Below are 112,877 nucleotides of genomic sequence, written 5' to 3'. Positions count from 1 at the left end.
GTGGGTTGCCATTTCCTTCTCCAATGCATGAAAGTGAAAAGTGAAAGTGAAGTCGCTCAGTCATGTCCAACTCTTCGTGACCCCATGGACTGCAGCCTACCAGGCTCCTCCGTCCATTGCCATTGCCTTCTCCGATCTCTTCCTTGGGGCTTGGCCAAAAAACAAACTGAAGTGCACAGACTATCTAAGGGTGGGGAGACTCTTTCCAACTTGGAGAAAAAACACTGCTATTAACATGATAAGAGTAAATGCTGGGGGCATACTAGACATTCATGACCTCATGAGGTCACAAGATGTGCCTGGCCTTCCAAGCAACTTCATGAGATCTGCATGGCTCTCCTAGTTGAGGAGGAGGTTGCTAGAAGAAAAAGAGTTCAAATGGCAAGGTGAAGAATTTAGGGGCAGCCCAGTGACATATGAGAGACTTCAGGTATTGGGACAGATGGCATACATCAGGGACCTTTGATGCCAGTCTGTGTCAAAGGTCTAGACTAGAGCGGTATTACAGTTACAGAGTTTGAGTATTGGAAGAAATGTGATGTAGGCATCCACAAGATACTTTATATCAGCCAACAAATGTGAAAAGAGAACACTGTGTGCTGGAGTCTGGGTTCACTTCAGTTCAGTTCAGTTGCTCAGTTGTGTCCGACTCTTTGCGACCCCATGAACCACAGCATGCCAGGCCTCCCTGTCCATCACCAACTCCTGGAGTCCACCCAAACCCATGTCCATCAAGTCAATGATGCTATCCAACCATCTCATCCTCCGTCTTCCCCTTCTACTCCTGCCCTCAATCTTTCCCAGCATCAGGGTCTTTTCAAAAGAGTCAGCTCTTCACATCAGGTGGCCAAAGTCCTGGAGTTTCAGCTTCAGCATCAGTCCTTCCAATGAACACTCAGGATTGATCTCCTTCAGGATGGACTGGTTGGATTTCCTTGCCATCCAAGGGACTCTCAAGAGTCTTCTCCAATACCACAGTTCAAAAGCATCAATTCTTCAGTGCTCAGCTTTCTTTATAGTCCAACTCTCACATCCATACATGGCCACTGAAAAAACCATAGCCTTGACTAGATGGACTTTTGTTGGCAAAGTAATGTCTGCTTTTTAATATGCTCTCTAGGTTGGTCATAACTTTCATTCCAAGGAATAAGCGTCTTTTAATTTCATTGCTGAAATCACCATTGGCAATGATTTTAGAGCCCAGAAAAATAAAGTCAGCCACTGTTTCCACTGTTTCCCCATCTATTTGCATGAAGTGATGGGACTGGATGCCATGATCTTAGTTTTCTGAATGTTGAGCTTTAACCCAACTTTTTCACTCTCCTCTTTCACTTTCATCAAGAGGCTCTTTAGTTCTTCTTCACTTCCTGCATATCATCTGCATATGATGGGTGGTATCATCTGCATATCTGAGGCTATTGATATTTCTCCCGGCAATCTTGATTCCAGCTTGTGCTTCCCCCAGCCCAGCATTTCTCATGATGTACTCTGCATATAAGTTAAATAAGCAGGGTGACAATATACAGCCTTGACTTACTCCTTTTCCTATTTGGAACCAGTCTGTTGTTCCATGCCCAGTTCTAACTGTTGCTTCCTGACCTGCATACATGTTTCTCAAGAGGCAGGTCGAGTGGTCTGGTATGCCCATCTCTTTCAGAACTTCCCACAGTTTATTGTGATCCACACAGTCAAAGGCTTTGGCATAGTCAATAAAGCAGAAATAGATGTTTTTCTGGAACTCTCTTGTTTTTTTTGATGATCCAACAGATGTTGGCAATTTGATCCCTGGATCCTCTGCCTTTTCTAAAACCAGCTTGAACATCTTGAAGTTCACTGTTCACATATTGCTGAAGCCTGGCTTGGAGAATTTTAAGCATTACTTTACTAGTGTGTGAGATGAGTGCAATTGTGAGCATTCTTTGATATTGCCTTTCTTTGGGATTGGAATGAAAACTGACCTTTTCCAGCCCTGTGGCCACTGCTGAGTTTTCCAAATTTGCTGGCATATTGAGTGCAGCACTTTGACAGCATCATCTTTCAGGATTTGAAATAGCTCAACTGGAATTCCATTACATCCACTAGCTTTGTTCATAGTGATGCTTCCTAAGGCCCACTTGACTTCACACTCCAGGACGTCTGGCTCTAGGTGAATGATCACACCATCGTGATTATCTGGGTCGTGAAGATCTTTTTTGTACAGTTCTTCTGTATATTCTTGCCACTTCTTCCTAATATCTTCTGCTTCTGTTAGGTCCATACAATTTCTGTCCTTTATTGAGCCCATCTTTGCATGAAATGTTCCCTTGGTATCTCTAATTTTCTTGAAGAGATCTCTAGTCTTTCCCATTCTATTGTTTTCCTCTATTTCTTTGCATTGATCGCTGAGGAAGGCTCTATTATCTCTTCTTGCTATTCTTTGGAACTCTGCATTCAGTTGGGTATATCTTTCCTTTTCTCCTTTGCTTTTCACTTCCCTTCCTTTCACAGCTATTTGTAAGGCCTCCTCAGACAGCCATTTTGCTTTTTTGCATTTCTTTTTCTTGGGGATGATCTTGATTCCTGTCTCCTGTACAATGTCACAAACCTCCCTCCATAGCTCATCAGGCACTCTGTCTATCAGATCTAGTCCTTTAAATCTATTTCTCATTTCCACTATATAGTCAAAAGGGATTTGATTTAGGTCATACCTGAATGGTCTAGTGGTTTTCCCTATTATCTTCAATTTAAGTCTGAATTTTGCATAAGGAGTTCATGATCCGAACCACAGTCAGCTCCCGGTCTTGTTTTTGCTGACGGTATAGAGCTTCTCCATCTTTGGCTGCAAAGAATATAATCAATCTGATTTCAGTGTCGACCATCTGGTGATGTCCATATGTAGAGTCCTTTTTTGTGTTGTTGGAAGAGAATGTTTGCTATGACCAGTGCCTTCTCTTGGCAAAACTCTATTAGCCTTTGCCCTGCTTCATTCTGTACTCCGAGGCCAAATTTGCCTGTTACTCCAGGTGTTTCTTGACTTCCTACTTTTGCATTTGAGTCTCCTATAATGAAAAGGACATCTTTTTTGGGTGTTAGTTCTAGAAGGTCTTGTAGGTCTTCATAGAACTGTTCAACTTCAGCTTCTTCAGCATTACTGGTCGGGGCATAGACTTGGATTACCATGATATTAAATGGTTTGCCTTGGAAACGAACAGAGATCATTCTGTCATTTTTGAGATTGCATCCAAGTACTGCATTTTGGACTCTTTTGTTGACTATGATGGATACTCCGTTTCTTCTAAGGGATTCCTGCCTGCAGTAGTAGTAATGGTCATCTGAGTTAAATTCACTCATTCCAGTCCATCTTAGTTCACTGATTCCTAGAACGTCGATGTTCACTCTTGTCATCTCCTGTTTGACAATTTGCCGTGATTGATGGAACTAACATTCCAGGTTCCTATGCAATATTGCTTTTTACAGCATCAAACCTTGCTTCTATCACCAGTCCCATTCACAACTGGGTGTTGTTTTTGCTTTGGCTCCATCTCTTCATTCTTTCTGGAGTTATTTCTCCACTCATCTCCAGTAGCATATTGGGCACCTACTGACATGGGGAGTTCATCTTTCAGTGTCCTATTTTTTTGCCTTTTCGTACTGTTCATGGGGTTCTTAAGAACACTGAAGTGGTTTGCCATTCCCTTCTCCAGTGGACCACATTCTGTCAGACCTCTCCACCATGACCCGTCCATCTTGGGTGGGCCCACATGGCATGGCTTAGTTTCATTGAGTTAGACAAGGCTGTGGTCCATGTGATCAGATTGGTTAGTTGTCTGTGATTGTAGTTTCAGTCTGTCTGCCCTCTGATCCCCTCTCTCAGTGCCTACCATGTTACTTGGGTTTCACTTATCTTGGACATGGGAGCTCTCTTCACAACTGCTTCAGCAAAGTGCAGCCACCGCTCCTTACCTTGGACGTGGGGTAGCTTCTCTCGGCCACCGCCCCTGACCTCTAGTGAGGGGTAGCTCTTCTCGGCCGCCGCCCCTGAAGTCAAGTAACATACAGGTGGTCCTTATCTTCAGGGACTTAGCAGTGGAAGGCAGTTCTTACAAACTCCCGGCCCAGGAGGCAAGAGAAATGAAGGGCTGGGCAGACATCTTGGACACTGGGCAGCACATGCCTTACTACTGGGCATGGAGTAGTAAGTAGTTAGTTGCCTTACTCAACTCCAAGCAGAGGCTGCCTTGCTGGAAAGTGGGCTGATTGGCCCAGTTTTCAGTAGAAATCAGAATCTCAATATTTACAGAAAATCTCTGATTTTATATGTTAGCAACTAATTTTCTTTTTTCAAAAAACATAGTGAAATCTAAACCTCCAACAACTGTGTGCTTGATTCAGCCTGCAGAATGTGTGGGTTTTTATGTCTAGCCTAGAGTGGGAGTCATTTCCCTGGTGGTTCAGTGGTGAAGCATCCACCTGCCAATGCAGGAGACATGGATTCAATCCCTGGGTCAGGAAGATCCCGTGGAGGAAGAAACAGCAACCCACTCCAGTAATCTTGCCTGGGAATTCCCAAGGAGAGAGGAGCCTGGCAGCTACAGTCCATGGGGTCTCAAAGAGTCAGACATGACTTAGAACTAAACAGCAATAAGAACAAAGAGGTAGGTGTAGAGACGAGACAGAGAGGGGATTCAATTCATGTTGATCGATTGAATAAGAGGCTCAATGCGTATTAACCGTGTTAATTTTTCTTCTGTTTGTAACACACACAAAAAAATTTACAAGGGTCATATAAACCAACAAGTCTATTAATGTCCATTTGCTGAGCAGCTGATGTAATTCCCCAATAGTGGGGTCATGCCTTGAAACACTTTGTCTGCCAAGCCAAATATACAATGAACTAATTTTGAAGCTTTTTATCTATCAAAGAAGACAAAAAAGACCAATCAGAACTCCAGCTCAGCCTGAGATGAACAGGGCTACCTGTTAAGCTGTTATTCCAGCCAAAATAAAGTCCTGGAGTTGTATGGCTCCTTCCAGGACTCCCTGGTCCTGGGTGTTCCTGCCTGGTATCTATCCAGGCCTGACTCTTTCATAAAACAACAGGAGGGTGTTAGTCACCAGGTCAGTGATAGTTGGGGTGATTTGTCTTAACCCTCAGTTTTTACAAATTGTTAAATTTCAGTTTTTGTGACTCAATCACTACAGAAGGAATTTGACAGCACCTAGCAAATGACACACACAAATACCATTTACCTCAGCAATTCTGCTACTAGGAAATTATCCCAAGGATTCACTGGCAAGAATACAAAAAATCCAGATGCAGAAGCTACTCACTGCAACATTGTTTGTAAAAGCAGAAGATCAGAAACAGACCTGAAGTCACCATCCACCCGGGAGTGTGGATTAAGGCAGAAGGCATCCCAACACCTGGGTGTGATGTGGATGGAGGGAGGTGGGGAATGGGTGAGATCTTCAGGGTGCACTGTTTAGTTTTTAAAACAGAGGGACCGGAAAAGTACCTATAGTTTGTTGCTTTTACATACACATGCATGTCTATTTTCAATAAGAAAGAGTGGAAAACTAAACCAAAACCAATAAAAATCGTAATTTATGGATGAGGGGCAGAGACAGAAGTGAGTTTTTTTCTTGTTTTATAGTTTGTCTTTGCAAACATATAGTATCAAAAATAGGAAAATATATCTGTCAAAACTGAGAACAAACTAAGACAAATGAACCTAATTGTTTCAAGCTGGTGACACAGTTGCACAGAACAAAACATTATTTAAGAGGATTTTAAATGCAGGATTTTGACTCTGTTCAGAGAAAAGTACTTCTAAGGGCAAAGAGAAACAAAGAAAAGCACCCTCTCTCCAAAACAAATTCAAAAATCCAAAGAAATGTGAGACTGTATTCAATACCTTATGGCTGGTGATAGTTCTACTGTTATTTTGAAAGTATCATGTTTTACATTACAGGTTAAAGCAAATAAGTAATTAATCTTAATCTTGTTCTGAGGCAAGACTTTCAGTGGATAGAGAAAAGATGTTTAAGTATTAGACAAAAAAGTGTAAGTGGAAGCCTACAGTCTTTAAATTTGGAAAAATAAGTTTGTACCCATTAGTTCTTTTCTTTTTTTTTCTTTTTAGAATATCTGTACTTCTTCAGGCTGACCACTAAAAAGCCTCGAAGCAATGGCAATGTGCTAACTGTGACTGTCCTGAGGCATAGCTTGTGGCCTCTAATTACCATTTCTCACTAGAACATGCAGAAATTTTTGAAGAAATGGTTGACTTTGGGGCTGGACCAAGAAACGCAGAAGATAAGCCTGGGAATCTTGAAGGACCAGAAAGTTGAGGACCTTCAAAGACCATAAGAGGTCAGACAAAGTTTACAAATCCATATGAAAAGATCAAAGGTGGGACAATTTTAGCATCACAGCAAATATATAAAAATCCAGTAGTTCCAAATGGTAATAGACAACAATCTAATTTGTCACTGTGACAGATCACAGTGGTACCAACTCCTTATTTTGATCATTGAGACAGGGAAATAATCATCAATATTTATGCTATTTTTGTTGCTATGAAGCATATTTCATGTAACTACACATAGTTGAAGGAATACTCTTTTTAATTGAAGAATTCTAGGAATTAAATTCAGAAGGAGTGGTAGAAACAGCAAATCATTGTTTTGCCACATCCTCATGAAACAGTAGATCTAGGCAAAGGTCATCAATGGACACTAAAACCATAGGATGAAAACTCAAAGGGGAAGTTTATAAATGGGTGTAAGTGTTTGACATCAGGACCCACAGCATCTCAGCATCTATCAAAGTGGATCAACTAGAAATTATGAGCCTCTTGAAGTGGTGCCACAAGAAATATATGGAGCTCTGTATGAAATATTCCAATGAAAAATTTTCAACTCATGACTAAATCTAACTACCAGTTTGCGGGGAAATACACAGATAGAGGAACAGAGCGGCAACCCTCTAAACCAGCAGTCCCTAATCTTTTTGGCAACAGGGTCTGGTTTCCTGGAAGACAATTTTTCCAAGGACTGATTGGGGCCGGGGGGTGGGGGGGGGGCATGGGGTGGCAGCAGGAGGAGGAGGAGATGTGGGGATGGTTTGGGGATGATTCAAGGGCATTACATTTATTGTGCATTTTATTTCTATTATTATTACACTGTGATATATAATGAAATAATTATACAACTCACCATAATGCAATATCAGTGGGAGCCCTGAGCTTGTTTTCCTGGAACTAGACTGTTCCATCTGGGGGTGATGGGAGAGTGATAGGGAGAAGCTATAAATACAGATGAAGCCTCATTCACTGGCCTGCTGCTCACCTCCTGCTGTGCGGTCTGGTTTCTAGTAGACCAAGGACTGAAGGACCAGTACTGGTCTACAGCCAGGGGGTTGTGGGCCCCTGCTCTAAAGCCAGTACTTGGGACATTCTATAAGACAAACAGCCTCACCTCCTCAAATATTTTAAAGAAATAAATGACATAAAAGGAGGGGAGACTGTTACTTATTTAAAGTCTTTAAAGACAAAAACCAAATGCAGTTAAGTGTCCATTCTCTAGATTCTGATATGAATCAACAAACTGTGAAAAGTCATTTTTTTTTTTAGAGGATTGGACATGGATGGGATACTAGATTTTACTTTTGTTTGGAACAAAATAGCATTGTGGTTGTTTATACTTTGTGAAACAAAGATCCATCTAGTCAAGGCTATGGTTTTTCCAGTGGTCATATATGGATGTGAGAGTTGGACTGTGAAGAAAGCTGAGCACCGAAGAATTGATGCTTTTCAACTGTGGTGTTGGAGAAGACTCTTGCGAGTCCCTTGGACTGCAAGGAGATCCAACCAGTCCATCCTAAAGGAGATCAGTCCTGGGTGTTCATTGGAAGGACTGATGCTGAAGCTGAAACTCCAATACTTTGGCCACCTCATGCGAAGAGTGTACTCATTGGAAAAGACCCTGATGGTGGGAGAGGTTGGGGGCAGGAGGAGAAAGGGGCTACAGAGGATGAGATGGCTGGATGGCATCACCAACTCTATGGACATAAATTTGAGTAAACTCCAGGAGTTGGTGATGGACAGGGAGGCCTGGCGTGCTGCGATTCATGGGGTCGCAAAGAGTCGGACATGACTGAGTCACTGAACTGACCTGACTGATACTTTCTGAAATGGTAATCTCTTCCTCACAATACTTCAGCAAAAATGTGTGAATGTGTACTGAGTTGCTCAGGTATGTCTGACTCTGTAGCCTGCCAGGCTCCTTTGTCCATGGGATTTTTCAGGCAAGAATACAGAAGTGGGTTGACATTTTCTCCTCCCAGGGATCTTCCCACCCAGGGATGAAACGCACATCTCCTGTGTCTCCTGCATTGCGGGCAGATTCTTTATGCACCAAGCCATCAGGAAAAGTCGCTGTAGACCAAGGGAATTTAGTGACAATCTAAGGACTGGAACTCAGGCGGTTGGAGCCATGAGTCAGCCTCTGGAGAGCTGAGTGAGTGCTGGGCAGAGCTGTCCAGCTGTGGAATGAATGGGCTACACTGTGGGCCTCCAGGCCTGAGCAAGGCGAGCAGAGGCTGTCTGACCTCCAGCTGCTCTCGGGGCTGCCTTGGGACTGCTGCCTGGAAGAGAGCTGCTTTTTCCTTCTTACATCCATCTGGCCTGAGTGGCTGGGGAGTTTTCTTTGTCCTTCTGGAGCCTTATCACAGCCAATGCCAAGGTCAATGGGGATGGAAATATGCAGGGCTGCAGTGCAACACCAAAGGGTACCCAAACTAGACACCGAGCCTCGAATGTCTTGGCTGAGCATTTTATCAGTAATTACACCAGTTCATGCATCATGCTGTTAAAAAAGGTTTAAGTGAGTGTGTGTGTGTGTGTGTGTGTGTGTGCGAGCTTTATGGGGGACTTAAATCCTAGGGTGAAATGCTTTCCATTGGGGTGAAGTGCACCCTCACTCCAGCTGATGTTTCATCCTGGTTCATCAAGAATGATTTCTTCAAAACAGACATAGCCTTCAAAAACAAATTTATGGCAACCAAAGAGGAAAGGTGGAGGGAGTGAGGGATAAATTGAAAGTTTGGGGCTAATATATACAAAGTAATATATGTAATATTTCTATATTTATATATTTTAATGTTTATATATTATTATGTGCATTATATATAATATATATGTATAAAGTAATATATATATATAAAGCACTAATATATATAAAGTATGAAATCAAAAAGAGCTATTCTATAGCACAGGAAAGTCTAGTCTACTCAATATTCTATAGTAACTTATATGGGAAAAGAATCTTAAAAAGAATGAATATATATAAATAACCAAATTGCTTTGCTGCATAACTGAAACTAACATAAAATTGTAACTCATATATACCCCAATATAAAATGAAAGTTAAATTTTAAAAAGATAAGGTTTCTTCTAAGGACTACAACAGGCTCTCTTTCCTCATGGGATTCCTGATGTGACGCTGAAGCCGGCAGAGCAAATGCAGAACAATTCAACATTATCTGAAGTTGCCTTTTCCCTGGCTTTGGTGTTCTTTGGCTTCTAGTGGGCACCTTTGACTTTGGAGGATCTCATACAAGAGCCCATAGACAGTGGGTGGTCATTAGTTGAAGGCTGAGAGATAGGAGCCAGTGGGAGTACGAAAGCCCAGCTCCCGAGCATTGGATCGGGGCATGTTTGAGGCACAACTTATGTTTCAGAGCTGCCTGTGGGAGCAGGCTACAGTTCCCCTCTCCAAGACTTCCATGATATCACACAAAGCTCGGTTTCATCCATTTTCCTGTCCTGCTTCCCCTGTGCCCTCGCTGGTTCCTCGGGAAGAACTCTGAAATAAATCACTTGTACAGGAAACCTGGCATCATGGGCTACTCTGGGGCAAATGACCTAAGATGACCCCTTTCTTTAGGCAACCCCCTGGAAACCCCAAGTGATATAGGTTCCCCTTCCAAGTCTTCCTACAGCATCTTGAAGCTGTCTTGGCTATGTGGCTTTGTTCTTGCTTGAGTTTCTGAAGCCCATGCTAGACCACAGGTTCCAGAATGCAGGGATCTTACTTAACTCACTTGTAAGTCCATGTGAGATCTTGTCTGTATCCATCAGACTCTAATTGTCAAAGCAAAGTTAACACAGAGATTTGTTAATAGATTATGAGTGTTAGGTTACAGGCTCAACTGTTGTAATCAAAGCCTAAATAACATTGCCTTCAATAGAATACACTTCCATTTCTCTTTCATGCAGTAATAGTCCAGGTCACGCCACAGTGATAGGGACCCAGTTTTTTCTTGCTGCTTTGCCATCTTCCACATGTGATACTCACCTCTGGTCTAACATGGCTGCTCCAGCTCCTGTTATTACATCTGTATTCCAGCTAGGGGGACAGAAAGGGGATACGCCCCTTTCATTAAAGGCCACAACCAAAAGTTATAAACTCACTTCCACTCATTTTTCATTGGCTACAATGAAGTCATAGAGGCTAGGAAATGAATTTTTTAGCTGGGTGGCCCTAGTCTAGGGGTTTAGTTACCAAATGAAGAAAGAGACAATTAGGAGTGCCTGTTATACCCTCCTGTTTAAGTGGAGAGAAACTGAGTTACACTATGAAGACATAAAACCCCCAAACCTCAAAATCTTGACATAACTGAGGTTTATTTCTCACTCACATCTGACTTTGTGGACAGGGAGCCCTGCTCATCACACTCTCTCAGGGATGAAAGCGGGTGGAGGCTCCCTCTGGATGCAGGGGAAGGGAGTGTGTGGCAAATTGGGCTCTGCTTCTTAAAGGGTTCCACTTGGAAGTGACATATCACTTCTACTCAAACTCCACTGGCTGAAGTAACTTCCATGGTCATGGCAAACCTGGGGGTGGTGGGTACACAGAAGGGCAGGGGCATGTGATCCTACTGCAGAACATTCACGATGAGCAACAAGGGCCGCCACCCTTCATTCATGTCCCTGTGCTTTTTTTGTCTTTGGTTCTCCCCACCCTGATCTCAGCCTGTTTTGACCTGTAGATTCAGATTTAGATGAGAGGGATTTATATCGCAGGGCATATACAAGGCTGTTAATAAGTGGGGAAACCAAGCCAAAAAAAAGAAAGAAGTCCAAAATCTATTAGAAAACATCCTTGTAATTGCAACTCTGCATTTATATAGGATTAGGTATATATGCAGTTTATAAATATAGTTAACAAAAAACATAAAGGAAAGAAATTTAAATATAAATTTATTGACCAAATTAGGAAAGGAATACATCAAGGCTGTACATTGTCAACCTGCTTATTTAACTTACATGCAGAGTACATCATGAGAAATGCCAGACTGGATGAAGCACAAGCTGGAAGCAAGATTGTCGGGAGTAATATCAATAGCCTCATATATGCTAATGACACTACCCTTATGGCAGAAAGTGAAGAAGAACTAAAGAGCCTCTTAATGAAAGTGCAAGAATAAAATGAAAAAGTTGGCTTAAAACTCAACATTCAAAAAACCAAGATCATGGCATCCAGTCCCATCACTTCATGGCAAAAATGGGAAAACAATGGAAACAGTGAGAGACTTTATTTCTCTGGGCTCCAAAATAACCACAGATGGTGACTACAGCCATAAAATTTAAAGATGCTTGCTCCTTACAAGAAAAGTTATGACAAACCTACACAACATGTTAAAAAGCAGAGACATAACTTTGCCAACAAAGGTCTAGACAAAGCTATGGTTTTTCTCGTAGTTGTGTATGGATGTGAGAGTTGGACTATAAAGTAAGCACCAAAGAATTGATGCTTTTGAACTGTGGTGCTGGAGAAGACTCTTGAGAGTCCCTTGGATGGCAAGGAGGTCAAATCAGTCAATCCTAAAGGAAACCAGTCCTGAATATTCATTGGAAAGACTGATGCTGAACCTGAAGCTCCAATACGTTGGCCAAATGATGAGAAGAACTGATTCATTGGAAAAGCCCCTGATGTTGGGAAAGACTGAAGGCAGGAGGAGAAGGGGATAACAGAGAATGAGATAGTTGGATGGCATCACCAACTCAATGGACATGAGTTTGAGCAAGTTCCGGGAGTTGGTGATGGACAGGGAAGCCTGGTGTGCTGCAGTCCATGGGGTTGCAAAGAGTCGGACAAGACTGAGCAACTGAACTGAACTTATTAATCAAATCCAACTAATAAATAATAATAAAGCCTTACAATATTAAGCACATATAGTGTCAGGTTTAAGTTTGGATGCACATTGCAAAAAACCCAAAACATCAATATCTTTAAGAAGATAAAATTTGATTTTTTTTCTCCCACAAAAAGAAGTCTGGATGTGGGCCATCCAGAGCTTGCCTAGTTTCCATCTCTAAGGTCACATGATGGGCCAGTACAACTGCAGGAGTTCCAGCCATCATATCTGAAGTCCAGACAACAGTTAAGATGAAGGTGGGGAAGGAAAGAGACTCATCTCTCAACTGAATTAGCTCTTTGAAGGCAGTCTTCCAAGAAATCCTTCTTACAGGTCTGCTTATATCACAAAGTCACCAGTCATGACTAAGAGCAAAGGAGGGTGGGAAATGCAATCTTGTAGCTACTGGGCACATGGCTATATAACAGGAGGCATTCTGTTTTTAAAAATAACCTGAGAATGGCAATTTCATAAGTAGTACCACTCCCTGCCTCAAGAGACACAAAAGATCCATCCAAAAAGATGGATCAGGCCGAAATGCAAGGCATAGTGTGGGAGTCACTAGCGGGAAGCAAGAATGAGAAACAGCTACGTGGATCTGACCTGAGATCTCACGGGACAAACAGAAAAGACAAAGTCTTCACTGGAGATCTCCTGAGCACTGCATTGGGGATTAAATCTACCACACAGTCAAACTTCTTTTGGAAAACTGCTTTTCCAACTCAGGTTGCAAGTCTTTCTCAATATCTCAGCTTCTTAAGTATCTTGCCTTTGTTACCTCACATTCTGACCTGCCTGTCTCACCTTCCTTACTTGTGTTCACATCATATCTTCATCCAGTCCACCAGCATTTGTTGTTGTTCAGTCACTCAGTTATGCCCAACTCTTTGCAATCCCATGGACTGCAGCACGCCAGGCTTCCCTGTCCTTCACCATCTCCCGGAGCTTGCTCAAACTCATGTCCATTGAGATGCCATTCAACCGTCTTGTCCTCTATCATCCCCTTCTCCTCTTGCCTTCAGTCTTTCCCAGTATCAGGGTCCACAAGCATAACAAGATTCAGTATTGAGGAGATTCAGTATTGAGAAGCAGGTAGAAACAGAATGACTACTTTAATATGTATTCTGTTCCTGATCAAGGTCATCTGAAGGACTGAGATGGCTAGAATAGGGAGATATCTTGTTTCCTCTAAAGTTCCACCCAAGAAGGTGACTTCCTTGAACCTGGGGATGGTGTGTTCACTTTTGCATCCACAGGTCTAACAGCACAGGTATTCAGTGTATGTATGTGGAGTGAATGAACAAGAGAAGATAGTAAGGAGCTGTCTTCGCTTTCTCTTTCTCACTTTTTGCCTGTGTCAGGGTCAGTCTGAATAGGAAAATTAGAAATATTTGAGGACTGGTGTATGGGAACATGGGTGCAAGTGATAGGGGACCTGGGTCATAGAGGGTGGGGAGGCTGAAAAGAGCCAGAAGTGGAAAATAAGAAGAAACAAGCTAGGAAGAGCAGGCTTTTCTAATGCCATCTGCCTCAGATGACCTGAATTTTGTGCCAAGTTTGTCCCCTCCCTCCTTTGCCCTAATTCTCTATCTTTACTTATTCAGCAGGGCCAGCATTACTCTCCCCACCCCACCCTAAGATACTTGGCAGTGACCAAGTTGATTCAGAGAGCAGCCCTTGTCATTTCCTCTCAACACCCTCAGTGGGATCACTGTGTCTGTCACATTCACAGGATAGTGCTGTCAGTCTTTCAGGAGTTCTCGGATCTGTGTGAAAAGATGTACAGAATAGTGTCTTCCTACCATAGAGAAGTTTCCATCTAGAGAGAGTGAATGTTCAATTACCGAAAAATGTAGCAAATACTAAAAAGAAAAAAAGGGGGGGGGGGGAGTGTGAGGAAATTGAAGAACATAGAAGGTGGCACTTACCCAGTCTTGGGGGTACCAAAAGTGGAGTATATGAGTGACATTCTAAAGAATGTCAGTGATAGGAAAACCTAAAACAACAGTGGCTCACAAAGGTGGTTTACTTCCTTTCGTATAAAAATCCAGAGGTGGGCATCCAGCAGTGTCATGAGGCATGGAGCTCCATGGTGTCACGGCTCAGGCTCCCTCTTTTGTTGTGTGGTCAGGCATGGCCTCTAGTCTCACGGTTACCTCATGGTTCAAGATGACAACTCTAGCTCAGGCTACTGTGTCCATATTCATGTCCTACCATTGTACCAGTAAGTGAAAGGATTGCAGAATATAAACTCAAGCCATCAGTAGGACTTTCTAAAACAAATACCAAATGAAAAATTATACCGCAAAAAATGTTTATAACAAAAGGTTAAGATTCACTGTCTTGACTCTCCCCGCCCCCAGAAACAATTTCAACCCAGCCTTCTGGCATCTGCTGTCAATGGGAGCCAGGCTGACATTATGACCAAAGTGAAACGTTTTCAAAACCAGTCACAGCATCCCTCAAAAGTGCTACCTGTGTCCCAGAAGGGGCAGTAACTGAGATGCCTTCCTCACTGATCCCATCCCCGGCAGCCTACGAGGGACTCTTCATGAAAGTGAAAGTGTAGTCATTCAATTGTGTCCAGCTCTTTGTGATCCTATCGACTGTATGTAGCTGCCAGGCTCCTCTGTCCATGGGATTTCCCAGGCAAGAGTACTCGAGTGGGTTGCCATTTCCTTCTCCAGGGGATCTTCTGGACCCAGGGATGGAACTCACACCTCCCGCATTGTGGGCAGGCTCTTTACCATCTGAGCCATGAGAGAATCTATGAGGGACTCATCACAGAAAGAGTAAACTCAGCTCAATAGCCAACAGTGATTATCTTAGCCAATCAGATCCACTCTCTCAAGAATATGAAAAAGAAATTTGAGAGTATCCATTGAAAGGAAAGGTGTAACATGAAAAAAGAGTCAAATGAGGAGAATGAGGCCAAAAGTATTGCTGGTGACAGTGCCAGGTCTTAATTCAACATCAAATAAGATTTTCAATTTGGTCGGAAGATTTCCTTGGTCTAAGAAGCTCTCATCCTGGGGCCCCATTTTCACAAACCTGCAGTTTTAGATGCTGCTAAGAAGCAAACAGGGAACCGCTTCACCTCCAGGTCAGCTTGTTGAGTACAAGCTGCCTAGATAAGGTGGCACTAGCAGCAGGGCCTTGCTTCATGGGCACCAGCCTAGTGATTCTGGGCAAGTGAGGATTTATTGTCTAAGGTTGCCTGTTATTTTTTAAGCACTACCCACACAGAATGGACTAAATGTAATCTAGGACCTTGGCAGAGGAAACATATCAAATTGCCAACATCTGTCGGATCATCAAAAAAGCAAGAGAATTCCAGAAAAACAATGACTTCTGCTTCACTGACTACACAGAAGCCTTTGACAGTGTATATCACAACAAACTGTGGATAATTCTTAAAGAGAAGGGAAAACCAGACCACCTGATCTGCCTCCTGAGAAATAGGTATGCAGGTCAAGAAGCAACAGTTAGAACCGGACAAGGAACAATGGACAGTTTCCAAATTGAGAAAGAAGTACTTCAAGACTATATATTGTTACCCTGCTTATTCAACTTATATGCAGAGCACATCATGTGAAATGCTGGACTGGGTAAGGCACAAGCTAGAATCAAGATTGCCAGGAGAAACATCAATAACCTCAAATATACAGATGATGCCACCCTTATGGTAGAAAGCAAAGAAGAACTAAAGAGCCTCTTGATGAAAGCGAAAGAGGAGAGTTAAAAAGTTGGGATTAAAGCTCAACACTCAGAAAACTAAGATCATGGCATCTGATCCCATCACTTCATGGCAGATAAATGGGGAAAGAGTGGAAACAGTGACAGACTTTATTTGGGGGGGGGGGGGACTCCAAAATCACTGCAGATGGTGACTGCAGCCATGAAATTAAAAGACGCTTGTTCCTTGGAAGAAAAGTTATGACCAACCTAGAAAGCATATTAAAAAGCAGAGACATTACTTTACCAACAAAGGTCCCTCTAGTCAAAGTTATGGTTTTTCCAGTAGTCATATATGGATGTGAGAGTTGGACTACAAAGAAAGCTGAGTGCTGAAGAATTGATGCTTTTGGACTGTGGTGTTGGAGAAGACTCTTGAGGGTCCCCTGGACAACAAGTAGATCAAACCAGTAAATTATAAAGGAAATCAACTCTGAATGTTCATTGGAAGGACTGATGCCGAAGCTGAAGTTCCAATACTTTGGCCACCTGATGAGAACTGATTCATTGGAAAAGCCCCTGATGCTGGGAAAGGTTGAGGGCAGGAGGAGAAGGGTACGACAGAGGATGAGATGGTTGGATGGCATCACCAACTCAATGGACATGAGTTTGAGCAAGGTCCGGGATTTGGTGATGGACAGGGAAGCCTGTTGTGCTGCAGTCCACAGCGGTCGCAGAGTCGGACATGACTGATAGACTGAACTGAATGAATGAGGGCCTTGGGAAACAAGTTACTTTTCAGGAAGCTACTCAGTTGTTTTAGGGGCCCGCCAGTCAGTTCCAGTTTGACAGCCACTGCTGTTTGCTTGGGGATATTCAGGACACTGATGACTTCAGCCCTGGCGTGGGGGTTCCCAAGTCTGAGCTCAGACCGTCGAGGGAATCCCCTTGGTGCTGGAATCCCATTCGTTTCCTTTCGGGTCTCCTTTGGGCCACTTTGAGCCTCACCCTCAAGGTCAGGCACTGTTTGAAAAAGAAAAAAAAAAACACACCCACAAAAGGAGACCATCTCTCTCCCGTCACAGAAGCAGACGCCTTCGCAGGCGCACTGCCCAGGGCCTCCTGGGTTCCGCCCAATGGGCGGTGTCCCTTCTGGGGACGGGGCAATAGCCTGTGGGGGCGGGGCCAGGTTCCCCTCTCACGGGAGGGGTCTCGTGGGCCCTCCCGTGGGTGTGGTCCCCCCGGTGGCGGCGAGTGTTCCCCGGGGTGCTGGGGGCCGGAGGGTACGCTATCGTGGTGACTCAGAGGCCTGCGGCGCGCCCAACGTGCTGTGGGAAGAGTGACGTGGACTCGGCTCCCAGCTCCCGGACGTTGAAGGGGTCACTTCCGGCGGGAGGGGGCGGGCCTCGTCGATTCCGGAAATGTGGGTTTAGGCTGCGATTTAACCCCGCGACGACTGTGCGCCTGCGGAGGCAGCTTGGGGTACGTGAGTCGGACCTGGGGAGGGGCGAGGATGGGAATGGGGGCGGCGCTGGCCGTCGCTCCCGGCGCGTCCCCCGGCGTGCCCGCCTCACCTAACGGAAGCTGGTGATTGGGCGCGAGGGACTCGTGACTCCCGCCGGGACCGGCGCTCCTGCCCGGTGCCGTGGGACCGCGGGACGGAGGCAGAGCCCGAGCTCCCCGCGCAGGTCCGGTGTCCAGCCGGGCTTCACCCGTCACTGTCCCCTTTTCACCCTCCACCCATTACTTGAGCGTCTTGCCGGTCACACTAGAACCGGGTTGCCCATCGTCCAGGTGGGGAGAGAGGTTTGAGTGCGGTCTGACTTGCCAGCGGTTGTCTGGCTGCAGAGTGGGGTCTAAGTGACGCTCTGGTCTTGTAACCTTTTGGGTTGTGCCCTTTCTCCAGGGCAGTGAGGATGGCCCTTTGCAGCTTGGGTCTGTTCTTAGCCTGTTCTTGTCCCTGCATCGCTGACCAATCCCTAGCTCTGGGCCGGCTGGGTACAAAGGTCATTGGTGCTTGTGTTATCTCCAAGATGTGCCTGGTTCCTCCTGGGTTCCAAGAGGGTGGGTGAGAGTGTGTGTGTGTGTGTGTGTGTGTGTGTGTGTGAGTGTGTGTGTGTCTGTGTATGTTTGACTCTACCCCTCGGTTTCAGCAAGTCAGTGCTTTCTCAGCTGCCCAATATCTGGGTCACTCACCATGAGAATGTCCACCCTTAGCTCTGGAAACTTCACAGACTTAACAGACTTTGGCAGTGTCCTAGTAATACTGTTTGTTGGTGACTGAGGCCTTTCCCACCCTCTTCATTGGCTACCTGCCTCTTACCCAGGAGTCCCATCTCCTACTGGTGCTCCCAGGATGCTTCCACTTGACTGTCTGGTCTGTGACTGTTGGTCCTAGAGCTGGAGGTGGTGGTGACAGGGGACTTGGGAAGGAAAGACTTTTTATGGTTATTGTCCAAAGCTCTGACCTTGCACAGGCCTGAACTCTGGTTCTGGATGGGAGTGAGGACTTGCAGTGAAGTTCTGAACCCTGGAGTGAGAAAGTTAGCATTCTTGGCAGTCATAGTGCCTAGAAAAGCTTTTCCCTCTAGATCATGCCAGAAATCTGGCTTGATGCCTTTGTAGTTTCCATTAGATTGAAAATTTTCTTAGTAGATTTCACTTGGACGGCTTCTATGGCTTTTTTGTTTTATTTCAAGGTAGCAATAGCTCTGATTTCTTACCTTGCTGCCATGTGTGTGCTTTTGGCAGTGTTCTAGGGGCTTTGTGAACATATAAGGATTCTGGAAACAGTTCAAGGTAGGTGGTGAGCCCATTTTGCCAATGAAGTGAGAGAGACCTAGAGATGTTAGGTGGAGTGCTGCAGCCATTAAGTGGCCACATTGGGATTTTTAACCCGTGAGCCTTATTTCTGAGCTAATGTATTTGCTGGCTGTTAAGAAGCATCTGTAATGCACACCTCCAGATATTCTTGCTGGAGATATACAGCGCCACCTCCAGATATTCTTGCTTAGGTTCTCTAGGGCATGTGCCGTTCTATGTTTGGTCGCTCAGTCATGTCCAGCTTTTTGCAATCCCATGGACTGTAGCCCGCCAGGCTCCTCTGTCTGTGGGGATTCTCCAGGCAAGAAGAATGGAGTGGATTGCCATGCCCTCCTGGGGATCTTTCCAACCCAGGTATCAAACCCAGGTCTCCCATATTGCAGGCGGATTCTTTACCGACTGAGCCACCAGGGAAGCCCAGAAGGACATAGGAATTTGTATTTTTAACACTTGAACTCAGTGATTCTTACTGTAAGGCAAGTTTGGAAGCACTGCCTTACAAAAGAGGAGTTTGTAGATTAGTTGAACTTGGAAGTGAAATTTTTTCTAAGGGTTCTTATTGTCTTTTTGCTTATTGGTATGTAATCTGCTAATCTGCTGTGAAAAGGGCATCAGAGTAACCAGCTGTATGAATCATCTCTTGGACACTGTTGTCCAGTCCTGGTAGGGTTTTTCCAGACTGACCTAATCAGATCAGCAAAGACCTTATTTTAATCTGATTGGATCTTTGTCCGGAAATTGTTTAGTTTCTCCTTAGTGTTTGGAGTTTTCCGAAGGCTCCAGTTTATTTCTGAGTAATTGCCCCAGACAGAGAGATCTCTGTAAAGGCAACAGTGTCTCTGAGGTTTGGGGACTATAAAGGAGGTTTATTTATCAGGTGTTTGCTCCACTGCATTTCTTTTCCTTTTCACTGGTTTATGTGAAATACTTGAGCAAACACCAAACAGCTTTGATTGTTGTGATTTAGCAGTGGCTTACAAGTGCAGTCCTTAGAGTTTAGGGTGGGGAGAAGAGGGAAGACTGAACCAAGAAAATGAAACAAATGACCCAGGTCAGGTATGCCTAGCATTGAAGACATGTAAGTCTTGCTAATTTATCTGCTCCTTCCTGGGCGGAATTACAGGTAGTAAAAGAGGAAAATCAGCATGATGCTAATACTTTATTCTTCTTCCGTCCAGTGAACATTGATTTCTAAGTTAACTTTGTTGTAAACGGAGGATGTACTTTATATGATTTGAATTTTTATAATTCACTATTCCATATAAACATTTAAGAGTGTTAGGTTCTTTTGATGAATTGGCCTCCTTTATCATGAAATGACCCTTTTAATCCCTGATAATATTCTTTGTCCTGACATCTACTTTGTGTTGTATTAATATAGCCAATCCAACTTAAAAACAATTAGTGCTAATGGATTGATATCAGAATATTTGAAGAACTTCTACAACTCAACAATGAAAAAACAACCAGGTTAAATCTGACAAAGGTCTTGAATAGACATTTCTCCGAGGATGATATACCAATGGCCAATAAGCACATGAAGATACTCAGTATCACTAGTCATTAGGGAAATGTGAATCAAATGACAAGGAGATACCACTTCTCACTCATTAGAATAAAAATTGTTAAAGGAAAAAGAAAACCATCTGAAGGCTTGGCAAGTGTTAGTGGCTCAGTCGTGTCCGACTCTTTGCGACTCCATGGACTGTAGCATGCTAGACTCCTTCATCCATGAAATTTTCCAGGCAAGAATATTGGAGTGGGTTGCCATTTCCTTCTCCAGGGGATCTTCGTGACCCAGGCCTCCTGCATTGCAGGCAGACTCTTTACCATCTGAGGCACCAGGGAAGCCCAGTGGCTCAGACGGATCCCTTTCTTGTATTGCTGGTGGAAATGTGTAAAGTGTACAGCTGCTGTGGAAAGCAGTATGGCAGTTCCTCAAAAAATTAAAGATAGGATTACCATGTGATCTAGCGATTTCAATTCTGAATATATACCCTAAAGAAGTGTAAACAGACTCAGGTATTTGTTCACCAGTGTTTCTGACAGCATCGTTCACAATAACCAAAAGGTAGAAGCAACCCAAGTGTCCACTGACAGATGAATGGGTAAACTGAATGTGATACCTGCACACAACAGAACATCATTCAGCTTTAAGAATGAAGGAAAGTTTTGACAACTTGGATGAAAGTTGAAGCAATAATGCTAAGTGAAACAAGTCAGTCACTAAAGGATAAATGATCCTCCTAACAGTGCAGAAGATTCCGGTTCAACCCTGGGTCAGGAAGATCCCCTGGAAAAGGAAATGGCAACTCACTCCAGTATTGTTGCCTGGGAGATCCCATAGACAGAGGACGCTGGTGGTCTGCAGTCCATGGGGTTGCAAAGAGATGGTCATGACTTAGTGACTGAACAACAACCTCTTACATCAGGTGCCTGGAGTAGTAAATTCACAGAATCAGAAAGAAGAATGATGGCTGGCAAGGGCACAGGAAAGGGAGGAATAGGAGTTAATGTTTCAGAAGTACACGTTTCAGTCTGAGATAATGAAAAAGTCCTGGAGGTAGATGGTGGTGATGCCTACAACAGTGTGAATGTATTTAATGTTACAAAACTGTACACTTTAAATGTTTTAAATGGCAAATTTTGTGTATATTTTACCACAAATAAATGGATAGGTATTTTAAAATGTAGTGTTTGTGTGGTGTATCTCTTTACATCCTTTTGATTTTGAATTGTTTGTGTCTTTACGTTTCAAGTGAATTTCTTATAGGCAGCTTATAGATATGTTTTGCATTTTGTAAATTCAGCCTAACAATTTCTGCCTTTTAATTGGGATATTTAGGCCATTTACATTTAATGTGATTATTAGTGTAGTTAAGTTTAACTCTCAAAGTCTTTGTACTGCACCATCTTGCTTCAGATCGTGCACTTTAATTTAACCTGAGCATGTTGCCTGGAATGTTTTCATTACAGTTCCCTCTGACAGGTGTGCTCTGAGTCCTGGATGAAGTGTGAGTCTACCCATCTGGAAAACATCCTGTCAGAGTCTCCTCAGTGGGGTGCAGTCACCTGAGGGACAGGCCTTAAGTGTGTGGCACATGGGATGCTGGGTGCAGGGGCCTGGGGGGCGGTTTTCTTCACTGGGTAGTTCTGTGCATGCTGCTGGCATCTGGGGCCCAGACAACTCTGTGCCAGGCTTACCTCTGGTGGGTTAACTCTGGTTGGGTTTAACTCTATCATCTTGCTGTTTGATTTCAATCCGTCCTATGTTTTTTCTTCTTACACATCCCTTTTTTTTTCCCTGAGTTATTTGGGATTGATTAGTTTTTTTAATTCCACTTTATTTCCTTTGTCAGTTTATTAGGTTTGTTTTTTTTAAGTGGTTGCTTTAAGATTCATGATATGCATCATAACTTGTCATAGTCTATAAGCAAATGATCTTGTATTATTTTACGTGTAGTATAAAAACCTTACCATAGTATATTCTCATTTCCTCCCTCATGGCCTTTATACTCTTGTTGTCATACATGTCACTAAGTCAATTGTATTTTTCTCAGCATTTTAAGATGTCATTCTGATGTCTTTTTGTTTACATTGTTTCATGTGAGTAATCTGCTGTCATTTTTATTTTATGAAGTTCATCTGTTCATTTCTCTTTTTTTTTCCTTCTGGCCACTTTTATGACTAGTTTTAAACGATTGAGTTATTATGTACCTTGGGTAGTTTTGGTCTTCCCTTGTGGCTCAACTGGTAAAGAATCCACCTGCCATGTGGGACACCTGGGTTTGATCCCTGGATTGGGAAGATCCCTTGGAGAAGGGAAAGGCTACCCACTCCAGTATTCTGGCCTGGAGAATTCCATGGACTGTATAGTCCTATAGTCCATGAGGTCACAAAAGAGTCGGACACGACTGAGCGACTTTCACTTTCACTTTTGGGGTAGTTTTCATATTTCTTATGCTTGAGTTAATTGAGTTTTTGTATCTGTAATTTCAAAGCTTTGATCAAATTTGGAAAATTTTCAACTAGTCATTCTTTAGGGATTTTCTCTATTCTCTTTTCTCTCCCCATTTTGGAAAATGCAGTCACATGTATTTTAGTATTAAAGTTGTTCCACAGCTGTCTGATGCTCACTTTACTTTTCCCCCAGTGTGTGTGTGGGGGAGGGGGGGTTGTGGTTGTTTTTGCACAGTTTCTGTTTCTGTTTCTTCAAGTTCTTTGATCTTTTCTTCTGGAGTGCCTAATCTGCTGTTATTTCCATATGGTATGGTTGTTATATCAGACATTTGTAGTTTCCATTTCTAGAAGTTTGATTTGGGTCTTTTTTTTATATTTTCTTGTCACTGTTTAACATGCTTAATCTTCTTTTGCTTTTTGAGTATATGGAAGATGGTTATAGGAACCCTTTTAATGTCCTTGTGTACTAGTTATATTATCTATATTTTTTAATCTGTTTCTACTGATTGGTTTCCCCCTCATTATGGATTATATTTTCTTCTTGGTATGTTTGGAAATTTTTGTTTAGATGTTGAATGTTGGGAATTTTGCCCTGTTGGGTTCTGGTTATTTTTGTATTTTTATAGATAGTCTTGAAATTGTTTGAGGACACTGTTAACTTACTTGAAAATAGTGTGATCTTTTGAAAGTTCACTATTCAACAGTGATAGCTGAGACCAGCCTTTATACCAGCACTAATTTTCACATTACCAAGCAATACCATGTTCAGTGCCCTGCTGATGTTCTATGAGTTACGAGGTAATTCCACTCTGGTGGGTGGGGGCACAAATTAGTCTTGGTTCAATGTGAGGCTCAAGGATTGTTCCCTCTAATCCTCACCAGTACTATCAACACTCAGCAGAAATGTGGAGAGGGATGTCCTGCAGATTTCCAGAGATCTCTCTGTGTGTATCTCTCTCCTGTGAACTCTGCTTACCTAGAGAAGTTGTTTGAGGCAGGAGAGTAAGTCTGGTCCCTGCTCCTCTAAGTCTGCCAAAAAGAGAAGGTCCCCCTGCTGTCAGCACTCACTGAAGACCTAGTGCACGCCTAAGCCTTGACCTTGACCTTGGTGCAGGCAGGCAGATATGAATGAGACATATGCTGGGCCCTTGGTAATCTCCCAGTCTTGCTGGAGAATCATGCTGATTCCCACATAGTAATTGCTGCATGGTGTGTTGGTCTTTTCTGGTAGCTCAGACAGTAAAAAATCCACCTGCAGTGTGGGAGACCTGGATTCAATCCCTGGGTCAAGAAGATCCCCCGGCGAAGGGAATGGCTACCAACTCCAGTATTCTTGCCTGAAGAATTCCATAGATAGAGGAGCCTGGAAGGCTACAGTCCATGGGGTTGCAAAGAGTTTGGATACCTGAGTGCTAATACTTTCACTTCACTTCATATAAAGAGCACCATGGGAGGGCAGGATGATGTCTTTGGGAAAAGATCAAGGAATACTTCCGAGAGAGCTGACAATAAAGGATCACCAGGCATTTTCAAGCTGGAGAAGGTATAGGGAAGAAATTCCAGGCTAGACGGACAGAATAGTAAGAGCAAAGACAGAGCGGCAAACCTTGGGGTTCCCGGAGAACTGGGTCCCCATCCTATTGATCTTTTTAGATGCGGAGTATTTGTTCTGGGAATAGGTAGAACAAAGAATCAGGTGGAATCCACAGCTCATGGAGGGGTGGAGGGAGAACTAGCTCGAAGAGGAGGCTCAGGCTCTGCTGGTACAGGGCCTTGAATGCCAAGCTGACGAGTACGAAATTTTGAGCATGATACCAAACACTGGGTGTTTTAAAACCAGTTTTCAGCAGCCCTGATTGACAGTGTTCTGGATTTTCCTGGGGGATGTGGAAGAGTGCTAGAGAAGGCTGAGTCTGCTAAAACCAGGCGGGAAGCTGCCGGAGACCCTGGCTCCTGTGGACATTCTGCACTAGGAGGGAGAGGAGTCTCGAGCTCACTGTGGTGCTGATACAGCTCCGCCCCATCTCACCTGTGTGGTGATGGCCTCTGTAGATTGCTGCCTGAGTCTTGAGTAAAGTTGAGGAGGCTCAGGCCTGGGTTCTCTTTTTCCGTGGCTACACTGTCGCCCCCCAACACACCTCCCTGCCTCTGCTGGACCCAGAAATGTGTAGGGTCAGACATGGCTGGCAGAGGTAGGGTCTGGAGTTGCCTCACTCTATACCAGCCTAGGATGGCCCCAGGTCAGCCAGGAGAGCGAGGCTCCTCATCTTGGAGGTAAAACAGAGACACTAGCATGACCCTATACAGATTCCTATTATTTTCCCTGAGTGTGTCTTTGGCTTAGCCTTCATCTTGATCCTTAGGATGGTTGAACCTGTTTGCTCAGCCTCGTCTGCACATGAGAAAGTGTGGGGTGGGGTGGAGGACTGCCAGCCGCAGAGCGAGATCCTTTCTGAGTCATCTCAGCAGTTGGGATGGAATAAAAAGAAATGAAAGTTCAGTGTGAAGTAGCTTAGGATGTTTTTATTTTCACGTCAGAGCCACAGGGCAGACAAGCAGAAGGCTTCTCTTAAGTGGCTGGGCTGTGTTTTACTATCGGGAAGTTTCCAGAATGGACTACTTGTTAGATGACCTATTTTTTTTTTTGGCTATCGTATTGACTGAAGCTGAATGCTATTGATCTGAGTTCTGTCATTCTGTTGACTGATGTGGTCTCTGAAGGAATCTGAGGTTTTCTTTCCTTAGTGTCCATGTGAGAAGGGCTTGAGTTGCAAACATCAGAATGGACTGAATGTGGGAACTCAGCCATGGTAAGAATCATGACCCTTTATTGAACCCGGCCTGAGAACAGGGCATTAAGTTTTCCCCAGGACCAGCTCATTTGTCCTTGTAAAACTCCTGTGTTACAGATGAGACTGAGGTGTAGGGGGATGAAGTAAGCCTCCTCTGCCCCTCCTTACTCCTTCTCCCAAAGACCACGCCAGCCTTCCCATGTGCTCTGTGAGAACCATGTACCATTTACTCTGCAGAGCCCTCCCTCCTTCCCTCTGTGCCTTGCAGGTGAGGCATCCCAGCTGGAGGATGGGAGATAAGGCAGGTGGTGAGGGGATGGTGGGGATCAACAGGAGTGAGGGGTTAGGGGTATGCTTTTCCAACTGCCTTCCTGGAAGGTGCCTCGGGGACCCCCATGCTGTCAGTGAAAAGACCGAGCTGGGAGAGTGGGGCTCTTCCCCTTCCCCTTCACCCAGAGCGTGGCCTCTGTGATGTGTCCTGAGTGCTGGGGGGGTTGATAAAGTTTTGGAAAGCATCAGGAGTGGGCTCAGGAGGCACATGGGGAAAGAGGATGGAGGCGCAGGTCCTGAGAGCATGTCAGGCTGTGTTTAGACTCTTCCCAGCCAAGGTGTTGGGGAGATAAACACAAGAGGGAAGGAGAAACCAAATAGATGGTGAGCTTCAAGGAAGGTTGGATGGAGTTAGAAGCAGTGTTTAAAAAACATTAATCCTTAGGTGCCTGGCAATTTGGAGGTAGGAAGTCCCATTTTGGAGTTTGTGGAAGGGTCGCAATGGATGCATGTAAACATTTGAACAACAACTAGATCAAACCTGGTGGTGGACGTCAGAGATGAGGGAACTAGCCTGGAGGGGAGAAGTGAGGATGGAAGGCTGCTGGAAGTGGAGGTCGGGAGGGGAATCTAGTTTGGGAAGAAAAAAGGTGATAAGGGTGCCTTCCTGCACTTGGCATAATAAATGGCTCATCATCCCTGGGTCTTCTCACTTGGAACCTGTCTCTGGGGAAAGAGACATCAGATGGAGTTATTCAGGGACCTGAGGAGCATCTGGTCATGTAAATATTAATGTACTGATGATAATGTCCTCCACAAGCCTTGTCCTGAGAGACCATACATCCCCCATAGATGTATGGGCCCCCTTAACGTTTGTGGACCTTTGTTCAGATTGGTCTGGAGTCTGTTTCAGAAAGTCATCTGGAACCTGTTCTTTCAGAGTTCTCCCACATGGGCCTAGCTGGGAACCCGGCAGGGTTGTCAGATAGCACTTTACAACAATAAGTTTTGAAAAAGTGTGAAAGTGCATGAGTTAATGCTGCCTAGCGCTGGCTTGGTGGTTTTCCTAGCACCTCCAGATGTTTTCGTGTTTATTTCTTGCTAAACTCATAACACCTCGTGAAGTTGGTAGAGTTACTCCTGTGTTACCAGTAAGAAACAGAATTAGGAGGCTGAATAATTTGCCCAAGATCACATAACTAGTAAAAGGTCAAGTTGTTGTGTTAGTTGCCCAGTCATGTCTGAGTCTGCAAATCCCATGCACTATGTCCTGCCAGGCTCCTCTGCCAGTCCGTGGAATTCTCCAGACAAGAATACTGGAGTGGGGAGCCATTCCAGCCTTCTCCAGGGTATCTTCCCAACCCAGGGATCAAACCTGGGTCTCCTGCATTGCAGGCAGATTCTTTACTGTCTAAAGCACAGTAAAAGGTCAACCTGGGATTTAAACCCAGAATATTGGACTCTCAAGCCTTGAGCTCTTTCTACGGCCTTTCACACTGTTTTAACTATTTAGCACAGGGAAGTATGGAGGGATCTCCGACCCCAAGCCCAACTCCAGAAATTCCTTAGACTAAAGAAAGAAAACAAAAGAAGTCTCCCTTCTGGAAGACTTCTGGTACATACCACCTTTTCAGATTGTCAAGGCAGGTCAGTTCGACGATGTTTTGGGGCAAGTGAGAAGTGCATGATGCGTGGTTTGCTTTTGTCAAGTCCTGTGGGAAGTTAGGTGACTGAATGTCTGCTTACTTGATTTAACAGTTGAAATCGTCCTGGGAAAAGAAAACTTAATCAGGTTAGAACATATTTCCTCATTAAGCAGCAGGCTTAGAAAGGCTTCTAAGGCAGCCACAGGTGTTTTTGTCACAAGGGGAGAAATGGGGCCATTCCCAGACAACACGCGGAGATTGAACTATGCAGGTTGCCTTGGTAACAGCTTTTTCTGCTGCCCTAGGGAGATGTGAGAAAGTGACAAGAAAAGCCAAGGTTTTTACAAGTCTCCTTGCAGTGTGATTTCAGGCTTGAAGTAGTCGGCAAGGAAAGGTTGACTGGTAAGGGTGAGGAGGGGAGTAATCAGAGCCAGTGCTTTAGCTCCTGGTGGAGCCAGGAAAACAGAAGCACTGGATCAGTCAGAGTTATGGGTTATGGTTCAGAAATAGCAGTTATTTCCTTAACTCAGTATTGAGCCCTAGAGAGTCAGGAGTCACCTCGAATCATCGGATTGTGCCCCAGGAGGCAAAATAATTAATATTTATTCTGGACTCAGGAGATGACAAAGCACTCTCAGGGCTGCTTGCTCATGCCAGGGACACATGCAGCCCCCCAGGTGGGAATATCATCATGCTGCCCATTTTACAGATGAGGAAACTGAGGTTAAGGGACGTGTTGGAGGTCACACAGCTGAGGAGCCAAAGCGCAAACCTAGGACCTCAGTCCCCAGATTCTGTTTCTGTTCTGCACCCAGCAGGAAGAGACCCAGCTCTAATAGCTTATGCAGAAGCAAGGGGTGAGGGGCACCGCCCGCCATCTCTAGGGCTGCACACTGTACTGTGATCTGAACACCCTCCTGCTTAGAAAATGCTGAGTTTTGCTTTCGGTCTTTCCTTCCTGTCCCCCGCCCTCCCCTCCGCCCGGGGAGTTTATCCTTGCATAGGATCTAATATCAGTTGAAAGTATTTGTTGTTGAACTGAACAGTCCCAGGATAGGTCCTCATTGAGCGGGAGCCATCAATACCTTGCTGTTTTCCCGCTTGAGGTCAGATCTGGAGGGCTGCCCCAAGCTGAGGCCTGGCAGGCGTCCCACCAGGACATTCTGCAGCCGCTGTCTCAGGAAGTTGTGACCAAGGGCAGCGCTCTGGCCTCCATCCACTGGGAGTTGTGTAGTCACTTTGGGGCCTCATTATCTCCCACTCGATCGTGTTTCCCGTGTTCAAGGTACGTGAGCTCGATTTCATGAAGATAGAGAGTAGCGGAAAGAAGATGAGGGCAAGACTGCAAGCAGCAGAACCAGTGGCCAGAGAGTTCATGGCCCCTCCCCACGCTGTGAGGTTTAGCCAGGCCCAGGGCACACCTGGAAACTGCCTCCTTGTCTCTGGCTGGCGCTGCTCCGGCTCGGTCAGCCCCTACACCAGGGCAGAAGCTGGGCTCCAGGACACCTGAGAAATGTCTGTTTCCCCACCTGTCTCACACGCGCCTTCCTTCTTCTGTGGATCCTGTCCTCCTTGCATGTGTCTCTCTTGGAGGGTACGGTGTTGATGTCAGGTGACAAACCACAGCACACCCCATGGTTGTTTCAACTCTGAACTGGTTACTGAAATGTAAAAACGGGGAGATGTCACAGCGTTGTGGGTTTCTAGTCTCCCTTGGAGACCAGGCAGGTCTGCTCACGCTGGGCCCGCCCTCCTCAGGCGGTGCCTGAGCTGGGATGGAGCTTTCAGGGGAGACGGTCTCAGACACGCCTGCCTGGCTTGTGTAGGTATCTGGGTTTGTGAGCTATGTGGGGATGAAAGCTCAGAGGAGAAAATAGAAAGACAGGAAGGAAGGAAAGGAAAAGAAAAGAGAAAGTTTCTTTCTCAGGTAGTGAGCAGTCGGTGATGCATTGTCTCTTATCCGTGGAGGGAACACAGGTCAGCACCTATTCCTCTCCCGCCTCCGTCCCAGTCTGATCTCTGCCTCAGTCCCAATCTGATCTCCTTAGGGTGGGAGGTGGCACCCCCCCAAAGAACTGTCGTCTCCGTACCTGTGGATGCTGTCTGAGTGGCTCCCATGGCGGCCTTGCTGTTGCCTGCCCCGACCCTCTGAGTCCTGTTCCAGCACCAGCCTCCCCTACAGGGAGGCCTCCTGGGCTCCCAGCAGCCCCACCCCTCAGAGCTGACCCTCTACCAGCTCCTCCCTCCACTCTCACCTGTGTTCACTATGCTTCACGGTGAAGGGTTTCTTTTTAAAAAACCGAACCAAGTTCCTAGAGAGCATCAGTTTGAACATAAGTCTGTGTCTGGTACTAATCAGAGGTCAGTAAACATTTATTCCCCTCCCTTTGCTCCCACTTACCCTTCCTGCTTTCATCTGGAGCCCTGCTCTGTCCTTGCCTCGTAGTAGCTGTTCCTTAAACGTTCATTCAGTGAAGCAGGAATAAATGAATGAGGCTGAAAATAGAAGAAACCCCATCCTCATAGCCCCGTGTCCCGTGGGACTTGCCCGCCAGCCAACTCCCTGCCGCCGGCTGTTTTTCTTAGCATTCCCTGCACCGTGTGTCAGCCTCTGCCGGGCCCCAGGGATACAGCGGCTGACGAGAACTCTTCTTGCCATCAAGGGGCTTGCCTCTCCTCACCTCTCCTCTTCTCTCTCGGCCCCTCCCCTGGGCAGTCTGCAGGCACTGCCCGAGAAGTGCCCAGCCTCCTTCTGGGCACCATGGTAAGTGGGAGGGGGTCCAGTCCAGGGCCACAGTGCCAAGGGGTGAGATCACTGGAGTTGTGAGGCCTCCAGAGGCAAAAGCAGATGGCCTATTGTATCCCCAAAGAGCTTCTCCGTAACTCTTTCCCCCACCCCGTCCTCTACTTGATGGCTTCACTGGGGGTTGTGGCCACTTTGAGAAGCACTGGTCTGGATTCCTCTGCTACTTTGGATGATCCGGAGGCAGTACACTGACAGCAGCAGGTGGGTACCCCCAGACTTTGGGGGTACCTGCTTTGTGGGCCTGGGCAGAATACTGTCTGTTCTCCGCCCCCATCCCCAACCCCTTCTACAGATTATGAGAAATGCTTGTTGCTCTCAGCCTCCCTGGTGTCTTGGGATCAGGCAGTGTCTGTGGACTTCTGAAGCAAAGGCATCAGAAGTTAACTTGCAGGGGTGGGCGATGCCTCAGTAAATCTTGTAAGATGGAACTTGCCCACTCCTCAGGTCAGCAGGCATCTTTGTGAGTCACCTCTACCTGGGAGGCAGGGACCGGGGAGGGCCAAGGTGATCAGCTTGCCTGGGCTTGTAATCTCTGCAGCTTGGTAACGTTACAACTAAGTGCTACCCTCATCTCTCCCCTGTGTCGTTTGTGAAGTCAGAGTACCAGGATAGGACGGGCCTCTGGCCTGCGGTAACAGTTTGTAGGAACTTGGGCAATACGGGACCTTGCGCAGTACCCTGTTTGTCTCTGGCTTTCATCTCTGAAATAGGGGAATTATGCCCTGAGTTCACTTTACTTACTAGACAGTTTATATAAATTAATGGGAGAGTTTGCAAAGGGCTTTGATTTCAGAAGAAGGGCGCCATGGAACCATCAGGGTCCCTTTGACAAGGAAGGAAAACTGAGTGGGACATATCTGGTCGTGGGATCCTGAGCAGACCTCTTCCAGAGGACATGGGGATGTGTGGCTCTTACACCGGCCAGCGGTGCCTTGTGGGGCAGTGAGCAGAGGCGACTGGGAGGGCAGAGCCTGGTGCAAGGAGCAGCCAGCCAGGCCAGGGCTTCTAGGTCTGGCATCCCCTCTCTCATCTCCAAAGGGCTTCCCTGGTGGCTCAGGCTGTAAAGAATCCACCTGCAGTACAGGAGACCTGGGTTCAATCCCTGGATCGGGAAGATCCCATAGAGGAGAAAATGGCTACCCACTCCAGTATTCTTGCCTGGAGAATTCCATGGACAGAGGAGCCTGATGGGCTACAGTGCATCAGGTCGCAAAGTTACATGCCATTCTACCTCAGTTTCACCACCTGTGAAATGGGCATGATAGAATTGAGAGGGATGTTGAGTTAGAAACCAGAGAAGGGGGATTAGGAAGAAAAGCACTGTAGCCCACATCCCACTGTGGCCAAGTACATTTCACCGGAAAACTTGCTACATGAAAGAGATCTACTTCTGGTAGTATCGAGCACATCAGAATTGCAGGCTGACCTCGAGGGTTCATTCTCATGACCTGCATGAAATGGAGCTGTTTCATACCTGAAGTTCTTGAGGCATTTCAAACATGCATGCTTTGAAGTCTACAATGAAAGGGAATTGATACAAGAGAGGCTTTGTATGACCGTGAGACTGAGATGGTCTTTCTCCTGTCTTTGAGAGTAGCCATCTTTCCCTATCCTGAATATGGATAGGGAAGGACTGTTGCTGAAACTCCACCTGATGTGAAGAACTGACTCACCGGAAGAGACCCTGATATGCTGGGAAGGATTGAAGGCCAAAGGAGAAGGGGATGGCAGAGGCTGAGATGGTTAGATAGCATCACTGACTCAGTGGATTTGAACTAGAGCAAACTCCAGGAGGTAGTGGAAGACAGGAGCCTGGCATGCTGCAATCCATGGGGTCGAAAAGAGTCGGACGCGACTTAGCTACTGAACAATAGCAACAACAACAAATCCTTCCCAATCAGGGAATGGCAGAGAATCATCACGGGAGGGTGGATGAATGCCAGGTTGAGCACATACCAGCATGTTTCCCCACGCAGAATGGAATCCTTTTCCCCAGCCAGGGGGCCTGATCCAGGGAGAGACGGTTTAATTAGGAGAGCTGTATGTTTCATTCCTTGCCCACTTTGGGGTTGAGTTCTCACTGCCTAAAAGACATGTGATTGTTCGGGTCACCAGGTAGATAGATGTGTCAGGGGTTTTTGCCACAGGAGTTTAAAACCATCAAACAGAGCCAGGTGTGGGACTTCAGACGTCAGAGGAAGGTCCTCTTTTGGAGGGCGGTTGGAGGGGGAGATGACTCTGGGGAGGCCATGTGTAGTGGCAAAGGTGGATACACCCTGGAATCCCCTGGGGTGCTCACTTGTTTTTTTTCTAGATTGGCCACCATTCTTTTTTTTTTTTAATATGCTTTTATTTAAAAACAATTTTTTTAATTGGAGGATAATTGCTTTACAATATTGTATTAGTTTCTGCCATACATCAACATGAATTAGCCATAGATATTCATACATCAAGGTAAATAACCCCTACCTCTTGAACCTCCCTCCCATTTCCCACCTTACCCCATCCCATCCCTCTAGGTCATCACAGACCACCTGATTTGAGCTCCCTGCAGCATACAGCAAGTTTCCACTGGCTGTCTATTTTACATATGGTAATTTGTATGTTTTCATGCTACTCTCTGTGTTCATCCCACCCTCTCCTTCCCTCCACTGTATCCACAAGTCTGTTCTCTATGTCTGCATCTCCATTGCTACCCGGCTAGTAGGTTCCATCTTTCTAGATTCCATATATATGCATTAATATATGATACTGGTTTTTCTGACTTACTTCACTCTGTGTAACATGCTTTAGGTTCATCCACCTCATTAGGACTGACTCAAATGTGTTCTTTTGTATGACTGAGTAATATTCTATTATATATATGTACCATAATTTCTTTATACATCTATCTGTCAGTGGATATCTAAGTTGCTTGCATGTCCTAGCTATTGTAAATAGTGCTGCCACAAACACTGGGGTACATACATCTCTTTCAGTTATGGTTTTCTCAGGGTATATGCCCAGTAGTGGAATTGTTGGGTCATATGGGCTTCCAGGTGGTGCTAGTGGTAAAGAACCACCACCCCTAGGTTGGGAAGCTCCCCTGGAGGAGGAAATGGCAACCCACTCCAGTATTCTTGCCTAGAGAATCCCATGGACAGAGGAGCCTGGCAGACTACAGTCCATAGGGTCACAAAGAGTCCAATATCACTGAAGTGACGTAGCACAGCATAGCATGGTAATTCTATTCCTAAGATTTTTTATTTCTTTATTTAACACAGGAAAGTCTCCTTTCTTGCTCAATATCTGCAGTGACTTATTACCAAACTTACATCCTTGCTGCTGCCCCTCTTCCTAGTGGAAACAGCAGCCTCATACAGGTTTTAGCAACATCAGGCCCCCTTTGTGTGACCTCGGACTTTCAAGCCCAGGGGGAAGACTTGGCTGCTTTTCTGTCACAGACTCACCCATGAACACCCATATGCACTACAAATTCACAAAGGATGGATGTACACACCTGATGCACAGAGGCATCCGTACTACTCTTTGGGCAGCCCCAGTAGAAAAAGAGATGAGAATGTTGTAAAATAACTTGAAAGTTTTAGAAAGATTTTGTTTTAGTGACTTTCTTCTAATCAAAACATTTCCCTTTTGGGGAGGAGGGTGGCAGGGGGAAAGTGGCTGGTGAAGGCCAGCCCATCAGGGAAGCCAGCCCTCTCGGGGGGCTGCAGGGGTGTCCAGCGTCAGCGCCTCTTGCTCGTGATGAGCCCCCAGGACCCCCTTCCTGACATCCTGCCTGCATGCAGGGTGACTCTCCTGGCCTGCTCAAAGCCTGGCGGCATGGCAGGTGTGCCCGTCGTATGGATCTCCCTACGGCGGCCGCAGCACTGGGGCTGTCCTCTCCAGACCATACACCCACATTCTGCTGGTTGGTCTGGACACTGCAGTGGCCTCACTCAGTGATGCTTGATGTCACGGGGCTCACACCCAGAGTTAAATCCCGGAGGGAAAGACCCCTGTTCTCATGTGCCAGACCCCCTTCCATGCCTGCATGAGCCAGGCCGTCATCACCCGGAGGGCAGTGCATGTGGAGGCTTGATAGACACTCAGCAGAAACAGCACAGGGAGATTGAGCCCCCTGAAAACGTCATTAAAATTAAATTAGTCGTTTATGCTAAGTGAAGGAAGTCAAGACTGGAAAACCAAATGCTCTGTGATTTCACTTGTATGTAGAATCTAAAAAACAAATGAACAAGCATAGCATAACAGAAACAGAGTCATAGATATAGAGAACAGACAGAGGCAGGGGTGCAGTGGGGTGAGGGAGAACCAAGAGGTACAAACTTGCAGCTGCAAAATAAATGAGTCACACGTATCAGATGTACAGTGCAGGGAATACAGTCAATAACTAACATCTTTGTAGGGTGACTGAGCGTAACCAGATTTATCCTGGTGGTCATTTTGAAATGTATGGAAGCAAATAACTGTGTTGTATACTAGGAACTAACAAGGTTGTAGGTCAATCACACTTCAAAAAAACAAACAAATATATAAATAAATTCATAGTAAAAGAGGTCAGGTTCATGGTTACTAGAGACGGGGAGTAGGGAAGGGAGTTTGAGGAATACCATCAAAAGGTACAGACTTCCATTATAGGGTAGATAATTGATAGGGATGATAAAGATACCATAATAAACATAATTTATAACAGCTTATAAATTTTATTTAAAAAATGCAATTTATAGAGACAACGTAAGTGTAATTAATACCATATGTTATATTTGAAAGGTGTTAAGAAGGAAAATCCTGAGAGTTCTCATCACACACACAAAGGTTTTTTCCTGTTTCTTTAATTTTGTTACCTGTAGGAAATGATGGATGTTCCCTAAAATTATTGTCATCATTTCATGATGTGAGTCAAATTACTATATTCTACACCTTAAACTTACACAGTGCTATATGTCAGTTATATCTCAGTAAAACTGGAAAGAAGGGAAAGAAGGAAGAGAGAGAAAGGAAGGAAGGGAGGAAGAAAGAAACAAAGAATGAATGAATCGTGGAGATCCTGAAGTTCTGGGTCCGCGGAACTTGGGACTCTGGCTTTCAGCAGGGACCCCCGGTGATGCTGCTACAGATGGTGAGAAGAGTCCTGGACTGGTTCAGGCACTGCCCCTTCCGGGCCTGGTGACCCTGGACACCCCTCTGAGCCTCGTCTCTGAGGTTGGATAATAGCGAGACTCACTGTGTAATGAGGTTATGGGCGTCATGGTGACAACAAAGACTTATGTAGTGCTTATGGTGTGCCAGGCACTGCTGTTTTACAGCTGGAGAAACTGAGGCACAGCGAGATTAAATACCACACCTAGTAAGTGGCAGAAATGAGCTTCAAACCTAGGCAGTCTGGCTCCTGAGTCTATGCACCTAACATCTAAGGCCAGGGGTTCTCAAAGTGTGTTCAGGGGATCTCTGAGAACCCTGTCAGGCTGTCCATGAGGTCAGAGTGATTTTCGTAACCTAGGGCATTTTTTTCCTTTTTCCTTTTTTTCTCGAATGAGTACACAGGGAAGTTTTCAGAGGGTTCACGACACAACATCCTTCTGACGGTAAGTGTGTGTGTGCTTCCATGTTCTTGTGTTTTAAGAATCCCTCACTTTTAATTTTGATAATTATCAATAGCTAAGATCCACGTAAATGAGAACTCTTTGAGGTCTCCATAGTGTTAGGAGTGACAGGTGTCCTGAGACTGAAAAGTGTGCCATCGGCTCTTGAGGCTGTGCCGCCTTGAATGTGGTCTCACTGTGCGCGGCTGGGGCTGCCTCCCGTGGTATGTGGTCGGGGGAGAGTGGGGGCCCAACCCGGGGTGGGTGCGTGGTGAGTGTGTCTGGACCTGCTAGGGCCCTCTTAGGTGGCACTGCAGAAACTGCACTTTGTCTGCAGCCCGCCAGCTGCCCACACTGGAGTGTCCATCCTCAGTCTAGGGGTGTCTCTGTACCCAGCCCTAACTTTGAAAAGGAGCAGACACCCTTGTGTGGCAGGTCCTTTCCCTGGTGGGTGGATCCAGGCCAGCTGCCACTGAGGCCCAGCAAGTCTGGGCTGTGTTGGAGGCTTTAGTAACCAATAAGTAACTTCTGCAGCGTTGGAGCCTCCTGTCAGCATTTGTCTTAGGCCAGGCCTCACACTGAGCCAGCACTTTGCCTGTGTTGACCGTTGCACTGACGCATTTTACAGATGAAGACCCCGAGGCTCAGGGTGAGTTCACTGAGCCACTTCTAGCAGTGGTAAGTGGCAGGGCCTGGGACTCAGACGAGGTCAGTCTGACGGAGCCCAGGCCCCTGACATTCCAGGTCTTCAGAATGTTGCTCAGTTCCCCTTGCTTGTCTTGCTGATGGCAAGTGCCTGGGAAATCCCATGGACAGAAGAGCCTGGCAGACTGCAGTGCGTGGGGTCACGAAAAAATCGGACACGACTTAGTGACTAACCAACAACAAGGACGGGGGGCCTCCCCAGTTCTGCTCCTTCCCCAGACCCTCACCGTCAACCTTTAGACCAAGCTTGTCGGGAGTCTCAGAGGGAGGTGTAGACAGAGTGCAGAATTCTGACTCTGCACCTTGTAACCTTTCTAGTCCCCACCCACCAGTGGGACAATTGCCCCCACCTCGCAGGAGTAGGAGAGGCAGTGCGTTGTAAAACACACCACGGTGCTCAGTCCCTGGTGGCCTCCATTGCACACGACCAGCAGTGAGCTGTTGTCTTTCTCGGAATCCGGCCTCAGACAAGCTAAGTCCGCATCTCCCGTAGATGTCTGGGCCCCACCCTGGCCTACGATGCAGCGCCCTGAGGGTGCGGCTGTGGCTCCCGCATTCTCAGCAAGCGTCCCCCCAGGTTTCAGATGCTCAACAAAGCTTGGCATCCTTGTCGTGGAGGTTGGGGGTGACATTCAGCCCTCAGTAGGTAACAAAGTGGAGGTGGCCCTGTAGAGATCTATCAGTCAGGTGACCATAGAAATGGTTATCTAAACCAGGACACTTTGGAGCATGAAAAGGGGGGCACCTTAAATAAACACTGAAGCATGAAGGCTGAACCCAGGACTTCCTGGCAGAGGCATCATGTGGCCTCCGTTGATGGGTTTCTCCTTTGTCTTTCTTCTGCCCTGGAGATGCCTTCCCCTCCTGGTCCAGATGAGGGAGCAAGCCTGGAGGTCACCTCTGGCCACACAGCCGTAACCCTGGGCCTGGATTCCACGCGCCCCCTCAGCCCAGGCGTCATTCCCGCCGAGCCATGGCACAGAGGGGCTCTGGGGGACCCCGGGCTTCTGTAGCATCAGGATCCTTGGAAAACTCGCAGAGCCTTTGTAGTGAAAACTCCAGGCTCTAAAACCCATGTCTGGAGATGGTGAGAATTAATGAGAACTGAGGATGCTGTCAGCAGGAGGGAAGTGAGCCCTGAGAGTGTTAGTGCTTCCTCTTCTCCCTGGAGCCCCATCCTCCTGGGCCTGGCTGTGGCCTCGTGTCATGCAGCCATCGATCCATGTCCCCCTGGGCAGAGTGACGGGGAGAGGGCCGCCGAAACCAGCTCTTCCGTCGAAGCAGGCGTCCTGTTCAGGTCGGTCGATTTCCTTTCCTTCTGGTACTCACAGGGGCCAGTTTGGTGGCGATTTCCGGTTCTTTTCTGATGAGGACACACGTGACGGTTCATTTTTGTGCATGTGAGGGTTTTGTGGCACGTGGAGCTGCAGAGAATGCTTGTGGCAAACCCAAGGTGGTTGGTGTGCTAGACATGACAGGCAGGGAGGCACCCGAACCCGGCAAAGCCCCATGTGAAGAGTAGATGTATTTCAGGTTCAGACAGAAATAGACTCCTCCTAGGGTGTGTGCTGGCATCAGGGCTCACAGGCGGCCTTGGGCCAAGTTTAGTCTCCATCCCAGGCTGTCCGCCTCCCTCCTCCTGCCTTTTCTGTCTGCTTCTTGGGGAGCTTCATCTAGCACCTCCAGGAATCGTGGTTTTGCCTCTGGCTGCCTCATGGTTTGGGTAAAGAAGCATCTTCTTGGTCTCCCTGGGAACAGGGGATGGGCAGGGTGGCTGGACTGTTCCCTCCCTGGGCCTCCCTGTGGACTGGCAGCACCACTGGGAAACTCCAGTTGGTCTTTGACAGATTAATAATATGGACTCGGGGGTCCCTTCTACCTGAGCCGCCCCTCTCTCACTTCAGTGTCCTTCTGTGATCCCAGGAAAGATGGAAACGCTAAAAGACAAGACCCTGGAGGAGCTGGAGGAGATGCAGAACGACCCGGAGGCCATCGACCGACTGGCCCAGGACTCCCCGGAGGTAGGGGAGGCTGTCATGGGGCCAGAGATGGCAGATGGGACTGGGGCCCTCCTCAGGGATGTTGGCTTGTTGGGAGTTTGGGCCAGGTCTCTTTCCCTTTTCTGTGGCCTGCACCCTGGTTTGGACCCAGCCAGAGGAGCCCCTGGGGTCTCAGTCCAGTTCCTGGGCCCTCTGGGAGTTCTGGGGGGAGGAAGGACAGGGCCAGGGAGTCCAGGGCCCCCAGCCAACTCTGGCTCCTGGTGTCTTCAGGGACCTGCGTGCCCCCGGAGCCCCTACCCTGTTGCTCCAGCCTGGGTTTGGAGGTGTTTCTAAAAGCACTGGTTCCATCGTGTAACCGCCTTTCGCCAACAGCCCTGAATCTCTAGGAGAGATTCTGGGACTGGGATTAGGCTCATCTCCTGTTTAATCCCTTTCAATTATAACTGACACCTAATCACCTACAGCTCCTAGTCACCATCCTCACGGGAATAAGCCACCTTCTGAAAGTACAGAGCTTTGCATTTTATAAAGGGCGCTCCCTGCCCTTCCCATCACCTTGACCCTGTGACTACCCTGCAAGGTCAAAGAGGTCAGTTGACCAGGTGCGGCTGCAGAGCTGGCCACGCCCCCGGCCATGCCTCAAGTGGCCGCAGCCTGTCCTCAGCTCTGCACGCCACCACCTCCTGCCCCTGATGGTCGGGAGACGCGGACACAAATAATGGCGAGGTCATTGATCGGCCTTTGGCATGTGCGTCTGTCTTTGCTGATGAACAGTGCTGTTTGTCTCTTCTGTATATTCACAGTGTCTGACCCCAGAAAAGGGAAGCCTAGCCACCCAACTTCTACCTCTGCCTCTGCAGACCTCTTCCCTCTCCGTGAGGGGCTGTGCAGCCGGACCTAGTCCTGGCTCCTTCCTTGCCTGTGCTCCGGCTGCCCCCACCACCCCGCTCCCTGCAGGAGCAGCCTTCATCAGAGCTGGAGGGCACAGGGTGCAGGGCAGGGTGTAAGGGGAGGCTCAGGGCCCAGATGTGGTGCGTCCTGCCACCCAGAATGAGGTTGGTCTTGGTTAAACTCCAGGGCTGCCTCCTAGAGTGAGTGAGGCTCTGAGCTCAGCCAGGGCCCAGCTCCAAACTGACTCGATGCCAGCCTTCATCCCCTCGCCTTCACATGTTAAACACCCAAGTGCTCCTCCAGTCTGCCGCCAGCACAGTGTGATGGAAACACCAAGGCCTGTTCCCAAGGGCACAGAACTTTGTAGAAACACGACAAATTACATAATTAGAATTCATTGACCTCCAAGCTCGGCAGGCCCATGGGAGGTGTGGCGAAACACAGAATCATGGAAAATGTCAGCAGAAACAACCTCGTGGGCAAAAGGCAAGTTGAGTTTTGTGACATGCAGCTGTGCCCTGACTAATTGATTTGAATTCTCGGAAGGGAAGAACACTCACGGGATCGTGGGGAAGTGAAGAATGAGTTCTGTAGACTCATGAGACTTTATAGACAGGGTTCCTCCCATGGGCTATGAGACATGATCATCGCTATGGGATTCGAGGAGGGATGGAAGGTCACTGAGTTTGGGGTGTGGACACTGCTTGGAGCAAAGAGTAGGGGACCACTCTCCCTGTGGAACTGTGTGTGTTCTGGGCGCAGTGCTTGAACTGTCTTATTGACCTCTTATAATGGGGGTCAAGGGCTTCATTGTGAATTCCTGATGGAGAAAGATTTGGGGGAGGCTCTGGGGAGAGGGGGCAGAAACAGGTAGGACCAGGTTTAGGGGAAAGTGTCGGGCATAGATTTACTGGCTAAAACCCAGGGAAAAGGCAATGGAGATATAAAGAGGACACGTGCACCAGGGATCTGGGGCCCTTTAAGGGGCAGCTGAGCAGGGCACTTCAGGCGCCCCTCTGGGTCTGCCACATAAGAGAAGGAAAGCTTTCACGGCCGATGAAAATGAGATTGGGACCCCACAGTGCAGGCGTCCCTGAGTCAGAGCCCTTGCTGAGCGGCTCCAGAGGGTGTTTGTGACAGCCAGGTGTGGGGGCAGACCCGGGAGGCTGTGTGGCCAGGCCCCACAATTTCTGGTAACCATGGCAGTCCTCTTTCCAGTCTGGAGCCCGAAGGGCAGGCTCCAGCCCGCCCCAGAGCACAGGGCTCCAGGCCCCCCGAAACCCCCTCCTCTAGGACACCCACGGCTTCCTGCGTCTGCTCGGGGTCGAGCCGGCCCGGCGGGGCTCGCCATGTGCTCACCATGGTGAAGAAGCTGCTCGGTGGTTCCTGGAAGAAGCCGGTCTTGCAAAGCTGCACCCTGAGCCCAGCTGGGGGTGCTGGTGCCCCTGGTGACAACCTGGCGTGTAGTCCCCGCTCCCGCAGGGGTGTGGGTCTGTTTCTCTGCCCTCCTCTCCCTGATCACTGGACGGGGCTTCAGGTCAGAGCAGGTCTGGGAAGGTCTCAGAAGCTCTGAGGCTGCCACCTCACGGGCTGGCGCCCACGAAGGACCTCGCCGAGCGGAAGAGCACCGCTCAGCCTGGGGACATGGTCTCAGCCAGGCTCGTGCAGGGGCTCACCTGAGGACTCCCCTCCAGTTCTCCGGGGGCCCCCTGTTAGCTCATCTGCGTAGCTTCTCTGCAGGACACACACGTGGAGGAGGCAGGGCAGGTCCGTCTGGAATCTGTGTCTCAGGCTGGCCCTGGCTTTCGCACTCCTCAGACTGACTTTACTTGGGGGCCTCCTGGTGTGTCCAGCCTGTGTTCTGGCCTTACGTTAGTGCACCTTAGAGGAGGTCTCTTGCCTCTGAATTCTGGGGATGAGCGGTTGGTTCTTTTGGTCCCTTCCTTCCTAGGAAGCCTCTAACCCTCTCTGCTCCCTCCCTTGAGTTCCACACAGCCCACAGTGGGCTCTTCCCGCTCGTCACATGTCCCTTTAGTGCCAGCTCCCCACCTGCCTCCACCACAGAGGCTGTTGGGTTAAGGTTTTGTGAGGCATCTGGATCAGAGTGCTTTGCTCAGAGTTTGAACCTGGGTCCATCTGACTCTGGGCTTTCCAGGGGCATTAGTTAGTGGTAAAGAATCTGCCTGCCAATGCAGGAGACTTAAGAGACATGGGTTCAATCCCTGGGTTGAGAAGATCCCCTGGAGAAGGGCATGGCAACCCACTTCAGTATTCTGGCCTGGAGAATCCCATGAACAGAGGAGCCTGGCCAGCTACAGTCCATGGTGTCACACAGAGTGGGACATGACTGATTCGACTTAGCATGCACTTAACACGCCATCTGACTCTGATTGGGGGCTGAGTGTTGCCTGGCTTCCCCTCGGTAAGCAACAGGTTCCAGGAGCCCCTGGCCCAGCCCACTGGGAGCTGAGTGGCGGGTCTCATGGTCAGGTGTCTTGCCCTGTAGGTCCAGGATCTGCAGCTGGAGCGGGAGATGGCGCTGGCCACCAACCGGAGCCTGGCCGAGCGGAACCTGGAGTTCCAGGGTCCGCTGGAGATCAGCCGCTCAAACCTCTCGGACAAGTACCAGGAGCTCCGGAAGCTGGTGGAGCGGTGCCAGGAGCAGAAGGCGAAGCTGGGTAGGTGGCCAGCCTCGGGAATGTGCACGGGGGGTGCCTCTCTTCACTCAGGGTTCCCCATGGAGCTGGGGGAGTTGCTGGACTCTCCTGGAAGAACAGAGTCCCTCTCCCTCCCCAGGACAAGAAGGGGCCAACAGTTACTGCAGGTCACCATGTCCCCAGCCTGGCTAAGTGCTTTAGCAGCCATCTCAGTGTAGGTCCTGTCGTAGTTCTCATGTCATAGATGAGAGGAGTGAGGCTCAGAGAGACGCGGGAGCTTGGCCAGGGCTCCTTGGCTACATAGAGGCAGAGTTGGGATTTGCATCTGGAGAGCCTGGTCTGGGCTTTCTGTGTCCCAGCCTGCTGTCTGAGGAGGTAAGGGGCATCTGGTCCTCAAGGTGGAGAACTTGACACTCAGACAGAGGAAGTAACCCCATGGGCAGCAGAACCAGATTAGGGTGGGTGGGCGGAGCCTAAGGCCTCCTGCTTTCCCGGCCGGGATGGGGAGCTGGGGAGCCAGGGAGCCAGGGTCTGTTCACTGAGCTCCTGTCAGCTCAGGAAGCTGACCAGAGGGAACCGACCGAAGGGGGTTCTGCTGAGACCCCAGGGCGATGGCAGGGCCCCTAGCACATAGGACTCTCCAGGACCCTTGCAGAAACCTCAGCCTCTACCACAGCATCAAGAGGCACTTTTGAAATGTCAACCTTTCTACCCTCCCTTCCAGAGAAGTTCTCCTCAGCACTGCAGCTAGGGACCTTGTTGGACCTTCTGCAGATTGAAAGCATGAAGATTGAAGAAGAGTCCGAGGTGAGACAGCAGTTGACACCTGGTCTTCCTTGCAGAGTCAGCCCCTGGAGCAGATGAACACTGACCAGGTGAACACTGGCTCCACGGTCACTAGCACGGCCCAGCCCAGGGGCTGTGGGGCCTGGCAGCATCTTCCACCCAGAGCCGGTCTGCACAGAGAGCGAAGAGAGGCCAGAGGGCAGCAGAAGAGACCAGGCAGCCCCAGGAGAGGGGAGAAGCCGGGGGTCCGGCTCATCGGGAGCAGGAGCTCTTATCCTGAGTACCCACGTCTGCAGGGCGCAGGACCCAGGCTCTATTAGATGGCAGAGGTGAATGGTCCCTCCACCTGTAGTCCCCGTGGAGGCCCTTTGGGATGCAGGGAACGGAAACCCAGTCTAACTAGTTGAAGCGGAAATGAACGATGGATGGCACAGCTGTGGGGCAGCTGCAGGCCTTGGGGGGAAGGGCAGTGAGCAGGTACCTTCGAGGGCTGAAGCCAGGCTGCCAACCCCTCCCTCTCCTGGCAGCTCTCTCCTGCTTCCCTCTGGGCCCATCTTTACTCTCCGTGGGCAGACTGGCTCTCTCCACATCTCACTGCTCTCTGCCAGGCCCCTCAGCCCCTGGGCTGTGCTGTGCAAGTGACCAGGGAGCCAGTGTTCATCTCGTCAATCGACACCCAGTTCAACATCTGCCATGAGCCTGGCTTGATGCCAGGGTGGGGAACAGTGGTGGCCATGACAGGTGGTCCCCACCATCCAGAAGCTGACATCCTGGTGGGGGAGACAGGATAAGTTAAACACGTGCTTGTGTAATAATACATCACCAGTGAGAAGAGCCGTAGAGAGAAATTCCCAAAGCGAGGGACGAAGAACGCAGCTCCTGCAGCCTGGCTGGGGTGGGGGTGGGGGCTGCAGCTGACCTCTGACCTGGCGGTATTCAGGTGGCCTCAATCCCTGCAGACCCAATGCCACTGGAGCTTGTGTCTTCCAGGCCATGGCTGAGAAGTTCCTGGAGGGCGAGGTGCCCCTGGACACGTTCCTGGAGAATTTCTCCTCCATGAGAACACTGTCACATCTGCGCCGGGTTCGCGTGGAGAAGCTCCAGGATGTGATGAGAAAGCCCAGGGCCTCCCTGGAGCCAGCCGGGGACATCCCGCCTCCCCGCCCACCCCCGCCACTGCGCCCCGACCCCCAGGCGACGCCCCCGCCAGCCGAAGACGCTCAGCCACAGCCGCCGCAGCCTTCAGTGGTCCCTCCCTACCCTTTGCCCTACAGCCCCTCTCCAGGCATGCCCGTGGGCCCCACCGCCCAAGGAGCGCTCCAGCCGGCCCCCTTCCCCGTGGTGTCCCAGCCCTCGTTTTCCTACAGTGGGCCTCTGGGGCCCCCCTACCCCACAGCCCAGCCGGGAGCCAGGGCCCCTTCGGGCTACTCCTGGTCCCCACAGAGGAGCATGCCGCCCCGGCCGGGCTATCCCGTGGCCCCCACTGGTGCCTCTGGGCCTGGGTACCCCGTGATGGGGGGCCGGGCCCCCAGTCCTGGTTATCCGCAGCAGCCCCCCTACCTCTCCACAGGAGGAAAACCTCCGTACCCCACACAGCCCCAGCCCTCAGGCCCCCTCCAGCCCCCCTACCCCCCCGGGCCCGCTCCTCCCTATGGGTTCCCCCCTCCTCAGGGCCCCACCTGGCCTGGCTATTAGGCACAGTCCTGGCCCTCGGCCCTTGCCTGCTCCCACCTGTACCACAACCTTCAGCCCACCCCTTGCTGAGACTCGAGACTAATGGGAAGTGGAGTTGGCTGCCCACAGACTTGGGTCGTGCCCAGGAGCCTGAGGGGCCCAGCTGGGAGCGCACAGGCCTGGGAGGGCTGGCCGGCAGCGTGACTGGCTCGGCTGCACCGGTGGTCCCAGGGCCTGCGGGCCTCCCAGGGGAAGGAGCGCCTGGCTCCCGTGGCTGGCTCTCGCTTTCCTGGTGCACACCAAGCGGGGCGTTCAGTCCTCCCCGTGGGTGCCCGCACCTGTGGACGTCTCTTCGTGACTGCACTCACTCACAGACGCCCGAACCCAGTGAGGAGTTATCTCAGCGAAGGGCTGGCTGGCCCCTGCTCACCCCCTCCCTCTTTTCTGGGATTTAGCAAGTGCAACCATGGTGCCCACGCCAAGAGAGGCAGCTCTCTGTGTCTCTTGGTGCGTTCAAGGATGGCCCACCGCACGCTCCATGGCAGAGTTGGATCGGGGAGAGAACAGAGTTAGGCAAAACAAAGAGTGATTTTTACGTCACTCATAAAGCCATAACAGGACTCTGACAGACTGATGTCAGGTCAGCTTGTCCTGTGTGCTGCCGTTTGAACAACAGCAGCAGTGCCCGTGCAGGGAGCAAGCCAAGGATTGTGGAGGCGGATCCCAGACCTTGCTGGCCCTGGTTGGAGAATCCAGGAGCTGCCTTGGACCCTCTGGCTGGAGGAGCGGAGGCAGTTCTGGTCCAGAAGACTGTGGTCACATCAGGGGCTCATTTAGGAGCGGAAGGCCAGGTTGCCTCCCCGGCCACCTCTTGTCTGGGGTCTCCCTGCTTCTGGTTGACTTCTGTGGCTCACCCCCATCCCGTCCACTCCTTTAGTGCCTTGAATCTCATCCACGGCAGCCCCCTCCCTTCCTTTGACTCCCTCCTGTAACTCTTCACGAGCCTCTAAAACCCTCCTAGAGACATCAAAATATGCCCTAACAGTTACTTCCCCTGTGGTGCTTTGTAAAACACCATCACTATGTCGGAGTCATTTCTTTGCATCTCTCTTATCTTCAGAATGTAAAGGGCAGAGACTGTGACTCTGAGCCACACACAGCCCCCACCATGCTGGGGGCTTTCAGCACCCAGTTCAGTAATAAAAATGACAGTAGACCAAAGGGGGTTGTGATGAATGGAGCATTACCTTGGTTGTTACCAGATGTGAACCAGGTCTCAAGGGCAAACTCTGGAGCTGCTATCTGTTAGAAAGTCATATGTGCCTTGAATTGTCCATTACCCAAGTACCCAGCACCCGGTGGGCCTGGGGTGCTGAGGGCCAAAGAGGAAACTCGACCTTCTGGTGCCTGCCCCTCCCGCCCTGCCCCACCCCACCTGGCCTGCGTGCCATCAGTGGGTGTGTGCAATGAGATGCTCAGTCAGCCCTGTTGGTCTCTGACCAGTTGTGCTTGCTTCTCATAAGTTATTTATACAAAGAAATCACTAATGGACTCTACTGGTTTGAGCACTCCTGTACTGGATGAGCGATCGCTGGTATGTTTGTACAATTAATTGCCATAATAAACTTTGATGAGTCACGAGTAGTGCTGCTAGTGTTAGTCGCTCAGTCGTGTCCGACTCTTTGCATCCCCATGGACTGTAGCCCGCCAGGCTCTTCTGTCTATAAAGCTGTAGTGAATTTGAGAAGTGGCTGCCTGTGGGGGACATCGATTTTGTCAACTGAAAGGAAAATGCACAGCGTAAGACTTGTGGATTTCAGTTTTACTTGGAGACCTTATGGCAGATTATAGCCTGAGGAACAAACCCTCAGTACCTCTGAAAAGCTGCCCCAAAGAGGTAGGGCAGAAGCCAATATATGTACTTTGACTCGAGAATAGGTGCTAGTAAGCACCTCTAGGTGTCACCCTACGGTCGTTTTAGCTCCTTTATGTGTCTCCGTCTCTCCCTCTAGCAGTCTAAAACCACTGTGGGCATGCAGATGCCTGGCCAGTCTTCATGTGAGGGTCCCTGGACTAGCTAGTTTTTAAAAGGAACAAGTGGATTTCCCTATGGGACTGCTGGATATTATGAGAATTCGCCTTCACCAGTTCTGTTCATTTCTCAGTTGCCTAAGAAAGTCATGACTAGCTGGTGAGAGCTATGTCCCTTATCTTTGGAGCTGAAAACCCTTGTATGGTATCTTCACTTTTGTCCTAACAAACCCCGTTAAGCTGCCAATTTGATGAAAGATGGCAGGCCAACTGCCTGCCTAATTACCCCATCCAAACCTCAGTGTCTCTCAACTGGACGATTTTCTCAGTGTTTTCAGCTGAGCCCTTTCTTTGTATCTTTCAACTGAGAATCAGGTAACTTTTTATCTGCTACCAAATTGAACGCAGGATTGTTAGCCAAGATGAGAGCTCTGAGACTCAGGAGAGAGTCACCCAGTATTCAGGACTAGTGAGGCAGACAGGCTTAAAGGGCCCTTGTTGGTACCAGGGCTCCAGATCCTTGGAGAATATCAGGTGAAGGAGACAAGTCTGCTGTGGGTCGCTTTGTGGTCACCAAAACTGTCAACTGAAAGAAAAATGCACAGTGTAAGAGCTGTGGGTTTGTTTTCTTGAGGGACCTTACAATAGGACTATTACTCAGGAAACAGCCTCTCAGTAGCTCAGAGAAGCCAGTATAGATATGGTTTTGGCTTGGGAATGTATGCAGTCAGGCACATATCTTGGTTAAAAAGAAAAAATGTGACTGTTAGTTGTGATGATCAGATAGCTCAGTTAATGATTTTAGTGTTTTTCTATACATAAAAAGTGAAAGTGAAAGTCACTCGGTCATGTCCAACTCGGCAACCTCATGGACTGTACTGTCCATGGAATCCTCCAGGCCAGACTACTGGAGTGGGTGTAGCCTTTCCCTTCTCCAGGGGATCTTGCCAACCCAGGGATCAAACCCAGGTCTCCTGCATTGCAGGGGGATTCTCTTTTTTTTAAATTTGTTTCTTTTAATTGGAGGCTAATTACAATATTGTAGTGGTTTTGTCATTCATTGACATGAATCAGCTATGGATGGACATGTTCCCCATCCTGAACCTCCCTCCCACCTCCCCCCACCCCATCCCGCAGGGTCATCCCAGTGCACCAGCCCTGAGCACCCTGTCTTATGCATCGAACCTCGACTGGCGATCTGTTTCACATATGATAATATACATGTTTCAATGCTATTCTCTCAAATCATCCCACCCTCGGCTTCTCCCACAGAGTCCAAAAGACTGTTCTGTACATCTGTGTCTCTTTTGCCGTCTCACATACAGGGTTATCATTACCATCTTTCTAAATTCCATATATATGCGTTAGTATACTGTATTGGTGTTTTTCTTTCTGACTTACTTCACTCTGTATAATAGGCTCCAGTTTCATCCACCTCATTAGAACTGAGTCAAATGTATTCTTTTTAATAGCTGAGTAATAGTCCATTGTGTATATGTACCACAGCTTTCTTATCCATTTGTCTGCTGATGGACATCTTGCAGGGGGATTCTTTACCAGCTGAGGTACCAGGGAAGCCCAAGAATACTGGAGTGGGTTGCCTTCCCTTCTCCAGCAGACCTTCCTGACCCAGGAATCGAACTAGGGTCTCCTGCATCTCAGGCAGATTCTTTACCAACTGAGCTAAGGCGCAAGAATCTGGGTCTGAATTTCATTAAAAATTTTTTTCTGGGACTTTGTGGTGGTCCAGTGGTTAACAGTCTGCCTGCCAATGCTGGGGACACAGGTTAGATCCTAGGTCCAGGAATTAAGATCCCACATGCCTCAGGGCAACTAAGCCCACTTACCACAACTGCCGAGCCCTCACACCCGAGTCCAAGCTGCACAAGAGAGGCCACTGCAATGAGAAACATGGACACTGCAACTAAAGAGGAGCCCCCACTCGCCAAAAATAAAGCCTGCACCAGCAATGAAGAGCCTGTGTGCTGCAATGAAGACCCAGTATGGCCAAAAATGAATGGACAAACAAAGCCATGATTTGAAAAGAAAAACCTCAGCCTGTTTTTCCAAAGTATGGAGTACCTTATCCTGTTTTTCATCCTTAATGCCTTTCAGGGTGCACTGGCTAATGACTTAATCCTTGTAGAACTGGGCAGTGTTCTTTGTTTTGCGATTTCTTCCACAGCCTTCAGGGTCATGCTCTGCTGAAAGGCCTGTTAGATTCACGTTCACAGAGCCCCATCTTTCTGCATATCGTCTCTTGAGCCGCTGCCCTCCTCTATTCCTTCACTCTTGGGACTTGGCTCTTCCAGTGTTTCCCTTTCCGGCTTTTGCACTCTGGCTTTGTTTCCATCCTAGGCATTTTCAGGCTGGAGCCTGCACGCTTGCGGTGTCCTGGGTGCAGAACTTGGGCGGTGCAAGGCCACAGATGCCCACTAGGTGGCGCGAGAGCCTCATCGGCGCACACGAGGGGCCTCATTACTGCCACCTTCTGGGCTGACCAGGACAGTCAACCTGTCCGCCTGTCTAGGATCCCCAGCAGGGGTCCGAGTCTTCGCATCCCATTTCTAAACGGGGATCGATCGAGGGGCAGCAGGCTGCGAAACTGGCTATAGAGCCAAGCTGTCTTCTGCCACCACCTAGCTTGCCTCCCTCTCCAGCTGACCCTGAGCTCAGTTCAGTCATCGTGAGCCCTGGGAAGGCATGTTCTGCCTTTCAGCCAGAAGAGCAGCTTTGGTTGCGTCAGGAGACCAGGCTTCTGATGGACCCTTGAATCATCCCTTCTGTTTTTCCTTCCCTGCAAGGTGTTATCAGGACAGGCTGCCTGTGGGTGATGCCCAGAGATGCTGAGAATCATCAGTCTTGAATACTCAACAGGGCCACACCTTGTATTAACCTTTGATGTGCAATTATCTCATGGGCTCCTCTCAGCAGCCCTTTGGCCCCCAAGTTTAAACAAAGGGAGGAAACTGCAGGGTGGGTGGTTCAGTAACCAGGTCACTCACCTGGGGGCATCAGGATGAGACTTGCACCCAGCTCTGATCTGGCTGCTGAGATACCTTTGTGGTTCTAGAAGTCATCAGGCCTCCTCGAGACACCACAGTCCTGAGAAAAGCTTTAGGGAACCTAAGCTGCGAACCCACCTACACTCTGGTCGGAGGGTTTCTGTCCCTTCACCCCATCCCGAACTCTGACCTTGCCTTGAAAGTGTGTTGGGGCCTGGGGATGTCAGAGCACCAGGGAAAGCTAGGAGACCCCTGGGCTGTGTAGGAAGAAGCTGAGAATCTCACAGGGTGGGGTGGGGGCACAGTCAAGTCAGGGCCTTGGGTTGGTCCCAAAGTGGTGGCCAGGGGCACCCAGGGGCTGGAGAGAGGAAGCGCCACTTTCTAAGTGGCCTGATGGAGAGTGAGGCTGGTCACTCGGGGCGGGCTGCCCCCACTGCTCTTCACTCTGGCTCTCAGGCCCTCCCCCCGCCCCCACCCCCGCCATGCATCCGCCACATGAAATCACTGGGCGTCCTCTGCCAGACCGCAGTGGGCCTCTCACTGTGTGTGGGCTGCACAGGGCCAGACCCTAAGTGTCAAGTTCAGAGCCTCACAGAGATTCCTCGCTCGGTGAGAAGGACGCTTAGCTGTTAGCTGCCACGAGGCCATCTGAAATGTCCTTTTAGGGTAGTCCCACCCAGCACTCCCAGACCCTAGAGGCATGACTGGTTTGGGCCTAGACCTGGTTCTTGCTTGTTGGAGTGAGCTGGTCTTTTAGGGTCCCCAGTGTCCTGGATGTAGCATGAGGAGAATGTGCTAGAATCTGGTTGCCCATGAGAGGTGGGTGATATGATTCAGGGGAGTGGGCCGGGATCGGGGGGATTACACAGGTGGGTGCCACCCTCTCTGGCCGATGTAGAGGGGTGAGGGATAGGGGGTGGGGGCTGCAGTGTGGACCCAGGGTTGGGCCCAGGCCGCAGCGGGGCATCCTCCAAGTCTGAGGGAGACCCCATGAGCTTCTCATCACAGGAGCAGCACACACCAGTAGCCTGTGGACCATGTCTGCCCACCACAGCTGGAGCCGGACAGAAGCACCTCCGAGGCTCGGATAGCTCCCACTCAGTTGCTTAACCAAATGTTCCTTCTGGAGATGTATCACCAGACCCCCTTTCTGCTCAAAAGCAGTTTTTTGGGGGGGAAGTGTGTTTTTAAAGTAGGCCGAGATAGCTATGAGGCCAGTGAATGGTGGCCAAGCTAGAGATGCAAGAGCTTTTGCCCAGAAAGGGGCTGGTAAAAGGCATTTGGTGCCCCAGGCTCTTTGCACCCCAGTTCCCTTTGGAGGATCCTTCCTTCTGAGGAGGGTCTCCAGGACAGGAGTCTCTGCCAGGTGACTTGTAGCCCCCAGGTGACTGGGTGTCCCTGTTTCTGAATTCCTGGCATGGGCAGAGGTAGGGCCATGCCCTGGGCTCTCCCATGATGGAGTCCTCAGTAGGTGGTAGGCAGGAGGTCTGGTCGGAGGGTGTCGGTGGGGACAGGGGGCTGGCCTGGCTCTCTGGCATGCTCATGCCAGAGCTCATGCCAGAGCTCCCTCATTCTGTGAGCACACCCCTCACCCCTGCCATGTCCTTCTAGAAACTTCCTTTTGCTCTTCCAGAGTTGGCTTTTGCGACATGAACCATTGATATCTGTTGCTCCCAGTGGACATGGGGCCAAATCATGTGGAGAAAGGCCCCATCCCTGAAATGTCTTCTCAGGTCACTGTCTGATTCCCAGGGGGCAAAGAGACCTGAGCCAGCCTCTCCCTTCACTAGACCCTTAAGTTCCAGGTCAGATATTCTCCTCTGGCGTGTCATTAAGAAAACCTGGACACTGCAGGGTTAAGTATGTCTAGGCTCTCTGGGCCCATATAGTCAAAGCTATGGTTTTTCTAGTAGTCATTTATGGATGTGAGAGTTGGATCATAAAGAAGGCTAAGCACTGAAGAATTGATGCTTTCGAATTGTGGTGCTAGAGAAGACTCCTGAGAGTCCCTTGGACAGCAAGAAGATCAAACCAGTCAAATCCTAAAGAAAATCAATCCTGAATATTCACTGGAAGGAATGATGCTGAATCTGAAGCTCCACTACTTTGGCCACCTGACACAAACAGCCGACTCATTGGAAAAGAGACCCTGATGCTGGGAAAGATTGAAGGCAGGAGGAGAAGGGACTGCAGGGGATGAGATGGTTGGAAGGCATCATCAACTCAATGGACATGAGTTTCAGCAAGCTCCGGGAGATAGTGAAGGACAGGGAAGCCTGGTGAATGGCAGTCTGTGGGGTCACAAAGAGTTGGACACAACTGAGCAACTGAACAACAAAGGCTCTCTGCAGGGTAGAGGGGACCATTTCAGTTAAGGGAATGATTTAGCCCAAGGAAATGTTCAGTCCTGGTCTCTGACTCTCAAGTTAGAAGGTTACCTAATTGGCAGAAACTACTTTGCACTTTAATAACTGTGTGAACCCAAACCCCACACTGGCTAGAATTTACTAGGTGCCCGCTCTGTGCAGGGCCCTGTGGTGGCCCTGGTGCCCTTCAGGCTTGACAGCCAGTGTCCCTGCTCTCTGTCAAGCGAGGGCCCAGATGGAGGGCTGGTGATAGGCTCTGGGTCAGGCGGCCACAGGCAGCCAGGGCGCCAACACACATGCTGGCTGGCAGCTGCTGTGCCGTGCTAGGTGGTCCTGTGTCAGGAATGAAGCCCTCCAACCACGAGGCTGCAGAACCCCCCGCCCCCAGTAGGTGCCCCTTCCCACTGGCACCCCCAGAGGGATCCACAGGGGCAGATTGAGCAGGCTGGGCAGGCTTTTCCAGGAAGCAGAAAAAAGCATTATTTACAAAAAACATATTAAAAATACATGAGAGAAATCAGCCCTCCCTCCCACCACCCCCCTCCAGGTGCAGGCATCCTGTGGGTCCTCATGGGGTCAGAGTCTGAAGAGAGAGCCGATGTCCACAGACGAGGGAGGGGGCTGCCCAGGTCTGGACCCTGTGTGTCTCTGCCTGGGAAGGCTGCTTGCTTCCAGACTCTGCCCTTTCACAGCTTCCACCCGTGGAGGGGCCAGCTGAGCCATGCTGGGGTCTTCCCGGGGGCTGGTGAAGATGTGAGGAGATGTCAGAGTGGACCTGCCTCTGCAGGGCAGTGGGATGTGTTGGGAAGTCCCGTCCGTGGTCCTGCCGGGCATGAAGTGGGACGTGACATCCAAGTGGTGACTGCAGAGGATTCTCGGGATGAAAAGTCTGGCCCTTAATATTTGTTCCCGGGTCCCAGATCTGTGGGGTGAGAAGGAAGTGTGTTGGTGGAGGGCACCTCATGCTCTGGGGATGGTTCAAGGAGTTGGGGGACAGGCCCAGAACCCCCAGCCCAACATCAGGGACAGTGGTTTTGCCCTCCTTCTGGGGTAAGTCAAGCAGGACATTTTCAGAGGTGCTTTTTTAAAACCTCAGGTATATACTGATTTACAATATTATATTTGCTTCAGGTGTACAACATTGTGATTCAGAAAGTTTATAGATTTTAAGGAAATCAACCCTGAATAGTCATTAGAACGACTGGCTGCTGAAGCTGAAGCTCCAATACTTTAGCCACCTGATGCAAAAAGCCGACTCATTGGAAAAGACCCTGATGCTGGGAAAGACTGAAGGCAGGAGGAGAAGGGGACAACAGAGGATGAGATGGTTGGATGGCATCACCAACTCGATGGACATGAGTTTGAGCAAGCTCCATGAGTTGGTGATGGACAGAGAAGCCTGGCGTGCTATAGGCCATGGGGTCACAAAGAGTCGGACACAACTTAGCGACTGAACAGCAACATGATTATTATAAAATATTGGCTCTCTTGCTGTGCTGTACAATACACCCTCGTAGCTTATTTCTTTTATGCATAGTAGCTTGTGCCTCTTAACATTCCTCTCAGGGGCTCTTTCATGTGGTCTTCCCAGATAGAGTTTAAGGTTCATGACCCCGCTGGCTCAGAGGGTCAAATCGGCTCCCACCACCTGAATTGCTGATGCTTACGTTCCCTTTACAATAGCCCCGGGGCTCAGCGCTCGTCGCCCCACCCCGTTCCTGGATAGGCAGGGTGAGCAGACCCAGGGGGACTTGCGCTTATGCCCAGGACTCTGCCGGGGGCCAGGCTCACCTCTTACAGCCTCTGAGCCCCGTGTAGATCATAGTCACTGTCGGAGGAGTTATCAGGCTGGGTGGAGATGCGGTGCAGGGCCCCTTCCAGAGCTGCAGAAAGAAAGCAGGCTGCATGAGCAGGCTTATCCCTTCAGGACACACAAAGACAGCCCCTCAGAGCCGAGGGCCTTTCAGGGCTCGGAAGATCACAGAGGCTTCCTGAGCTGGTGGCTCAACAGCCCGGCAGGTGTTGTGATCAAATCGGCTAGTGTCCCCTAACGATGCTGAGCGCCAGGCTCCCTGAGGCTTAATTGTCAGTGCCAGCTGGGGAGCATTCGATACAGTGCTCTGCGGGCCGCTGGTGGATGGCTCTGTTCTGCCTCGAAGAATCCGAGGGGCCTCATTTACTGAGAAACAGGTCCTTTGGGTCACAGCGGAGCTGGGGTTTAATGACATCCCGGCACATTCTTCTCTCCAGCTGAGGGGCCCGTTAAGGCTGTATGCCTTCCGTTACCTGCCATTACCAGTCATCAAAGGGGCAGTTTGATCCTCCACCCCACTCGGCCTCCCTTCTCCCTCTGGGCAACCACGTGGCCCTCTGTTCGGCCCTGGCATCATTCCTAGGGGTGCCAGCCGGTGCTTACCTGGATAAGCTGAGATCTGGGAGTTCCTGGGAGGCTGACTGTATTCGTTCTCCACGTGGGAGGCCGTGGCGTTCTCAACCTGGGACCGGACAGTCACCGTGTGGTTGCGATGGAAAGACACTGAGTAGGTGCAGGAGGCGGTGTCGTTAGATGTGTTGTTCTGTTCTCCTCCCTGACTGGGGCCTAGAGCTCCAGTTTCCTCTTCCCATTGTGTAACATGGGGATGGGGGGAGGGGGCAAGGACACCCAGAAATCCTTCGGCACATCCTTTTTGTTCCTTTCTTCCTGGGGATGCTTATTCTAGCAGGGCTCAAACTTTCATTTCTATTATTTTTTTACAACATTTTTGGCCACACCCCATGGCATGTGGGCCCTTAGTTCCCTGACCAGGGATTGAGACCACACCACGCATTAGAAGGCAGAGTCTTAACCACTGGACCAACGGGGATGTCCCAGCGCTCAGACTTTCAGAGCAGCTTTGGGTTGGCCAGCAAGCTGATTGGTGGGCAGGCCTTCAGTCAGTCAGTCCTCAATCATTGATCAAGCAGGGATTTGGGACATGAGTGATAGGGCAAATACGGTCCCTGCCCTCCTGGAGCTGAGCGTTTTTACCTTGTAAGAAAGACTTGACAACACAGTTGAAGGATTTGGCCTTCGACGTGTGAAAGGGGAGGATGTGGGGTGGAGACAGGAGGAAGGCTGTGGTTCTACCCACAAAAGTGCTCTGACTGTGGCCAGAAAGAAAGACGATGGGGACCAGGGGTGGGGGTTGGGTTGGCTGCATCTTAATGTCTTAAAACTGGCCTTGTAAAGTCTGCCCGTGATAAAGACACTCCATGAAAAATCTAGCTTGGACCACCCTTCTTCACATATGCCCGTTTTGGAAAGATGAACCATCCAAAAATGCCTGTGAAGGTTCTCTGACAGTTCTAAAGTTAAGAACTATGTCTAGCTTTGCTTAATTCACTGATTCCCAAGTCTCTTTGATCATGGCTTCCTCTTTTCTGAGTACCACCTGCTAGCCCGCGGCCACAGGCACATCTTAGATGAACACAGTGGAGTCAGACGCCATAGGTAGCCGCTGGCTCCATCCGCGGTCAGCAGTGATCCATGGCCCTGCTCCACCCCCTCCTTCCTGATCCCTGAGGATGCTGGCCCCGGCCAGGGAGGATCCTGCCTCCGGGGGATACTTACTGTTCTGGTTCATTCCCGTCGGGCCAATCCACTGGCGCTGCTTCTTCTGGCGGACTGGGTGACAGATGGCAAAAGGCACATCAGGATGCGGGTGGAAGAGTTGAGGGGAGGCATAGGGGAGGGGGACAGGGAAGGAGGGAGGAGGCAGCAGGTGCGTGCTAAGCGGCTGATTTTCCAGGAGAAACAGCCCAAGGTGGGTAGAACTAGAATTCAGACCTGGGAGGGCCGCCAGGGACCCAGCCAACACTGCCCACCTCTGGGCTTTCTCCCACCTGCCTCTCTAATCTCACAGCCTCGTCTCCAAACGATTGTCTCCCGAGCTCTGCAAGGCCAAGATGACACTAATGCATTTCCCGGGTCTGCCCTTGCCCATTCGTTGGATGGGGAAACATGCAGAGCTCAGACAGGAAGTGGCTCCATCAGCTGCAAAATGATGGAGCCAACCTGGGACACCTGTCTTCTGAGGTCAGACCCTCTGGACCCATCACAGTCTAAAGGATACCCACACCCTCCCTTGGGCCTGGAGTGGGGCCCCTGTCTGGGCCCCAGGTGTGGGCGAATCAGTGATTTTCCTGCTTGTTGCTTGGAGTAGAGAAGGGGGAGTGGGCAGGAGACGGAGGGGCGGGGCTGGGCGGTGAAGAGGATGGGCGCCCAGGCGGCTCTCCGGAGGCGGGGACCCTCCCCTGCGGGGCTGACGTGCAGCCCTCCCCGGCAGGGGCTTCAGAGGGAGGCGGCTCAGGGCACTGTCACCTACATTTCTTCACGACCTTCTTGTAGGCCAGGGGGCCACACACGACCAGAAGCACCGCCAGAAGCACGAGGGCCAGGATAATGCTCATCACGGCGCCGGCGCCCAGGCCCGCTCGGCTGGAGTTCTGGCCTGCAGGGGGCAGAGTGGGGTCAGTCCTGGCCCAGGGGCGGGCGGAGGGGAGTGCATCAAAGCTGTCCATTCGAGGGAAGCTCCTGGCTGGCTGACCGGCGTCCCCTAGGAATTGGCCAGCATCTTCAGGAGGCAGTTTTCTCTCTGGCTGTCTGTCCATCCATCTCTGAAATCCTCTGCTCCCTGTTCATTTAGCCACCATTTACTATCTCACAACTGATCATCCAGCTCTCGTTTACCACTTCTGCTATCAACTTTCCACCGTTTTCCAGATACTTATGAGTGATCGCCTTGCCTTCATCTACCAATAGCCGTCCACCCATCCATTTCTCTCTTTTGTATATTAGTCCATTACCATTAGTATATAGCAAAGGTGTACCCCATCCCTTGCTTTCCTAACATCCATCTGAAAAAGCAGAAGACGGAATAAGAGTCCTATTATTCACTAGCCTCCTGACAATTACAGCCAGTCTCCTCCTGATGGTTCCTGCTCATTGCTCTCTGAGCACGCTGTCCCCTCTCCCCACACTTGTCATCTCTCCATCCTGTCCTAGGTCCCTCTCTCTTTAGTCCCTGGACCTGTTCTTCAGAAATAATGCTCATTGACTGAGTCTTAGATCAAAAATCCAGAACCGCCCTCTACCCACCACGGACCATGGCCTACTCACATGTGACAAACACCCTCTTGCAGTGTGACCTTTTCTCCATAAGCTGGTGGCACCGGGACAGTATCCCCGGGGGACAGTAGAAGCCCCCCAAGGTCTTCTCGCTGGGGTCCAGCCCCTGGTAGAAGCTGACGTTGCCGCACTGCTGCTCCCGGCACACCTCCTCCCACCGTGCGGTGCCCTTGGCCCAGGAACTGTCGCAGAGCGTGCCCCACTGCTGGCCCTGGCGCACTTCCACGGAGCCTTCGCACGTGTCACTGCCCCCCACCAGGCGGCTCTGCACCTTGGGCTGGAAATCTGGGGGGAAAGCAATGGGAGGTGAGGTGGTGGGCTTGGCCGGAGCTCCCTGGGCCCCGAGCCTACATACTGGGCCACTGGGACCCCGTGACACTGGCCAAGTGTGGGCCCTAACAGGGCCCAGGTCTCGGGGGGGGGGGGGGGCTTGGGTACCATGTGGGACTGCCTTCCTTTCTGCCTTTCCCTTCTTTTGGCATCCTCTTTGGCATTTTCTCCATCAAGTTCTGTCCCTGGCACCTCTGGGCAGCTTCAGCAGCTTGGGCACTTTCTGTGAAAAGGCCAGCAGGGGGCAGTGTCCGTTGGCAATGCCCCCCAGCTGCCATCGTTCCCCACCCAGGGGGCAGTAAGGGAAGTGAGAAGTGAGAAATATGCTCCATCTGGGTCTGCTTCCCTCTTTGAAACATCCTCTCATTCTCTTGCTGCTCCCTGGGAGGTGGGAGGGCTTTTCAGAGAGGGGAAACTGAGGCCTGGGGATGAGAAATACCGTCTGCTTTGAGTCCCAGAGATTCAGAGCTGGGAACAGTACCCAGGAATCTTGCTGCCCAGGTCTCAAGCCTGGAGGGACTGGCTTTCATAAAAGGGCCTGGTGCAACAGAAAATCATTGATGTCTGCTTGTCCATTTGGCCTGGAGGCCCATGTGTGCTCAGGTCTGAGCGCTTTGTGATCTTACCAGCTGTGGCCAGTTGCTATAGCAACATTTATCTTCAAAGCTTCAGTAAATCTTCTACTCAGAAAAAACAAAAAAATATCAAAGGCAAGCCCTCTGGGTATGGCTTTGCAGGTTGTAGCCTGCAAGAGGGCTCAGAGCAGAGTGGTGGGTGAGCCTGTGAGCCAGCCAGGTTTTTTCCCCTCCTCTGGCCGAGAAATCCTTGGGGACTACTTCTGCCTGGAGGGTGCAGCATTTTACTAATTCACACCATGAATCCAGTGTTTTGGGGATATTCCTGCTTGCAGGATGGGCCCAGTGTTCCAGAGCAATGCTTCCCAGGTTAGCGCACATGAACCCCTGAGACTTTGCTAAAATGCAAATCTTGATTAGTAGATGGAAGGTGAGGCCCGGGAGTCTGCATTTCTAACCAGTCGGATGAAGCTGCTAGTCCAGGACCACATTTGGAGTGTATGCATGAGTGTGTGCACACATATGTGCTCAGTTGCTCAGTTGTGTCCGACTCTTTGAGACCCTATAGACAGTATTCTGCCAGGCTCTTCTGTCCTTGGGATTTCCCAGGCAAGAATACTGGAGTGGGTTGCCATTTCCTCCTTCGGGGGATCTTTCCAAACCAGGGATCGAACTCACATCTCTTGCATTGGCAGGCAGATTCTTTCCCACTGAGCTACCTGGGAAGCCCTCCACACTTGGAGTAACCAAGGTTTATACTACAGACTCTGGAGTGATGCTACTTGAATGGAAACCCCAGCCAGTGTTCTGTGATGCTGAATAAGAAATTTAATCTCTCAGAGCCTCAACTTTCCCATCTGTAAAGTGGGGATAACAATAGCATCCACCTCCTAAGCCTGTTGTGAAAAGGATAGAATGCCCTGAATGGTCCCCAGTGTGATATAAGTGCTCAGTAAGTGTGACTTCTTAAAGTCTGGACTTTACTAGAACATTTGTGATAGGAGCTACTACCTGCTGAGGTCTGCTGTGCTTACCCTTAATTTGACCTCTGGTCCTTTATCCTGTTTCTCTACTGATCCTGGTTTTGGAATCCCCCAGCCCAGCCTCTGGGCTCCTGCCTCAGCCACACCAGCATCGCTAGTTTCTTCAGGGTGGCAGTGTATGACTCAGCAGCTTCTGCAGGAAGCCCCTGGGGGCTCCACTCTGCCCTCTCTACCTCCTATGAGTTACCATTGCTCCAACCTCATCTGTCGCAGTCGCGTAAACTCCCCTCCTGCAAGGCTGGTCTCCTCCAAGTGCTCCATCCTTCTTGGGCCCTTGACACAAGCCACGATCCATCAAAACCACCAAAAGACCCTGCATCCTCCTGAAAGTCCTGCCCCTCCCCAAGTGGCAGCCGAGGAAGCGGCACATTCGGGCCTGTTCTGCTTTACTTTGTGGAGATTCCCAAGGCCTCGGGTGTGCCACATCTCCACCCCACGACCGCCCTACCTCTCAGAGGCCAACGATCAGCTCTCCGTTTCCCTGTGTTCTCCATAGCACTAGTGCCCTGCGCTGCATGCTGGGGTTTCAGGAACATGTGGTAAGTGATGTGACCATGTGGGGAGGCCCGTGGGTCTCAGTCGGCTCCCACTCACCAGAACAGATGAGGCCAAGGGCTTGGCCACCTGCCTGGGGCTGCACTTTTCGGAAGCACTGCTCCAGGGAGGCGCATCTCGGGCTCTGGATCTCCCAGCGGATTGGCAAGGGCCTGTGGTCTCCTGGCTCCGGTGTCCAGGCTGCCTCGGTCACTGGCAGGGGCTTCAGGAAGGAGCCACACTGGAGGGCTGCGCAGATGAGTTGCCCCAGTTCCTTGATCTCATCCTGCGACTCGATGCCAATTGTACCTCCCAGGCCACCGCTGTAGAACTCCACCAGGCCAGCACACCGCAGGCCCCCGGGCTCTGCCACCAGCTGAAACCTGGGAGGTGCTAGGGGAGAGAAGGGAGGGGGCAGGGACTGAGCGCTGATGACCAGCAGCCAGACCTTCCTTGCTCTGTGGTTCTAATACACAGAGGAACGAGTGACTGGCTGATGACCGTAGGAGGTGGTGAGGTCCCAAATGTTGCATGGAACATACGCTACAATTTTTCATGCTTACTTGAAACTCAAACGTAAACATCCTGTGTTTTTATTTGCTAACATCCAGCACCCTACCCCCAGAGCCCTCAGAATCCTTTTACCTGTGGGCTCCGGAGTGGTTGTGGGTGGGGAGGTCGTGGGAGGAGCTGTTGTCCTCGGTGGCTCTGCAAAAAGATGCTCTTGTTAAGGAGAGGCCTGGGCCCCTGGAAGAGGAGAGGGTGTGGGGAGAGCTGGGGGCAACTGGCAGTGTTGAGAAAGAACTGGAAGTCATGATATAAGTACCACAGGCCCCATTAAACCCACTTGACCCATACATTGTATCTAAGCCTCCTGAGAGTGCCAGCCCATTTTACAGTTGGGAAAATAGAGGTTAAGAGTAGACAATGAAGTTAGCCATTGGCAGAACCAATTCCTCTACCTTTTCTCCATCCCCAGACAGGGGCCAGCACCCTCTCTGCTCTCCCCTTCCTGTTCCCCACAAGTGCATGTTTCTGAGGGGGTGGTTGTAAATCGGTGATCCCTTCCACCTGCTTGCTCAGGCTCCAGGTCACAGGCATGGGCAGGGAGGCTGCCCAGGCCTAGGGAACCCACTGAGCCAGCTAGTCACCCACCTAAGCAGATCAGGGCCAGAGGCTCCACCCAGCTTCCCTTGCTGCGACTGCAGTTGGAGAAGGACCCCAGCTGTCCATGGCAGATCACGAAGTTCTGTAATTGCTTCTCTGTGAAGTGACGCAGGGGAGAGAGGATGAAAGGGTCCCCGCACTGCAGCTCCTGGCACAGCTTTGAGAACTGCTTGGGATTCACCTGATGGAGTGAACGCTGGCCCCAGCTCTGGCTTTGCACCGGGCGCCACTCTCTGTCTTGGTAGACCTCCAGACGGCCCTGACACCGTGAGCCAGAGCTGCTTAGTCTCACAGGGAGCCCTAGGAGTCAGAGAGATGGCAAGTTGGAGGTCAGGCTGGACAGGGTCCTCCACAGGGGCCCCTCTCTGTACCCTCCCCACCTGGGACCCCAAGTCAGCCAGGCTGCCTCTACCCACGGGATCCTCCCGCCAGCTTTGCTCCTCCCGTGAATTTCGTCCTTGGGGTCGCTTCAGGGACTTTCCAGAAACTCTTGCTGGTTCTGCTCTGGTTCCAGCTGCTCTGGTTCCAGCTGCTCTTGTTCCTCCTTAAAAACCACGTCCAGGAGGATGGGGCTCAAGACCCAAAGGGAACTTGGAGCAGTGAGCAAGGAGTTCTCAGCACCCACTGCCCAGCAGAATCGCTCCCCACCCCCCACCTTGAAATTCTCTTTCGATAGACCCCAAATAGGGCCCGACACCTGATTTTTTTACTTTTAAAATTAGTTTTATTGAGGCATGATATCTCTACAGGGGCATGCACACATTTTAAAGGCATTGTTCAATGAAATTTGACAAATGTATACATGCTTGCAGCCCCGCCGCGCTCCAGTCAAAGAATTTTCCCATCACCCAGAAGTTCCCTTGTGCACCTTCATAGCTGATTTCCCCAAATCCAGCCTCAGGCCGCCAGTGATCTGCCTTCTGTCACTAGAGATGAGTTCTGCCTGCTCTCAAATGTGATATACGTGGAATCATGTGGCAGGTCCCATCTGGCTAGCATTTGGAGTTAGCATGTCATTGCAGGCTTCCAGGTCCCAGTCCAGGGACTGCCAAGGACCCCACAGCCCCTTCTGACTACCTGGTAGCTTCAGGAGACCCTCTTGCCACATTTATCTCTAAATACATTCAGCCTGATATTATCTTAGGACATGTGAAAAAGAGAGGTCTGCGGTGAATGGAGCCTGGGGACTGCTGGATTTGAAAATGCTTAACAGAGTTCCTCATTGCAGGACTTCTCAGAGCCTTTACCAGGCTATTGTCCACTGTCAGGCTCTAGGGTGGGATGTAGTTTGGCCTATGCTTTGCCCAACGAGTTCCATGGAGCCCTGTTTGGGAAACACTCACCTCTAGGATTAAAGTCCAAGACATTTAACACACATCACAATCTGGGGCAGCCTCTCTGCAGCCTCTGCTGCAAACGTCTCTGGCCAGGGAGCATCTGGCAGGACTGGGTAGGAAATAGGACTTTGCAAAATGCATTTATGGGCCAGTATACTTTCTGTACACGATGAGTAGACTGTAATAATAGTTAGCATGAGAACTAGCATTTGCATGGTACTTTATGGCTGTCTAGGGCAGATCTCTGCAAATGGGCCTCTTTAGGGTGCGTGAGTGTGTGTGTGCATGCATGCATGCATTTGCATGCGTGTGTTTGGGGTGTATTCTTTCTCTCTCCCTGTAAGGGGGGATTCACTCTGATGAAAAGATGGTAGGTTCCCCTACAGCCTGGTGGAGTTGCAGCCCTGCTCCCTGACCCCTCTCCGCGCGGCTCTTCCTTACCTTGGTCCTCCACCTTGAGCCCTCCGAGGCAGGAAGTGACTGCGGAAAGGAGAGAGGAGGGTCAGGAAGTGAGGTCTCTCCCCTGCTCCCGTCTCCCCACCTCACCTCTACCCGCAGCCTGATCAACGGCCTATTCTGCCCCATGCCGCCGTCATGGGGTTTGGGGACCGGGTTTTCACACTGAAGGTTGTAACCCTTAGGTGGGTCATGAAATCAATGTTGTGCATTGCAAGCATCAAGTTTCTTTCTTGCTTTAAAACTTGACTTTTTCAATGAACATGTGACATTGATTTTCTTCTAGTGCACGGTTCTAGGACTATGAACATACACATAGATCTGCATGATCACTGTCACCATCAAGGTGTACAGTTCTGCACACCCCTCAAAGATTTCCTCCTGCTATTCCTCTGTAGTAATATGCAGCATGGCAACCATCGACTTTTTAAAAATTGTGTAGCAATGCAACCATCAACTTAAAAAATATTTTTCAAACTTTCGACAGCACCCCATCTTAGTTCCCCAACCAGGGATCGACCCCATGCCTCCGGCATTGGAAGGTAGAGTCTTAACCACTGGACCCACCAGAGAAGTCCCTACAACCCTGTTTTTTAAAAAATTAAATGGACGAGAATAAAGAATGTCAGAATGCATCATGTTTTGTGAAAATAAGGCTCAGCTTTTGTGCGCTGGGTGTCAATATAAAAATATTCTGAGTGTCACTTTCAATTAAAAAAAAAAAAATCAAACATCTTAGTTCTAGAGAGCTGAGAAACGAGCCAGCATGGGAACCTAGGACATTTTGGTACTTTTTAGAATTCCCAAGGCAGGATAGAAATGAAGCAATTTCTCTTCAACTGCTCCCAGTTTAGGAGGAGGAAATCGGAGATCAAAGAGGCAGTGGGACTTGCCCAAGATCAAGCAGTCAGTTGGTGAAGGAGCCCAGTGGACACGTGTTTGGGGAGAACTGGTCTACCCTTTGGCCAGGCTCCTGCTTGGGCTCCTTCAATAGGAATGTGGGCCCTGGGAAGTCCCACTTCCTCCCAGCCTCATCTGGAAGGAGCAGGTGGTCCTCCACTTGTGGAGCAAGCGGTCAAAGCAGCTAATCATCAGCCTCTTGGCAGAGCAGTTCATGGATGACTCAAGGGTAGCTGGGAAAGGTTTGATATGGGTGGGTACGAGTGGGATAGCACACATGTGCAGCCTCCAAGCCCACCCTCCACATTTACTGCTGGGCTTCATCAGTTGTGGAACAAGTGGTTTGGTTTCTGTCTGCCCCCGGGGGCTCGCTTCTCAACTAGGAACTGGGGACACTATTGGGCCAGGGTGGGTACTTTATATAGAAAAGGGCTGTGTTTAAGTTGCTTTTGAGAGATTGTTGCTGGCTGTAAAAAAGCCTAGTTTTGCCTGAGTGTTCTGAAGCTGATGGTAGAATTTTAAAGGAAGTCACGCCCCACCAGCCTGCCCTCTCTCCCAACCAAGATTCCTTGCAATGAATGACTTGGCAGCCTGTGGTAAGTTTCATCCATCCTGGCAAGAGCCCACCATAGCTGTCCTGAGAGTCCTGGACCTCAGAAAGGGAAGGTATTTCTAATGCAGAGACTGTGTCAGGCCCAGAACTCTGTTCTCAGCTGGGAGAGGGTTGACCAACTATCAATCCTCCAATCCACTGCAATGGGCAGGATGGCCGCAGGAGGACATGGTGAAGACATTTGGCTCACTTGGTGACGAGGAGGCAGGAGGCCCTTTGTTTTGCTCTCACCTTTCACCCCTGACCTCTTACCTCCCTCGATGCCAATTCCCAGTGGGAATGGGGCCGTCTACTTTTAGGGAGTCATTTCTTTGGCTAAACCCTGAGAGTTGAGGCAGCTTGAAGTGGCATTAATGAGAAGAGGGGACCTAAAGATCCACCCTTTGGTGTTCAATGCTGCAGGAAAAGTTTCTCAGGCATTGAGGCCTTTCGCGGGGTCTGAGTAAGACCTCTGCCACATACTTGGCCCCTCTGAGCCTCAGTTTCCTTGTCTGAGGCATGGGAGCAAGAAAGGGACAAGCTTTATAGCAATGTCATGAGGATGAGATGAAGCAATCTGTGTGGAAGCCTTGGCCCAGGGCCTTCCTGGCCAGCATTCTCTATCCGGCATTCCGTGCTCAGATCTGTTGTTGTTGGTTGTGGAGCTGGCTGGGCCTGTGGCCCAGGTGGGTGGACTGCAGGCCTGCCTGGGGGTTTTCCCAGGGGGAGGGGTCCATGTCTGGATGCTTGGAGAGCTGGATCACAGGGCTCGCCGCCCCCCTTTCCCACCTGGGAACTTCATATTCCCAAAGTCACCACAGCCAACCTTTGTTAACAGCAGCGACCAACTACTGAACACCTACTGTATACTCAGCCCTCGGGAGGGTAGTTCCTTACAGATATGGTTGTTCGTCTTTCACACGGCCCCACAATGTGAGCTGAATATGTGTTCGATATAGATGTCTGTTCGGGGTGACACCACTAGATCCTAGATTTGGACCACAAGTCTGCCTTCCAAACCCACCTCTCTGCTTTCTGCCACCGATCTGGGCCTCCAAAGTGCCAAGTCCTCAGAACAGACAAACGAGCAGAAATGGACATGACCTAGATGCTCACCCTGCCGCTGGAGCCTCCAGACCCCAAAGCCCCTGAGGGCAGGGACTGGGCCTGACCATCCTTGCCAGTCTCACATGGAACAGCCAGAGAACATCCTCAGGAAAGGCTGCACAACCTGAGAACCAAGGACAAGTCTAAAAGAGAAAACGCCCGGTGGAGACAAGGCATCTATGTGATCCAGACCTTCACCTTCCTTCTGTGAGCCTGACTGGCCTCAGGGGAGCAGCATTGCTTGTCACCATCACTGTCACCATCATTGTCACCATCATCACCATTGCCATCACCACTATCACCCTCACAACACAGTCACCATCACCATTGCTGCCACCATCACCATCAACATACTCACCACCACTGTCGCCATCACCGCCACCTCTACCATCACCGTAAACACTTCTATAGTTCGTACTTTCTCCCAGACATTTTTATACGTGATCTCTCTCAAACCTCACCACAGCTCTGTGAAGCTGGCACTATTATTTTGACCTTCTCATTTTATAGATGAGGGCACGGAGAGATTAAATAACCTGTTAAGCAACTGGTGAGCACTGGGGCCAGGACTCCAAGCCAGGCCACCTGGCACAGTGTCTGTGCTTTTGACCCTGGGCTGAGCTGCCTCCCTTCCCTTCAGTGGAAGCCTGTGCTGGCCTGCTCTCTGTTTCACTGATTCCTGCGTATTCCTGGCATGCAAACCTGATGAAAAGGAGTGAATTTTTAATCCCCTTCAGTCAGCGAAACAGCCTATGGGAAGACTTTCCCTGCTGTGTGGTCTTGGCAAATCACTCAACCTCCCTGGGTTCGGTTTCCTTGTTTGTAAAGTGAAGACCTTAGATTCCACCCTCCCTCACCTTCCTTTCAGTTCCAACTTTCAGGATCTATAATCTCTGGTTCCTGATGTATCTCAGGCACAGGCAGGTAGGCGTGGGCAGGTGAGATGCACGACTGACTGGGAGGCTTCCTGGGTGCTGCTTCTTCCTGTCTGTCCAGGGATCTGCCAGCTTTTGATTTGTTCACAACTTATTTTCATTCTTTCAATTGCTCCTCACAGGGGCTGGACCAGCATCCTCCTTCCCTGAACCCTGCAGACTGTGCTCAGACCCCCTCCCTGGCTACACCTTAGCCTGGCCCCTGCTTGCAACCAGAGGTCCAAGGCTTTGCTGCAGCAGCAGCAGAAGCCTGGGGACCCTGCAGACCATAAGGGACACTAGTCATGGAAGCATCGCACCATTCCCCAATCCATCATCTACCACCACAATCCGAGCAGCCAGGGCCAGGCCCCTTCCTTCCCGTGCCAACCTCTCCTCGGAGCCCCCGCTATTTCAGGCTTAGATTGGCCGAGCCAGGGAAAGCTTGGGGTTGAAAAAGCCAGAGAGGCAGTAGGAAGGTTTTTTCATGCTCCCTGAGCTCCTCTCCTCATTTCTGCCTTTGCAGAGATTTAGCTGTTTAGACCCTGCTGCCCTAAGGAGGTCTCGGGTGGGGAGTAAATGAATTTCTGAAAGCAGCTCTGAGACTTTTATGCACTCATCCCCTTTCTTGCTTCTCCACTTGCACCCGTCCCCTCCCCCCGCCCCCCATTCTGGATGGTTCTCTCCTTGGCTCCCTCTACTACAACACTTTGAGCTGTATCAGGCCACAGATGAGTTTTATTTTCTCAGCAAAGTATTTCAAAAAATGGGGGAGGGGAACCCATTATTTTTAAAAGTTTCTTTTTGTTTTCTTTCTCCTCTTCTTCTTTATTTTTCGGCCTCATACATAGCATGCAGGATCTTAGTTCCCTGACCAGGAATCAAACTTGTGTCCCCTGCAGTGGAAGCACAGTCTTAACCACTGGACCACCAGGGAAGTCCCTTGCTTTTCTTTTTTATAGAAAATCCCAAGATCGAGATATTTTTGAAAAACCAGTTTTCCGTCGCTCAGGCGGTAAAGAATCTGCCTGTAATGCAGGAGACCCGAGTTCAATCCCTGTATCAGGAAGATCCCCTGGAGAAGGGAATAGCTACCCACTCCAGTATTCTTGCCTAGAGAATTCCATGGACAGAGGGGCCTGACAGGCTACAGTCCATGGGGTCGCAGAGTCAGACAAGATTGATTGACTTAACTCTGTTTCTGGTCATGAGGGGCTGGCTGCATTGCCGTGAGCCCAAGGGCAGTCAGTTCTATCCAGGTTTGCTAGCGTCCTTGGGGCACCCTACTGTCCCCCTGCATCTGGAGAGCCTCAGCTCCAAATATATGATGGTTTCTGCAGCGAAACATGAATTTTCACACCAAGTGGGATGCGTGAAGATTATAAATAGTCTCCTATTCATTCAGGTCAGGATTTGCAGTGTATGCATTTGCTGGAAATTTACAAATACTTTTTGGAATTGCAGATGCAAGCTGGTGGGCCTGTATTATTGGTTCCACTTTACAGCAGAGCCTGAACTTGGCTCAGGCTGCTGGCTTCAGAGACCGTACCCTTGATGCCGGCCTCAGACACACCCGTGGGCCCTCCTGGACCTGCGAGCACCTCTGCTCACAGCCCCTATGTACTGAGAAATGGAGGCAAGAGTGAGGCCCGTCTTGGGGAGCCCTGCCTTGCGAGGGTCCAGTGGGCACGGGGATCCCAGGGAGGCACTGGGATTTCACTGGTGATAAAAACAGGGACAGCCATCTCTTATACCATGTAGACCCCTGGACCAGGGTTTTACACGGGAGACCCCATTTCTTCCCTACATCCTCAATCATGGGGTCTTGCCATCACTCTGTTTTCCAGATAAGGAAACTGACAGACCAATTTAGTATGGTTAGGAAGTCAGATGTTCCCTTTTTTCCATTAACAGTGATTCCCTTTAATGGTCTCTAACATTCTCATCAATTTACAGCAAACACAGTATGTCCACTGCCTTTGGGGCGCTTTCTGTGTTTTCCTTCCCTCGGCCTCTGATGAGATGCTGGGTCAGGAGACCAGGAATCCTGATTTTCTGACACGACACTTGTCACTGGAGCCCTGTTAATCTGAATCTGTATCAGGGCTTCAGGGAAACAAAGATCACAAAGGGCCAAAATTCTGTTTCTCTGGTGCAGCATCAGATGAAGGGTTGGTTTTTGATTAGAGGACTTTTTATGTGCAAAACGCTCAGAGAATCACACAGGGCTCATGCCAGGAGAAGCCTGGAGGCTGGAGCCCACAGAAGGAGCAGTGGATTCGGGTCTCTAATCTCACCCACCCAGAGCCTGCGCCAACAAGCGACAGCGAGCAGCTCCTGGGCAGAACGGCCCTCGTATCTGAACTGTGATTCCACGCTCTCCTGGTGGCCTTGTGTGTCTGACTGAATTTGCATGAGTTTCACACTTGCTGTATGTGGTCCCACTGTCACACGGACCAGCCCTCCTTTCTTTTCAGAGCCTCACTTACTCCAAAGCCTGCACAAGGACTCGTCTTTCCATCCACAGCCCTGTGAAGAAGGGACGGAGCCCATCTCTACTCTCAGATCAAGCAGCTGATGTTCAGAGAGGCTGAGCGACTAGCCCAAGGTCACACAGCTCGCTGGTGGTAAGGTCAGGACATAAACCCCCATGACCATCACTTGACAGAGCCCTATGGGGCTCTACCACTGGGAGACCCCAGAGCCTGCTGGCCCCGAGGTACAGATGGGGAAACTGAGGCCAGAGAGAAGGAGGGCTTCACCCCATAGGGGTGTCTGTGGAACCCTTGTTGCCTTTGCCGACCATCACCAATTTCCCATTCTGTTCCCACCATACATCTCCCAGTTGTGCTCCCAGGGAGAAGGGAGTACCAGGGTTCCTGTGGGAATGTGAGGGTCAAGCTCCCCAGGGGTACACAGCAATGACAGGGCAGGAGTGGTGACAGCAGTAGTTAGAGGAAGTAACACTGGGCCACGGCCCCCACCCTGTCTGCAATTCAAAGCCAAAACGAAGTCTTTTCTGACACATTTGGTGGGAAGGTATTTATGCTTTTAGTGCACAAATGTAGTTGCACTGCAGAAATGGGAATGTGTTTGATTACAGCGTGTCGCCAGACATCCTTGTGTGTTGTGAGCACACAGCACATACACAACAGTACTTTCCACCGCCTGGAAAATTCTGAGTTTCCAAACGCATCTGGCCAGAGGTTCAAGATAACGGCTTGTGGACCTGGAGAGGTCCCGTTTCTCTCCAGGGTGCTCAGCACCCTTTTTCCTTGGCTTGGCCCCAGGTGCCTCGAGTTTGTTGGAGAAAATGCCCCGTCCTCACGGAGGCCTTCACGGCTGCCCTGCCACCAGCCTACATGTTCCTGCCACGTTCTTTCCTGGGCCCGCATGGTGCAGTGGAATCACTCACTTCCTACGTGCATTTTCTCAAATGTGATCTTCTTATGAGACCCACTGCACCCTCTCTGGGTACAGCACAGCCCCCACAGCCCCTAACCCCCTACCCCAAATCACTCCTGACCTCCTACACTGATATAATCCTTGACTTATCTTGTCTCTTGACTATCTCCCCATCACACCTCCGACTACAATGTCAGCTCCAGCTGGACAGGAATTTTGAGTGTTCACTGCTGTATCCCTGGCACTTAGAATAACAGGTGCTCGATAAATACTTGCTGTCTGAATGAACGAATGAACCAGATTTAAGGATAACAATTATCCTTTGAGATGGGCACAGTGGTTATCTCCATTTTATAGGTGAGAAGGCTGAGTCTCAGAGGCATGCTCCTGTCATTTGTGAGTGATCTCAAAGACATCAAACCCGGTTCTGCATTGCTTCAAAGCCCCACTGGCCTTTGCACATGTGCACGCACAACACAGGCACACATATAGTGCGCACGCACACACACACACACACACAAGCTCACAAGGTACCCACATGCATGCACATAGAATAGGCATTCAATCCATTTTGTAGGATGGCAAAGTCCCTCCGTCGTCCCCTGGTTGCTGCAGGGAAACCCCTCTGAACTGTTGGCACAGGACTGAGTGACTGGAGGGATCAGTGGGGGCCCTGAGCTCCCAGGTCCTCTGCTCCCCGCTGGAGGTGGGGAGCTCGGGGCTTCTGGGGGCCTGATTCTTTGCACTCAGAGCCAGCAATGGCCTCAGCTCTGCAGCCTGAGACTTCAGACCAGGTGGCAGGCTCTCAGTGGGCGCCCCATCTCCCCACCTCTGCTGTGGACATCCAGCCCCTCTAGGCCTGTCCTGCTTGTTGCCTTCACCCTCCACGTGCCCTCTGCCTGGATCACTCCTCCCACTTTTCCCTTCCTGACTGGATGCTTCCATCATTCAGGTCTCAGATGAGACATCATCTCATCAGAAAGCAGCCCCTCAGACTGGGGGCCCCGTCAAACGTGAACCTGGTCCCAGAGGCTCAGCAGTTACTGTTTCCTTCATCACACTAATGACAAAATTCAGAAATTTGTAAAATTTTGGTTACTCCCTCCATAAGGGGGGATCTTGTCCGGTTCACTGTTGTATCCCCAGAGCTTTACACAGAACTGGACACATAATAGATGCTCAATAAATATATGGAGATGAAGAAATGAATGAATCATTAGCCAGAACAGGAGGATTGGAGGACAGAAAGCCTGATCGCTAGGCTCAAGTTTTCCCCACTGGGTCCTGCCTCACCTGGTTTCTTGTTGACTCTGATAATAATGATAATAATAAATTCACATAATAAACAATAAATAATCTTTATGATAAATTATACAATAAATTTATATATTTATTATGTATTATGTATACATAGGCTTCCCTGGTGGCTCAGATGGTAAAGAATCTGCCTGCAATGCAGGAGACCTGAGTTCAATCCCTGGGCTGAGAAGATCCCCTGGAGAAGGAAATAGCAACCCCCTTCAGTATTCTTGCCTGGAGAATTTATTATGTATAAATAATACATAAGTTATATAATTATGTTACTATACAAATTAATTAGTTATTACTATTAATGCTTACTGAGCACTTACTATACAAGCTAATGTTCCTATTGAAATCTACATTCATCGATTCATTTAATCCTTACAAATCGCTATAAGACAGGTGCTATTATCATTCGAGTTTTGCCCAGGAGGACACTGAAGCTTACAGAACGGGTCCATAGTCACCTAACTGGCAAGGGAGGAGACCAGAATTCAGACTGCTGAGTCCGTGACTTTACCACACCTTAGTGTCAGTTTCTGGAACCCTGGTGGCTAGACCTGAGTGGCTGGGTAGTGATCAGAGCTGCCTCCACGCCCCACCTGCAGCAGGTGAGCCCCCGGCAGGTTGAAGCTAAGAGCAGCTGTGGAGGAAAGCAGGCCGTGGTATCTCCATGTACCAAAGGTCCCCGAGCCACGGGCACAACTTTGGTGGCCAGACAGGAGGCCGAAGCGTCTCCAGGGCCCTGGCATTGGGCCATCTCTGCTTAGAACAGCTTGAAGGGTCCCTGTGCTGCTTGCCTCCAGCCCAGCCCAACCCGGGCCTAGGTGTTCCCAGCCCTTGGTGGCTGCCTGTCTGCTGGTGGCAGTCATGTCTTGCGGCCATTTTCCTAGTCGCGGGAGTGGCTTTGGTGTGTCTTTGCTCTTGGCCGGGGCCACGGAGGGGCTCCCTGGGAGCAGGAGCGCTGGGCTGGGGGTGGCTCTGCAGCTCACCAGCTGCTCCTCCTCGACCTCAGTTTTCCACACTGTAAAATGGGGCAATGGACCCTGCTTACTAGGCTGTTTACTAGGCTACCTGCTTACTAGCCTGTTGTGAAGCTTTCAGAAGAAAATGGCTTTCAAAGTATTTCTTAAGCTGTGGTCCACTGAACAGTGGAAATGTTTATTATCCATCAGTTACACCCACACACATACACACTGGGAACCCTGTGCTCCTGGACTTCCGGATGGTTCTTATACTCTGGTGAGGGCCCTGCCTTTTGGACTCTGGGCTCCGTTGGGCCTGATCCTGCCAAGAGCCTTGCCCCTGATGGGATTCAGGGGGAGGCCTGCAGAGAAGGATCCCACCCCCACCTTCAGCTGGGAATTTGGCCAGACCCTTGACCCAGTGGGGTCAGAGGCCACAGGTAAGGAATAGGTTGGGGGCGGTGGTGGGGATTGTGTACTTGGCCGCTCAGTTGTGTCTGACTCTTCGCCACCCCATGGACTGTAGCCTGCCAGGCTCCTCTGTCCCTGGGGGTTCTCCAGGCAAGAATACTGGAGTGGGTTGCCATGCCCTCCTCCAGGGGATCTCCCCAACTCAGGGATCGAGCCCAGGTCTCCTGCATTGCAGGCCGATTCTTTACCGCCTTTACCTCCGCCTTCCCTGAGCCACCAGGGGAGGGGGAGGCTTAGGACCCTGGTTTTTGGAATCTCCAGGGCCAAGGAGGCCACAGCAGCTGTCAGGAGGGTACTGGAAAGTAACCAGGGCCCATCCCTCAGCCTCCACCCTGGGGACAGAAGGCACTGCATCTCCTGCAGATCCAGGGAAGAACAGTCATGAGAATATGTGTGCACATGAGCCATCACCACATGCCCGGGAGGAAGGCAAGTTACATGCAGAAGCCATGTTTTGCTATGAAAACACACACATGTACTCACACACCTCTCACACACATATTCACACATACACACCCTTTTCTAGGAGGGACTGAGGTGCCCCGCTAAGCAAGCTATGTCCCCTGAGTCCTTTCCTCCTAAACTGGGAAGCTTCAAGCTGCCATCTGTTCTCATCTGTTCCTGTCCTGAGTCAATCACCTCTCTCAACTGCCACACCTTCCAAACCCTTGAGAAGTGGTCAGATCTCACCCAGTTCACCACCTGAATTTTATAAATAAGGAGGTAGAAGCCTGGAGAGGCTCAAGTCCTATCTGGGCCGTATAGGGCCAAACTTAAACCCCAGAGTTCAGACCACAAGTACACTGCTCTCCCCCGTCTCCCGCTTGCTCAGGATCCTCCTCATTGGCCATTGTCGGTGATGCCCCAGCGGCAGGCTCCAGTCCCGAGCTAGTGTCCCAAGACCTCAGGGATGGAGGGCTGCCTCTTCCACCATCTCCCCTCCGGCAGACAGGAGGCCCCAGGCTCACCCACCCCAAATCTTATCCCCAGCCAGCTTCTCCAAAGGCCCCAGATCATTTCCACAGTCAGCCTTGGGTAAGAGTTAGGAAGTCCCTCATCCAGGTCTGGAGTGACACCAGACCCAGTGTGAGCTCACCTCTGGCTGGGAGGCCTGGCTGAGGCCCCTGGGATGAAAACAGAGCGACTAGGAACTAAGATTTATGTTTTTGACATCTGCTCAACTGCGATCCGTTCCCCACTCGGCCTTGGCCTGCCCTGTCCAAAGCATCACCAGAATTGCCCAGGAGACAGTGAGTTTTCCTGTCCCTGGAGGCCCCCAAGTAAAGCTGGACACTCATAACGCAGGGGTGAGGGTGGGTAGCTGCAGAGGGAAGCCGGCATTGAATGAGAGCTGGACAACTTGAATTCTAGGCTCAGAGCCTGATCTGAGGATGGATTCCACCTGGAAGGGGACAATAAGGTCCCCAACCCTCCAAAAGTGCAAGAGAGAAGGAGAGGTAGGGCCTTTGTGGTGGGACAAGCAGGACCCAGAACCAAGCTGGGCCTGGGGGATAACACAGGGATCCTGGTGGCCCCAACCCTCTGTGATATTCCAGAGAGGTGACATGCGGGCCTGAGTCAGACCGAGGGATCTGATGCTGACATCTTCTCCCTTGTACCCCGAGCCCAGGTACCCCCGGCAGACGCCCCAGAAGAGGTACTCACCCAGCAACTCCAGCAGGTACAGGGCGGCCAGTGGCGGATGCTGAGACCCCATGGGCGCGGCCTCCTCCTGCCTCAGCCTCCACAAGCTCAGCGCCCAAGTTGAAGTTGTCTGGCCCTGTGTCTCCCTCTCTGGGAGGAGAGGGCGGGGCAGACAGGGCTCAGGCAGGGGTGGGACAGGGGAGCAGGCAGTGTGGGGCCTGCGTCACCCCTGTTTGAAGTTGAAACTGTCAACTTCCTCCTCGGTAAAAAACCATCTGCCCCAGTTCGATTAGCAGTCCTGGTCTCTGCCAGCTTCCTGCCCAGGGTACCTGGGCCTGGGGCAGTGCCTATGGCCTGGGGATGGGGTGGGGGGTAGAGCGGTCCTACACCAGGCTGAAGGGAGGGAGGCCTGGGGGGACTGAGGGGGTAAGGGGGCATAGCTCACCAAGTGAGCTCTTAGCTGTGCTGGAGTGACGAAAGGAAGGTGGTGGACACTGCCCCAGTCCTTGCAGCAGACTCAGTGATGAAACACCCCACCCAACCCTCCATCTCTGTTGTGGGGATGAGGTGGGAATTGGAGGTGAATCCCCACAAGTAGCATTTTATGAGAAAGCACAGGAGAGGGATCCTCCATGGACGCCATACTTGCATCAGGCTGTGTGTGGATGGTTCAATCTCTGTGTCAGTGTTGCTAAAATAACCCTCTGGCTGTTGAGGGAAAGGCAGGCTGGCTGGCATTCTGCAAAACAGATGCAGGGAAGGGCTCAGCCTCTCCAGGGCCTAGGCTCAGGTCCCTCACTCCAGGATTGGTAGATGGAGCCCAGACCTGGGCTCCTTGGGGCTTCTCACAATCTGGGCCATGCCAGGCGGGGGCAAAGCGGTTTGGGGACATGACCGTAGCTGAGTGTGAAGAGTTGGAGGGTAAGTGTTGGAGATGGGCCTCCCAGTACCTGCCCCCTCTGGCCCCCACCCAGCACCCGGCTGTGGGGTAGGGCCTCTCCCTCCCTGGGTTCTGAAGTTTTCTCAGTTCCCAGCATGCAACACTCCCCCCGTCTCTGCTAACATGGGACCGGGAGGGTGCTGGGAAGCTTTAATCCATTCCCCACAGGGAAGGATTGAGGTCTGGGATCAAGTCCTGTTATAAGTGAGATTGGGGGGCACACTCACCTCCTCACGTAGGATTTGGAGGTGCCTCCACACCTCCCCAGAAGCGACACGGAGGCATCAGCCAGCCCTTATCTGGCTCTGCAACCCTTTCCTCCCTATTGCACCCCCTCCTCCCCAGCCTTGCCATCCATCCTTCCTGTCCTGTAACTGGAAATCCCAGTTACAAAACCCTTCCTTTAGTTGGGTTTCTTTATCCAACAAATCATTTCCCCAGGCTAAGCACTGGAAGGGCTTCCTCCGTGGCTCAGATGGAAAAGAATCTGCCCGCAATGCAGGAGACCTGGGTTTGATCCCTGGGTTGGGAAGACACCCTGGAGAAGGGAATGGCTACCCACTCTAGTATTCTTTCCTAGAGAAGCACCAGAGACACAGACCTCACTCTGCTTACATTCCAAGGACCCACCCTCTGGATAATTTTTATCTTAAAAACGATGTTGGGAATTCCCTGGCAGTCCAGCCGTTAGTACTCCACGCTCTCCCTTACAAGGACTCCAGTTCGATCCCTGGTAAGGGAAGTAAGATTCCCACTGTGGCTTAAAAAAAAAAACAAAAACACTCCATGTTTAAGAAGCTTTTATTGGTCACACTAGTGGTGTGTATTAAGTGGCCTTCATGGTTCCTATTTCCACACTCAGTTGACACAACTGCAGCCCAAAAGGGAGAAAGAGGTTTTTTTTTGTGCACCTCCCCATGTCGGGGGCGTGACCTCTTTTAATCTTCCCAAGCACTATGGGGAGTGGGTGGAGCTACCATTTCACAGAAGAGATAGGTAACTGAGGCTCAGGAGGTAAGCTACTTGGCCTCAGGAGGTTAAAACTAAGATTTGAACCCTCGTGTATTTCACTCCACAACCTTTGCCACTACCCTCCACCCGCATATACCCAAAGAAAGCAAACAAAAAATTTGGCTTTTTACTTGATCTCAGAGTCTTCATTACAGACAACGTTGTGGTTTTTACTCTTTCCTGTTAGTCTTTGGAAAATTGAAAGCAGTGCAGTACCTCGGGTAGCTCCCTGACCCTGTCCCTGTGGAAGCGATCCTCACACCCCTAAAGCGTCCATCCCCTCCCCAGCCGCGCATCTACAGACGCCCCCCTCTGTCTCCTCCAGCCCCTCCCTCCGGCCGCCCACCCCCTCGCTCAGCCCCCCTTCCACCCCTCCCAGGCCTCCAGACCCGCTGTCCCGGCTCAGACCCCAGGTCCCTGGCGGGAGTTTCCTGTCCCCAGCGCCCGTACTTTCCATGACACAAGAGGAAGTCGGCTGAGCCGGGGCTGGGTTTTCCAGGCCGCCCGGCCCTGGGTGGAGGCCGAAGGTGGGGGTGAGGAGGGGGTTATCACCCCCCACCCCCCACCCCAGGGCCGTGTCAGTACCTCGTCGGCCTCCGCGGGAGAAGCGCCTGCCTGCGCTGCCCGGGCCCACACCAGGTAACCTGTGGGGCTGCGGGTGTCTGCCCCTCAGTCACCCAGCGCCGCCTCAAGCCCCTCCGAGCTCCCGAGCTCCCCAGCGGCCCCCCAGGATTTGCCCCTCTTCGCCAGGGCAAAGGGGCCAAGGGGACTTGGAGGAGAAGGGGGAGGAGCGGAGGGCTGGGAGGGGGAGGGGCAGCGGGAGGAGACGAAGGATAAGTGAAATGTGACTGGTGCATAGTAGGACTTCAGAGCTTGTTGAATGAATGGATGGATCTATGGGGTGGTACCCAAGGACCCGGAGATGGCCCGGTGGCCAGAGGAGGCGCCTCTGCTCTGCGCGATGGGCGGGAAGAACCCCCGCATGTATTTGTTTGTTGAATGACTCAGTGACCTAAATTCTTGAAAACCTGTTCTTGGCAGCCTGGAGGGGAGCTGGGGCCCGGGAGTGGAGGCGGAAGGGTGGGAGTGGAGACAGTCTTAACAGCAGCTCTCCTTCCCCACCACCCCACCCCGCAGCTTTGTTCCAGTTCAATCAGATCTTTATTAGGGGAGGAGGAGGGGGAAGAAGGAGGGGCATAAGGTCTGATTCTGAATCTGGGTGGGTAACTGAGGTGGTGGAGGGGTCCCACCTCTGCTTCACAGGGTCACTTAGCGTCTCTGTTGGCTTATCTGCAAACCAGGGATTTGAATGATGCCAAGGCCCCAATCTCCGGTTCTAGGACCCCTGCCCCATGGCTGCACTGCCGTGGGAGCTGGAGGTGGGGGATTTCTCTGATCTGGGACCTGGACGGTTTGACTCTTTCTAGTGGGAAGGTGTCGTCGGGTGCCAGGGCTTTACAGGAGGAGCAGAGTGCAGAGAACCCAAGGTTGCCATGGACAGGGGTGTGCTGGCCCCATAAGGTGGCTCAGTGTGTGTACTTTCCTGGAGTCCTGGGTGGCCATGCAACCTGCAGGGACAGGTCAGGGCACCCTCTCTCCCACCTTTCCCAGCCACATCTGGGACCTGGGTTTTGCCATCTGATGATACTGGTCTCACATCCCTGTGGTGAAACCTTGAGTCAAGGACTCAAGTCAGTTGCCTAAACTCTTCATCTGTAAAATGGGATGGTTTGAAGATGAAGCGTGTAATGTATATAAAGAGCATAGCACAGTCCTGGCTCCTGGTAAGGGCTCCAGAAACCAGAGTTGTTATGATGGTCGTTTCTGGGTGGAGAGTCTAGGGTTTAGGGGGCTCTGATGCCAACTTTCCATTTTGACTTGATGTGTGACCTTGGGCAAGTCATTTCCCCTTTCTGAGACTGATCATCTTGTCTAAGATGGGAGTAGAGATGAGCCCTGCATTACAGGGTTTCTGGAAGTTTTCATCATTTAATGACATGTGTGTGCATACATGCTAAGTCGCTTCATTAGTATCTGACACTTTGCGACCCCATGGACCGTAGCTCACCGGGTTCTTCTGTCCATGGGATTCTCCAGGCAAGAACAGTTGAAGAGCTTATAAATCCTGGCGCACTTGCTCCTCTCGGTGTGTGTCAGGCTGGTCAGCTCAGGCCCGGTCCACCCCAGCCTCTTGGGACCTATTCATGTTTCCTCATGGGGGCTGTGTGCCTGGAGGCTCAGCTGATGCCCTTGGATGAACTGACCTGCCTTTTTCACTCCCATCCCACTAGACCTGCTACAGGCCTCCCCGTGGTGGGTGTGCAAGAAATATCCCACAGCCCATGACTTGTGTGCAAATCACACACTTGGAGGACTCAGCATTCACGGTTTCTCTTTTGTTGTTCCTGTAAGATTAGACTTGTTCAACTAGAAGGCCTAGGTTTAGATTGAGAAAATAAGGCCACCTAGTAGACAGAGTAGGACAAGTGTTAACTGAGCCCATTTTTCCGCTGAAGCAACTGAGGATCAGAGCGGTTAGGTGAATTTCCCAGGGCACACAGCTAACAACAGTGAGATCTGGACTGAGCCCCCAGGTCTCCTCATCAGCACAGCGCTCTCTCTTTTCTCAGGCAGCTGCTTCCTCTGCCCTTTGAGGCCTTTTGCTGTGTTATAATAGATGGGGAGCCTAGGAGGTGGAGAGACCCTGCTCTGTGTCCTTGGCTGTGTCCTTGGCTGTCCTTGGCTCTCTTGGAACCTCAGATCCCATCTGGAAAATGGGCAGAGCAGAACCTCTCTGGATGGATGTTGTGAGGTTGGCTGAGTGCCCTGTGGGAAAGGTGCAAAGTGGGTCGTCAGCACAGTCGGCTTCACGGCACCAGGGTCTTCAGCTTGATAGGGCAACATTCAGCATTTCTTAAGTCCTGGTACTTGTTGGAAGCATTTCTGTTTCTTACTTTTGTTCTCCAACCCATCCTTTCTCTCCCAGCACTGGCACACAGCTCTTTATTGAATGAATGAATGACAGGGAGGCTTTGCTCATGGGCACAGGAAAGAGACTGTCCAGCACACCATTTCCTATCTCCAAGCACTGAGTTTCCAATCTAGTGGGGAGACCATCCAACAGGCAGCTAGGACTATGCGTGAGCCTAATCTCTGGAAAAGTCAAGGAAGGCTTCCTGGAGGGAGTGACATCCAAGCTGACACCTGAAGAATGAGCAGGAGTTTGCTGCTTTGGTGGTGAGATTGGTTTTCCACGCTGAGGGCAAAGGCTTCCAGGTCCTTTTAGCACAATAACCATGTTACTACAGGTGAGAAGGGTCTAGAAGTTGGGGGAGTTGGGTGTCAGTCCTGACTCAGCCTTTTATAGGCTCTGTGTCTGGGGATGTCTCCCCCTACCCCAAGATGGTCCCTTAGATTCCTCAATCTGGATTGGGATCTTATTTAAAGAATACCATCGAAAACAACCTGAAAAATCAATATAGCCTTTTATTGAAGGATAAAATGTCAAAAGTAACATTTAAAAAAAAACACTGTACATAGTGTTATTTTTAGAGAGCTCTCATGTGTTCCCCAGTGTGCAAATCAATATATGCAAGGGTGTTAGGCCACCGAAGGATAATGAAAAATAGGACAAAAGGAAAATAGGTTTCACTCCAACTCTATTCTGGAATATGATACAGTCAAGAGAGAGGACACAGATCACAATGTACCAGCTTGGAGAGACAGCCATTCTGCTTAGTGACATTTCAGAACAATTTTTGTATTGCCATCTTATTTTCATAACATAAAAATATGAGTGAATTGAATAGCCAGATATGTTTCTACATTCACAGAAAAAGGTTTTGCTGAATATTCATCAAAATAATAATGACAGAGATGAATTATGGGGGACAAGACTTGGTAGAAATGGAAAAGTGAGGTTGGGTTGAGTTTTTGTTTTTATTACACACCTCTGTATTGTTTAGTTTTATTTTTCAAAGAATGTGTATTATGATTTTATGATAAATTTAATAATAACATAAAAGGGATCTGCAGAAAACCTTTTTTAAAAGTTCCATGTATTTATTTGTATAATTATATATGACATATAGCTTTTTTATTATATGATTTTCCTTAATAATAAAAATAATGCATGTTTATTGAGAACAACCAAGTAGAGTATAAAAAAAATAAAGCCACCCTTAATCTTATCTTATAGTATGACCACTGTTAACATATTAAGGAATATATTTTTATTTATAGTTATAAATAAATTATAAAGAAAATATTTATAATTATAATTTATAAAAATTATAAATCAGTATCAGTATCATGTATGATATATATTTTATATATATAAAAGACATGTGTATGTATTTATATGACATATAGAAAGATACATACACACAAATGTGTATATATATATATATATATATATACACGTATTTGTAAGCTGCTTTTTCTCTTAACATATATCTTGAGTGTCTACCTATGTCATAGACTTATATAACATGGTTTTTGAAGGCTCTGCAATAGCTAATATATAAAAGTCCTGATGTTTATTTAATTCCTATTACTGGACATTTGTATTGTTTACTTTCTCATTTTTTGTTATTAAAAATAAATCTGTGATAAGTATTTTTGCAGAAATACTTTTTTCATACCTTTATTTCCTTTAAGTAAAATTATTTGAATCAACAGTTATGGCCATTCTAAATACCAAAAGCCTTTTTAGAAAATGGAATAACCCCTACCCCAATCTAGTTCCAATAAATCTGATTGTTGATTAGCTGAATATACTTAAAAAGGGCACCCGAGTGGTTTATTACCACTTTCAGCTTCAGAGTTTTTGTTTTTGTTGACCGCACCGTTCAGCCTGTAGGATCTTAGTTCCCTGATCTGGGGGAAAAAACCCGAACCACTGCCCTGGGAATGCTGAGTCTTAACCACTGGACCACCAGGAAAGTCCCAGGATCAGGGTTTTTTTTTTATTCTGGAATGGACACTCCAGGTCAGTGAGGGAGGGGCCCAGGCAATCTCAGAGGACAAATTTGAGATAACACTGCAACACACTTTTTTGATTTACTGAGTGTCCAGAGCTCTCCTAGGATGACTTGTTTGTCTAGTGATCTGGACCCGTTGGTGGGAGGTTCTGAAGAGCCGTGGCCACTGGCCCTGTTTTAGCGATGAGGAGCCTGAAGTTGTGTGAAATGTGGGGATGGGTCCAGGAGTGGTTAGCCTCGGCCTGGCAAAAAGAGGCAGGTTAGCAGAGGCATCTGGACAGGGATCAGCCTTGGCCTGGGGTGGAGGGTGGGTGTAGCCCGGAGCCCCCAACCCAGTCCAGACCCATGTGGAGCCCTCACCTAGGTTTGCATTCTAGCAGATCCCCAAGTTTCAGAATGGGTTCCACATCCTTAATTCTTTAAGCTCTGCTGAGGGCAGGGCATGTTGGTTTGACCCTCTGAGATGAACTGGAAGTATTTACTGGACCTGTATGTGGTGGTGATGGTGATGGTGTTAAAGGTTTCTACTTACCCAGGGCCTGCACAGCACCAGGTATTCTAAGTACTCATTACCATTTGTTTTTTTAATTTGAGTATGCCATCATCACTGATATGGAAGATGATTTGAGGTGACTTACAGATGAACATCTTTATCTCAATAACTATGTGTTTGTTTTAGTTTATATTAATTTAATACTCTAGAAAACAGATAATTAGCACACCAAACTCATAATTTGTGAGAATTTTATAAAATATTATTTTTAAATTATTTAAACTGTTGAGTTGATTTAAAGGAAAAATATTAATACTTGACACTTGTATTGATATTTACCAGGAAGGTGGAATTTAATGTGCTTATTATTATTATTATTATTATTATTATTATTATTACCGGCTGCAATGCACAGCATGTGGGATCTTAGTTCCCCGACCAGGGATCAAAACCATATCCCCTGAGGTGGAAGTGTAGCATCTTAATCACTGGACCACTAGGGAAGCCCCAGGAAGGTGGAATTTAAACAGTTGACGTTTGGGACCATTAGAGACAGGTACCATTATTATTCCTATCTTTCAGTGGAGAGAGGAGAGGAGAAAGTGGAAGCCAAGAGTTTCATTAACGGCAGAGCTCAGACTTGAACTCAGACGCTTAGTTTACAAATTGTTCTATTTAAATATAGGACACACCCAGAAAAGTGCAGATACACACGCACAGCTTCACAAACTGAACACGCCCATGTCACCAGCACCCAGATCAAGAAACACAACCTGACCGGTACCCAGAGGCCCCTGTCTTGTGCTTCATTGTCACCCACCCCTCCCCACCCAGGTATCCACCATCCTGACCTCCATCATCATAGTTTGGTTTTGTCTGTTCTTGGACTTGATCTCAGTGGTATCACACAGTCTGGACTTCTTTGTGTCTGGCTTTTTTCACTCGTCATTATGCTCAGGAGATCCATCGGTGTTACTGTGTTATGGCGGAAGTTCTTTGCTGCTGTATGAGGAGGGTTCCGTTGTGTGATGGGAACAGTCTATTCACCCATTCTGCAGTGATGGGCATTTGGGTCATCCTACAAAGTCCACTTTATTTTTACTCTTGAAGCTCTGCTGCCACCCACAGATACCTGCACATAAAAGAGCAGACAGGACTTTCTCTAAAGAGCTAGAGACCAAGGCAGGGTGTGAAACACACAAACCCACAATTACAAAGGCAGGTGCTTTCCTAATTGCAGAGCAGCCTTGAGGTGGCCTGGGTGGTCAGTGGTTTGGACAACTGCAGTGCTTCTCCTGCGGCATGGCACTTTCTAAAGCACTTTTCCCAGCAGCATCTCAAGCCCCTTCAGATGTGGAGGTTGGGGGTAGGAGGGGCTGCCCCCATACTATAAACCAGGAAACCAAGGCTAAGGGAAGTGACTTCAACAGCCCAGGGGGAAAAAGCAACAACCAGGATCTGAACTCACATCTCCAGATACTAAGTTCTTGGCTATTTGTACCTCCTTCTGGCTGCCTGGTGAATCCAGGGGGCCTTGCCAGGCCATGGAGACCCTCAAGAGCCTGGGGATTCCAGCTGCCTTCTGAGAAAGAGTTCAAGCCAAAACCAGTTCCTGACATTTTGGAGTGAAAGCTGCTCTCCTTTGAGTCTCAATTTTTTTCATTTGCAAAACAGGGGGAGGGTTCCTACTCCACCCTCCCACATCCAGGGGAGTGTTGTGGTGGCTATGCGTGATCAATAACAACTTCTGACTGTCAATCCCCCCAGAGCTGAACTTTCACATTCATTGCTGTAGCTGAGCTCTAACCACCATGGGGAGGAAGGCAGCACAGATAACATTGGCCCCATTTTTAGTGACACACCCCTAGTCACTTGGCAGGTTAAAGAACTGATGGGGATCCAGGGTTCCTGACTATCAGCCCAGCAGGATACCCCTACCCTTGCTACACTGGGCCTGTCCACTGGAGGAGGCCTGCTTTTGGATGAACCGACACACTGCCCCCTCCCCAATATTCCAGAAGGGAAAGTGTTTGTGAGACTCTGGATCCCCCTGTCAGAACCAGCATGCAAACTGTGAAGTTCCCTTGATTATGTGCCAGGATCGCTCTGCTAGGTTGTCAGAAGCTGGAAAGTAAAACGTGTCCCCGTGGCCTGTAAGCATAACCCATTGGCACTCGCTCAGGGGAAGCGGGGTGCAGGGAAGCCGCTGGCCTGGGCTGTTGTCTGTGGAGGCAGGGACCTGCCTGGGAGGGGGGCAAGCTCAGGGCCTTGGTGTCCCTCTGAGGTTGGTCTGCTCAGCAGGCAGGGCTGGCCCTGGTCCTTGATAAGACAGGCAGGGTGGGGAGGAAGGTGCTGGCATGACGCTGGGCCCGTGCACCCAGGGTGAGGGCTGGGCAGGGCGTGGGAAGGAGTTGGGGGGGTGGCGGAAGGAAGTTGGAGCTGGTCCTGCCCCCACTCTCACCCTCAGCCAGGCCCTGGCCCAAGGCTTCCTCCCCCAGGAAGCCCTCCTTGGTTTCCACTCTGCAGGGAGGTATGGGCTGCCCCATCTCCCTCCATGTTCTTTTCTCTTCTGAGCTCCCTTCCGACTTCCCTTCTCTGATGAGGAGCTAGGGCAGAAAAGCTAAAAGTCTAAAATTCAGTAATCCTGAGGCTCTGCTAAAGGTAGAGCCACCGTGGCCACAGGTTGAACTGTGAGGTTCCAGGTCAAGTCCTGCTAGTAGATTGGTGGAAGGAAGAGGAGATTGAAAACATGCTTGAGGATTTCTCAAGAGGGCTCCCCTGGTCAACCGGTGTCATTCCAGTACCTGGGTCCCTCAAGAGCGCGGCTGCATGCTGGGGCTGGAGACTGATGCTGGGGCCTGGGTGTCAGGGAGCTGAGGGACATGGGACTGTCATCTCTGAAGTTGGGATCTTTCAGCCCAAGGACCCTCCCCAGCACTCAAAGAGCTGCTTTTTTGGGAACCCTGTTACCCACTGACCCCAGATCATGAGTGAATCTAAAAGGGGCACTTTTAGGGCCTGAGGACCTTTCTTTGTTCTGCCCATGGTTAAGGGGACCCTGGGAGAGGAGATGAGCCTCCTCAGAGGCAGCCAGAACGACACCAGTCAGGATGGGTGGTCAGGCTGCAGAACTGAGGATGGAGGCCCTGACTAGTAACTCACCGAGCCTGCTAGGCCTCCAGCTGGGTTTCTGCTTCTTCTGTGGCTGCCCATGGTGGGGGCAACTGTCTAGGTTCACCCTGAGCCCCAGGTGGTGCCTGGCCCAACTCCGGGGTCCAGTTTGTGCTTCAGGGTTCCATGAGCTACCTGATGTCATGTGTGTTCACGTGTGCATTTGTTTAGGGAGAAGGCGCATACCTTCAGTCTGAGTCTCCGTGCCTCACTGGCACCTCAGAAGGCCCTAGAACCTCAGAGACTGGACGAGGCCATGCAGCGTGGAAGTGTGGTCTCTTGTTTGGGTGGTTGGCTGGGCCTTGCTGCAGAGAATGCACCTTCTCCCCCTCGGAGGAAACTGCTGCATGGGGACCCGGGCTTTGTGCTATTTGTCTGGGTTCTGCAAGTGATCAACTGTTCTGCCAGAGGCTACAGCTCACCTGCACTTCCCTTGGCTCCCGAGTCCTACCATGAGGAGCCTCTGGCCTGGTGCTGGCTGCTGGGGCTGGAGGTGATATGAACCCCTTTGTACAGAGAAGGAGACTGAGGCCCCCAGGTCAAGTGACCCACACAGACCACAAGGCCAGTGCGGGAAGACGTCTGGGACTTCCACTCTGGGTCCCAGGCCTTTTTGTCCCCTTGTTTTCCAAGCTCTTGGGCCTTTTCTGTTGCCATGGCAACAGCAGAACAAAGGCTGGTGGGAGTTCCTATTTACTAGCACTTTTGTTGCATCATCGGCCATTTCATTGACTGCTCTGCAACCCTACAAGCCCAGCATCTTTTTCTTTTTTAATTGAAGTACAGTTAATTTACATGTTGTGTTAAATTTCTGCTGTACTGCAAAGTGATTCAGTTACACACACATATATTATTTTTCATAGTCTTTTCCATTATAGTTTATTAAAAGATATTGAATAGAGTTCTCTGTGCTATACAGTAGGTCCCTGTTGTTTATTTTAAATACAGTACTATGTATCTGTTGTTAATCCCAAACTCCCTAAACTGATCCTCACTTTCCTCTTTGCTAACCATAACTTTGTTTTCTATGTCTGAGTCTGTTTCTGTTTTGTAGATAAGCTCACTTATATCATATTTTAGATCCCACATATAAGTGATGTAATGTAATATCTGTCTGTATCTGTCTGAACTTACTTCACTTGGTATGATCATGTTGAGGTCCTTGTAGCATGCTGCTACAAACGGCAAGCCGAGGATCTTCACCCCCCTCTAGGGCCGCTGCCTGTGGACGGATAAGCTGGTTCAGGTCCTGTGATCGGACCCCCGAGCCCCTCCATTTTCTCCGCCTCTCTATGCATCATCAGCGGCTTCTCACACGCCAGTCGACAGCCCACTCATTTCAAGCAACAGTCTAAATTCAGCGCCTCAGAAGTGTGCTGGGCCGAGCAGATCTGACTCTGAGCCCCAGCGGTCCCTTCCTTTTGGTTGAAAAAGAGACTTCTCAGGCTTTGTCTGAGGCCCTGGGGAGTTGAAGCAGCTTGGAAATCAGAAGAGGGAATCAGACAGAGCAGAGAGGAGTGGCCCCGCCCCAGCTGGAAGAAGGTGTTTGTTCCCTGTTACATCCTGAACTTTTTGAAGTTAAATGTTTCTCTTTTGTTCCCCAGGGGTGTGGCCTGGGGCCTGGGGCCTGGGGCTTTAGGAAGGCTTGCAATGAAGAGGCGCGCTTTGGGGGGTGGGGATGGCTATTCCCCAGTCCTCAGAGGAAATAAATCTCTTTGTGACAGAAATGAGATGGATTTGTTGTCAGCGACGTGAACCGTGAAGCTCAAGTTCCTCTCCTATCTCCTCTGATAGTGAAAAACTCTGATGTTTAATGGGAAGCTTAGAAAACAAAAAGGGACGGCTTTCCAGTCCAGGTAACCTGCCACCATTACCCCAGAGCGTTGGCAGCAGTCCCGTGGGGCGAGGGGAAAGGAGGCAGTAAGGGCTGCTTCCTGCAAACCCCTACTTGCAGGCCCGGCAAAGTGAGCACCTCTCGGGGTCTCCGGGGTTGCTGTACTGCCCTCCCCCTAACCCTCAGCCCCTACCCCCTAGTGCTTTCTGTCTGACCCACTTTCCCTCCCCAGCCCAGCATCAGAGAGCTTAGTTTTCTTTCCTGAACTGCCCTTTTTCGGATTAGAAAAGAATAATTAATACTCGCTCATAACCCCCTGCGTGAAAATCAGAAGATACCTAAAATATATATTTTTAAAAATGTAAATCACCCCAGAATCTCATCACCCAGAGATCCTCATGGACCTCCCCCCCCCCCCCGGCTCTAGCCATCCTGGAAATGCTTCACTTACATGTCCCTGGCCACCTGGCTTAAACCTGATCTCTATAGCACAGTCAGTTAAGCTTATTTCAGCTTTGCTTTTTGTTTTTAAAGCATATATATTATTCTAAAGATTGCATGCTCACTTGGAAAACTTTGGAAAGCACAGAGGGTATTTTCATGCTTCTTTCAACAGAGAGAGGAAACACATAACCGCATCTCCCCAAAGTTTAGTTTGGAATAGCTTCTTTTTGTCTTTTTGGAGTTTTGAAAAAAGCATATGTTTAAAGTCTATCTTTCCACAGTTGAGAGCATATTCGATAGAGGATTCTAGGTCTTGGTGTGACCTGCAATAGTGTGAATAAACATTGCCTGTGTTGATAAAAGGAGTAGCTCCTCTATGGTCTGCGTGTGCTCAGACTTTGGCTAGCTCTTTGCAAAGCGACATCTCGCTTAATTTTCTCACCACCTTACGAGGCAGGGCTGCTGTTAGTTTCACAGGTGAGGACACTGAGGTGACCTTGTCTGAAGTCGAAGAGCTAGTCCTGCTTTGACTCTGAGGTCCGTGCTCTTAATCGCTGGGTTGGGTCTCTTCCTCTGAATTTTTCAATAACTTTTCTAGTTCTGTGTGAAAGCCACAAACGACCTGTTAGTGCTTCAGAAGTTGCCGAACAGCACAAAGAATATTAAGAATCCCATCACCCCGTGATATTTATTTCCAATATATGACAGCATTTTATGCATATATAGTCCTGTTTTTTTCAATTAACTTATTTATTTTTTTATTGCACTGGGCCTTCATTGCTGCACTGGGGTTTTCTCTAGTTGTGGCGAGCAGGGGCAACTCTGCATTGTGGTACATGGGCTTTGGTAGTTGCAGCCTGCGGGCTCAGCAGCTGTGGCACACAGGTTTAGTTGCTCCTTGGCATCTTCCCGGACCAAGGATAGAACCCATGTCCCCTGCTTTGGCTGGTGGTTTCTTATTCGCTGTGCCACCTGGGAAGTCCTAGACCCTCTCTCTTTATAGTTATGTCATCCTCACAGGTTAGTTTTGAAAAAAATTTTTTAAACAACCTAATCTTATCTCATAGGTAGTTCCCAAGTAGACCTTTTTGTAAAAAAAAAAAATTTTATTAGTGATTTATGAGTTAGAGTGAATGTAATCACTTCCCGGAGACTGGGTTCTCTTTCTGAATGTAAAATCACTCAGGGATATGTAAGCTTCTGCGTAAAACTGTTTCTGTATTTCAGTTTTTTCTCTTTTATTTAAAAATTCTTTCGGCTGCACCTTGATGCATGTGGTACCTTAGTTCCCCGACCCGTGCCCCCTACAGTGGAAGCACAGAGTCCTAACCACTGGACTGCCAGGGAGATCCTTGCTTCTGTGTTTATGATGATTTCTTTAGAATATGTCCCCAGAAACTGAATTACTGAGCCAAGAGTTTTTACAGCCCTAAATTCCTGTTGCCAAATTATTTTACAGATGGCCAGTCACTCTGCATTCTTCAATTAGCAGCATCTGATTTACTTCTAATTAGATGAGCATAAAATGCTACCTTGGTTTAATTTGCATTCTTTTTTAAAGAATGAAGTTTTTAAACTGTGTTTGTTAGTCATTTGCATGTCTTCTTTTGTGGAAAGTATGAGCACTTTCCAATCAGAATTTTTGTGATGATCGAAATGCTCTGTATCTACACTGTTTAATGGGTTTCCAACCAGCCAAATGCGGCTCTTGAGTCTTGGAAATGTGACTAGTTTGAGTGAGAAACAATTTTTAGCTTGGGTTAAATTTAGATTGAATTAATTTACTTAACTCTTTAATTTATTGTTATTGATTGTTGTTCAGTTGCTAAGTTAGGTCCAGCTCTTTGCAGCCCCATGGACTGCAGCATGCCAGGCTTTTCTGTCCTTCACTATCTCCCAGAGTTTGCTCAAATTCTCGTCCACTGAGTCAGTGATGCCATCCAGCCAACTCATCCTCTGTAGCCCCCTTCTCCTCCCACCCTCAATCTTTCCCAGCATCGGGGTCTTTAATTCACATTAAATTCATTCAATTCTAAAATTCAACAGCCACATGTAGTTGATGACTACCATATTGGATAACCCAGGTCTAAGTCTTTCCCTGATTATGTATTGGGTGTGTTATATTGATTTGCATGAGCTCTTTATATATTATGGCTATTTATCTTTTGTCATATTTGTTGCAGATATTTTCCCCAGGTTGCAATTTGACCTTTACTTTTTTGTTCTCACTGTTTATAGGGTATCAAGACATTCAGTTGCCTGATCTCGTGATCTTTTCTTTTGTGGTTTCTCCCATAGCTTTAGGCTTAGAAAGTCCTCCCCCTCACCAAGGTTTGATAAATATGCTCATCAACTTTATTCAAGTCTTTCTGTGATTTTTTTTCTTTAGTTCTTTAATCCACCCAGAATTAATTTTGCTGTGTGGTATGAGGTACGGCATGTCTTAGTCATCTCTATGCCCGCCGTAGAATATGTACTCAATACATTTTATCTCAGATGAGACACTTTAGTGCCTGCAGGTTAGGTGGGTGGGTGGGGAGGAGTGGGTAAGCAGGATGAAATGAAATAGAGGATAAAATACCACTACTTAAAACAATGATATGTTTTTAAGTTGTGATATTTATTAAGATTTTAATAATGGAAGAAGAGGACTCTGATACAATGTTATTTTCAAGGAAAGATAGAAAATCATATGGACAATATAATACCAACTATGTTTTTAAAATGCAGTGAAAATATTGGAAGAAGCATGTCAAAATAATAGTAATAATTGTCTCTGGGTGATTGGCATTTTTTTTTTCCTGCTTCTTAACCTATCTATACTTCCCCCGTTGCCTAGAATACTTTGATGATCAGAAACGTTAAGTACAGCACTTGAAGAAATAATGCCTGATCACTTGATACTTCTAGCTTCCCAAGCCATCATCAACCAAGCCAGCAATTCACATGGCCAAGCTCTGGGTTGAGGGCTGGTGGGCCATGGTAGGGAAGGGTCCCACCTGGCTTTCAGTTCAGGCAAGCTGAGGCTAGACTTCCGTCTCAGCTCACAGCATTTGAGTGTCTCAAGTGATATAAACTGGGGTGATTTCCTCATCTCTAAAATAAAAAATAATAATGTCTTTGTGTGGGGTCCTGTACAGTTATATTGTTTTGCTGTTAATTACACAGACAAGCACAGTATACATATGTAATATTATATGTAGCATAAAAACATATTCAAAGATGCTAACATAAACATTTTAAAAAGGAACCTTTCTTCATCTCCACCATTCTCCACTGAGACTACCCTATAGATATTACCGTGACTTAAAGTTTGGCTCAAATCTTTTTTTTTTTTTAAGAGAAGCTGACATTTATTGAGTGCTTGTGATGTGCCTGGTACAATTTTAAACCTTTATAGACATTAACTCACTTACTAATGCTTGTATCAGTCATATGAAGTTTAGGTACTATGAGTGCCTGCATTTTACAGATCAGGAAGTTCAAAACACAGAGAGGTTAGTGACTTGACTACGGTCTCATGACTGTTGGGTTGCAGAGCCAGGATGTATACCTGGGTGTCGAGACCAGTACCTCCTGTAATCTGAGCTATTCTGGAACCGCTCCAGTAGAAGACATCCCCGAACTTACGATGGGTCACCCATTGGATGTCCCTCTCCAGAACTGGTCTGAATCTATATTTACGTATTTACAAAATGGGATATTATACTTATATACATTTATACTGTATAATTTCTTCCCCTTTTCACCTCCCAATAAATTGTGAGTGATTTTCTATGATAGTATGCATGGACTATGTCATTCTCTTTAATGTCTGCCCAATCATCTAAAATATAAGTGTGCCAGGATTTACTTTATCGTTTTCTTCATCAGCATTTAATCTGCTCCCCCTGTTACAAGGAGAAAACAGCAAACATAGGCATGTATGTTTAGTGTCATTTAGGGTGGCTTTCCCAGGTGGTGTTCCTTTGTGTGTACGAACATTTAAAAATTTGAAAGATAATGCTGATACTGAAGTAATTTTTTAAAGAAATTTGAACCAGTGGACATGATTAGCATCATGGTAGGAACTCTTTGAATGTCCCCCACGTCCCCAAAGCTGGATGTTACCAACAGTCTTAACTTTTACCAATATAATAGGTGTAAAATATCTCATTGTGCTTTAAATTTTTATTTCTTTAGTGTCAGGGAAGCTGACTTTTTTTTTTTTTTTTTTCGTGTTTGGTGGATATTTGTCTTTCTTTACTGGTTAATTATCTCTTCGTATTTTTTTTGCCTGTTTTTCTTTTGGGTTGTCTATCTTTCCTGGTTGACTTATAGAAACTCTTTATATATCATGGATATTAATTCTTTGTTACGTGTGTTGCAAATGTTTTTGCCTCCACTTGCCATTTTATTTTTTTTTTTTTTTGCCATTTTATTTTTATTATTCACTATTCATAAGTTTAGAATTTTTATATGGTCAACATTATTTTTCTATAACATACATGTTTAATTCAAGCCTAGTGTGAGATGTGACTTGTTTCAGTTATTTAAAATCGTCTTTTAAGTTTTTATTTTTTAACTTTTTTCTCAAAAAGGAGAGAACTTGTTTCGAAACCACTATCTGAAAACTCCTCATTCCCCTGACTGATTAGAAACACGACATTATGGAATTTGTTAAAAATCTGGGTCTTCCTCTGGATTTTCTCTTCTTTTCCCTTAGCTAGTCTAGTCCCAAAATGGTATAACCAGTTTTAATTTCTATAAATCTGTAGGCTTAACTATGTTCTCAATATGTAGAAGGACATTATTTTTCTTTCTCAAACATTTCTTAGTTATTCTCCCTCATTTTCAAGTAATCTTGTCAAACCTTCCACCCCTGAAAAATCCCATTCAATTTAAATTTCAGTGACTTATGTGGATTGACTTGAAGTAAAATGAACAAGATTACAAATCTGTGCTGGACTAAGTAAAATTTCTGCTTTGCCCCTCAGTTTCCCAGTTGTAAAGAGAGGGGGTTGGATTCGATGTGAAATTACCATCAGGTTCTCTAATTAAAAATTACAGGAATATCCCTGGTGGTCCAGTGGCTAAGACTCCACACTCCAAATACAGGGGGCCCAGGTTTGATCCCTGGTCAGGGAGCTAGATCCCACATACCACAACTAATATAGAAGAAAAAAGTCCCCATCAGCCAGGAGCTTCTCATCTAAGGGGAGTTTCAGCATGCTTAAGACATTGTGGCCAAAATGCCCAACTAATGTTCCAGATTCATTGGCAAAAATAGATAAGAGTAAAAAAAAAAAAAAGGAGTAAAAAATAAAGGGAGTTCCCTGGTGGCCTAGTGGTTAGGATTCCAGGTTTTCACTGCCCTGGCCTGGGTTTAATCTCTGGTCGGGTAATGGAGATTCTACAAAGATAAATAAATAAAAATTTTTAAATAAAAAAATTAATTAAAAATTAATTAATTTGTGATCCCATGGACTGTAACCTGCCAGGCTCCTCTGTCCAAGGGAATTCTTCAAGCAAGATTACTAGAGTGGGTTTCCATGCCCTCCTCCAGGGATCTTCTCAACCCAGGGATCAAACCCAGGTCTCCCGCATGGCAGGTGGATTCTTTACCATCTGAGTCACCAGGGAAGCCAAATAAAAATTTTTAAATAAAAAAAAAAATAAACAGATGGAGGGAGCTGCAGCTGTCAACCAGCCCACATCATCTTTGGGCATGCTTTGCAGGTGGCACAACTGTTCACTTTCTTTAATGAAATTTCAGGTGAAAAAGAAAAAATGACCATTGGTACCTGGATCTAAATCTTAGACAACTGGCCACCTTTCGGGGAGTACTTTATGTTTTTAGTAACCAGCTAGATTTTGATGGGCTGAATCCCTCGGACACCATAAGATTAAGTCCAGACTTGGACATTCACAGCCTCTTAGGGTCGGAATGAACCTCAGAAATCAAACTCTTTCTCATGTAGACCAGGAGAATGAGTCCCAGAGAGGCAAAGAGACTCGCCTAAAGTCACACAGCAAATTGGAGCCAGGAGAACTCCAGATGGCTCTGCGGGTGCCTTTTGGTTTATCCTATTTCCCTTGGGTTTCTGGAGAGAAAACTCTTCAGTGGGGGGCAGTTGTGACCCTGCTCACCCCAACTCCAGGCTGGGTAGTCAGAGGGTCTATAGAGCAGGGGGGAGTGGGGATTGCCCCCTATGGGGCAAGCAGATACCACATCCTGCTGATTCAGGCCTCTTGGGAAGCCCTGATTTTATCTAGAAAATTCCCCATGGTGCAGTACACAGGGGGTCTGAGGCCCTGGCTTCTGATCCCAGATCAGATCCTGACTTGAGCTGGGCCTCCATCCTCTTGGTCTGCGGAAACGGTAAGCCAAGCAGATGGTTTCTAAGTCCCCCAATGGGAATTGAGCCGTCAGGGCTGGCTTCTCTGTGTTCTTAGCATCTCAGCATAGTTTGGATCCACGGCTCTGTGTGTTCATCCTGCAAACCTGAGTGTGACCACAGTCGGAGTGTGTGTGCTGATGGGCCGTGGCAGCATCAGGCCCCAGTATAGTGGCCAAGGATTAGGATGGGGAAGCTGGAAACAGCCTCACGCTCACTGGAAAGCTGCTTAGATTCACTGAGTGACTCATCTCCCGGCCAGCACCACACCCTGGAATCTGCCTCTTTGATTTCCCAGTGCTAGGTGAAACCAGCTATGGTCAATCCATGCCCGCTTCCACCCCAGGCAAAAGCTCCAGCTTGAAATGCACCCCCAACCCCTGGCAGGTCACTTAGTCTAGGCAGAGGAGCCCCCCATGCATGCATTCTCCTTAGAGAATGAGACTTGGGCCTCATCCCGAACCCGTGTGGCCTGACCCTTAGAACTCTAAAGGCAGGAAACTGAGGCCGGGCCCCATCACTGTCACCTCCCCACTCTGGGACTGCCCCAGGTGAGGCCCCACTTCTTCCCAGAAGCCGACTCCCCTTCCCCCCGGCCCGGCGGGTGGGTGGGGTTCTCTCACCCATTCCTGTAACCTGTCGGCCCCTGCTCTCCAGGTCTGGGTGCTTCCTTCTCTCTCTTTAAAAGCAACTTCCATACCTACTCCAGTATTCTTGGGCTTTCCTTGTGGCTCAGCTGGTAAAGAATCCGCCTGCAATGCAGGAGACCTGAGTTTGATCCCTGGGTTGGGAAGATACCCTGGAGAAGGGACAGGCTACCCACCCCAGTATTCTGGCCTGGAGAATTCCATGGATTATGCAGTCCATGGGATCACAAAGAGTCGGACACGACTGAGAGACTTTCACTTCCATGTGAATGGACCCAGAGGCTGTCATACAGAGTGAAGTAAGTCAGAAAGAGAAAAATACATATCATATATTAATGCATATGTGTGGAATTGGAAAAAAAATGGTGGGGCGATCTTATTTACAAAGCAGAAATAGAGACATAGACGCAGACAACAAATGTAAGGATAACAAGCGGGTGAAGTGCGTGGGATGAATTGGGAGATTGGAATTGACATATAAACAGGCTCATATGTCAATTTTTTACCGATGGCTCAGCGGTAAAGAATCTGCCTGCAATCAGGAGATAGGTGTGATCCCTAGGTCAGGAAGATCTCCTGGAAAACGGAATGTCTACCCACTCCAGTATTCTTGCCTAGAGAATTCCATGGACAGAGGAGCCTGGTGTGCCCCATTCCATGGGCTGCAGAGAGTCTGACACACTTAGCAACTAAACAACAGCACTATTGATTTTATGTATAAAATATTAATAGATAACTAATGAGAACCTACTGGATAGTACAGGAAACTCTATCAGTGCTCTGTGGTGGCCTAAATGGGAAGGAAATCCAAAATGCGGGGATATGTTAGTCGCTCAGTCGTGTCTGACTCTTCGTGACCCCATGAACTGGAGCCTGCCAGGCTCCTCTGTCCATGGGATTTTCCAGGCAAGAATACTGGAGTGGGTTTCCATTTCCTTCTCCAAAATGGAACGAAAGTCCAAAATGAGGGGATATATGTGTAAGTATATCTGATTCACTTCACTGTACAGGAGAAAATACAACATTGTAAAGTAAATATATGCCAATAAAAATTTTACAAAGAATAAAAAATAAAAATAGCTTCTGTCTTCAAGTCATAGTTGCCCTTCCAACTCCTTAGATGTTCCTAACTGAGATATTTATATTCATAGCAGTGATGTGGGTCATCTTTGTGGATGGCCTGTTCATTCATTCATTCATACTTTCCCAGATTAAGAATGCACGAAGCACCTGGCCTATGCTGGGCACCCTGCATACAAAGATGGATAGAAGGCAGTCAGTTTGGAGATTCCTATCCTACCTGGATGAGTGGGGGCAGTGAAGGGTTTGTTAAGCTCCCCGCAGGTTGCTGAGGAGGAGCCCACATATTCCTTGGGGAGAGATGGGGTTCCATTGGACACTCTGAAACTGGGTGGTTCTGGAGGCCAACATGGGGTTCCATTGCCTATGGCCTCGTGCTCAATCTTGCTGCAGACTATATTCCCATATTCAGACCAAGCAGAGGATGGTTCAGAGTCCCTACAGGACCCAGAGTGGCGATGGGCATGTCTCTCCTTTAGCCCAGTCAGCCTGTGGTCAACCAAGGCCATATTGAGGGCCCCGCTGGCCTGTGAATCCGGGCGGCCCCCAGAGCTGCCTTCAGTGTTCTCATGTTGAGTGGGCACCTCTCCTCTCACCGAGCTGCCACCACCACCACCAACTCTGCAGGAAGTGGTTCTTTTCTCTTTGTTTCCCCCTCTTTAGTCACACATATACGCTTGGTGCCAAGGGAAGGAGAGGCCAGCCGGGAAGGCCAGGGCCTTAACATAAACGGCTCCTGACAGGTGGTGCCAAGGTCTGGCTGTAGAGACTGCCCTGCAGGCTGGACCCGCCCTTGGGGAAGCCTTGGGAGTGTTTAGTATGTTTTACTAAAATGAATGAACATTTCTGTTTGATTAAGAATACTGATATATGCTAATTGTCAAATTACTTGCAGAAGACAGAAAAGAATAAAAAAGAGAGTTTTCCTCTAGGTTCACTAACCAGTGACAACCACTGTTGATGTTTCTGATATGCATTTTTCCAGACACTTTCCTATGCAATCATATACACCTTAAAAAAAAAAAGCAAGAACAGGCTGATACAACACATGCTTTTGTGCTTCATATTATAGTTGTCTCTTCAAAGTAGGAGTTGCAGGTTCCATTCTCCCTCTTTCTTTTTTGTATCTGTTTTCTTGTTTGTTTGCTTGTTTTTTATTTTTTGGTTGCTCCGAAACATGTAGGATCTTATTTCCCCAACTAGGGATCAAACCCGCACACCCTATGTTGGAAGCATAGTCTCAGCCGCTGGACCGCCAGGGAAGTCCCAGGTCCCATTCGTTCTTCTCGAGGAAGTCACGATTATTCAGCCCAGTCCCCTGATAGCGGGCACTCAGATGGTTTCCATTTTTTCCCCTTGCCAGCACTCCTTGGGTGGACATCCCTGTACTTAAATGATAGTGGCAAGGACCAGGTGGCTGCCGGGGAGGTGGTGGACGTGGTTAGAGTCTGGCTACATGTTGAAGGTGAAACCAGCAGGATTTCCCTCGGATGGATTTCAAGAAAGAAGAGTCAGGGGGTATTGGCCAGAGTACCTGGCAGAATGGGGGGCCCTGTCCTGAGATGGAGCCAATTAGCTGTTTGCTTTTGGCCCATATTCTGCTTGAAATGCCATCAAACATTCCAGTAGGGGTGCTGAGAGCACTGTGGGGAGTGGGAGATGTGAGTCTGGGCCCAGGAGAGAGGTCCAGGCTGCGCACATACTAGCGTCATCACTGTGGACGTGGGCGGGACGGTGGGCGGTGGTGGCAGAGACCCATGAAGTCACTACCCCGCCTTTCTCTGCCCCGTGGTTGTGCCCCAGAGAAGAGCCAGACAGTGCCATCCGGAGCCCACCCTCCTTCACCTGGCAGCCATTCCCCTCCCCCTCCCACCTTCCTTTTCCAGCCACCTGTTGTCTCTGTGTGGGTGGAGGGAGGGGGTTGCTATTTTGGGCTCCCTCCATCCCACAATGAACAGAGGAAAGAGCTTCCGAGGCATCGGCGCCAGCCCCAGCTCGCTTGAAACTAGGTCAGTCTGGAGCCCGGGGCCTCCACACCCGGCTCTGGTCTGTCATCAATCTGAGACCCGAGTGTCCCTGCTTCTGGCCAGCGCCATCTGGGCCCCCCCAAGGCTCTGACCACCCCCCTGGTCCTCTGTTCAGGCTCAGATTGTGAACCGGCCAACTCTTGTTCAGGCTCCAAGCACGGGCAGTGGGAAGGGGCATTTCTGCCGACACTGTCCGGCAGGCTGTCTGGAAGGGCTGCCTACCATGATCCCCAGGAAATACAAATGTGTTTGCAGAATCCCCCGTCTGATACTTCACAGGAAGGATTCAGGCTCAGGCAGAATTGTCTTTGAGCCTTTTCCTTGGTTGGCTGTAAAAGAGATGTGTAAATAGACACTGTCAATGACTTAAAAAACACACAAATTTTACTGAGTTACAACACACACACAAAACCACTGCACACTTCGAGATATGGAACATTTCTGCCCCCCAGAAGGCTCCCTAGTGTCTCTACCCATCCGTAGCTCCCTCCTCCCATCACAAGCTAAGCCCTGTTCTGACTCCATCATGGTTGATTAGTTTCACCTCTTCTTGGGCTTCAAGTAAATGGAATCACAGAGAAATTGCTCTTCGGTGTCTGGCTTCTACCACTGAAAATTATGCCTGTGAAATTCAGCCCTGTTTTTTAGTATAGCGGTGGTCTGTGCTTTTTAATTGCTGTGTTGGATCCCATTGTATGCATACCGCATCTATTCAGTGTTCATGACATTTATCTAAGTAACATGAAGAAGTGTGTCTTTTCCAGCATTATATTTCCAGAGCTTGGCATGAGCTTGCTGTACAGTTTGTCTGATAAATGAATGAATCATTGTTCGAATTCCCCTGGGCTGTATTCAAGCCATTGTGTGCCCACCCAATTTGTGGACTGCCTCTCAGTCATGCTGGGATTTTCTATCAAGGACCAAGTAGTTACTCATGAAAACCTCTGGCGAGGACCTGGAGTCTACAGTCCTTATCCCTGCTCCCTGCTCTCTGGAGGGTGCATCTCTTCCTCCATCAGCCCCATAGCAGACCACTACCTTATTACAGTCCAGTTCTGAGGTTGCTTGAGCCCCTGGTCTGACCCCTCATCTCCACCTTGGGGAAATGAGTGGCGACATCTGTACACCAAGTGGCCTGAAGCAGTGTAGGCTGCAAAGGTGAAGTGCTCAAGCCAGAATGAGGACATTGGATGCTAGAGCCTTGCTATGTGACTACGGCCATACCACTGCCCTCTCTGGGCCCTGCTTCCCTCATCTGTGAAGAGGTTCAGCTTTGTCTCATTTGTGGGTTTCTCTTGGGGCTTCTGTCTGCTGACTCTAGGACCCACAGGATGGGGTTCGCCTCCTCTATTGGCTTCTGGAATGGGCTGATGGGGTTCAAAGCTGCCATCCTGGAATTATACTTCTCCGGGTGGGAAGCTGTTACTCAGCCAGGTACAATGCTGAATGATCACGCCCCCAGCCCTGCCCCGGTCCTCGTCTTTGATGGTGAAATGTGAAATCAGGAAGCGGCTAGCTCTTGAGTGAAGTCGTATCGAAATGAATCCATCAAGGCAAATGGGATCTTGCTTTTTTTTTTTTTCTGTTCCGTGGTTGCTGTTTCCTGCGTGGAAACATAAAAGATGACAGGGTGCTTTCAATAGAAAACAAAGCAAGAGGGGTGATGGAGTGCATGTTAGGTGGGGATACTAAAACCAGACTGTGGGAAGAAAGGCTCCTCCAAAACACTCTGAGTCTTCTGCCTTCACACAGAGGCTGCATCTATACAGTCTAAACATCTGATTGAATCCAAATGAGAAGAGGCTAAATATTTTGTCTACACGGGTAGCAAATGTACAACACATATAACCATTCCATTCCTGTGCCCTTAACAAACATCACTAATCAATTACAGTATTCATTTCTGCCTAGTTCAAATGCAGCTTAGATTCATTCCTAATATAAATAGCATTTCACACCATTAGATCTGGTGTGTGAATTGAAATCTGTTAACTCTGGTCTATACATAAGTCATTGGAAAGACTGATGCTAAAGCTGAAGCTCCAATACTTTGCCCACCTGACACAAAGAGCTGACTCACTGGAAAAAAAAAAACCCTGATGCTGGGGATATTGAAGGCAACAGGAAAAGATAGCAGCAGAGGATTAGATGGTTAGATAGCATCACAGACTCAATGGACATGAACTTGAGAAATATCCAGGAGACAGTGGAGGATAGGGAAGCCTGGTATGCTGCAGTCCATAGGGTCACAGAGTTGGACATGACTTAGTGACAGAACAACAACAATACATAACCAAGTAGTATGAAAACTTGAAAACTTTTGCATGTTGGCTGAGTTTTTTTTTTTAATTCAGGTTTTGGGCTCAATTTAATCTAGATGCTCACTGGACAAAATTTGAGAGCTCTAGAAAGAGCCACCTGAAAACCACTTTTAGAGCATCCTTCCTTGACGTACCCTTTAAAAGTAGGAAGTAGGAGAATCTTTCCGAACCTTTAGCGTAGGTTTTCTAGTCTGAGAAAGGGTCTTGGGACAACAACAGAGCTGGGAACTTTGAGGGAAAGGAGAAAAAAGAAAATGGCAGGCTTGATACTCTTATCTGACTTCTCCTTTAGGGTTTGAGTCAGTCCTGGATTGAAAATGAGATGACTAACAACAGTGACAATAACATAACAGCAAGATGTCTCTTGGGTCTGTAGGTCACGTTACAGTTTTTTTTTGTTTTTTAATATTTATTTTATTTATTTAATTGGCTGTGCTGGATCTTAGTTGAGTCACTCGGGATCTTCAATCTTCCTTGAGGCATATGGGATCTAGTTCCCCAACCAGGAATCGAACCTGGGGTCCCCTGCACTGGGGGAGCAGTGTCTTAGCCAGCAAATCACCAGGGAAGTTCCCATGTTGCAGTTTACAACGTGCTCTCCCAGACCCTGAGAAGTGTCATTATCCTCATTTTAAAGTTTTTATTTCTGGATTTATTTCTCTGGTTAGGGCTAGGAGTTATTCCTCATTTCTGGGGAAACAGACACAGAGAAGTTCAATGATATATGCAATGACACACAGCCAAGAGTGGCCCGAATCGTCCTGTGTGACCTCAGCTCCCCCTCACTCACTGCTGAGTGAGGTGTCCCTCACGGATCTACTTCTTAGCTGACCTCTCTGTCACTGTCTTTGCCTGCTGCCCTCGCTTCTGACTGTCCCCGAACTGAATGAGTTCATGGCACATGTAAAGTGGAGACATTTTTCTCCACTTTCTTCCTGGCAGTTCCACGGGCTTAGCCCCATCTCTTCCCCTAGCAGGGAGATGACGTGGGTTCTTGCTTCCAGTTGTGAGGCAAGCAGAAGTAATGCCATGGCAGACAGCTTAGATTAGGAGTAGGCCTTCCTACTTCTGGGTGATTATCAGGCCACCTGGATACAACCAATCAGCTTAACACTGACCGCTGTTTGCCAATTAGGAACGGGGCGGAAACCCCCGGGAAAGTCCCACGCTTGCGAAAGTTTTGAACAATGAAATTGCTTTGCAATCCGCTTAAACCAACTCCCAACGGCGTGTGCTCACCCTATAAATTTGTGTAACAGCTTGGGCTCAGGGCTCTCTGACCCCGCACCACTGCATTGGATGCGGCAGGAGCCCTGACTCGAGTCAGCAATAAACTTCCCTTTTTGCGAGTTGCATTGTCTTGGAGGCCTTCTCTCTTCCTGCTCGGGGATTCGGACAGCGGGCATAACAGAGTCACCCCCCAGCCTTGCTCATGGTGCTTCTGTGTGCTGCTTCAGGTTGAGAACATAGCAGGTAGCGGAGGTCTGGAGGCTTGAGAGTGAACTTAGGTTTAGAGTGATATGGACCTGGTCTCTGCAGCTGGCTAGCTTCAGCCCTGATGTGGAATCAACTTATTAAAAGCTGCAGTCCCCAAAATGCCCACGAACCTCTTCCTGGTTTCTCCACTTGACTCTAAGTTACTTTGGAGTTTCTCTATGGACCTCAGCCCCCCACCCCCGCCCCGAAAACCTGCTGCTTCCTAAGTGACACTTACATTCTGACCCCCCAGGGAGAAAATAGAGAAGAGAATCCTTGCAAAACCAGCCCACAATTGGGATCCGTCCTGGACAGTACTGTATTTCCTAGTCAGCTTCCCACCTCCAAGCTGGTACTTCATCCAGTCCTTTCAGACAGCTACCAGAGTGATCTCTGTAAAACAGAAATCTGAAAACTTTCCTCCAAGCTCTTCAGCCCCTCCCGCATCACACGCAGCAGACAGATACTATCAGACCAGACTAGGGGGACCCTGAAGTTGTGGGGGTTGCCCTGAACCAGGAAGGGGGCGGCATGGATGGCTGCTCCCTGTCTAAAGAGAACCAACCCAACCCTGATTGTTGCCATAGAAGAATACTGCTGAGGTCCCAGATCCTGATTTTCCAATACAACTTGAGTAATCTGGATTTTTACAGGAAATCTCCCCATTTTCAAATGTTGGTTTATATTTTTAAAAAATCACCATGTGGGTGAAATGCACAAACAAAGCATTTCCCACAACAAAACGTACAGAAGCTTTGTGACCTCTGCTCAGGAGATGCTGACAGTTCTCTGTAAATGCCATGCTCTTGTGTCTGTGGCTCCCCACGTCTTGATCTGTATGCTATTTTCGCAGATCAGCTTGTCCACCAGCTAGCTGTGTGGTTTTGGGCCAAATGAGGGAACATCTTGGTGACTCCTGCATAGGGTGAAAAAAATATTGTCACCTACCTTGTAGAGTGATGGGGAAGGTAATATAAGTGAATGGATGTGTAAGGCATGGGAAAGTTCTTGGCATATCGTAGGTGCTCAGCCAGTGTTAACTAACATTGTCGTTATTATCATTATCACCCTTCTACTCTTGGTTGACACCTTCTCTGAGAAGCCTTCCTAGAATCCTCGAGGACAGCCCATCTGCCCTTCCCCCTTGATCCTGTAGCACAGGTGCTCTCCCATCCTAGCACCCATCTCTCTATACTTGTGTTGGTATCTCAGTGTCCCCATGACAGTGAGCACAGGGAGAAGAGGAACTGTGTCTTTCTTTCCAGGCACAGCTGCTAGCAACACCCGGCCCAGAAGAGACCTCTGTAGAGGCTGGATGAATAGATGTCCCTCGAATGAATGGAGGGCTTCCCAGGTGGGACTAGTGGTAAAGAGTACACCTGCAATGCAGGAAACACAAGAGACAAGGGTTCGATCCCTGGGTCGAGATCTCCTGGAGTAGGAAATGGTAACCTATTTTGGTGTTCTTGCCTGGAAGAGGAGTCTGGCGGACTACAGTCCGTGGGGCTGCAAAGAGTCGGACAGGACTGAGCACACAGTACTAATCCATGAATGAGTGAATGGGAGGCTGGAAGCGTCAGCTGGATATTTCAAGCCTGCTGTAGGGCAGTGCTCCTTCTAGAGGCACATCAGGTGGGCCTGTCTGGTCCCCACTGCGGTGTAACATCCATTGTTTCCAGCATCTAGGCTGGCTGAGGGAAGCAAAGAAACAAGAAGCGAAATTGACAGACACTGACCAACTCCTTTTCACTTCCGGTGTGAGTGAAAGAAACTGAGCCCCTTGAGAGCCGGGTGGGGGGGTGTGGGGTGCGTGAGTCATGGTGTGTCATAGAGATATTTTGGATGCATCTTTCAGTTTCAAAAGCACGAAACACTCTTACTACGGGCTGAGAAACCGGAACGCCAAATGACTTGTCCCAAACAGGACGCTGCTTTCTGTGTCTGGTAAAGTACCTGGGAGTTTTTTTTTGTTTTGCTCCATCTGTTGGTGGCTGAGCTGTGGGGCCTTACAGTGATGTTATGGTCCGATACAGTAGTGTTCCTGAACCTCTGAGCCCTGACTAATTCTTCTGTCCTTGAGCTGGTGTTAAAAAAAAAAAACACAGAAACCCTCTGTGGTCACAACCGAGATGTGACTGATGATAGACCCTGAGTCCCGAGAGTCTCACCAGCCTACTCTGGCACGTTTTGGGGATGCTGTGAAACTCGACAGAGCTGCCTGTCATCATAAGAGAACCAAATGAGTGGGGGTAAGAACTTCAGACCAGCGCACGAGTTCTCTTTCTTGCTGGTGGTACAGACAGACACTTGCCGGAAGCTGCCTCAGTGGAAGCAAGGTCGTGCTTTGCAAGGGTACTGTCGAGTCTTTGCTGGGAATGATGGAGGTTTTTTCCGCTTTCTCATTTTCCATGACTCAAATACTGTTATGACCCGGGACTTTTCGTGTGTGGGATCCTGGCTGAATGTTTGTGATTTTCAGGAGTTCTGGTGGGAGTCAGGTATGGTGTGGCTGGGGTGAATTTGAAACTCACCTCAAATTTACATTCCATTCATCATGATCGGTGAGCCACATGTTTAATAAGGCTTTGGTGAGATCAAATCAGTGGGACTGGGCAGGCAGAATATGATTGCTTTCATTGGTCCCTCCTGCACTCACCACCCCTCAACCTCCAGGTAAATTGACCTTGAAGCTGGACAGTCAACCTCTCAAGGATGCCTACTTTCATGGCCCTAATTTTGTGTACAGTTGGATTTTTTTTAAAGAGGGCCCCTAAACTGTGTAAGCTTCAGGTCCCCAAACCCGATCCATCCCCAATCATGTATTATGAATAATTAACTGATGCGATTGACTAAGAGCTGGAATCTTGGTTTCATCTAGGATCCAGCAATTGACAGATTTGTTTATCTTGTTTGTAGCTGTTATGGAAAGTATTTGCTTCATACCCCAGATACAAGTCATACGCTTGTGACCAGTCAACCTAAGTAAATAATAACTATGGGTAGCCCTTGCTAGAAAATAAAAGGCCCAACATAATATGCATTTGAATTAGCTTGGATGGCAGAGAGGGTTGTAAGTGTGAAGAAGTTTCTCAGTTGACCCTGACAGTTGACACATACATGGTCTTCTACAAGATTTCACAGGTAGGGTTTCGAGGGGCTGACAACTACCTGTGAGGCGGCAGGACAGGGGTCATTATCATCCCTTGCAACAGGCACACAGACAGATCTAGAGGTCAAGGAACATATTCAGGGTCACAGTGCCACTAAGAGGAACTGCCAGGATTCAAATCCAAGTCGCTGAAACTCCAAGTTCAGTTAAAACTGCCACCACGTTGCTTTTCTAAGAGGCTGCATGCGAGAAAGGCCAAAATATGTTTGCTGATAAATATTTACTCCTTGGGCTTCCCTGGTAACTCAGCTGGTAAAGAATTTGCCAGCAATGGAGAAGAGACCCCCATTCAATTCCTGGGTCTGGAAGATCCCCTGGAGAAGGGATAGGCCACCCACTCCAGTATTCATGGGCTTCCCTGGTGGCTCAGATGGTAAAGAATCCACCTGCAATGTGGGAGACCTGGGTTCGATCCTTGGGTTGGGAAGATCCCCTGGAGGAGGGCATGGCAACCTACTCCAGTACTCTTGCCTGGAGAATCCCATGGACAGAGGAGCCTGGTGGGATACAGTCCATGGGGTCGCAAGGAGTCAGACAGACTGAAGCGACTTAGCCCCTTTGCTTCTTGTGGAGAGTGGCCACACTTGAACTCTACCTGGATGGGTCAGCAAGAGTGAAAGTGACTGAGAGGTTTCTGTGTGCTGAGCTCTGTGCCCAGCAGGATCACCAAGGCTCTCAGTCCTACCAGGTACATGTTATTCTCTAGGGTTTGCAGAAGAAGAAACCGGGGCTCACACAGAAGGTGGACTCGCTCCTTCTCCCCCACCTCCTTTCCTTGATTGTCAGGTTCAAGGTTAACCCACAGAGGTTGGCAGTGGTTCACCAGGTGAAAAACCAAAATGCCCACTTGAGATGGGATGACCCTTTGATTTTGTGACTCTGTTTTTCGCAGTTGACTATTGACTTGAATGTTTGGTACAGTGTGAGGGGAGATGGTCTGGTGTTTTGACCGATGCTACATGTTACCTAACAGATTAATACTGGACAGCTAACCTACCTGTTTAGCTACAGTGGGGGTACACAGCATTGTCAGGCTGAGGACTCTAGAACATGGCAGGACTAAATGGACTACTGCGTGTGTCTAGTCCTACCTAGGGTTACAAACTCAGGTGCCCAAGGTGCTGGGCAGTGGCCATACCATGGGAACCAAGCCAAGGATAAGCTGAGAGTGAGCAGCAGGACTATGGCATTCAAATTCAGAAACTTCAAAACTCTGTGCTGAGCAAACAAAACCTGTCATTCCAGGTAGATTTAGCCCCGTACCACTCTAGTGTGGTCAGATATTCATTGTACCAGCAGGAGAACTGATGCCCTAGGAGGCAGAGAATTAATGAATTAATTCAGGTGTTCTTAGAAATTTTTTTAAAAGCCCTTCATTTGTGCATAAAGTTTCAGCATTTATTAAGTGTGTGATCACACAAATTATTTCAGTGAGTCCTCATAATATCCTCATTTTAAATAGGAGGAGATCAAGGTTTCAAAAGCTTAGCCAGCTACAACTTTGTGTTGTGTTAGTTGCTTCAGTCGTGTCCTACTATTTGTGAGCCCATGGACTGTAGCCCACCAGGCTTCTCTGTCCATGGAATTCTCCAGAAAAGAATACTGGAGTGGGTTGCCATTCCCTTCTCCAGGAGATCTTCTCCACCCAGGGATCGAACCTGGATCTCCTACATTGCAGGCAGATTCTTTATTCTCTGAGCCATGAGGGGAATCCTTTGTGTTGTGTTGACTTGGTGTTGGGTCCTGCTCATCCAGAATGGTCCCAATTTACACCGACTGTCCCACTGTTGGTATTAATAGCTCCCTTTGGAGAAGGAAATGGCAACCCACTCCAGTGTTCTTTCCTGGAAAATCCCATGGATGGAGGAGCCTGGTAGACTACAGTCCATGGGGTCACAAAGAGTTGGACCTGACTTTTGCTCCCCAAAGTATCCCAGCTCAAGGAATAAATCACCAGCCACCCTAGCTGGAAGGTCCCTGGGGCATCTGGACTTAGCCCTTTGCCCTGACCTTCTGAGGCATCAAATTCACACTTGGCCAAGCAGCTCTGGTTCCTCATCTACTCTTTCTTCTGCCATGTCCTTGTGAGAAGGACAGCAATGAGGATGCTTAAGTGACCCCTGGAAGAGGTGGGGCAGTGTGTCTGTTAGGGAGAGCACAGGCTCTGGTTTCTGTCTAACCCCAGTTCCAATGCAGACCCTGCCATTTACCCACATAAACTACTTCACCTCCTTGAGCCTCAGTTTCCTCATCTGTGAAATGGGAGTAGTAATAACAGCAACTTCATAACCAGGGTTTGAGGATTAATGGAGAGGATTCAGGGAAAACCGCTTAGCATACAGCTGGCATTGACACTGGCAGTTACCATGGTGCATGTGAGGAGTGTTTGGAATTAATTAACCTTGGAATTAATTAACCTGTGGGTAAACTGTCATGGTCTAAGACATTTGAGGCAATTTGAAGCCAAAATCATTGGTCGGTGGTGATGTCATGGCCCGACAAGTTTGAAGGCATGAAACCTGGGACAGGCCTCGTGCTCAGTCCTGGTGCTAGGTCCTGGTGCTGTACCCAGGCTGCGTGGGAGCTCGGGTGAGATGGGATGGGGGTGGGGAGACCCGCTGTAATTTTTGTGACTCTGCACTTGTCTCACTGAGGAGGTGGATTTGGAGTTGAGTTGCTAGAGTGGGAGGTGCTGGGTTGTTTGGGGTGCACTTTGGGATTTGACTAAGATGTGTTTTACCAGAACTGCATGCTGTCAGGGTAGAGACAAGGCCCAAGGGCAAGGAGAGGAAAGCAGGAGGCAGGTGAGCTTTCCAGGACACTTGGGACATGTGGGTTTGTAGGCACTGCTCAGGCTACCCAGGGAAAGCGCTCAGAATGCAGCCATGCTGTAGGCGGTGGTTTAGAGGCACCAGGACCTGAAAACTAGCCGGGTCTCTTTAGGACCCAGCAGCTCTCCACCTTGGCTGTACTTCAGAATTCCCCAAGGAGCTTAAAAGAGGCCCTCAGTCCAGGCTGCACCCCTGGACCAATTAAGTCAGGATTCCTGGAGTGGCTGCTGCCATCAGAACTCAATTATCTCTGAGCTCAGCCCTCATTCTGAAAATTAGGATCAGACCCATTTGTGACTGTGAGTACTCATTCTTCTTATGAGCAAATGCAGATAATGCTGGAAAAGCACTTCGGAAGTCATCAGGGGCCATGTAGTTATAAGGTCATAACCATCAATCCATCCATCCCGCAGTACTGCATCCCGCTGACAAATGGGTCTCCTTGGACAGCTGCCCTCACCCCCCGACATCTACTCTTTGGATAGGTAGAACCCCATGTCAGGTCATACATGGATGTAATGGAGCAGAGGCTGGATGAGAAACAGCACCCTGGGGTCTTCAGGATGCGGACCTAGAGTCTGAACTGATTGAAGCTTGCAGGCAACAGTGTGGTGACAGCCTTCTTGTGGTCCACAGCTCTGGGTTGGCGGGCCAGCTCTGCCACTGCCGGCCACATGACTTCCCCAGTTTGGGCCTCAGTTTCCTCCTTCGTCCTCGGGGCTCTGTGTGCCTGCGGGCACAGGTTCCCATGAGAAGTCAGGGCAAGGCTTCTACTTGACCACACACTTTTCAGCCACGCTCCTTGGAAGCCCTTGAGTCGGACTGGGGGCTCCTCTTCTTTTTTACTTTTGACGAAGCAAACTAATGATCTGCTCTGATCTCTGAATCTTTCTCTATTTGCATTTCTATTTCCCTGCATTACTGGGGGTTGATGGTTCTCAAACTTCTTAAGAATTACTGGCCAAGCTTTTTTAAATGTTCTTTCCCTGTTTCAGTAGGTAGGAGGTGGCAGGCCTAGGAATCTGCATTTTCTTGTGTCCTTGAGGCAAGTGTGATGTGGGTGATTTGCCCAACCCAGAGCTTGGTTCCCATCCTGCCTCATTCCACCCTCTCTCATTCATCCTGACGCCCTCACTTAGCACATCACCTAGGGGCCCCTGGACTTGCACTTTGGGGTAAATGACCAGTTTGGACCTACCTTCTGCCACTTACCTTTTTATACAGTTCTTGAGGTTCTCACAGCAAGTATACTGGGGTGGTTTGCCATTCCCTTCTCCAGTGGATCGCATTTTGTCAGAACTGTCCTCTATGACCCGTCCGTCTTGGGTGGCCCTGCACGGTATGGCTCATAGCTTCACTGAGTTACACAAGCCCTTTTGCCACGACAAGGAAGCAATCCATGAAGGGAGATTCAATGCTCTGGCCACCTGTTGTGAATGGCAGACTCACTGGGAAAGACCCTCGTGCTCGGAAAGGTTAAAGGCAGAAGGAGAAGAGGGTAACAGAGGATGAGATGGTTGAACGGCATCACCCACTCAGTGGACATGAACTTAGGCAAACTCTGGGAGATAGTGAAGAACAGGGAGGCCTGGCGTGCTGCAGTCCATGGGGTCACAAAGAGTCAGACAGAACTTTGTGACTGAACAACAACAACTCTCCACTTACGGCTGTGAGACACAAGACAAGGGTTCTGCCCCCTTGAGCCTCAGTGTCCTTGACTGAAGTGGGGAGACAGTGCAGGGCTCAGTATGTGTCGGCCAGGGTTACATTTCCCTGTGCCTGCCTGGGTTCTATGACTGCACAGCCCGTGTCTTCAGAATCCCAGTGCTGGCTGGCCCCCAGCCCCTGCCCCTGCCCCTCACCCCGGCTCAGACACTGCCTCCCATCCTTGTGTAGGTTTTCAAGCTGACCCTCCATCATGGCTGATACTTGGAGAACAGGGAGCAGCCTTGTGTTGGGTAGAGCAAGCTCAGGCTGGTGTGGAAGGAGAGAGGATGTTCAGGTTGAATGACCATGTCTAAACCTAAACCCAAGGGATTCTGACTAATGGCCATGAGCTGCAGAAGAGACACTGGGATGAACAGGACGTGTCTCCAGCCCTGTTGATCTTGGGGACCTGCTCTGAGCTGTTAGGATAGTAACAGACAGGATGATGGTGATACTGTAAGATGCGGTTGCTGAGCCTATGGCCGTTTGCAAGTCTAATGCTAAGCGACTTGCATCTTTAACTTATTTAATCTTCACATCAGCCCCGTGAAACTGTTATTGTCTCCATTCTAGAGATGAAGGAGCTGAGGCCCAGGTAGATAGGACTAGACTTGATTCCAGGTCTGTTGCCATGGTTACACCCACTCTCCTCTATTGCCTTATTCAGCATTAGGACTGGCAGGGCTGGCAGCTCATAGCACATTACAATTTTCAAAACACTTTGTATACAAAGTATGGGAATTGGTTCTTAGAACTAACACTCTTCACTGGGTACTTCTTATGAATAACTTTATTGTAGTACTATTTACATAGCACAAAACTCACTTGTTTTCACTGTACAATTGAATACCCTTTAGTAAATTTACAAAGCTGTGCAATGCAAGACCTGTGTCACCAGAGTCCAATTTTATGACATTCCCATCAACAGGAAAATCAACTGTGCCCACTTGCTGTCGCTAACCATTGTTGTCCCAGCTCCAGACAACCACCATCTACTTTCTGACTCTAGAGCTTTGCCTTTTGTGGGTATTTAATATAAATGGAATCATATGACACATAATCTTCTGTGCCTGGCTTCTTACAGGCTCTTACAGGCTTCTTACAGGTTCATCCGTGTTGTTACAGGTGTAATACTTCATTCTTTTTTTTTTCCCCCACCGTGGGTTGTATTCCATTGCATGCATTTACCACTTTGGGTTTATCCATTTGCCAGTTGACAGGTCTGGCTTATTTTCAGTCTTGCTACCAGGCTCTTGTGACATCTTATAACTGAGTGCTAAGAGTTATCACCATCCTCACGTTACAGATGAAATGTCTTGCAGTTAACCTGCTAGGACGTGTCAAAGGCAGACTTGAACCCCATCGGCCCAATTCCAAATGCACTTTATGGTTCCTGAAAACAACCTCTGGCTTCAGCTACAAGCCCGGGCAGTCACTTTCCCATTCATCTGTGAAGATCCCTTCTCCATGTGCTCCTCAGGGATTCCCAGGGAAGGGAAGCCACCTCCCACCAGCCCGCTGCTGCCAGCCCAGCAGCAAGAACATCCCGAGGCTCCAGAGGCCTGGAAATCAATTTCAATTGAGCAGAAGCTCTGTCTGTCCTAAGAGACAGGGGCTAATTTCCTGCAGTGAGGAGGAGGACAGTGATGTGTGGTTTGGGCTTGACCCAGCTCCCTAGGGTAGGAGAGCTAGCACATTGTGAAACACTGCCCGAGTCTCTTTGATGTTAATTTAAAAAGCTCTCAAGTGCTGAGGAGCTAGACCCAGAAACAAGCGGCTTCAGGACACACAGAGAGCGTTTTCTGGTCTGTTCCTCCTTCCACAGAGTTACGGAGACAGTGCTGGATGTTCTGGGGACTGATTGTTCATAACATCACCTGGGACACCCACTAACTCAGGTTTCTGGACCTCCCCCCCCCTCCCAGCGGGACCCCTCCAAGGTCCAGGGATCAGGCCATGGCTGGGGAGAAGGGAGCAAGGCGGGGGTCCCCATCTGTGTGCCCCCTGCCCAGCCCAGCTCTCTGTGGTCATGGCATGGGGCAAAAGCTGAGCTCACCTTGTCCCCCCAGGTTTAGAAGGCCTGCCGCAGGGAGGCAGGGTTGAGTGGAAACAAGCCTGCCTAGAGCCATCCCAGGGTGATGTGTGGTCCAGTGTGGGGTTCACATTGGCCTATGTGAATATGGTCTTCAACGTCATGGGAGGACACTGGTTAGAAATGGAAGTGTGGGTGTGATGGGGGTTCCCATACACCTCACCTCCATGCCTCAGCTGTACTGAAATCCTGTCTCAAAGCAGCTGCCTTGGGAGGACACCTGTCTCTTCAGGCGGACAGCATGGGTGGTGGGTGGGCATGGACAGGGACTCCTGCCAGGCCTGGAGGGACCCTGGCTCTGTTACAACCATGTGACCCTGGTCTAGGTGCTTCACCTTTCTGAGCCTCAGTGTTCACACCTGTAAAATGGGGCTGGATGCCTGCCCTGCCTCCCACTGGGTGTGTTCCCAGCATCCTTAGGGGAAGAGAAGGCACCTGTGCCTCACGCCTAAGAGGTGCACTGTGGTCAGCTCAGGCTGCTCATTTTCTGGGCTTCTTCCCAGGCCCCAGGAAATGGCAATTGTGGGCACCTGCAGGGCCCAGAAGAGGAGAGAAACAGTCCTGTCTAAGCCCTTGGAGTTGAAATGCTCACTATTTTGTTTCCTCCAGAGATGATATACTCATTTTATCTGGTGATTATAAATCAAAGGCCCAAATATGCAGAAAACCATTTTCATAGAGATTTTAATGAAGTCAAAAGGAGCCAGGGTGAAAAATGGACATTTTAGGGGCTGGAATGAGGAATCACAAGGATTCTCCTCTCCTGGCTGTGCCTTTATGACACTGAGAGGAGCTGTTAAAGACACCACAAAGTGAGTCTTATGCAGCCTTTAGAACTCATATAAGAGGCCTTCCCTGGTGGCCCAGTGATTGAGAGTCCACCTTCCAATGCAGGGGACACAGGTTCCATCCCTGGTTGGGGAACTAAGATCCCACATACCGTGGGGCAACGAAGCCCACCCCCACCCACTACAACTAGAGAAAGCCTGGATACCTCAACAAAGACCCAGTGCCACCAAAATAGGGAAAATAGGACAAAAAACTCATTGAGCAGTTTATAGTGATGGGAAATATTATCAATATGATGTGATGTGACACTCAAGCTAGACATGTGGCTTTACAGTGTAATCACAGCCCCTTCACATATTTTGAGTGATAATGTACAACTTTGCATCTTTAACTTATAAACATAGTAAATATATAATGTATAAAGATAATTTCAATTTTAAAATATTGGTTACTAACATCTATTTACTAAAATAAATGTTTATCCTTAATTAGTCCCTGCTTTCTTGGGCACTCACTGTGCTCCAGGTTCTGTGAACAACCAACCCTTGCTGTGTCTCATCTTAGGGAACCCTCCCAACAACCTTGTAAGGCAGATTGTCTTCTCCCCATTTCACAGATGAGGAAATGAGGCTGAGTAAGTTTAGATGACAGGACTAAGGTTGCATGGATAGGAGGTGAAGTGGTCAGAGCAGTACCAGCATCTCTGCATCTTTGGCCATCCCATGGGGTTGTAGAATCTTAGTTTCCTCAACCAGGGATCAAACCTGGGCTCACATCACTGAAACCACTGAGTTTTAACCACTGGACTGCCAGGGGATTCCCTGGTCTTTACACTGATTTATTGACCCACACTTCTCGGTGCTATGGGCTTCCTTGGTGGCTCAGCCAGTAAGGAATCTGCCTGCAATGCAGGAGACTCAGCTTCCATCCCTGGGTCCAGAAGATTCCCCTAGAGAAGGTGATTGGCTAACCACTCTAGTATTCTGGCCTGGAGAATCCTATGGAGAGAGTAGCCTGGCGGGCCACAATCCATGAGGTCACCAAGAGTCGGACAAGATTGAGCGAATAACACTTTCACTTTCACTTTTCTGCCCTATGCTATAGATAATGTACCTAGCATGTGTCGATACAGAAGGGGGATGGAGAGACTTGAAAGTCCTGGGATGTGATACGAGGTGACACGAGGCAGAACCTGGCAAGGCCACACGGGGACACAGAATCACATGGAGCAGGACCACAGGGGGCCAGGCTCAGGGCACAGAGGTCTGTGGGTGACACAGAGTGGGGCCGCAGCTGCCTTCTCTCTGCCTTGGACCCCTGTAGTGGATGTTTCATTTGTGCCATTTTAAAACTTGGAGGAACCCAGGGGAAGAAAAAAAATCAGTCAATTCATTTTTAAAAGGACAGCACAGAAAATCAAACTAAACGAATGATTTTTCCATCACAAAGCATTGTGTCATTACAAAATAAAAAAAGACTAGAAAAGGCCTTCTTCCCACAGTGATGAAACTGCGGTGGTTGGTTTTACAAAGAAAACAGAATTCAGCTGAACGTGCTGTGAGAGTGTGTGAAAAATAGATGTCAAGGCTTTTGAAAAGCTTGAAGCAGTAATAACCACAGAGCATCAGTGGCTAGGATTTATTAAGCACTTACTATATGCTGGGCACTGAGCTGGGAGTACCCTCTCAGAGATCCCTGTGGTCACAATGATTTCATGGGGATGGGGG

At 49.0% G+C, this 112,877-nt stretch overlaps 2 protein-coding genes and 1 long non-coding RNA gene across 6 annotated transcripts; 1 reads left to right on the top strand and 2 right to left on the bottom strand.

The window, feature by feature from the left end:
- The first annotated feature begins 17,074 nt into the window (after positions 1-17,074).
- Positions 17,075-46,092, top strand: VPS37C (VPS37C subunit of ESCRT-I). Of its 4 annotated transcripts, XM_070457430.1 has the most exons (6): positions 17,075-17,338; positions 32,673-37,737; positions 38,364-38,461; positions 41,838-42,009; positions 42,713-42,795; positions 43,765-46,092. In XM_070457430.1, the coding sequence occupies exons 2-6, from the start codon at positions 37,647-37,649 to the stop codon at positions 44,467-44,469; spliced, it is 1,149 nt and encodes a 382-aa protein (XP_070313531.1). In that variant the 5' UTR covers positions 17,075-17,338; positions 32,673-37,646; the 3' UTR covers positions 44,470-46,092. The 4 variants fall into 4 exon arrangements, with proteins under 4 accessions (XP_070313531.1, XP_070313532.1, XP_070313533.1 ...); XM_070457431.1 differs by lacking the exon at positions 32,673-37,737 and having other exon boundaries at positions 17,080-17,338; XM_070457432.1 differs by lacking the exons at positions 17,075-17,338; positions 32,673-37,737 and adding an exon at positions 18,854-28,632.
- On the bottom strand, positions 27,915-30,040 carry LOC139031847 (uncharacterized). The gene is made up of 2 exons (XR_011484364.1): positions 29,749-30,040; positions 27,915-29,008 (listed from the first exon to the last, which is right to left on the bottom strand). It is a non-coding gene; the product is annotated as an uncharacterized lncRNA (long non-coding RNA).
- A 6,213-nt stretch (positions 46,093-52,305) lies between the features above and the next one.
- Positions 52,306-73,909, bottom strand: CD5 (CD5 molecule). Its single transcript, XM_020913368.2, has 11 exons — positions 73,781-73,909; positions 62,445-62,483; positions 60,655-60,966; positions 60,145-60,207; positions 59,560-59,892; positions 57,009-57,302; positions 56,215-56,340; positions 55,461-55,514; positions 54,267-54,386; positions 53,642-53,733; positions 52,306-52,772 (listed from the first exon to the last, which is right to left on the bottom strand). Exons 1-10 carry the CDS (start codon positions 73,830-73,832, stop codon positions 53,645-53,647), a joined length of 1,482 nt encoding a protein of 493 aa, XP_020769027.2. The 5' UTR covers positions 73,833-73,909; the 3' UTR covers positions 52,306-52,772; positions 53,642-53,644.
- Between the last annotated feature and the right edge of the window lie 38,968 nt (positions 73,910-112,877).

Source organism: Odocoileus virginianus, chromosome 28, assembly GCF_023699985.2.
Source record: "Odocoileus virginianus isolate 20LAN1187 ecotype Illinois chromosome 28, Ovbor_1.2, whole genome shotgun sequence".
Classification (NCBI taxonomy): Eukaryota; Metazoa; Chordata; class Mammalia; order Artiodactyla; family Cervidae; genus Odocoileus; species Odocoileus virginianus.
The sequence above is the reverse complement of the archived record's forward strand: the minus strand, read 5'-3'. Positions and strand labels throughout refer to the sequence as shown.

Excerpts from the sequence above, each read along its gene's own strand:
- VPS37C (XM_070457430.1), top strand. The coding sequence starts at position 37,647 with ATGCAGCCATCGATCCATGTCCCCCTGGGCAGAGTGACGGGGAGAGGG. Across the intron at positions 38,462-41,837 it reads TGGCCCAGGACTCCCCGGAG|GTCCAGGATCTGCAGCTGGA; the intron begins GTAGGGGAGGCT and ends CTTGCCCTGTAG. Across the intron at positions 42,010-42,712 it reads GGAGCAGAAGGCGAAGCTGG|AGAAGTTCTCCTCAGCACTG; the intron begins GTAGGTGGCCAG and ends CCTCCCTTCCAG.
- CD5 (XM_020913368.2), bottom strand. The coding sequence starts at position 73,832 with ATGGGGTCTCAGCATCCGCCACTGGCCGCCCTGTACCTGCTGGAGTTG. Across the intron at positions 60,967-62,444 it reads GCTCAAGGTGGAGGACCAAG|GGCTCCCTGTGAGACTAAGC; the intron begins GTAAGGAAGAGC and ends TCTGACTCCTAG. Across the intron at positions 55,515-56,214 it reads CAAGAAGGTCGTGAAGAAAT|TCCGCCAGAAGAAGCAGCGC; the intron begins GTAGGTGACAGT and ends TCTGTCACCCAG.